At 43.1% G+C, this 144,179-nt stretch overlaps 2 protein-coding genes and 1 pseudogene across 3 annotated transcripts; 1 reads left to right on the plus strand and 2 right to left on the minus strand.

Annotated features, from left to right (window-relative positions):
- Positions 1–36,407: 36,407 nt before the first annotated feature.
- On the minus strand, positions 36,408–82,493 carry LOC121536101 (annotated as a pseudogene).
- Positions 82,494–98,507: 16,014 nt separating this feature from the next.
- On the plus strand, positions 98,508–102,732 carry LOC121536226 (ORM1-like protein 1). Of its 2 annotated transcripts, none has more exons than XM_041843492.1 (4): positions 98,508–98,633; positions 99,799–99,979; positions 101,195–101,346; positions 101,652–102,732. In XM_041843492.1, the coding sequence occupies exons 2-4, from the start codon at positions 99,806–99,808 to the stop codon at positions 101,785–101,787; spliced, it is 462 nt and encodes a 153-aa protein (XP_041699426.1). In that variant the 5' UTR covers positions 98,508–98,633; positions 99,799–99,805; the 3' UTR covers positions 101,788–102,732. The 2 variants fall into 2 exon arrangements, with proteins under 2 accessions (XP_041699426.1, XP_041699427.1); XM_041843493.1 differs by having other exon boundaries at positions 98,508–98,625.
- Positions 102,733–106,592: 3,860 nt separating this feature from the next.
- LOC121536661 (probable inactive tRNA-specific adenosine deaminase-like protein 3) lies at positions 106,593–108,540 on the minus strand. The gene is made up of 2 exons (XM_041844074.2): positions 108,082–108,540; positions 106,593–107,907 (listed from the first exon to the last, which is right to left on the minus strand). The coding sequence occupies exon 2, from the start codon at positions 107,893–107,895 to the stop codon at positions 106,801–106,803; it is 1,095 nt and encodes a 364-aa protein (XP_041700008.1). The 5' UTR covers positions 107,896–107,907; positions 108,082–108,540; the 3' UTR covers positions 106,593–106,800.
- Between the last annotated feature and the right edge of the window lie 35,639 nt (positions 108,541–144,179).

A 144,179-nucleotide genomic window follows, 5' to 3' on the forward strand; every position in this document is an offset into this window, starting at 1 on the left:
AAACTACACTAATCATGTAGTAACCAAAAAAGTGTTAAACAAATCAAAATATATTTTCTTCAAATTCTTCAAATAGCCACCCTTTGCCTTGATGACAGATCTTGGCATTTTCTCAACCAGCTTCACCTGGTGACAGCTTTTCCAACAGTCTTGAAGGAGTTCCCACATATGCTGAGCGCTTGTTGGCGGCTTTTCCTTCACTCTGCCATCCGACTGAGATCGGGGGATTGTGAAGGCCAGGTCATCTGATGCAGCACTCCATCACTCTCCTTCTTGGTAAAATAGCCCTTACACAGCCTGGAGGTGTCGCGAGAATGGTCTGGTCGGTGAGGTTGTGTCTTCTCTAGCGGGAGACGCAAACTGGCTGAATCGATTCAGTGGCTAGCTTTGCACTTAACTGGCTAACAGTAGCTACTAAGGGTAAGTTATAACCTACATTTATTTTTGTTTTGTTTTTACATACTGGTAACAAGAGTCGTTCAAGGAAATTCGGAACATGGGTGACTAGTTAACGTTAGCTTGGCTCTCTCTGTGTGTTTCGTGCCGTCGGAGGAGGGGTGGTTCGTTGGCAGAGTGCAATGGCTAGCTAGTATGCTAACTATTCTAGCTAACTAACTGGCTGAATAAGTTGACGACGTACTCACTCAAACTGTCAAAACTAACCCAAAACTTTACACAATGTTAGACACAGACACAAATGATCTGTTTGGCGTGTTAACACACTGGTTTGTGGTAACCGAGTATTGGTGCTAAACCGTGTTATTGGAGGCTGGCATGCTAGTTGGCTATGGCGTCATAGGATTCGGTGCCCTGGACGGTTTTCACGGAAGAATACTGTACCAAGTTAGCTAGCTGAATAAACTAAGTTAGATTCCTAGAAAATTCCGATCTCCTTTGCATTATTGTAGCCTTTTTCTGTAGCCTGTCAACTATGTGTCTGTCTATCCCTGTTCTCTCCTCTCTGCACAGGCCATACAAACGCTTCACACCGCGTGGCTGCTGTCACTCTAATCTGGTGGTCCCTGCGCGCACGACCCACGTGGAGCTCAAGGTCTCCGGCAGCCTCTGGAACTGCCGTTCTGCGGCCAACAAGGCAGAGTTTATCTCAGCCTATGCTACCCTCCAGTCCCTCGACTTCTTGGCGGTGACGGAAACATGGATTACCACTGAAAACACTGCTACTCCTACTGCTATTTCCTCGTCTGACCATGTGTTCTCGCATACCCCGAGAGCATCTGGTCAGTGTGGCGGTGGCACAGGAATCCTCATCTCTCCCAAGTGGACATTCTCTCTTTTTCCCCTGACCCATCTGTCTATCTCCTCATTTGAATTCCATGCTGTCACTAGCCCATTCAAGCTTAACATCCTTGTCATTTATCGCCCTCCAGGTTCCCTTGGAGAGTTCATCAATGAGCTTGACGCCTTGATAAGTTCCTTTCCTGAGGATGGCTCACCCCTCACAGTTCTGGGTGACTTTAACCTCCCTACGTCTGCCTTTGACTCATTTCTCTCTGCCTCCTTTCCCCTCCTTTCCTCTTTTGACCTCACCCTCTCACCGTCCCCCCCTACTCACAAGGCAGGCAATACGCTTGACCTCATCTTTACTAGATGCTGTTCCTCTACTAATCTCACTGCAACTCCCCTCCAAGTCTCCGACCACTACTTTGTATCCTTTTCTCTCTCGCTCTACTCTGATGGTAATGTTCCGTCGCAACCTTCGCTCTCTCTCTCCCGCTACTCTCTCCTCTTCCATCATATCATCTCTTCCCTATGCTAAATCCTTCTCCCTCCGATCTCCTGATTCTGCCTCCTCAACCCTCCTCTCCTCCCTTTCTGCATCTTTTGACTCTCTATGTCCCCTATCCTCCCGGCCGGCTCGGTCCTCCCCTCCTGCTCCGTGGCTTGACGACTCATTGCGAGCTCACAGAAGAGGGCTCCGGGCAGCCGAGCGGAAATGGAGGAAAACTAGACTCCCTGCGGACACTTGGCTCTGTCATATCCTCACATGGAGTGCAAAGAACCTTGGCGTGACCCTGGACAATACCCTGTCGTTCTCCGCTAACATCAAAGCGGTGACCCGATCCTGCAGGTTCATGCTCTACAACATTCGCAGAGTACGACCCTACCTTACACAGAAAGCGGCACAGGTCCTAATCCAGGCACTTGTCATCTCCCGTCTGGATTACTGCAACTCGCTGTTGGCTGGGCTCCCTGCCTGTGCCATTAAACCCCTTCAACTTATCCAGAACACTGCAGCCCGTCTGGTGTTCAACCTTCCCAAGTTCTCTCATGTCACCCCGCTCCTCCGCACACTCCACTGGCTTCCAGTTGAGGCTTGCATCTACTACAAGACCATGGTGCTTGCCTACAGAGCTGTGAGGGGAACGGCACCTCCTTACCTTCAGGCTCTGATCAGACCCTACACCCAAACGAGGGCACTACGTTCATCCACCTCTGGCCTGCTAGCTCCCCTACCTCTATGTCCCCTATCCTCCCGGCCGGCTCGGTCCTCCCCTCCTGCTCCGTGGCTTGACGACTCACTGTAAACTCACAGAAGAGGGCTCCGGGCAGCCAAGCGGAAATGGAGGAAAACTAGACTCCCTGCGGACCTGTCATCTTTTCACTCCCTCCTCTCTACATTCTCTTCCTCTGTTTCCGCTGCTAAAGCCACTTTCTACCACTCTAAATGTCAAGCCTCTGCCTCTAACCCTAGGAAGCTCTTTGCCACCTTCTCCTCCGTGCTGAATCCCCCTCCTCCTCCCCCTCCCTCATCCCTCTCTGTGGATGACTTCGTCAACCATTTTGAAAAGAAGGTTGACAACATCCGATCCTCATTTATTAAGTCAAATGACACCGCTGGTCCTGCTCACACTGCCCTACCCTATGCTTTGACTTCTTTCTCCCCTCTCTCTCCAGATGAAATCTTGCGACTTGTGACGGCCGGCCGCCCAACAACCTGCCCGCTTAACCCTATCCCCTCCTCTCTTCTCCAGACCATTTCCATAGACCTTCTCCCTTACCTCACCTCGCTCATCAACTCATTCTTAACCGCTGGCCATGGCCCTTCCGTCTTCAAGAGAGCGAGAGTTGCACCCATCCTCAAAAAACCTACACTCGATCCCTCCGATGTCAACAACTACAGACCAGTATCCCTTCTTTCTTTTCTCTCCAAAACTCTTGAGCGTGCCGTCTCTAGCCAACTCTCCTGCTATCTCTCTCAGAATGACCTTCTTGATCCAAACCAGTCAGGTTTCAAGACTGGTCATTCAACTGAGACTGCTCTTCTCTGTGTCACGGAGGCTCTCCGCACTGCTAAAGCTAACTCTCTCTCCTCTGCTCTTATCCTTCTAGACCTATCCGCTGCCTTTGATACTGTGAACCATCAGATCCTCCTCTCCACCCTCTCTGAGTTGGGCATCTCCGGCACTGCTCACTCTTGGATTGCGTCCTACCTGACAGGTCGCTCCTACCAGGTGGCGTGGCGAGAATCTGTCTCCGCACCACGTGCTCTCACCACTGGTGTCCCCCAGGGCTCAGTTCTAGGCCCTCTGCTATTCTCTCTATACACCAAGTCACTTGGCTCTGTCATATCCTCACATGGTCTCTCCTATCACTGCTACGCAGACGACACACAATTCATTTTCTCCTTTCCCCCTTCTGATAACCAGGTGGCGAATCGCATCTCTGCATGTCTGGCAGACATAACAGTGTGGATGTCGGATCACCACCTCAAGCTGAACCTCGGCAAGACGGAGCTGCTCTTCCTCCCGGGGAAGGACTGCCCGTTCCATGATCTCGCCATCACGGTTGACAACTCCATTGTGTCCTCCTCCCAGAGTGCAAAGAACCTTGGCGTGACCCTGGACAATACCCTGTCATTCTCCGCTAACATCAAAGCGGTGACCCGATCCTGCAGGTTCATGCTCTACAAGATTCACAGAGTACGACCCTACCTTACACAGAAAGCGGCACAGGTCCTAATCCAGGCACTTGTCATCTCCCGTCTGGATTACTGCAACTAGCTGTTGGCTGGGCTCCCTGTCTGTGCCATTAAACCCCTTCAACTTATCCAGAACGCTGCAGCCCGTCTGGTGTTCAACCTTCCCAAGTTCGCTCATGTCACCCCGCTCCTCCGCACACTCCACTGGCTTCCAGTTGAGTCTCGCATCTACTACAAGACCATGGTGCTTTCCTACAGAGCTGTGAGGGGAACGGCACCTCCTTACCTTCAGGCTCTGATCAGACCCTACACCCAAACGAGGGCACTACGTTCATCCACTTCTGGCCTGCTAGCTCCCCTACCTCTATAGAAGCACAGTTCCCGCTCAGCCCAGTCAAAGCTATTCGCTGCTCTGGCACCCCAATGGTGGAACAAGCTCCCCCACGACGCCAGGACAGCGGAGTCACTGACCACCTTCCAGAGACACTTGAAACCCTACCTCTTTAAGGAATACCTGGAATAGTATAAAGTAATCCTTCTTCCCCCACCCCCCATAAAAAAAGGTGGTTGTCCCACTGGCTATCATAAGTTGAATGCACCAATTTGTAAGTCGCTCTGGATAAGAGCGTCTGGTAAATGATGTAAATGTAAATGAGGTGCGTTGGGTCATTGTCCTGTTGAAAAACAAATGATAGTCCCACTAAGCCCAAACCAGATGGGATGGTGCATCCCTGCAGAATGCTGTGGTAGCCATGCTGGTTAAATGTGCCTTGAATTCTAAATAAATCACAGACAGTGTCACCAGCAAATCACCCCCACACCATAACACCTCCTCCTCCATGCTTTACGGTGGGAACTACACATGCGTAGATCATCCGTTCACCCACACCGCGTCTCACAAAGACACGGCGGTTGGAACCAGAAATCTCCAATTTGGACTCCAGACCAAATTATACATTTCCACCGGTCTAATATCCATTGCTCGTGTTTCTTGGCCCAAGCAGGTCTCTCCTTCTTATTGGTGTCCTTTATTAGTGCTTTCTTTGCAGCAATTCGACCATGAAGGCCTGATTCACACAGTCTCCTCTGAACAGTTGATGTTGAGATGTGTCTGTGACTTGAACTCTGTGAAGCATTTATTTGGGCTGCAATCTGAGGCTGGTAACTCTAATGAACTTATTCTCTGCAGCAGAGGTAACTCTGGGTCTTCCATTCCTGTGGCGGTCCTCATGAGAGCCAGTTTCATCATAGCGCGGTTTTTGCGACTGCACTTGAAGAAACTTTCAAAGTTCTTGAATTTTCCATATTGACTGACCTTCATGTCTTAAAGTAATGATGGACTGTCATTTCTCTTTGCTTATTTGAGCTGTTCTTGCCATAATATGGACTTGGTCTTTTACCAAATAGGGCTATCTTCTGTATACCCCCCCGACCTTGTCACAACACAACTGATTGTCTCAAACGCATTAAGAAGGAAAGACTTTTCACAAATTAACTTTTAAGAAGGCATGCCTGTTAATTGGAAATGTATTCCAGGTGACTACCTCATGAAGCTGGTTGAGAGAATGCCAAGAGTGTGCAAAGCTGTCATGAAGGCAAAGGGTGGCTATTTGAAGAATCTCAAATATAAAATATATTTGTTTAACACTTCTTTGCTTACTACATGATTCCATATCTGTTATTTCATAGTTTTGATGTCTTCACTATTATTATACAATGTAAAAAATAGTAAAAATAAAGAAAAACCCTTGAATGAGTAGGTGTGTCCAAACTTTTGACTGGTAGTGTATATATATATATATTTCCTGAGCTTTCTTATATATCCTAGACACTTCAAAACCTTATTCCTTATGATAACATTTTTACTGTCTTTCTTGCCATTTATGAATGTGTTATTCAATGCGTTTCTTTTGGCTATAGTATTAAAGGCAAAACAATTGTTATATCTAAAGGGGTCCTAAAATTGTAAATCAAAAAGATAAAGAATCCATGGTATGACCATCTTAAAACAATTCCATATGTTAGCTTACATATGTTGTGAATTGGACAATGTTTCTATCCTGCTAAGCATTCGAAATGTAACATACTTTCGGGTTTCAGGAAAAATATATGGAGTAAAAAGTACATTATTTTCTTTAGGAATGTAGGGAAGTAAAACTATAAGTCAAAAATATAAATAGTAAAGTAAAGTACAGATACCCCAAGAAATGACTTAAGTAGTACTTTAAAGTAATTTTACTTAAGTACATTACACCACTGCTCTGTCATGGTAGCAATAATACTGCACGTGTTGGATTGTTTTCCTGGTCTGCTGCTTAATCAGGTGTGTCAAACTCATTTTGCCCTGGGGGCTGCATTCGCTCTTCAACGAGGTCCAGAGGGCCGTACTGATTATCATATATATTTTTTGGTGTCAGAATGTTTTTATATATTTTTTCTCCATCTTTTTGGGACTTTTTTATGCTCCCTGATTGTCTAGCTTTTATTTTGGTGATTATTAGCGGCCCCCGTGGGCTGTGTGTTTGAACAGCAGCCGTGAAAAGCTTTGACTGATCATTCCTACATCTGTCACTGCTAGTTTTTCCAGAGAAGTGATGCTGTCAACAACATTCCGTGCTTGACAGGTGAGGAAGTGACAGTGAGAAAAGTGGAAGGAGGGGAGGAGGGGGGAACCCCAGAGGTGGCTAGGGAGACAGTTCTGGTTGATAGGCTCAGGATTCCCCTTCGTCTGGTCCACCTCCTCCCAGTCCCAGATGGGGCAGAGGGCCACGAACAATCCAACATCTGGAGCCCTCGGCAGACGTGCAAGACATACGGAATATGCTAAAATAAACATCTGGGGAACACTCTGGCAGGTCCCTCTGTGAAACGGAAGGACTTCCTTGTTAGGTACATGGGTTGATAGGGAGGATGAAGCTGTCGCACTTGACGAAAACCCTTCTGTGCTGCGAGTCTTCGCATGTGTTCTCTAACTGATTGGGGGAATGTCTAATGGCTGAGCTGTCATCAATGGCTAATCACTACTATTTCAGGTGTGAAGGAGACTTTTGGGCAGCCATACTAGAGGAGGGACAAGCATTTTGTTTTGGCTCTTTGGTAACTGGTATGGACTTGATCCTCTGTGTGCTCCTGCCCTTTCTATTTACCTAGTGACTATGTATGGGAAATCTTGACTTCCCATTGTCTAATTCCTAAGTGGCACATGAGATGGTCTAAAACAGGGGTGACGCTCCAGTTCTCAGCGGCCAAAGTGTCAACTTTGCACTTCATTGATCAGACACTGATTCAAAGGATTAAAATCAACAGATCTGTGGCCCTCCAGGAGCTAAGACCTGTGCTAATGTGACTCGGGGAGCTAATGCAAGTCCTCAGGTCTCAGGAAGGTTACTCATCACACAAGTGAACCACCGAACCACCTACACTTCATTTCTTGCAGAGACCCATCCAGGTCACAGCAGCAATGTGACAGAGTGGGGTTTGAACCCGGGTCTCCTGCAAACCAGCAAGTATTCAGGTCTCAAGAAGGTTACTTATTACACAAGTGTGAGTAATGAACTTAATCAACGTAGATAGGTTAGACATTGGCATAACATTGCAGCAAGAGATGGGCCAATCAATCACAGAGAAGCCTGGGAAAGCTTCTCAATCCTGGAAAGCCTCTCAATCCTCACACTGCTAGGAATCCAGATACCTGCAGATACATAGTAATCACAAAAATAACCAGGAGAGGACGAGAATCAGGGGCCAGCTGAAAGGTTGTCTGTTAAAGTCTCTCTTGGGTCCAAAGAAAGCAATGAAATGCAATAAAAGGAGCCAGTCTGGAACAAGGGGAGCCAGATGTGAAGCTGCTGGAGGCTACCTGTCATCAGGCCGCAATGATTTATCCTTCCCGTCCATACTGCTGCTTGCTTTTTCACTTAGCGGAGGAATCAGTGCTCCCATACCAAAACATACTGACCTCTGTGAAACCATGACATGATTAATGGCATTGTAAAGCTACTGGAAGTTGGCAGATTGTATATTTTTGGTAACCATTCAAGATAAATTAAAATGGCTAATTTTTTGTCATTTGTCTGATATCATAGTTGAAGTTCCATCCTCTGCGACAATCGTGTTTACGAAACGTCTAAATATCTATCTTGGTTTACAAGGAGGACAGTGACTGACATAAATGCAGCTTAAAGACAGCCAAAGTCCAAGGCAATTAAGCATGTGTTCTCAGGGGGCCGTGGACTGACAAGGATGAAGGATAGATGTTCCTCTAAGGAGACAAGGAAAAGTCTCCCACAGTCATTCCTATGCAGTTCAGACAGCCGGATGAAGAGGAATATCACCTACAGTGCCTTCAGAAAGTATTCACACCCCTTGACCTTTTCAACATTTTGTTTTACAGCTTGAATTTAAAATGGATTAAATTGAGATTTTGTGTCATTGGCCTACACACAGTACCTCATAATTACATTTACATTTTAGTCATTTAGCAGACGCACTTATCCAGAGCGACTTACAGTTAGTGAGTGCATACATATATATTTGTTTATTTTTCATACTGGCCCCCTGTGGGAATCAAACCCACAACCCTGGCGTTGCAAACGCCATGCTCTACCAACTGAGCTACATCCCTGCCGGCCATTCCCTCTGGACGACGCTGGGCCAATTGTGGAGTTATGTTTTTCGAAATGTTACTAATTAATTAAAAATAAAAATGTCTTGAGTCAATAAGTATTCAACCCCTTTGTTATGGCAAGCCTATATAAGTTCAGGAGTAAAAATGTACTTAACAAGTTCCATAATAACTTGCATGGACTCACTCTGTGTGCAATATTAGTGAGTAACAGGATTTTTTAATGACTACCTCATCTCTGTACGACACACATACAATTATCTGTAAGGTCCTTCAGTCGTGCAGTGAATTTCAAACACAGATTCAATCACAAAGACCAGGGAGGTTTTCCAATGCCTCGCAAATAAGTGCACCCACTGGTAGATGGGTAAAAATACAAATAAAACAGACATTGAATATACCTTTGAGCATGGTGAAGTTATTAATTACACTTTGGATGTTGTATCGATACACCCAGTCACTACAAAGATATAGACATCCTTCTTAACTCAGTTGCCGGAGAGGAAGGAAACTGCTCAGGGATTTCACCATGAGGCCAATGGTGACTTTAAAACAGTTGGCTGTGATAGGAGAAAACGGAGGATTGATCAACAACATTGTAGTTACTCCACAATACTAACCTAATTGACAGAGTGAAAAGAAATAAGCATGTACATAATACAAATATTCCAAAACATGCATCCTGTTTGCAACAAGGCACTAAAGTAATACTGCAAAAAATGTGTTTTTTTGTCTTGCTGGAAGATCCACTGCCGGCCAAGTTTGAGCCTCCTGGCAGAGGCAACCAGGATTTTGGCTGAGTAAAGTTCATAATGCCGTTGACCTTAACAAACGCTGACGTTCTGTACATTACCTTGGAAATAATGGACGATGGAGCGGGACAAGGCGAAGACGATAAGAAACTAGTATTCAACAATGCTGTGGCATAAAGTGTAAATCATAGTCCACAGATGCTGAGACGTGACACTCTGGCATCCCTTTGTGACTTTTTTTTTTTTTTTTGGGGGGCAGGGTTACAGGTACAATATACAAATTAATATAATTTAATAATCAGTTCATATCATATTTACCTGTGGGCTGCCACTCAATGTATTCTTTTAAGTACAAAGTATTGATCATCATGATCATATTACAGAGTTTTAAAAAGTAATAACTAATGTAGTATGTACTCCCCCAACCCCACATATCCAACATATGTCCGTCCATCCAACCTTTTCTCTCCAGAGATCGGGTTAAAGTCTGGGCTCTGGCTGGGCCACTCAAGGACATTCAGAGACTTGTCCCAAAGCCACTCCTGCGTTGTCTTGGCTGTGTGCTTAGGTTCGTAGTCCTGTTGGAAGGTGAACCTTCGCCCTAGTCTGAGGTCCTAAGAGCTCTGGAGCAGGTTTTCATCATGGATCTCTCTGTACTTTGCTCCGTTCATCTTTCCCTCAATCCTGACTAGTCTCCCTGGCCCTGCCGCTGAAAAACAGCCCCACACCATGATGCCACCACCATGCTTCACCGTTGGGATGGTGCCAGGTTTCCTCCAGGCCAAAGAGTTCAATCTTGGTTTCATCAGACCAGAGAATCTTGTTTCTCATGGTCTGAGAGTCCTTTACATGCTTTTTGGCAAACTTTGGCTGTCGTGCCTTTTAGTGAGGAGTGGCTTCCGTCTGGCAACTCTACCATAAAGGCCTGATTGGTGGAATGCTGCACAGATGGTTGTCCTTCTGGAAGGTTCTCCCATCTCCACAAAGGAACTCTGGAGCTCTGTCAGAGTGACCATTGGGTTCTTGGTCACCTCCCTGAACAAGGCCCTTCTCCCCCGATTGTTCAGTTTGGCCGGGCAGCCAGCTCTAGGAAGAGTCTTGGTGGTTCCAAACTTCTTCCATTTAAGAATGATGGAGGCCACTGTGTTCTTGGGGACCTTCAATGCTGCATACATTTATTGGTACCATTCCCCAGATTTGTGCCTTGACACAATCCTGTCTCGGAGCTCTACGGACAATTCCTTCGACCTCATGGCTTGGTTTTTGCTCTGACATGCACTGTCAACTGTGGGACCTTATATAGACAGGTGTGTGCCTTTCCAAATCACATCCAGGCTCTGCTGTAGCCGGCCGCAACCGGGAGACCAATGGGGCGGCGCACAATTGGCCCAGCGTCGTCCAGGGTAGGGGAGGGAATGGCCGGCAGGGAGGTAGCTCAGTTGGTAGAGCATGGTGTTTGCAACGCCAGGGTTGTGGGTTCGATTCCCACGGGGGCCAGTATGAAAATAAAAAAAAGAATAATGTATGCACTAACTGTAAGTCGCTCTGGATAAGAGCGTCTGCTAAATGAAGTAAAATGTAAATGTCCAATCAATTGAATTTACTTCAGGTGAACTCCAATCAAGTTGTAGAAACATCTCAAGTATGATCAATGGAAACAGGATGCACCTGAGCTCAAGTTCAAGTCCCAAAGCAAAGGGTCTGAATACTTATGTAAATAAGGTATATGTTTTTATATTTTAATAATTTTGCAAAAATATCTAAAAACCTGTTTTTGCTTTGTCATTGTGGGGTATTGTGTGTAGATTGATGAGGAAAATATTTTATTTAATCAATTTTAGAATAAGGCTGTAACGTAACAAAATGTGGAAAAAGTCAAGGGGTCTGAATACTTTCCAAATACACTGTATATGTGTACTGTGTAATATTTATTGTGATGTTAATATATTGTATTCAATTGACTGGATGTATTCAATTGACCGGATGTACATGCCTCGAGAGGTTATTTAAGTAGGTGTGTTTCACAGTGGTATGACCTGACGAAGATCCAACTCGGATCTAAACATTGCGTCTGATTAAATCACCATGGGAGCATACCAGAGTTGTGGACATTCCTTTTTTCTTAGAAGGAACTTCATAGCCATTGAATTACACTGAGTGTACAAAACATTATGAACTTGTTAAATTCAATCATGTAGATGAAAGGGAGGAGACAAGTTAAATAAGGATTTTTAAGCTTTGAGACATGGATTGTGTATGTGTGCCATGCAGAGGGTGAATAGGCAAAACAAAACATTTAAGTGCCTTTGAACGGGGTATGGTAGTAGGTGCCAGGCGCACCGGTTTGTGTCAAGAACTGCAATGCTGCTGGGTTTTTCACACTCAAAAGTTTCCCGTGTGTATCAAGAATGGTCCACCACCCAAAGGACATCCAGCTAACTTGACACAACTGTGGAACGCTTTCGACACCTTGTAGAGTCCATGCCCTGACGAATTGAGGCTGTTCTGAGGGCAAAAGCGGAGTTTGCAACTCAATATTAGGAAGGTGTTCTCTTAATGTTTTGTACACTCAGTGTACACCGTGCATTATAGGGAAATAATGCACACTCTAGAATGCCCTTCAAGTCAATCAGAAACAAGTATTCAACAACACCATGGTATAGAGAGGTGAGGAGGAGGAGTCTACCGTGTCCGGAAGTGACTTCACCATTCATTTTCTGGATTCAGGTTCACTCAAACATCGTTTTAAGGTTTGTTTTACTATTGACAGTTACAGCTGATTTCGGGATTGTATATCGATTCGCTCTCCTTAAATACTGGTCATCTAATGTATTTGTTTCAGTCTCTGAATTGTTTAATCAAACTTTTCACTGCCAACTCCTGATATCGGCACAAAAACTACAATCTGTGTCCTGAATTAGCCTAGTGCGCATACGCGCTGGTATATCCTGTCCTGAATTTGTTTTCCTTGGCTAAACTAGCTGGACAGCTGAACTATGCTAGTTTTCTTCCTCAATGCCAAACTTCATACAGTGAGGGAAAAAAGTATTCGATCCCCTGCAGATTTTGTACGTTTGCCCACTGACAAAGAAATGATCAGTCTATCATTTTAATGGTAGGTTTATTTGAACAGTGAGAGACAGAATAACAACATATAAATCCAGAAAAATGCATGTCAAAAATGTTATAAATCGATTTGCATTTTAATGAGGGAAATAAGTATTTGACCCCTCTGCAAAACATGACTTAGTACTTGGTGGCAAAACCCTTGTTGGCAATCACAGAGGTCAGACGTTTCTTGTAGTTGGCCACCAGGTTTGCACACATCTCAGGAGGGATTTTGTCCCACTCCTCTTTGCAGATCTTCTCCAAGTCATTAAGGTTTCGAGGCTGACGTTTGGCAACTCGAACCTTCAGCTCCCTCCACAGATTTTCTATGGGATTAAGGTCTGGAGACTGGCTAGGCCACTCCAGGACCTTAATGTGCTTCTTATTGAGCCACTCCTTTGTTGCCTTGGTCGTGTGTTTTGGGTCATTGTCATGCTGGAATACCCATCCACGACCCATTTTCAATGCCCTGGCTGAGGGAAGGAGGTTCTCACCCAAGATTTGACGGTACATGGCCCCGTCCATCGTCCCTTTGATGCGGTGAAGTTGTCCTGTCCCCTTAGCAGAAAAACACCCCCAAAGCATAATGTTTCCACCTCCATGTTTGACGGTGGGGATGGTGTTCTTGGGGTCATAGGCAGCATTCCTCCTCCTCCAAACACGGCGAGTTGAGTTGATGCCAAAGAGCTCAATTTTGGTCTCATCTGACCACAACACTTTCACCCAGTTCTCCTCTGAATCATTCAGATGTTCATTGGAAAACTTCAGACGGGCATGTATATGTGCTTTCTTGAGCAGGGGGACCTTGCGGGAGCTGCAGGATTTCAGTCCTTCACGGCGTAGTGTATTACCAATTGTTTTCTTGGTGACTATGGTCCCAGCTGCCTTGAGATCATTGACAAGATCCTCCCGTGTAGTTCTGGGCTGATTCCTCACCGTTCTCATGATCATTGCAACTCCTCGAGGTGAGATCTTGCATGGAGCCCCAGGCCGAGGGAGATTGACAGTTATTTTGTGTTTCTTCCATTTGCGAATAATCGCACCAACTGTTGTCACCTTCTCACCAAGCTGCTTGGCGATGGTCTTGTAGCCCATTCCAGCCTTGTGTAGGTCTACAATCTTGTCCCTGACATCCTTGGAGAGCTCTTTGGTCTTGGCCATGGCTTGGAATCTGATTGATTGATTGCTTCTGTGGACAGGTGTCTTTTATACAGGTAACAAACAGATTAGGAGCACTCCCTTTAAGAGTGTGCTCCTAATCTCAGCTTGTTACCTTTATAAAAGACACCTGGGAGCCAGAAATCTTTCTGATTGAGAGGGTTTTTTTTTGTTGTTATTCTGTCTCTCACTGTTCAAATAAACCTACCATTAAAATTATAGACTGATCATTTCTTTGACAGTGGGCAAACGTACAAAATCAGCAGGGGATCAAATAGTTTTTTCCCTCACTGTAAATACTGCAGCCTCAACTTCAAAATGCCTTTGCCAGTTATACAATCATGTAATTAAGAAATTTGCTGGAAAAATAATTTATTGTTTTGTTGAATAGTCATGACTGGTTCGAGCTATCTGTCGTGTCGTAAAACGAAGCTGGCGAAGGATATCATTGCTATTTAACACAGAGCCAAGTTCAGTTTTGAGATCCACCGGCGTCATTGACGTTTCTGACTGGTCTTAGAACCGTTTGGCTCGAAGGGATATGTAGTGACAGCCAGATATGTACACAGTCTTGTACCCTTAATCTTTTATAACCTGACTATCGTATTTTTTCATTAAATCTGACTATTAGTATAATGAGTAATCCAGGAATGTCAGAAGTTAATTGACACGAGAAAATAGTAACTACCGAGCGCCAATGGCTACAATGAATGGCTAAATTACTTCCGGACACAAAGGGTCCACGGAGCTCCTCCTCACCAATCTATAAGTTAGTGAAAATGCCAGAGAAGACGATGTTTGGAGGATATTGGCACGGGTGTTCTTAGGCATTTACATTTTTATTTATTTTATTTAACCTTTATTTAACTAGGCAAGTCAGTAAAGAACAAATTCTTATTTACAATGACGGCCTACCAAAGGGCCTCCTGTGGGGACGGTGGCTGGGATTTAAAAATATATATATAGGACAAAACACACATCACCACAACCACAACACTACATAAAGAGAGACATAACACAACAACAGAGCATGGTAGCAACACCACATGACAACAACATGGTAGCAACACAACATGGCAGAAACACAACATGGTAGCGGCACAAAACATGGTACAAACATTATCGGGCACAGACATACAGCACAAAGGCAAGAAGGTAGAGACAACAATACATCACGTGAAGCAGCCACAACTGTCAGTAAGAGTGTTCATGATTGAGTCTTTGAATGAAGAGATGGAGATAAAACTGTCCAGTTTGAGTGTTTTTTGCAGCTTGTTCCAGTCGCTAGCTGCAGTGAACTGAAAAGAGGAGCGACCCAGGGATGTGTGTGCATTGGGGACCTTTAACAGAATGTGACTGGCAGAACGGGTGTTGTATGTGGAGGATGAGGGCTGCAGTAGGTATCTCAGATAGGGGGGAGTGAGGCATAAGAGGGTTTTATAAATAAGCATCAACCAGTGGGTCTTGCGACGGGTATACAGAGATGACCAGTTTACAGAAGAGTATAGAGTGCAGTGACGTGTCCTATAAGGAGCATTGGTGGCAAATCTGATGGCCGAATGGTAAAGAACATCTAGCCGCTCGAGAGCACCCTTACCTGCCGATCTATAAATTACGTCTCCGTAATCTAGCATGGGTAGGATGGTCATCTGAATCAGGGTTAGTTTGGCAGCTGGGGTGAAAGAGGAACGATTACGATAGTGTAAACCAAGTTTAGATTTAACCTTAGCCTGCAGCTTTGATATGTGCTGAGAGAAGGAAAGTGTACCGTCTAGCCATACTCCCAAGTATGAGGTGACTACCTCAAGCTCTCAACCCTCAGAGGTAGTAATCACACCGGTGGAGAAAGGGGCATTCTTCTTACCAAACCACATGACCTTTGTTTTGGAGGTGTTCAGAACAAGGTTAAGGGCAGAGAAAGCTTGTTGGACACTAAGAAAGCTTTGTTGTAGAGCGTTTAACACAAAATCCGGGGAGGGGCAGCTGAGTATAAGACTGTATCATCTGCATTTAAATGGATGAGAGAGCTTCCTACTGCCTGAGCTATGTTGTTGATGTAAATTGAGAAGAGAGTGGGGACTAGGATTGAGCCTTGGGGTACTCCCTTGGTGACAGGCAGTGGCTGAGACAGCAGATGTTCTGACTTTATACACTGCACTCTTTGAGAGAGGTAGTTAGCAAACCAGGCCAAAGACCCCTCAGTGACACCAATACTCCTTAGCCGGCCTCACAAGAATGGAATGGTCTACCGTATCAAAAGCTTTGGCCAAGTCAATAAAAATAGCAGCACAATATATCCTCCAAATACCGCTTTGAGGGCATTATCACTATTATACAATGGATTACCAACATATTCAAATAACCATTGACATATTTTAATTAAAAATGTTATTTTGCTGAATTTATTTATACTATTTGATCCTTCCACGAGATTTAGTCCAGACACAAATCTAAGGTTGCTACCCAAATCGGCTGGTCGTTCATTCTATCGGTTAGGTTGCCAGAAACGCGACCCAGCAGTGAAGGCTTTTTGTTCTATATATATACACAGTACCAGTCACAAGTTTGGACACACATTTACATTGACATTTTAGTCATTTAGCAGACGCTCTTATCCAGAGCGACTTACAGTTAGTGCATACATAACTATTTTTTTTGTTCTTTTTTTTTGTATTTTGTATTTTATTTTTTCATTTTTTTATTTTATACCCCCCGTGGGAAACGAACCCACAACCCTGGCGTTGCAAACGCCATGCTCTACGAACTGAGCTACATCCCCTGCCGGCCATTCCCTCCCCTACCCTAGACGACGCTGGGCCAATTGTGCGCCGCCCCATGGGTCTCCCGGTCGCGGCCGGCTGCGACAGAGCCTGGATTCGAACCAGGATCTCTAGTGGCACAGCTAGCACTGCGATGCACCTACTCATTCCAGGGTTTTTCTTTATTTGTACTATTTTATACATTGTAGAATAATAGTGAAGACATCAAAACTATGAAATAACAGATATGGAATCATGTAGTAACCAAAAAGTTAAACAAATCAAAATACATTTTATATTTGAGATTCTTCAAAGTAGCCACCCTTTGCCTTGATGACAGCTTTGCACACTCTTGGCATTCTCTCAACCAGCTTCATGAGGTAGTCACCTGGAATGCATTTCAATTAACAGGTGTGCCTTGTTAAAAGTTAATTTGTGGAATTTCTTTCCTTCTTAATGCGCTTGAGCCAATCAGTTGTGTTGTGACAAGGTAGGGGGTATACAGAAGATAGCCTTATTTAGTAAAAGACCAAGTCCATATTATGGCAAGAACAGCTCAAATAAGCAAAGAGAAACGACAGTCCATCATTACTTCAAGACATGAAGGTCAGTCAATCCGGAACATTTCAAGAACTTTGAAAGTTTCTTCAAGTGCAGTCGCAAAAACCATCAAGCGCTATGATGAAACTGGCTCTCATGAGGACCGCCACAGGAAAGGAAGACCCAGAGCCCAAATAAATGCTTCACAGAGTTCAAGTAACAGACACATCTCAACATCAACTGTTCAGAGGAGACTGCGTGAATAAGGCCTTCATGGGCGAATTTCTGCAAAGAAGCCACTACTAAAGGACACCAATAATAAGAAGAGACTTGCTTGGCCCAAGGAAAATGAGCAATGGACATTAGACCGGTGGAAATCTGTCCTTTGGTTTGATGAGTCCAAATTTGAGATTTTTGGTTCCAACCGCCGTGACTTGTGAGACACGGAGTAGGTGAACGGATGATCTCCGCATGTGTGGTTACCACCGTGAAGCATGCAGGAGGTGTGATGGTGAGGGGGTGCTTTGCTGGTGACACTGTCAGTGATTTATTTAGAATTCAAGGCACACTTAACCAGCATGGCTACTACAGCATTCTGCAGCGATACGCCATCCCATCTGGTTTGGGCTTAGTAGGACTATCATTTGTTTTTCAACAGCACAATGACCCAACACACCTCCAGGCTGTGTAAGGGCTATTTGACCAAGAAGGAGAGTGATGGAGTGCTGCATCAGATGACCTGGCCTTCACAATCATCCAACCTCAACCCAATTGAGATGGTTTGGGATGAGTTGGACCGCAGAGTGAAGGAAAAGCAGCCAACAAGTGCTCAGCATATGTGGGAACTCCTTCAAGACTGTTGGAAAAGCATTCCAAGTGAAGCTGGTTGAGAGAATGCCAAGAGTGTGCAAAGCTGTCATCAAGGCAAAGGGTGGCTACTTTGAAGAATCTCAAATATAAAATATATTTTGATTTGTTTAACACTTTTTGGGCTACTATATGATTCCATATGTGTTATTTCATAGTTTTGATGTCTTCACTATTATTCTACAATGTAGAAAATAGTAAAAATAAAGAAAAACCCATGAACGAGTAGGTGTGTCCAAACTTTTGACTGGTACTGTATATATAACATTTATTTAGGATTAAAGTGAAGCAGTTTTCTACCTCAGATGTATAAATGATGTACACACAATTGATATCTGCAATGCAGAAGTCAGGGCCATAAGACTGACAGACTCCTTCTTACAGGGAGACCATCACATTACATGGAAAAGGTTTGCTCCTTCCCTCCGGTGGCCAAGAGGCTGTTTGAATTGAACCTCTCTACAGCTGAGCAGTCAGGTTTTGCAGTATTTACATTCAATATTATCTCATTTATTGTGCTTGGGAAAAGATGACCTTTGTCCGAACACATACATTTTATGCTAATGAAGTGAATGAAGAAAATGTGAGGGCCAAAGTAAATGTTTATGTAGGGGAAGCTGCCAAGTTCCACAGGCCCCACATACGGGTGAGGTAAAATTCAGCGGGTTGGATAAAAGTAAGAGTTGCTGAGGAGTGCATATGGAGGAGTTAACTTTGGCTCAGTCTCCACTTTATTACATCTGCCGGGGGGCACTGCTGACCCTACTTTCTAGGAGGATACAAACCCCTCTGATTGTACTTGGAACAACGGAGTGCTTTCCACAAAATCTATGTTAAATGAATGAGGCCCTGATAAGTCAGCTTTGTTCAGTAATGCATACAACCTCTTCATTTATTTGCCTGTATTGTATCCCCATTGCGGCCCATTGGAGAACATTTGGACAAGCTAAAGGGTTTAGTCTGAGCCAATCGATCTCCTTTGGGGAGATTTGCCTTGCATCTTATCATACTAGCAAGCATTAGATGAATAACAACGCAGGGCATTGCATAAATGTACAGATAGACAAGGCAGTAACATAGAGCGGGTGCCTACATGGTAATCTGCTCCAGTTGTTTAATACTGGTGGAGACAAATAACCTCTGGGTTGTGGTGGCTCTGAATCTATCTGGGCCTGGAAATTGTACACTATTTCCAAGTTGTCATTTTTTTAACAAGCAAAAGCAAAATGTATCCCATAGCCAAACTAAATCCATCAAATATGGGCCCTTTTTCCACAGGTGGTCTCTGTTATTGTCAATGTATTTCTTACAATGTGATCTTTTTTTAGTTTTTAGTTTTGTTTAGGGGGTAGATCAGCTTTAATATTTCAGATAGATTGTAACTTCCATCAATGTAATTGTCTGCATCACATCCAATCCCCCATATGTTTTTTTTTCTCGCAAATATATATATACATACATACATACATACATACACACACATATATATACATACATACATATAAACATACATCCATACACACAAACATATCTTTTTAAAAATTATATTTCCCTTCATTACTTTCCAACCCCACCACCCCTTCCCCAGTTGGAGTAAACTAGTGAACAACAACACTTAGGCCTCTACTTCCACCCCATACATACTATATACATTTTATGGACACAGTCAAATTCTACAATAATTATATTTTGTTTGTTTTTACTCCTGAACTTCCTCCGATCATTTTCATGATGTCCATCTGGTTTGCTTCTATATGCCATATGTTTCTAACTGTGCACTTTCACAAAAGCTCTCAACCTATAACCTATATACTTATTATGGACACAGTATGCTTTACATTAGTTATCTTGTTGTTATTAGTTGTTGTTATTAGTCCCATCCTTCAGCTCCATTCAACACCTCCCATCTATCTCTTAACACCATCCATATTGGATTTCTATTTGCCATATATTTTTCAACTGTCCTGTGATGTTTTACAAAAGTTCTGAACCTTTCTATTCTCATTGTTTCTACAGACGTAAATTGAATATAAACATATTTGCTAAAAGTATTATTATATTATTGATCGATTGACTATGACTTTTCAGATCACCCAGTAGTGCTATCTGCAGGGTTAGCTCCAGGTAAATATTGCAATCCTTTAGCCATTCCTGGACCTGTGTCCAAAAACAAGCTACAAATGGACAGTACCAAAACAAATGATCTAATAATTCTGTCTCTTCGCAGCAAAATCTGCAGAGCTGGGAAGATTGTATCCCCCATATAAATAACATTCTATTGGTAGCAATAATTTTATATAATAATTTAAATCATTTTGCATATCAATTCATAAACACTATGCCATGGAATCGGTACGTCAAAAATCTCTTCCCAACTATTTTGCAATCTATATGGGACGGCTGTCAATCCTTTGGTCCTTAAATGAAACTGGTATACTTTCTTATTTATCACAATTTTCTTTAACCAATTATATTCTTTAATGCAAAGCCGACAGACAAGTTCCTTACTTTTTCCCCCTTCCACTTACAGTGGGGAAAAAAAGTATTTAGTCAGCCACCAATTGTGCAAGTTCTCCCACTTAAAAAGATGAGAGAGGCCTGTAATTTTCATCATAGGTACACGTCAACTATGACAGACAAATTAAGAAAAAAAATCCAGAAAATCACATTGTAGGATTTTTAATGAATTTATTTGCAAATAATGGTGGAAAATAAGTATTTGGTCACCTACAAATAAGCAAGATTTCTGGCTCTCACAGACCTGTAACTTCTTCTTTAAGAGGCTCCTCTGTCCTCCACTCGTTACCTGTATTAATGGCACCTGTTTGAACTTGTTATCAGTATAAAAGATACCTGTCCACAACCTCAAACAGTCACACTCCAAACTCCACTATGGCCAAGACCAAAGAGCTGTCAAAGGACACCAGAAACAAAATTGTAGACCTGCACCAGGCTGGGAAGACTGAATCTGCAATAGGTAAGCAGCTTGGTTTGAAGAAATCAACTGTGGGAGCAATTATTAGGAAATGGAAGACATATAAGACCACTGATAATCTCCCTCGATCTGGGGCTCCACGCAAGATCTCACCCTGTGGGGTCAAAATGATCACAAGAACGGTGAGCAAAAATCCCAGAACCACACGGGGGGACCTAGTGAATGACCTGCAGAGAGCTGGGACCAAAGTAACAAAGCCTACCATCAGTAACACACTACGCCGCCAGGGACTCAAATCCTGCAGTGCCAGACGTGTCCCCCTGCTTAAGCCAGTACATGTCCAGGCCCGTCTGAAGTTTGCTAGAGTGCATTTGGATGATCCAGAAGAGGATTGGGAGAATGTCATATGGTCAGATGAAACCAAAATAGAACTTTTTGGTAAAAACTCAACTCGTTGTGTTTGGAGGACAAAGAATGCTGAGTTGCATCCAAAGAACACCATACCTACTGAGAAGCATGGGGGGTGGAAACATCATGCTTTGGGGCTGTTTTTCTGCAAAGGGACCAGGACGACTGATCCGTGTAAAGGAAAGAATGAATGGGGCCATGTATCGTGAGATTTTGAGTGAAAACCTCCTTCCATCAGCAAGGTGAAACGTGGCTGGGTCTTTCAGCATGACAATGATCCCAAACACACCGCCCGGGCAACGAAGAAGTGGCTTCGTAAGAAGCATTTCAAGGTCCTGGAGTGGCCTAGCCAGTCTCCAGATCTCAACCCCATAGAAAATCTTTGGAGGGGAGTTGAAAGTCCGTGTTGCCCAGCGACAGCCCCAAAACATCACTGCTCTAGAGGAGATCTGCATGGAGGAATGGGCCAAAATAACAGCAACAGTGTGTGAAAACCTTGTGAAGACTTACAGAAAACGTTTGACCTGTGTCATTGCCAACAAAGGGTATATAACAAAGTATTGAGAAACTTTTGTTATTGACCAAATACTTATTTTCCACCATAATTTGCAAATAAATTCATTAAAATCCTACAATGTGATTTTCAGGATTTTTTTTCTCATTTTGTCTGTCATAGTTGACGTGTACCTATGATGAAAATTACAGGCCTCTCTCATCTTTTTAAGTGGGAGAACTTGCACAATTGGTGGCTGACTAAATAGTTTTTTCCCCCACTGTAACTTTTCCATTTTTGCGGTAATGCTGCAATTATTTGGTTGTAATTTTGGGTAGAGCAGACATTTCCATATGTTTTTGTTAGCTGCATGTGCGACATAACTCCACCAGTCCTACCGATAATATCATTTACGAAAATTATACCTTTTTTATCAATTAGTATATTTGAGTTTAACCACAATATTTGTTGCATTATTTGTTCTGTCGTTTCTGGAGGATTAAATTGAAATTGCAACCAACTTTCTATGGCTTGTTTTAGAAATAGTGATATTTGGGAGATTATTTCCTTTTCAAATAACTGAAAGTGAGTGGTTGTAATCTGAATAAAGGGAAAAAGGCCATTCTTGAACATTGGGTGAGAAAATCTTATTAATTTGCTAGAGAACCAGTTCGGATTTAAGTACAACTTCTGTATGACTGAAGCTTTTAGTGATAGGTCTAATGCTTTAATATTTCATCATTTCTGTCCTCCGAATTCATATTCATTATATAAATAGGCCCGTTTAATTTTGTCTGGCTTGCCTTTCCAAATAAAATTGAATATTTTTTTCTCATATAATTTTAAAAACTGTTCGCTAGGCATGGGCAAGACCATAAGCAAATAGGTAAACTGGGTTAATACTAAAGAGTTAATCAGGGTGATTTTTCCACAATGTGATCTTTAACAATCACTGTGCCTACCTACATTAAATGTAAGGAAGTCATTTCAGTCCAATGAACATAATTGGATTCTTCCACCAATGCTGCTCTTTGAAATACTCTTGGGTCTCTGAGTAGCAGAGAGCAACATCTGACACACAGTCTGACTCTTGACACGTCCAAACAGCTCCAGAAGCCTGCCACCCCTGAGCCTCATTGTGGCACTGTTGGAATGAGTCTTATTTGGCAAGCTTCTCCCCTCGGACGTGCAGTGGCCCACTGGGTGCCAGCTGCTCCCACAATCCCCTTCCCTCAATTAGTGACAGCTGCTGGGGTCTTTATTAATGACAGATAGTTGTGTATAGTCCCTGGATGCACAAGATGGCTCAGAGATTTGCACACTGTGATTGTGACCGCAAAGTTAAGTTTAGCCCTGACACTTCTGGCGTTGCTACCTGTTGTGGACACAGAATAGCTAAGCACTTTACCATTACAATTCAACATATAGTTCAAATTAGTTAAAGTTGTAACTAGGCTATTTATATTAACAGTATGACCTGCTTGTCAAATAGATTTTATAAGAAAGAACCAACACAAATTAGCACTGGCTAAAATGACAGTACAGTATTAACGCCTTTTGCATCCAGAAACTACGCACAACTAGAGGTAACTGCCAAAAGAAAAATTAGGAATACAAAGTATATTGAAAGCAAGTGCTACCACACAGGTGTAGTTCCTGAGTTCATTAAGCAATTAACATTCTATTATGCTTAGGGTCATGTATAAAAATGCCCAGTTGCTCATTATTTTGGCTACCATGGCTAGAAGAAGAGATCTCAGTGACTTTGAAAGAGGGGTTTCAAAGGAGCATAGGGGGTTTAAAGGGTGAGTTTGTGTGTATGTGTGTGTGTGTGTGTGTGTGTGTGTGTGTGTGTGTGTGTCTCAGTCACCAGATCTCAACCCAATTGAACACTTATGGGAGATTCTGGAGCGGTGGCTGAGACAGCGTTTTCCACCACCATCAACAAAACACCAAATGATGGAATTTATTTTGGAAGAATGGTGTCGCATCCCTCCAATAGAGTTCCACACCATTGTATAATCTATGCCAAGGCGTGTTGAAGCTGTTCTGGCGGCTCGTGGTGGCCCAACACCCTATTAAGACACTTTATGTTGGTCTTTCCTTTATTTTGCAGATACCCATCTGTCATTGATCGGGGGGGGGGGGAGACCCCCCATTCATATCTATTTATTTTTCATATTTTATTTTTAGGGAAGGGAAGGCTCGTAAGCAAGCATTTCACGGTAAAGTCTACACCTGTTGCATTTGGCGCATGTGATGAATAAAATTTGATTTTGATTTGATGCTCAATACAAACACGTGGGGAGTGCCACCCAATAGCTCATCCTATGATAATATTATTGTTGCCACAGGGAAAGGTCAAACCGCAGCACACGTGTTAGTTTTCATGGCCTCCGCTGTGACTCCACAGATGGCTTCAGCATTGCTGCAGGGCAAAGATACTCTTAAGAGCCTATGGGGTGCAGGAGGAGGGCTGGCAGCCTTCCCAAGGTGCCATCATCTTGGCACTGGACCCTGCCTTACCCTTGTTTGAAACTTCGATTAGAGCCGTGGGTATGTGTTTTCCTGAGGCGCTCGTGTCCAGAACTGCCGCAGCAGCAGAATCTGCCCCATATGTGCTGCCTTTGGCACATGGGGGGCATATCAGGCTGATTAGTGGGGATTAACTGATGATCATCTTTTGAACATGTGACCAGTCAGTTAAAAAGGTCAGTCCTGATTTATTTTACCAGCTGTCATTCAAACCACCTGACATGTTGCGTGTTGTTTTCCTAAGCCTATAGTTTCTTACTAATAGTCACAGACAGCCAATAACGTATTATACTGAACAAAAATATAAACGCAACATGCAACAATTTCAAAGATTGAAATAAATAAATTGGGCCTAAACGTATGGATTTCACATGATTGGGAATACAGATATGCATCTGTTGGTCACAGATACCTTTAAAAAAAGTGGGCGTGGATCAGAAAATCTGTCAGTATCTGGTGTGACCACCATTTGCCTCATGCAGCGTGACACATCTCCTTTGCATAGAGTTGATCAGGCTGTTGATTGTGGCCTGTGGAATGTTGTCCCACAAAACCTGAGACATCTCTGGTATTGTGTTGTGTGACAACACTGCACATTTTAGAGTGGCCTTTTATTGTCCCCAGCACAAGGTGCACCTGTGTAATGATCATGCTGTTTAATCAGCTTCTTGATGTGCCACACCTGTCAAGTGGATGGATTATCTTGGCAAAGGAGAAATGCTCACTAACAGGGATGTAAACAAATTTGAGAAATAAGCTTTTTGTGCATATGGAACATTTTGGGGATCTTTGATTTCAGCTCATGAAACATGGGACCAACACTTTACATGTTGCGTTTATATTTTTGTTCAGTGTACATACAGCATTCTAGCTCCTCATTATACTCAGTGGACTGTCCAGATGGAACATTATCACAAGTTATATAATCTCACATCACTGTGCCAATGTGCGAGGCCTCAACTTCTCAGGTTGTATTCGGAAACTGGGGCAACTGTACACCTATTTTGCAGCACGGTAACCTAACTCCTTTAACAAAGTCATCCAATCCAAAATAAATGATGTGCTATATTTACCCACCTTCCCACTCTATGTTTGGATCGGCATTGAGAAATCCATACATAGCAGCACAGAAAGAGGTTAGAGGCACCATCTGTTTCTGTTTAGGAATAGGAAACTGGATGTAGGGAATGAGAAGGAGTTTTGATTTCCAAGTAGAAATGTATAAAGTGCACTTTTGGCACTGATAAGTTTCAAGTTTTAACGTCACGTGCACAAATACAGTGAAATGCCTTTCTTGCAACTTCCAAACCCAACAATGCAGTAATCAATATCAATGTAGCACTAAAAATAATAAAATAGGTAGAACAAAAACACACGAGAAATAGAAATAAGAACACGAGAAAGTAAGAAGCTATACACAGGGTCAGTTCCAATACCATATTTACATTGTGCAGGGATACTGGAGTGGTAAAGGTAGATATGTATAGGGGTAAGGTGACTAGGCATCAGGATATATGATAAACAGAGTAGCAGCAGCATAAATTATGATAGTATGTGAGTGTGCGTGTTTGTGTAGTCAGCATACTGTAAATGTGTGTGCACGTTATGTGTGTTGGTGTGTCAGTGTTTATGAGTGTGTAGAGTCCTGCGAGTGTGCATAGAGACAATGCAAAAATAAAAATAAAATATAAGGGTCAACTCAGATAGTCCGTGTAGCCATTCTGTTAGCTATTTAGCAATGTTATGGCTTGGGGATAGAAGCTATTCAGGAGCCTGTTGGTGACACACTTGATGCACTGATACCGCTTGCCATGCGGAACAGAGAGAACAATCTATGGCTTGGGTGGCTGGAGTTTTCACACCGCCTGATATAGAGGTCCTGGATGGCAGGGAGCTCGGCCTCAGTGATGTACTGGGCTGTCCGCACCATCTGTAGCGCCACGCGATCGAGGGCAGTGCTGTTGCCATACCAAGCAGTGATGCAGCCAGTCAAGATGCTCAATGGTGCCAAACCTTTTCAACTTCCTGAGGGGGAAGAGGCGCTGTCGCGCCTTCTTCACAACTGTGCGCGTGTGAGTGCACCATTGAAAGTCCTTAGTGATTTGGACACCGATGAACTTGAAGCTCTCGACCTGTTCCACTGCAGCCCTGTCGATGTGGATGGGGCGTGCTCGTCCCCCCGTTTCCTGTAGTCCACGATCAGCTCCTTGGACTTACTGACGTTGAGGGAGAGGTTGTTGTCCCAGCACCACACTGCCAGGTCATTGACCTCATTCCTGTAGGTGGTCTCATCGTCACCGGTGATCAGGCCTACCACCGTTTTGTCGTCAGCAAACTTCATGATGGTGTTGGAGTTGTGCGTGGCCACACCGTCGTGGGTGAACAGGTAGTACAGGAGGGGACTAAGCACACACCCCTTTGGGGCCCCGGTGTTGAGGGTCAATGTGGCGGAGGTGATGATGTTGCCTACCCTCACCACCTGGGGTCGGAGCGTCAGGAAGTCCAGGATCCAGTTGCAGAGGGAGGTGTTCAGTCCCAGGGTCCTAAGCTTGGTGACGAATTTGGAGGGGACAATGGTGTTGAACACTGAGCTGTAATCAATGAACTACGGAGTCTCAGAACATATTCCAATCAGCGCTAGCCAAGCAGTCCTGTAGCATAATCTCTGATTCTGATTACCATTTCTCAACGGAGGGAGTCACAGGTACCTCCTGTAAACGTGAAGCAGGAGTACAGAGTCATGATCTGATTTTGGTGAATGGCGGACGAGGGAGGGCCTTGTATGCTTGTGGGAAGATTAACAGTGGTCTAGGACTTTATCGTCCCTAGTGGCGAAGGAGATGTGTTGTTGGAAGTTGGGCATCATGTGTTTTAATGACGCAGAATTAAAATCACCAGCGACAAGAAAGGCAGCCTCCGGATGTAAGTTTTCCTGCTTGTTTATAGCCTTGTACAGTTCGCTACGTGCCAGCTTGTTATATTTCTTCTCCTGAAGTGGAATGTAGTTATGAACAGTTACGATAACAGCTGAAAACTGCCTTGGGAGGTAGAAGGGTCCGGCATTTGACCATCAAGTATTGCAAGACGGTTGAACAATGGGTCGAGACTACCACTGCGCTCGAGTCAGCACACCATTTGTTGTTGATGAATAGGCAAAGCTCTCCCCCTCTCGAATTCCCTGACTCTACTGTCCTGTTCGCTCGGTCAATGGAGAATCCATCGAGTTGGATAGCCATGTGGGGGTACCTTGTCCAAAGCCATGTTTCAGAAAAGTAGAGAATATTGCAGTTACGAAATACCCGTTTGTAGCAAATCCGTGATCGGAAGTCATCTTATTATCAAGTGATTGATTACCAATAGAATGGAGGGAAGAGGTGGCCGGTTTTGCCCTCACCTTTATTTCGGCAGGACTCCCCCTCTCCTGCCTCTGTAACGCTGGCGTTTCCTCTTGCATCCCCCGAAAATTAGGTTGGAATTACAGAAAGAGCACAGGGGAGATGAGTCGAAGATGAAGTTGAAGCCGGAATTGGGGTAAGTAACTGCCGATCTGATGTTCAAAAGTTATTGTCGGTTATAAGAAATGATAGCGTATACAAAATAAAGTAAATATAAATGCCAAAAGGATCACAAAATGGAGCTCGTAAAATGACAGCCATCCAGTACGGCGCCATCTCACTAAGTATTATTTACATTAGAGAGAACACTTGGCTAATGTCAAAAGATCAAATATAGTCCTTAAAATAATAGGGCAATTCGTGCAAGCGGTTGTACTTATATTCATAAGGTTAAGTTAAGACATGCTAGCGAGTGGTTAAGGATAGTGTAAGGTTAAGTTTAAGCATGCTAGCGAGTGGTTAACATTAGGGTAAGATTAAGCATGCAAGTGGTTAGGGTAAGGTTACGTTTAGGCATGCAAGCTAGTGAGGGTTAGGGTTATAGGGTTAGAAAACTCAAACATGCCAGCCTGCTAGATAATTTCTGTTACGACTTTCTGTTATGGTTGTAATTATTTACTTATGGCTGCATTTCATATATACAAACCCTACGTTTGCATAGCGGTTCCACAATGATTCTTCTAACAATTGAATATGGATCAGTGGTGTTGGATAAATAAACAAAATGACATAATGACTTGAATCCGATCGAACATCTCTGGAGAGACCTGTAAATAGCTGTGCAGCGACGCTCCCCATCCAACCTGACAGAGCTTGAGAGGATCTGCAGAGAAGAATGGGAGAAACTCCCCAAATACAGGTGTGCCAAGCTTGTAGCGTCATACCCAAGAAGACTCGAGGCTGTAATTGCTGCCAGTTACTTCAACAAAGTACTGAGTAAAGGGTCTGAATATTAGTATTGTATGTAGATTCTATATTTATATACCCAACTACGACACTACTCAAAATCTCAGTATTGTTCCTTAGCATCTGTTTCATTTGAGAGGACTGATGCTATTACACTGAACAAAAATATAAACGCAACATGCAACAATTTCAAAGATTCTACTGAGTTACAGTTCATATAAGGAAATCAGTCAATTGAAATACATTCATTAATCTTAATCTATGTATTTCACATGACTGGGAATACAGATATGCATCTGTTGGTCACAGATACCTTAAAAAAAGTGGGTGTGGATCAGAAAATCTGTCAGTATCTGGTGTGACCACCATTTGCCTCATGCAGCGCGACACATCTTCTTAGCATAGAGTTGATCAGGCTATTGATTGTGGCCTGTGGAATGTTGTCCCATTCCTCTTCAATGGCTGTGCGAAGTTGCTGGATATTGATGGGAACTGGAACACGCTGTCGTACACGTCAATCCAGAGCATCCCAAACATGCTCAATGGGTGACATGTCTGGTGAGTATGCAGGCCATGGAAGAACTGGGACATTTCAGCTTCCAGGAATTGTGTACAGATCCTTTCAACATTGGGCCGTGCATTATCATGCTGAAACATAAGGTGATGGCAGCGGTTGAATGGCACGACAATGGGCCTCAGGATCTCATCACGGTATCGCTGTGCATTCAAATTGCCATCGATAAAATGTAATTGTGTTCGTTGTCCGTACCTTATGCCTGCCTATACTTTAACCCCAACAAAACTACACATTTTAGAGTGGCCTTTTATTGTCCCCAGCACAAGGTGCACCTGTGTAATGATCATGCTGTTTAATCAGCTTCTTGATGTGCCACACCTGTCAGGTGGATGGATTATCTTGGCAAAGGATAAATGCTCACTAACAGGGATGTAAACAAATTTGAGAAATAAGCTTTTTGTGCATATGGAACATTTCGGGGATCTTTGATTTCAGCTCATGAAACACAAGATCAACACTTTACATGTTGCATTTATATTTTTGTTCAGTATAGTTGAAAATGCTCTTAAATGCTCATGAGACAACTGCCAAGTACTTTGTCAACCATGTTTTCACACCAATGACAATAAACACAGAGCACAGGTCTTTGAGGCATCAAAGTGTAGTGGTGAGGATCCATTAGGATTTAGTCTGCTTGGAAACATTGCATTAGAGGGCTAAATCTAATCCACTGTGGATCTGTCAGTTACTTCTTGCTCCACTTCTCTCATAAACTCACCACTTGGGGTCATGACTGATGGGTAACAGGGCTAAATAATAGTATCCCCAAGAAAATAATGTCCCATCTATAGAAAAGTACTACAGGAATAAAGATATAAAGCATTGCTGCACATAAGAAAGAGGTGTGTAAATTGTTGTAAATGGAAACAGTTACACAATGTTCTATATTAAGTAAGTGTGGAGAGATAACCCTAAGGTTTCCGGTGCCAAACCCCATGATAACCACCACCACCTTGCTCATGTGGAGTTGATCAAAACATTTTAAAGCCACAAACCATATGTCCACAGGGCACCTACTGTTAAATTCTTATTGCAACTGAGCTTTATTTTCAGCAAGGTAATTGGAGGTGTCTCGCTGTGACTGCACATTTTATGAGCATCAAGCGCACACTGTGATGGGCGTTAAAGGCACTGGTTTGTAGGAGTGGGAGAATTTTTACAGCCACACCACATTCAATTTCATGGGTCAATGGCATCTTCTGTGGGGTCATTGATTCTTCTGTTTTTGATTTCTAAATTATATGTCAACGAGGCCCATAGTAAAAAGTGTCCAACTCAGTGATTATCTCTGAATAGTGAGCATCTCACTAATAGTAAGCTCTTTTTCAGCCCATTGTTTAATGAGTTCAAAATTACCATCACAACTAAAATACTGGATGATCACATCCCACGTTTACCAGTAATTGTCACTAACTGTAAGAAACAAATGCAGAAATACAATACAAAATAACATAAATATGCTGAGGTCCCATTTTGGAATAAGGTAATTTTCAGCACAATAAATTAAGTGTTTTCTACAGAGCTATATGACTAATATGTTCCTGAGTATTGTCGCGAACATAGTACACCTAGTGATCTCTTCAAGAGGTTTGGACTAGGGATGCACAATTAATTGGTGACCATATCGGTATCGGCAGATAATAACTTTAAAATATTATATCGGCATCAGTCCGACGTGGAGACAAAAGCTGATGTTGGGAGCTGAAATACATCTGCTATTAGCAGCAGAGACAAACTGAGTGTTCTGTAGTCAACTGAATGTGCTGCTTAGTTCATAGAACCGTAGTTACATGAGTAACCTTTGATATCTGCAATTAGCAGTTGGGACAAACAGAGCGGTTTCTGTTTTCTTCCTACGGTTTTGGCTCAAGCTAAATATCCCCATTCCTGGAAGCTAAGACTCTCAGGAACATGTATGTGTCTTCTGTTTCCCTTCAAGACGCACAAGCCGTGCATGACATGTCAGAAGGGACTGTGCCAAAACTACAGTTGAAAGCACACAATTATTGCCTGATGATCTTCCCTTATGTTTTCCTGAACTTTCCAATACCTTTCTGATGCATTTCAGCCACTTTTTGTGATGCAAATAAAAACTTTCCCATTGAAACTTGGTTGCAGTTTGCATCTGTGCTAGAATGTTTAAAAAGGTCATATACAGTGCATTCACTTTTTCTAAATGTATTATTCTAAAATGGAGTAACTAAAAAAATGTCTTCATCAATCTACACACAATACCCCATAATGACAAAGTGAAAACAGGGTTTTAGATTTTTCGTATTTATTTATTTACATAAGTATTCCCATGGGGGGCCAGTATGAAAAAGAAAAAAATATATAAAAAATAATGTATGCACTCACTAACTGTAAGTCGCTCTGGATAAGAGCGTCTGCTAAATGACTAAAATGTAAATGTATTCAGACCCTTTGCTATGAGACTCGAAATTCAGCTCAGATGCATCCTGTTTCCATTGATCATCCTTGAGATGTTTCTACAACTTGATTGGAGTCCACGTGTGGTAAATTCAATTGATTAGACATGATCTTGAAAGGCACACACCTGTTTATATAAGGTCCCACAGTTGACAGTGCATGTCAGAGCAAAAACCAAGCCATGAGGTCGAAGGAAATGTCCGTAGAGCTCCGAGACAGGATTGTGTCGAGGCACAGATCTGGGGAAGGGTAAAAAATGTTTTGCAACATTGAAGGTCCCCAAGAACACAGTGGCCTCCATCATTCTTAAATGGAAGAAGTTTGGAACCACCAAGACTCTTCCTAGAGCTGGCCGCCCGGCCAAACTGAGCAATCGTGGGAGAAGGGCCTTGGTCAGGGAGGAGACCAAGAACCCGATGATCACTCTGACAGAGGTCTAGAGTTCCTCTGTGGAAATTGGAGAACCTTCCAGAAGGACAACCATCTCTGCAGCACTCCACCAATCAGGCCTTTATGGTAGAGTGGCCAGATGGAAGACACATGACAGCCCGCTTGGAGTTGACAGCCCGCTTGGAGCCAAAAGGCACCTAAAGACTCTCAGACTATGAGAAACAAGATTCTCTGGTCTGATGAAACCAAGATTGAACTCTTTGGGGGAAACCTGGCACCATCCCTACGGTGTGCTTAGGGTCGCACAACGACCCTAAGCACACAGCCAAGACAACGCAGGAGTGGCTTCGGGACAAGTCTCTGAATGTCCTTGAGTGGCCCAGCCAGAGCATGGACTTGAACCCGATCGAATATCTCTGGAGAGACCTGAAAATAGCTGTGCAGCAACACTCCCCATCCAACCTGACAGAGCTTGAGAGGATCTGCAGAGAGGAATGGGAGAAACTCCTCAAATACAGGTGTGCCAAGCTTGTAGCGTCATACCCAAGAAGACCCGAGGCTGTAATCGCTGCTAAAAGCGCTTCAACAAAGTACCTGAGTTAAAGGTCTATATAACATTTTATTTTAAATGTTTTGTTCAGTGTAGTTTCAGGTTTCATGTTTTATTAGTCGCATGTACAGGATACATACACACCCTTTAAACCCCCTATGCTCCTTTGAGACCCCTCTTTCAAAGATGGTGAGAACTCTTAATGGGTAGCCAAAATAATGGGCAACTGGGTATTTTAATACATGACCCTAAATATGTTGGGATGTTTTAATTGCTTAATGAACTCAGGAACCACACCTGTGTGGAAGCACCTGCTTTCAATATACTTTGTATCCCTCATTTACTCAAGTGTTTCCTTTATTTTGGCGGTTACCTGTATAGTGAAAATAAAATATTGGATATCGGTATCGGCCCAGAATTTCCTAATCAGTGCATCCTTATAGTTCTGACCTCTTGGCTGTTTAAGGTGATGGACTGATAATAGCAGATTCCCGGTCAGGCTACCTTCCAAATTCCGAACTGGGATGGTACTAACTATAACAAAAAACTGGTCTGTCACAACCAGGTAACAGACCAGGTAAAGACATACATTTTCTGGTTGCTAAAATGACGTTAAGAGAAGTAACTACAACCAGTGTACAACCTGACAATGAATTCATTGTAACCAGTTTTGCCCATTGGGTACTAGTCAAGCTAGGCCATTATATTGTTCTTCTTCTAGGAAACTGTGTTCTTTCCTTATTTAAAATGTGTTCCCTTTTTAAAAGAACATTGCTTTTTGATGGCCTGCACTTCTTTGCCCTAGAAAAAAGCCCTTTCTTTTCATGCTCCATGAACTTCCACATGTTCTGGATTAGGGATGGGCTAGCAATCCACCTGTGGAAGGTCATAAAGTCAGCTGTACGTGCCTGGCATACAATCTGATTCTGTATTCACTAAATTTCATTTAAAGAAATAGTCACATACAGTACCAGTCAAAAGTTTTAGAACACCTACTCATTCAAGGGTTTTTCTTTACTGTTACTATTTTCTACATTGTAGAATAATAGTGAAGACATCAAAACTATGAAATAACACGTGGAATCATGTAGTAGCCCAAAAAGTATTAAACAAATCAAAATATATTTTTGATTTTAGATTCTTCAAAGTATCCACCCTTTGCCTTGATGACAGCTTTGCACACTCTTGGCATTCTCTCAACTAGCTTCACCTGAAATGCTTTTCCAACAGTCTTGAAGGAGTTCCCACATATGCTGAGCACTTGTTGGCTGCTTTTCCTTCACTCTGCGGTCTGACTCATCCCAAACCATCTCAATTGGGTTGAGGTCGGGTGATTTTGGAGGCCAGGTCATCTGATGCAGCACTCCATCACTCTCCTTCTTGGTCAAATAGCCCTTACACAGCCTGGAGGTGTGTTGGGTCATTGTCTTGGATTGAAAAACAAATTATAGTCCCACTAAGCACAAACCAGATGGGATGGCGTATCGCTGCAGAATGCTGTGGTAGCCATGCTGGTTAAGTGTGCCTTGAATTCTAAATAAATCACAGACAGTGTCAACAGCAAAGCACCCCCACACCATCACACCTCCTCCTCCATGCTTCATGGTGGGAACCACACATGCGGAGGTCATCCGTTCACCTACTCTGCGTCTCAGAAAGACACAGCGGTTGGAACCAAAAATCTCAAATTTGGACTCCAGACCAAAGGACAGATTTCCACTGGTCTAATGTTGATTGCTCGTGTTTCTTGGCCCAAGCAAGTCTCTTCTTCTTATTGGTGTCCTTTAGTAGTGGTTTCTTTGCAGCAATTCGACCATGAAGGCCTGATTCACGCAGTCTCCTCTGAACAGTTGATGTTGAGATGTGTCTGTTACTTGAACTCTGTGAAGCATTTATTTGGGCTGCAATTTCTGAGGCTGGTAACTCTAATGAACTTATCCTCTGCAGCAGAGGTAACTCTGGGTCTTCCATTCCTGTGGCAGTCCTCATGAGAGCCAGTTTCATCATAGCGCTTGATGGTTTTTGCGACTGCACTTGAAGAAACTTTCAAAGTTCTTGAAATGTTCCGTATTGACTGACCTTTATGTCTTAAAGTAATGATGGACTGTTGTTTCTCTTTGCTTATTTGAGCTGTTCTTGCCATAATACGGACTTGGTCTTTTACCAAATAGGGCTATCTTCTGTATACCACCCCTTCCTTGTCACAACACAACTGATTGGCTCAAACGCATTAAGAAGGAAAGCAATTCCACAAATTAACTTTTAACAAGGCACACCTGTTAATTTAAATGCATTCCAGGTGACTACCTCATGAAGCTGGTTGAGAGAATGCCAAGAGTGTGCAAAGCTGTCATTAAGGCAAAGGGTGGCTACTTTGAAGAATCTCAAATACAAAATATATTATTTTGTTTAACACTTTTTTGGTTACGACATGATTCCATGTGTGTTATTTCATAGTTTTGATGTCTTCACTATTATTCTACCACGTAGAAAATAGTAAAAATAAAGAAAAACCCTTGAATGAGTAGGTGTGTCCAAACTTTTGACTGGTACTGTAGGTGCCTACATGTAACACAGGACAAGGCTGTGCGTTTCTTGCTCATGAAGGAATTGTTTCACACTCAAACACAACAAACCCAGCACAGGGCCAAGTAAGGCGCATTCCATGGAGAAGATGTAGGTATAGTTGGCTCCCAATCAAGTAATCACAGCTATCAGCAGGAGTATGATCATGCTGGATGGTTACAGCCCAGCGATTCAGGCTGACCCACGTTTCTTAGAAGTACTTTAGGCTAGCACACAGTACAAGACTGCGAGTTCCTGTTGGGTAGAGTTTGGGTACGTGTAATGGATATTGTTCTCTACATTGAGGCCAACATAATAAAATTCCTAAGGGTGTTTGTTGTCTCCAAAAATAATTCTGAACAGCTCTGCAGATAAGCAAAAGTACTAAACCCATGCTGACAGACATGTTATTCAACCCATGGCTTTCAACATTTGCCTTAGCTGCAGATATTATCAATGTAAAGTATCATATTTTACAACATTTACAGTATAATCTCATTACATTTACTGAAGCATTCAAATGGAAAGGAATGCATTTAATAATAATAATAATAATATGCCATTTAGCAGACGCTTTTATCCAAAGCGACTTACAGTCATGCGTGCATACATTTTTTGTGTATGGGTGGTCCCGGGGATCGAACCCACTACCTTGGCGTTACAAGCGCCGTGCTCTACCAGCTGAGCTACAGAGGACCACATTTGCAATCCAGCAGTCTTTCCCAGCAAACATTCTATAAATTAACAAATCAAATTTATTCAGCATATTTTTTGATACTTTGAAACATTTATATGAAGTGTCTAAAATAAAAAAATAATGAATTTATTATGTTAAGATAGTCGTTAAGCTTAAGATATACATTTCTCATAACCTTATTTGAAGACCTGCTTATAAACTGCTTATAAACCATTATTAAATAGTTTAACTATTAGTGAAATATTTGTAAAATATAATATAATTTATTACAATATATTTATTAACTTTTATTAACTTTAGTAAATACATAAACCATTTATTATGAAGCTAATGCCTAGGAATGCTAGTCTCTGATGTTGCATTTCACGTTCAGCCAATCAGGTTGCAGCAGTCTGTTGTTTACCCCTGGCTGAACAGGGCGCAACATCAGGAAGTAGCATTAGCCACTATAGCATGGTGGTGGAAAATGGTGTTTCATAAAGAAAGTATGCATATTTTCCCAGTGTTATTCCACCTTCTTGCCATTAAATCTATTTAAGGAGGAAATAGACTCCTATGCAGCCTGAATGGAGAATGTTTTAGGTACGATGGTCCATGGTGGAGACGAGCGTTTTGCCGGCTGCATACAATGCGTTTGGACGGTAAGATGAAACCATCAAACCCAGATCAATATAGCCATCTGCCGGCCTTTGGGCTAAATTATCAGCAGATCTTCAAATAAAGTATATCCAGGGTTTGTTTTAACTAGCTCTATACTTCCATTGAAAAGGTAACAACACTACAAAACATTGGACATGATCTTTAGCGCCTCTTGTTCTGTGTCAGGAACGTCAGAAAGGTGGGGGGAAAAGGCTTGTCCATGGATGCAGGCTTGGCTGGTCTCCTCCAGCTGCTGTTGCATCTGCGAAAGTGTGTCCTCCACATCCTCTTTGGCAAGGGTCACAGGCAGCTGACGGGCCAGTCGAGCAGCTTCTCCCTTTACGTGGGACACACCGTCATGCATTATAGCCAACATAATCACTATACTTGGCTTTCACCCAGAGATGGAGTCTTGATCTAGTGGTCTTGATCTCGACACTAGGTCTTGGTCAGTGGAGAACGACTGCCCCCTCTCATTGAAGCCACCGAAGTTCAAGGCCGACCGCAGCACTGCAGGCATTGTTAGCAGAAAACAGGATCCCCCATTATAGTGAATGGAAAAACAGCAATCTTAGTGGCCAATCGTCGTGTACATAAAAAAGGTTTAGAAGACAATCATGGTACCAATAATTGCTTTTAATACACCAGATGTATGTCCTTGAACCGATTATTTTATAATCGCACACAGAAGAAGTTAAGGATAATTTAGTTGATAATGGCAGCCTGCAGTACCCCGGTCGGCCTTCAACTTGAGTTACTCAATGAGAGGGGGCTGCACTGAGCTAGCCGGCAACGTCACTTCCTGGAGTAGCTCAAACTGAGCATGTTATGTCTCCATGTGACGCCATTTTAACTGACTTAATTTGGCTTCAATGCGCTATTGAGTCTTCACATAGGAATGAATGGTGTCACGTGATCGATGGCTTTGTCCATTCATATATACAGTCATTGGTCCTGATCTCGACTCATGGTATCGGAAAGGACCATCGTTTTTGTAGTCTCTAAACTCATGTGGTTGAAATACACCACTGAGTATCGTGACAGGGCACCTTGCTTTCTGGCCAACTCAGTGGCCTTGTGGTTAGTGTCTGCCCTGAGAATGGAAGGTTGGGGGTTCGACCCCAGGTCGAGTCATTAAGGAGATGGATTGGGGGTAAGGCCCTGCGATAGACTAGCATCCTGTCCAGGGTGTGTGTACTTATACATCAAGCTGCCTCATGATACATAAACAGGGGATAGGCTCCTGCCATTCTGGCTTGGACATGGCTACTCTTACTTGCTTTTTAAACATAGAATCTGGGTGGCTAATGTTTAGAGATATAATTAATTACTTCTCAGACTCTCTGGGTCTTATTTTATCACAATTAATTGGTCAATGTCTCATCATGGCATCAATACACAGGATCTTGGTCTGGGTCTCAAGGGGTTTGGGTCTGGAGAGTTCCGGTCTTGACTATCTCTACTTTCATCACATGATAACAAAGGGCTTTCAAGCCCTTCACATAAATTGAACCGGCATACATTTACCCACAGGAAAGTACAGTACAGTGCCTTCGGAAAGTATTCAGACCCCTTGACTTTTTCCAAAATAATTTACATTACAGCCTTATTCTAAAATGAATTCAATATTTTATTGTTCTCAGCAATCTACACACAATATCCCATAATGAAAAAGTGAAAACAGGTTTTTAGAAATGTTTGCATATTTATTAAATATACAAAACAGAAATACCTTATTTACATAGGTATTCAGACCCTTTGCTATGAAACTTGAAATTGAGCTCAGGTGCATCCTGTTTCCATTGATCATCCTTGAGATGTTTTTACAACTTGATTGGAGTCCACCTGTAGTAAATTAAATTGATTGGACATGATTTGGAAAGGCACACACCTGTCTATATAAGGTCCCACAGATGACAGTGCATGTCAGAGCAAAAACCAAGCCATGAGGTCGAAGGAATTGTCCGTAGAGCTCCGAGACAGGATTGTGTCGAGGCACAGATCTGGGGAAGGTTGCCAAGATATTTCTGCAGCATTGAAGGTCCCCAAGAACACAGTGGCCTCCATCATTCTTAAATGGAAGAAGTTTGGAACCACCAAGACTCTTCCTAGAGCTGGCCGCCCGTCCAAACTCAGTAATCAGGGGAAAAGGGCCTTGGTCAGGGAGGTGACCAAGAACCCAATGGTCACTCTGACAGAGCTCTAGAGTTCCTCTATGGAGATGGGAGAACCTTCCAGAAGGACAACCATCTCTCCAGCACTCCACCAATCAGGCCTTTATGGTAGAGTGGCCAGGCGGAAGCCACTCCTCAGTAAAAGGCACATGACAGCCCGCTTGGAGTTTGCCAAAAGGCACCTAAAGACTCTCAGACCATGAGAAATAAGATTCTCTGGTCTGATGAAACCAAGATTGAACTCTTTTGCTTGAATACCAAGCGTCACGTCTGGAGGAAACCTGGCACCATCCCTACGGTGAAGCATGGTGGTGGCAGCGTCATGCTGTGAGGATGTTATTCAGCGGCAGGGACTGGGAGACTAGTCAGGATCAAGGCAAAGATGAACGGAGCAAAGTACAGAGAGATCCTTGATGAAAACCTCAGCGCTCAGGACCTCAGACTGGGTCGAAGGTCCACCGTCCAACAGGACAACGACCCTAAGCACACAGCCAAGACAACGCATGAGTGGCTTCGGGACATGTCTCTGAATGTCCTTGAGTGGCCCAGCCAGAGTCCGGACTTGAACCTGATCGGTCATCTCTGGAGAGACCTGAAAATAGCTGTGCAGCAACGCTCCCCATCCAACCTGACAGAGCTTGAGAGGATCTGCAGAGAAGAATGGGAGAAACTCACCAAATGGGTGTGCCAAGCTTGTAGCGTCATACCCAAGAAGACTCAAGGATGTATTCGCTACTAAAGGTGCTTCAACAAAGTACTGAGTAAAGGGTCTGAATACTTATGTAAATGTGATATCAGGTTGTTTTTTTATACACGTGCAAAAAATTATAAAAACCTGCTTTTGCTTTGTTATTAAGGGGTATTTTTTGTAGATTGATGAGAAGAAGAAAAAACGATTTAATCAATTTTAGAATAAGGCTGTATCGTAAACAAAATGTGGAAAAAGTGAAGGGGTCTGAATACTTCTAGAATGCACTGTAACATCAAAGATCCACCACCATATTTTACAGTATGAGGTTATTGTCTACTTATGCATCTCATTTAGACAAAAACACCACTGGTGTGTGTGGTCAAAGAGCTCTATTTTCATACCATCTGACCATAGCACCGGTTCCAATCCAACTGCCAATGCTGTTTAGCGAACTCCAGGCTACATTTGTTGGATGACATGAAAGTAGAGTTCTTTGGCCCTTTTTTCATTTTGTGCACCTGTCCCCTGAAAGGTCTGTGCACTGCATGATTTTAAGTGTTAATCACTCAACAATGAGGAAAAACATGGCCAAAGGAAAGCAAATGTAATAGGGGTCGCACTGGCAAGAGATCAAATTTGGGTCAACAAGCAACAACCCACCACTCAGCAATTTTGTAAGATGGAACATAGAACTTGTGCTTAGAGACCTGTGAGACCACATCCACTATGGTCATTATAAAACCAGTATTCATATTTTCATATGGCCAAACATGCAAGCAATATTACATTACTGTTTCCAGAATATATCTATCTGATATAGCTACCGTTGGCACTTTACACCCTGGCTACCTCAACTAACATTCACACCCACCTGCTGTGATTGGCAGAAATTCTTCCCTCTCTAAAGGGCAGCCATTCTGTTCACCTGCACACTGTGGTACAAACCCACTGTGAGGGCACAGTGCCTGGCAAAATGCCAACATCAACTGAGGTGACCCATACAACACAAGCAGGATTTGGATTTGGAGATTTTTCAATCGCAAGGAGAAATAAGGTCACACCAACTGAGGACAAGGGGAGGGGAGTAGTTTGAGCTTTCGCAGCCATTCATGGTATTTGAGACTATTCTATACTGACACAAAACACCATTTTACAAATATACACATTATAGTGCAGATAAAATGTGCAGACGTCATATGAAAAACACTAAAACCAGTGCTTTATTTGAGTCGGAATCTGCCGGAACCAGATCTGGCACCTCTCAGATTTGACCTCTCGCGGCATGATTTACACTGAACAAAAATATAAAGGCAACATGTAAAGTGTTGGTGCCATGTTTCATAAGCTGAAATAAAAGATCCCAGAAATTTTCCATACGCACAAAAAGCATATTTATCTCAAATTTTGTGAACAAATTTGTTTACATCCCTGTTAGTGAGCATTTCTCCTTTGCCAAGATAATCCATCCACCTAACAGGTGTAGCATATCAAGACGCTGACTAAAGCCCTAGTGAAGAGGTCCCTAGGTAATCACGTCACGTAGCCTCGGCTAGCTAGCCGTTGCCCTTGTCTACTGTTAATTCTGAATTTGAAAGGTGGGATAGCCTCCTTTAAAAAAATGAATATGAAAATGCAATCTAGTTTGATGACCTTTTTCAAATCCAAAAATCCACAGAAAGATGATGAAACATCTAACCTGAAACAAGCCAGAGAACTGCCAGATCCAGAGGAGAGGAGCGAGAGTGAAACTGCTCCTGATGGAGATGCCTTAGCTAACAGCGCTTCTAATGCTGCCAGTTCAGCATCACCACGGCATCTCCACTTGCTATTAGGCCTGCTAGCAAGTCAGACTCGGTAGGCCTACTAGCGAGTCAGACTCGGTAGGCCTACTAGCGAGTCAGACTTGGCGGGAGCGGGGAGGAGGACAGTGCATCCACCAACGAAGTCCCCGGACCCGGTGCAATTTGGACAGAGGCTCAGTTCAAGAACAAGCAAAACTATAACCCCTGGCTTGTCATGCAAAATTCGAGGCTGGGCTGTACAACATGCAAAAAGGTAGGGAGCTTGGGTCAGGAAAAGACTAGAGGGATGAAACTTTTGTAATGTCGGAATGTATAGTAACCTCCGACATTACAAAAAAACAAAGAGCCCTCAGAAAGAAAGTTGAACATGCCCAAACTAAGGCCCATTTAGCGGTAGCAAGCATTGTACAAGGCTAAAGAGGACACTTTAAAGGGCAATCCCCCTTCTTTTCAACCTCATATACATTAACTCCAGCACCATAGCAGGGTCTACATATGTGAAAACGGCGCGTTTCAATGATTTGTGGTTAAAAAGGTCCTAAAAAAATGCTTCTCTGTGACATCACAGGGTAGGTTTAAAAGTAAAACTGTGATTTTCAAAACCTGCATTGAGTTTCTAGCCAGAGGGAGGGTATTGTCTTGCTCCCCACGTCACTGAGAATCTCATAGTCTTTGAAAATCACTGTTTTTAAAATGTTTAAACTTTTGATGATATCGTCAGGTATAACTTTTTAACTTAATATTTTTTCTACAAAACGTAGAAATCCGCCACTTTTCACATGTGTAGACACTGGCATTGAGCTGGAGATAATTAAAATGAGGTTGAAAAGTGGTTGAGTTGCCCTTTAACAGAAGTCATACTTAACACTCAAAATAAAACAAATCTCACTACAGCAAGAGTTTGATGAACAGCTTACAAAGGAGGCTAAAAGTCACAGTCACATGGCTTTAAGCAAGAAATCAACTGTCAGGAGTTAAATGGACTTGACGTGGGGAGAATTCTCCATTCCAATAATGCTTGCTCCAACATACAGCAACATACACTACTGGTCAAAAGTTATAGAACACCTACTCATTTAAGGGTTTTTCTTTATTTTTAATATTTTCTACATTGTAGAATAATAGTGAAGACATCAAAACTATGAAATAACACATATGGAATCATGTAGTAACCAAAAAAGTGTTAAACAAATCAAAATATATTTTATATTTGAGATTCTTCAAATAGCCATCCTTTGCCTTGATGACAGCTTTGCACACTCTTGGCATCCTCTCAACCAGCTTCATGAGGTAGTCACCTGGAATGCATTTCAATTAACAGGTGTGCCTTCTTAAAAGTTAATTTGTAGAATTTGTCCTTCTTAATGCGTTTGAGCCAATCAGTTGTGTTGTAACAAGGTAGGGGTGGTATACAGAAGATAGCCCTATTTGGTAAAAGACCAAGTCCATATTATGTCAAGAACAGCTCAAATAAGCAAAGAGAAACGACATTCCATCATTACTTTAAGACATGAAGGTCAGTCAATACGGAACATTTCAAGAACTTTGAACGTTTCTTCAAGTGCAGTCGCAAAAACCATCAAGCGCTATGATGAAACTGGCTCTCATGAGGACCACCACAGGAATGGAAGACCCAGAGTTACCTCTGCTGCAGAGGATAAGTTCATTAGAGTTACCAGCCTCAGAAATTGCAGTCCAAGTAAATGCTTCACAGAGTTCAAGTCACAGACACATCAACATCAACTGTTCAGAGGAGACTGTGTGAATCAGGCCTTCATGGTCGAATTGCTACAAAGAAACCACTAATAAAGGACACCAATAAGAAGGAGAGACCTGCTTGGGCCAAGAAACACGAGCAATGGACATTAGACCGGTGGAAATGTATCATTTGGTCTGGAGTCCAAATTGGAGATTTTTGGTTCCAACCGCCATGTCTTTGTGAGATGCGGTGTGGGTGAACGGATGATCTCTGCATGTGTAGTTCCCACCGTAAAGCATGGAGGAGGAGGTGTTATGGTGTGGGGGTCCTTTGCTGGTGACACTGTTTATGATTTATTTAGAATTCAAGGCACACTTAACCAGCATGGCTACCACAGCATTCTGCAGCGATACGCCATCCCATCTGGTTTGGGCTTAGTGGGACTATCATTTGTTTATCAACAGGACAATGACCCAACACAACTCTTGTGGTCCTCTGTAGCTCAGCTGGTAGAGCACGGCGCTTGTAACGCCAAGGTAGTGGGTTCGTTCCCCGGGACCACCCATACACAAAAATGTATGCACGCATGACTGTAAGTCGCTTTGGATAAAAGCGTCTGCTAAATGGCATATTATTATTATTATTATTATTATTATTAAGGGCTATTTGACCAAGAAGTTGAGTGATGGAGTGCTGCATCAGATGACCTGGCCTCCACAATCACCCGAACTCAACCAAATTGAGATGGTTTGGGATGAGTCGGACAGCAGAGTGAAGGAAAAGCAGTCAACAAGTGCTCACCATATGTGGGAACTCCTTCAAGACTGTTGGAAAAGCATTCCAGGTGAAGCTGGTTGAGAGATTGCAAAGTTGTCATCAAGGCAAAGGGTGGCTATTTGAAGAATCTTTTGACCGGTAGTGTATTTAATCCGAAATGAAGCGAAAACTATTTGCAAGAATAGTACAGTGCGTTCCCAAAATCAGCTTAATGCTGGATGAGGCTACTAGTTTGAATAAAAATAGTGCCTTGATTGTATATATTAGACTTCAACTGGCAGATATGGACATACCTGAAGAAAAAAAATGTTGATCTTGTGGAACTGGATGATTTATCTGCAGAGGGATTTGTCTGTAATCTGTTATCTGCATTAGAGGGTGTGAAGTTGACTGAGAACTTTCGATCCAAAACGCTCATTGGAATAATGTGTGATGGTGTGCCTGTCATGCTGGGACGCAAGAGCAGAGTAGCAACCAGGCTCCAGGCTCTCTTCCCTAATATGACTGTTTGACACTGCTCGGCACACAGGATTGAGCTTGCTGTAGGCAATGTGGTAAAAGAGATGGGAGCAATAAATCACTTTAAAATACTAATGGACAAACTATATGCACTTTATAGCGTATCTAACAAAAACCAAATGGAGCTTAGGGAGTGCACAGAGAGTTTAAACATTCAGCTGTGCAACTTGGCAGGATTTTGGACACTAGCAGCTGAGGATGCCTCCCGCGACAGTGTGACCTGTCAGAGCTATAGTGGCCTTGCTATGCGCATATCCTTGCATGTGTTTGTTAACAATCTAGGCCTTATGTGTAATGTACTTCAAGAACTGAGTTGTCACTCGAGCTGCAAAAGAGAGACTGCACAATTATAAATGCACACAGGGCTGTCTTCAGAGAAGCAAGGATGTTCAGTGCAATGGCACAGCAGCCAGGCTGACACACACAACTCAACCAGAGAGGGATTCAGGAGAACCCTTTCCAAGGCGTCAAACTGAACGGTGGAAAGACCCAGCAGAAGAGTCCTTGATCAGAGGGAGTTTTTTGAGAGCTTGGCGAGGAACTTGGATGCTAGAATATTCTCAGTGGATGACACAGGCCAGTTAATCGAGGAGCTGAAGGTACTTTGTACAGGGAAACAGAGATATAATCTCTCTGCCAACGGTTTGGCATTGACAGTCCAAGCACTGTCATGCGAGCCTACAGACAGTCCAGGGACACCAAAGGTAAAGGAGAAATCCAGATGGACTGAAAGAGCTGTTTGTGACAGTTAGCACCATCCCCATCTCCAGGGCAGAATGCGAGTGGGGATTTTTTCTAATTAACCTGATTTGCACCTCAACCCACGCCTCACTGCACACCACAATATCAGGACTACTTTTTCTGAACCTTGTTGGCCTACCACTGACCAAATTCAACCCAGTCCCCTATGTGAGGTCATGGATTGCTAATGACACAGATGTGGCACAGACACCAGGCGCAAAACACGAAATAGGGAGAACACACACGAGTGAATGGCTGTCTTGTGGAAGGTTTTGGAAAACTAAGGTAGGCACATATTTGTTGTTTTTGACAAACTTGTTCTGTACTGTGAAGTTCATTTGAATATGCGCTTCATATCATCACATAGGCAGGCGGCAGGCCTATATATTCTGATATGTGTATTCTGCTGTACTCTACATTGATGTATTTTATTAGAAATTATAAACTGGGTGGTTCGAACCCTGAATGCTAATTGGCTGACAGCCGCGGTATATCAGACCGTATACCACGGGCATGAAAAAACATTTATTTTTACTGCTCATTACGTTGGTAACTAGTTTTTAATAGCAATAAGGCACCTCAGGGGTTTGTGGTATATGGCCAATATACCACGGCTAAGGACTGTATCCAGGCACTCCGCGTTGCGTTGTGCTTAAGAACAGCCCTTAGCCGTGGTCTATTGGCCATATACCACACCCCCTAGGGCCTTATTGCTTAATTATATGAAGTTTGGGCATGTAAAGCCCAGAGCTGAGTATGTGGGCATATGCGTATGGCGAGGGTTCTGCAGTGACGTCTAACCTGCTTGGAATTAATCAGCACCTTGGAGAGCGCTGTCCATTTCAGCACCATTGTACTGAGTGTACAAATCATTACATTGACTGACCAGGTGAATCCAGGTAAAAGCTAGGATCCCTTATTGATGTAACTTGTTAAATCCACTTCAATCAGTGTAAATGAAGGGGAGACAGGTTAAAGAAGGATTTTTAAGTCTTCAGAAAATTGAGACATGGATTGTGTATGTGTGCCATTCAGAGGGTGAATGGGCAAGACAAAATATTTAAGTGCCTTCGAACGGGGTATGGTAGTAGGTGCAAGGCACACCGGTTTGTGTCAAGAACTGCAACGCTGCTGGGTTTTTCACACTTAACAGTTTCCCGTGTGTATCAAGAATGGTCCAACACCCAAAGGCCAATCAGCCAACTTGACACAACTGTGGAAAGCATTGGCGTCAACATGGGCCAGCATCCCTGTGGAATGCTTTCGACACCTTGTAGAGTCTATGCCCCGACGAATTGAGGCTGTTTTGAGGGCAAAAGTCGGGGGAAACTCAATATTAGGAAGGTGTCCTTAATGTTTTGTACACTCAGTGTGTAGTAGGCTACCTGGCTGTTTAATCTATCTGCTGCGCTGTGACGTTGTTTGGCACTTTCTTTCTCATATGTTCCGGTATTCTGTTGCTATATGATATTCGGCCCTGCAAGCCCCACAGCTGAGTATGGGCATACAGTGCTATGAAAAAGTATTTGCCCCCTTTCTAATTTTCGCTACTTTTGCATATTTGTGATACTGAATGTTATCAGATCTTCAACCTAATATTAGATAAAGGGAACATAAATGAACAAATAACACAACAATTACATATTTATTTCATAAACAATGATATGCAACACCCAATTCCCCTGTGTGAAAAAGTAATTGCCCCCTTACACTCAATAACTGGTTGTGCCACCTTTAGCTGCAATGACTCCGACCAAATGCTTCCTGTAGTTGTTGATCAGTCTCTCATGTCGCTGTGGAGGAATTTTGGCCCACTCTTCCAGGGGAATTGGGTGTTGCATAACTTTGTTTATGAAATAAATGAAATAAATATGTAATTGTTGTGTTATTTGTTCACTTATGTTCCCTTTATCTAATATTAGGTTTTGGTTGAAGATCTGATAACATTCAGTATCACAAATATGCAAAAGTAGAGAAAATTAGAAAGGGGGCAAATACTTTTTCATAGCACTGTATGTACAGTGGGGGAAAAAAGTATTTAGTCAGCCACCAATTGTGCAAGTTCTCCCACTTAAAAAGATGAGAGAGGCCTGTAATTTTCATCATAGGTACACGTCAACTATGACAGACAAATTGAGAGAAAAAAAATCCAGAAAATCACATTGTAGGATATTTAATGAATTTATTTGCAAATTATGGTGGAAAATAAGTATTTGGTCAATAACAAAAGTTTCTCAATACTTTGTTATATACCCTTTGTTGGCAATGACACAGGTCAAACGTTTTCTGTAAGTCTTCACAAGGTTTTCACACACTGTTGCTGGTATTTTGGCCCATTCCTCCATGCAGATCTCCTTTAGAGCAGTGATGTTTTGGGGCTGTCGCTGGGCAACACAGACTTTCAACTCCCTCCAAAGATTTTCTATGGGGTTGAGATCTGGAGACTGGCTAGGCCACTCCAGGACCTTGAAATGCTTCCTACGAAGCCACTCCTTCGTTGCCCGGGCGGTGTGTTTGGGATCATTGTCATGCTGAAAGACCCAGCCACGTTTCATCTTCAATGCCCTTGCTGATGGAAGGAGGTTTTCACTCAAAATCTCACGATACATGGCCCCATTCATTCTTTCCTTTACACGGATCAGTAGTCCTGGTCCCTTTGCAGAAAAACAGCCCCAAAGCATGATGTTTCCACCCCCATGCTTCACAGTAGGTATGGTGTTCTTTGGATGCAACTCAGCATTCTTTGTCCTCCAAACACGACGAGTTGAGTTTTTACCAAAAAGTTCTATTTTGGTTTCATCTGACCATATGACATTCTCCCAATCCTCTTCTGGATCATCCAAATGCACTCTAGCAAACTTCAGATGGGCCTGGACATGTACTGGCTTAAGCAGGGGGACACGTCAGGCACTGCAGGATTTGAGTCCCTGGTGGCGTAGTGTGTTACTGATGGTAGGCTTTGTTACTTTGGTCCCAGCTCTCTGCAGGTCATTCACTAGGTCCCCCTGTGTGGTTCTGGGATTTTTGCTCACCGTTCTTGTGATCATTTTGACCCCACGGGGTGAGATCTTGCGTGGAGCCCCAGATCGAAGGAGATTATCAGTGGTCTTGTATGTCTTCCATTTCCTAATAATTGCTCCCACAGTTGATTTCTTCAAACCAAGCTGCTTACCTATTGCAGATTCAGTCTTCCCAGCCTGGTGCAGGTCTACAATTTTGTTTCTGGTGTCCTTTGACAGCTCTTTGGTCTTGGCCATAGTGGAGTTTAGAGTGTGACTGTTTGAGGCTGTGGACAGGTGTATTTTATACTGATAACAAGTTCAAACAGGTGCCATTAATACAGGTAACGAGTGGAGGACAGAGGAGCCTCTTAAAGAAGAAGTTACAGGTCTGTGAGAGCCAGAAATCTTGCTTGTTTGTAGGTGACCAAATACTTATTTTCCACCATAATTAGCAAATAAATTCATTAAAAATCCTACAATGTGATTTTCTGGAGAGAAAAAATCTCAATTTGTCTGTCATAGTTGACGTGTACCTATGATGAAAATTACAGGCCTCTCTAATCTTTTTAAGTGGGAGAACTTGCACAATTGGTGGCTGACTAAATACTTTTTCCCCCCACTGTATATGGCAAGTTTCTGCAGTGACATCTACACTGAACAAAAATATAAACGCAAAACGCAACAATTTTAAAGATTTTCCTGAGTTACAGTTCATATAAGGAAATCAGTCAATTGAAATAAATTCATTAGGCCCTAATCTATGGATTTCACATGACTGGGAATAGATATATGCATCTGTTGATCACAGTTACCTTAAAAAAAAGTAGGGGCGTGGATCAGAAAATCAGTCAGTATCTGGTGTTGACCACCATTTGCCTCATGCAGCAGGACACATCTCCTTAGCATAGAGTTTATCAGGCTGTTTATTGTGGCCTGTGGAATGTTGTCCCATTCCTCTTCAAATGGCGAAGTTCGAAGTTGCTAGATATTGGTGGGAACTGGAACACGCTGTCGTACACGTCGATGCAGAGCATCCCAAACATGCTCAATGTGTGACATGTCTGGTGAGTGTGCAGGCCATGGAAGAACTGGGACATTTTCAGCTTCCAGGAATTGTTTACAGATCCTTGCGACATGGGGCTGTGCATTATCATGCTGAAACATGAGGTGATGGCCGCAGATGAAAGGCACGACAATGGGCCTCAGGATTTCGTCACTGTATCTCTGTGCATTCAAATTGCCATTGATAAAATGTTCGTTGTCCGTAGCTTATGCCTGCCGATACCATAATCCCACCACCACCATGGGGCACTCTGTTTACAACGTTGACATCAGCAAACATCTCGCCCACACAACGACATACATGCTGTCTGCCATTTGCCCGGTACAGTCGAAACTGGGATTCATCCATGAAGTGCACACTTCTCCAGTGTGCCAGTGGCCATCGAAGGTGAGCATTTGCCCACTGTAGTCGGTTACGACGCCAAACTGCAGTCAGGTCAAGACCCTGGTGAGGACAACGAGCACGCAGATGAGCTTCCCTGAGACGGTTTCTGGCATTTTGTACAGAAATTCTTCGGTTGTGCAAACCCACAGTTTCATCAGCTGTCCGGGTGGCTGGTCTCAGACGATTCCACGTCTGAAGAAGCCGGATGTGGAGGTGCTAGGTTGGCGTGGTTACACGTGGATTGCAGTTGTGAGGCCGATTGGACGTACTGCCAAATTCTCTAAAACGACGTTGGAGGCGGCTTATGTTAGAGAAATGAACATTCAATTCTCTGGCATCAGCTCTGGTAGACATTCCTGCAGTCAGCATGCCAATTGTACGCTCCCTCAAAACTTGAGACATCTGTGGCATTATGTTGTGTTACATTTTAGAGTGGCCTTTTATTGTCCCCAGCACAAGGTACACCTGTGTAATGTTTATTCTGTTTAATCAGCTTCTTGATATGCCACATCTGTCAGGTGGATAGATTATCTTGGCAAAGGACAAATGCTCACTAACAGGGATGTAAACAAATTTGTGCAAAACATTTGAGAGAAATAAGCTTTTTGTGCCTATGGAACATTTCTGGGCTCTTTTATTTCAGCTCATGAAACATGGGACCAACACTTTACATGTTGCGTTGAAATTTTTGTTCATTATAAAAGGCTTTGAATAAAAGGAGCCGCTGCATGGTCAATCCTACATCTGCATTGGCCGTGCAGCATTTACGGCGATACAGCCTCTGCAGAAGTCAGGGCATTCATACTTCATGCGCTTCGCGGAGCAGTTGTGAAGGAAGTTGTCAAGGAAGTGAGTTTGTGTTTACATAGGACCTCCTGCCCCCACCTATCGTCAATCAATCATGTCAATACGAAGCTATATGGAGCCCTCTGCATTGTTACACAATTTGGGAGGCGCACGGCGATGCAGTACAGATCTCAATTTGGAATCTGCATGCCTCTGGAGGCTCCGCAATTGCGTCACACCCTCCATACGGAGCCTCCGACCACAATAACGGATCAAGTATAAATTGGCTTTTAATCAGCACCGGAGAGCGCTGTCCATTTCAGCACCAATATATAGTAGGCTACCTGGCTGTTTGATCTATCTGCTGCTATATTGTGTTTGAAACCTCGCGATCAATTTTGTTCCGACACCTCCCGATTTACAAATAAAGCACTGATAAAAGCATACAGGTAAACACATATTGACCAAAAAGAGAAACATTGGAAAGCTATCAAAAAGCAAATACAAATAGTACATCTGTGGTCTTTGAACTTTAAATGGAATTTTCCCCCTCCATAATTGATGGCAAGGGATTACAACTACGACTCACAATAATGGGTTGGATTTATTTAACGCTTTCCACCAGGAGAATTTGGTCCCAAGTCAGCACCTAAACAAGATTCTTGTGAGAATACAGAAATCCCACTTCATACGAAGTCATGTGGAACCTTCATTAACTCTAACATGGTGGAAGCATTTTGGGGGGGGAAACTTTATATTTTCTGTCTCATCTACTGCTAATCCAATACTGACACAGCAACTCTGTCAGAAATAATTGACTATAATCTTGTTACTCCAGCTCTTATGTTTGACATTCCTAAATTATTTGTGAACTATGACATTAATGATCCAATGGGCCAACCTTTGTTAAATCGAATTGGACAATCCTTGAGACCTTTAAACAGCTTGAATCAAACAATAATAAAAGGCCTATTTTCTCTCAGAAGGAAAGGGTGGGCTGTAAACTGTAGCATCTTATTTACCAGCTAGTTGGATGAAAGTACTATACCAGGAGAATGAGCGAGAAAGGGAGCGAGAAACATTCTAGTGCTTAAATCCTTTTTAACAAGCCAATGAACTTTCACTGCATGTTCAACTGCAACACCAGGACCAGGGAAATGCTGACATTTTTCTTTCCTCTTAAGCAATTTATCCTCGCAATGATGTCATCATAAGTGTTAATAAGGGGCTCTGCTAAAAATGTCAGCTTGTGCAAAGAAAAGTCATGTTTCTTCAAGCTAATCATTTTATTGTCTGGAAACCCTGAAAGGTTCAGACTCAGTTTGTTTTGCAAAACGAATGATTTGCATCCGATCTAGTCTATCGCTTAAGCCAGGTAACATGGAGAGGGTCGATCTCCTCACCAAACAGCCAAGCAACAGGTGTCCCTCAGGGCTCAGTGCTGGGTCCGCTAATGTTGTGAAGGTTTTACATTTGTATTTTTCAACTCAAGATTAAATTTGTCAATTTACCTACCACAATGAAAAATCTATTAATTTAATATTCTACCCTACCTGGAGTGAGTCGGATTTGAAACCCATTGGCCAAAAGCCTGGGATCAGAGAAGGCGGCCACTCCACTCAGCTCAGGACTTCCCTTCTCCATGTTCCAGAGAGCCTGAGTATACTCAGCTAGGATACTAGAGAAATACAAGTACATATTAATCAAGGACACCAAATCTGTACCGGGTACCAAATGGGACATTGGGGTACTTGTTTCAATGAATCTCACAGGAATGATCACGAAATTATAAAATTACCATTCTACACAGTTGTATTTATAAGTACAGTGGGGGAAAAAAGTATTTAGTCAGCCACCAATTGTGCAAGTTCTCCCACTTAAAAAGATGAGAGAGGCCTGTAATTTTCATCATAGGTACATGCATACATTTTTCATACTGATTGACCAGATTATAGAATGCGCCATGAAATCGCTCTGAACTTATGAGCTGAGAACAAGATCGTGTCAATGTTCCCCTTTTTAAAGTTAGGTGAGAATTTGGAGTGATATGTTACCCATCTGTTAACTGTATAGGGTTTTGCAGGATCGCTGCGGGAAGTATATTATTCTGCAGAAGTCTACTAAACAGCAAGGCCTCCTCCACCCGAAACGGATTTAACAACATGAGCTTTCTACCAAATAAAACGACCCAGACACTTTGAGAGGCCAAGCCGTTTACAAGCCTGAGGCCCCGAGGTCTTGGACCACTCTGGGACGAGAGGCGATGAAGCCCCTGCCTGAGGGCAACCACACTGAACGGTAGGGGTTGTGAGGGCTTGGGCCCGGGGCTTCTCTTCTTCTGGAGTTGGGAGGAGAGGAGCTGGTCCAGGACCGGCTGGTTAGAAGGCAGGACCTTGTGTTTCTGGCCCTGGGGCCGACTCAGCGGGGATTCCAGACTGAGACCCCTCTCTGGCTCTCTCACACCTCAACCTGAGGCCAGCTTGGTCTCGAGGTCTTAGCGTTCCAGGTGTTTCTTTGCCTTATCTTCATACCTGCAAGGACCAGAAACCCTTTAGCCAATTAAGAAATTGTGTATTATCATCTCCTGAAAGAAAAGAAAAACAAGTACTCACTGAAATATTCTTTAAGTTTTAATGTCTTATTGTTTTGCAGCAGAGGTCAAAACAAATGTTTCCGAGGCAGCCTTCGTCAGCGTTTGGAGAACAATAGACATCCACCCATATTTATAGCTGACGTCACATTGTCGTACTGCTTCTTTTTCACAATCATTATTTACATACATTATTTACATACATTTTCTACTTCAAAATAAAAAAATAAACAAAGAAAAGCGCACATTGCTCACAGGAAGCAACCTAGCAGGAGTTCTTCATTAAGGCCTATAGGGCTCTCTGTTTTGTAAGACATGGATATAATATGCCTCTCTCTGTATTACCTCCTCTCTTCTGTGGCAGTACAACCTCTAAGCCCTGGAACCTCAGTTGGCACACGTCTGACCGCATTAAAGAGTCTGGCTACAGGGGACTCCTCATCACCAGTTCTGATGTTGCGCTTGTACTCTGTAATACGAACTTTCAATTCACTCTTAGACTTTCCAACATAATAATAGCCACATGGGCACTTCACAGTAAATGGACCACAAATGTTGTTTTCATTCCCATATGAGGGTGAAGAAAGAAATCACCCTTGATCATTGCATTACAGTTCACACAATTATGACATAGCAGTTCACAAAATTATGACATCGAAAATTGCCTGAGGGGAGGGAAGACAGAAAATGCTGAAGGGGTACATATTAATCTGCTCTTACCAGGCTGTCCTTTAGGTTTCCAGCATGTTTAAAAGCGAATCGAGGGATATTCTGAAAAGCCCGTCCCACAGAGGGGTCCGTAGACAGAACATGCCACTGCTTTTTAATGGAAGATTTAACGGCCAGAGACATAGGGGAATAAGTACTAGGGCTGTCCCCAACTAAAAAAAACATTGGTCGAGCGAAAGTTTGTTTATTCGACTAATCGATCGGTCGAAATGTTTAAACGTGTATTTTTCCATATATGTGTTTTAATAAAATCAACTATATATGCATTGAGCCTGTCTGATGCTTTAAGCTCACTGTTAGATGAATTAAGACACTAATTACTCAAGAGGGAGCCAGAGATCAAGATAAATGAGAATTTAAAAAAACTTAACCTGTCCCGAACATCCTCCTCCCACTCCTACTAGCTTTCACAGAATCTGCCGTTACTCTCCTGAAGTTGCCGGTAATAGGCTACACGAGGAGTCGGCAAACTTTCTCATGTGGAATGCCAATTTATCTTACAATTTATACCGATCTGGCGTGCCAGTTATGGTTTTCATATGGAACAGTTTCATTTCATTTATAATAACGTCTTTGTATCTCAAAATCATTGTCATGTGGTTAATCTAAATTCTATCCAAATCAAAATTCTATCCAAATCTAAAAAGTAACTTGTATTGCCATTGCCAACTACTGTATGTAAACATAGCCTATAAAGCCAACAAATAAAAACATTGCAACCTGCAGGCAGAAAATATCCTGATAAAAATAAATATTCTATAAATCACATTGTCTACTCATTGCCTGTCTGCAACGAACTTGAAAAATTGTATGAACTATTAACTTGGGTCCGGCCCGAAGCTCCTTGCAACATTGTATAAAATATTCTGGGTCCCATGTTTCCTGCACCAGTGAGCTCCGGACAGACAGAGCTGTAGGCTATTTGCGCAAGGGATATAAAAGTAACCAGGTAGGCCTATTTTATGACGTTTCCACTGGATCAGATCATGACATTTTTCCCTTTCACACTGAGTGGTTATCGAAAGGGAGAGCTGGAAATACTTTTCAAATACATTGAGGAATTATTGTCATTCTCAATGGATGTAAAAACAGACTTTGTTTGCTTGCTGTTTGAGGTGAAGAAAACATTACTTTGAGAAGCTCCACAGCTCATTAGTGGTGGTGCGTTAAGCCAATCAGAAATACTATCTGATACTCAAATGGGCACATTTATATGCCTACATTTGCCTGCAGGCCAGGTAACTGAAAGGCCTATTTCTATGAGTAATCAGGTGCACGTCCTTACTCAACATTGACAGGAGCGCTCCAAACAAAAGACAATTACTAAATTGACAAAACTAGTAAATGGAATGAAATAAACCACAACTGGTTTCTCACAAGTGTAGCATAGGTTGTGCGCGCTGCAAACAATGTGTCCACTCCGACAATAAGAACGGTAAAAGACTGGAATAATATTATATTGAATGCATTAATAAACATTACCGTAACCAGTGGCGGCTCCTGAAAAAATTCTCAGGAGGGGCAATTTTTCTGATGATTTAGGTGACCTACACACATTTAAAAAAAGATATGTCCAGCAACAACATGAAGACAGGGGCAGCATATAAGTCAATACCAGAAGCATTTATTGACTGATCTCAAAAGTGTTGGCTTACCAGGGTTGGTGGAGCCCTCAGTTTCATCTTTGCCTCGCAAAGCTAACTCAAACACTCCGCAAAACTTCACACACTGGATTAGCCGGCTGAGGATGTGGCGGTTCTTGCTAATGTCGTAGTAAATATATTTGTTATAGTGAATATGGAATATGATATGTTGAGTAAAATGTTGTGCTAAGATCTATTTAGGTCAGGAGCTGGTTATAAGTTCTGTTCCTATCCAATAACAATGGACAAAAGGGTCCTATCTTGTCAGCCTTGTCAGCAGGTGGCCAAGGACAACACCCACGCCATAGGCCTCTCAGTTCTTCCAACTCACGAGTTCTTGCTCTGAGGACACACACACACACAAACACACACACACACACATCATCACTGTTAAACACACACACACACACACACATCATCACTGTTAAACACACACACACACACACACACACACACACACAAAAATCCCCTCTCTTAGGCTGAACATTTGAAGACAGAGAACCCGACTCAGAGCCAATGCAACAGTGACAGTAGCCTGCAGGGGACCTCGCCCAACTCATCAGGACCAATCAGAAGATCAGAACTACTAGATTGAACCTACTTCATTTATTGCATAAAATGTCTGCACACAATGTTTCGGGGCTCTCTTCAGAATAATAATAATAATAATAATAATAATATGCCATTTAGCAGACGCTTTTATCCAAAGCGACTTACAGTCATGCGTGCATACATTTTTGTGTATGGGTGGTCCCGGGGATCGAACCCACTACCTTGGCGTTACAAGCACCATGCTCTACCAGCTGAGCTACAGAAAGTGGATACTCATGGATGCGCATTGCAATTGTAAAATGTCAACACAATTGGAGACACCACGTCATTTTTGGAGACATGTTATTGACAGTAAACTATTGTAGATGCGACTGCTAACTAAATAAAACATTTTAGCTGGCTAGCTAATCATCTTAGCTAAATGTGGGGCAAACAATTCAGTTATTTACCGTTAATTTGAGGGATTGGGGTGAAAGAAATCGAGTTACATAGTGATACTTTACGATATACTGTATTGACAATATCGCAATATTTTAGCGCTAGTTGGCTGTACCTGCACCAAAACACCATTATTGTTCCTTCATAGCTTGTTCTCAATCTTTTCACATTGGGAGCAAATTTGTTTTCAGCACTTTTATTTCCATGACTGATCAAAACTCGTTCTCATGGCTTTCTGATCCCTCTGCAACAGACATATGGTGCGCAATAAAATCACAGTATCGAATCGCAATACGTATAGAATCATGAGACTCGCAATGCTGATGCATATATCTTATCGTGAGGTTCCTGGCAATTCCCAGCCCAAGTTCATTTGCCACAACAAATCTCTTCGCTAGCAAACGCGATGTCTTCTCCAAAACGGCAATGTGTCTCCAGCAATGTTTACTTTTTTGACGTTCTATGGCATCTCCACTTTCCAAGCATATATGACCACATGTAATATTTTGGTAAGTGATGCAAATAGTGAACTATGTAGGGCCAGGATGTAAAATATATGTAGCTGCAGCAATTTCTCTTATCTGATATGGTAAGTAATGGGGCTTAATTTATAGCTCCCTAAGAGTTTGACGAACGGGTCCGTGAACGCGATTCCAGATATATTTACCTCTGAATAAACTGCCTTTATTACACCATATCCACATCCAGTAAACTTGTGATTATCAACACTAACCTCATCGTTGTGGCGGCGGACAGCTAGCCTGTATCCCTCGTCATCCAGTTGAGTGAGTGGCAATGTCTTTTTCGTTCGTACCAATTTTTGGAAAATCCTCGGGTGTAGGACTTTCCGCCTTTAGTAGAAACCTGTTGAATTATTAAATTTGGTCTGGGAGGTCCTAATTGTTTCGTTGCCAATTTATCTTCATTTGTTCGCGAATCGCCGACAAAAAGGAACTTCTTTCAAACAATCCACTCTTTTCTCAGTTACGTTCATGGTTACGTAACGATGATGAAGCGCGTAAGTGCAAGCCCACAGACACCCATTGAGATTGTATTGAAGGCTCTGAAATTTGAAAAAATAGATTTTACATGGGAGTCTATTACAGACTTCTGGGCGATTTTCAACCTGACTGAAATCGCCCCAAAAGAGGGGGAGCCATTTGAAGCACGACTTTAGCCTGATTCGACATTTAGTGGCAGTGTGGCACTGTGGCAGATCAGACGTATAGATTACAACACTGATAACTACTGTTGCCGTGATATAATTGATTAGAAAAAAAATCCCTTCCTTTTCCCGTTTGGCAGTGCGTCGCCCATATCGCCCTATTGAACAGGCCGCCCCTGACCGTAACCAAACAAACATTGTAGATTAGAAATTATAGGAATTAACAGTAAACGTCCTACTGGTGATATATGTAATGGGGAATTAATAGACACTAACAATCAAAACGCAAACAATTCACACAATGAAGTTATGAAACAATGAATGCACAAATTGGCGGGAGACCACGCATTTCTCCCATTCTTCTCTGCAGATCCTCTCAAGCGCTGTCAGGTTGGATGTGGAGCGTCACTGCACAGCTATTTTCAGGTCTCTCCAGAGATGTTCGATTGGGCTCTGGCTGGGCCACTCAAGGACATTCAGAGACTTCTCCCGAAGCCACTACTGCGTTGTCTTCGCTGTGCGCTTAGGGTCGTTGTCATGTTGGAAGGGGAGCCTTAGCCCCAGTCGGAGGTCCTGAGCACTCTAGAGCAGGTTTTCATCAAGGATCTCTCTGTACTTTGCTCAGTTCATCTTTCCCTCGGTAGACCGTCATTGTAATTAATAATTTGTTCTTAACTGACTTTCCTAGTTAAATCAAGGTTAAATAAATAAATAAAAATACTCTCCCAGTCCCTGCCGCTGAAAAACATCCCCACAGCATGATGCTGCCACCACAATGCTTCACCATAGGGATGGTGCCAGCTTTCCTCCAGACGTGACGCTTGGCATTCAGGCCAAAAAGTTCAATCTTGGTTTCATCAGACCAGAGAATCTTGTTTCTCATGGTCAGAGTCCTTTAGGTGCCTTTTGGCAAACTCCAAGCGGGCTCTCATGTGTGTTTTACTGAGGAGTGGCTTCCATCTGGCCACTCTACCATAAAGGCCTGATTGGTGGAGTGCTGCAGAGATGATTGTCCTTCTGGAAGGTTCTCCCATCTCCACAGAGGAACTCTGGAGCTCTGTCAGAGTGACCATCGGGTTCTTGGTCACCTCCCTGACCAAGGCCCTTCTCCCCCGATTGCTCAGTTTGGCCGGAAGGCCAGCTCTAGGAAGAGTCTTGGTGGTTCCAAACTTCTTCCATTTAAGAATGATGGAGGCCACTGTGTTATTGGGAACCTTCAATGCTGCAGATCTTTTTTGGTACCCTTCCCCAGATCTGTGCCTCGACACAATCCTGTCGTCTCGGAGCTCTACGGACAATTCCTTCGACCTCATGGCTTAGTTTTTTCTCTGACATGCACTGTCAACTGTGGGACCTTATATAGACAGGTGTGTGCCTTTCCAAAGTATGTCCAATCAATTGGATTTACCACAGGTGGACTCCAATCAAGTTGTAGAAACAGCTCAAGGATGATAAATGGGAACAGGATGCACCTGAGCTCAATTTTGAGTCTCATAGCAAAGGGTCTGAATAAAATGCAAATTAATTACTTTAAAATCATACAATGTGATTTTCTGGATTTTTGTTTTAGATTCCGTCTCTCACAGTTGAAGTGTACATATGATAAAAATTACAGACCTCTACATGCTTTGTAAGTAGGAAAACCTTCAAAATCGGCAGTGTATCAAATACTTGTTCTCCCCACTGTGTATATTTGTTCTCCCCACTGTGTATATATATATATACACAGTGGGGAGAACAAGTATTTGATACACTGCCGATATATATATATATATTTACTACTGTTTGAAAAAATATATATATTGGTCGACCAACAGCCTATCGACCAAACAATCGACCAGTCGAATAATTGGGGTCAGCCCTAATAAGTACACACACATACAGTTGGTTGATCATTAGGTGGGGCAGGTTTAGGGGTCAAAAAGCTTTCCCGTGTAACATTACGTACTTTGGAAACACAATTATCCAACAACTTCTTATCATAACCCTTGGAGGCAAACCAATCACATAAAGTGGTGGCTTGTTTTTCAAATTCATTGTATTATCATCTCCAACATGATCTCACAAAAGGTATTTCACTCAAGGTTTCCGTAAGAACTCATATTCAGGATTCCTTCTACGTTACTTCACTAGCATTCTCCGCGGAGTTGACATTAAGCGTATGTTTCTGGTTTTCAGGGATACAGTATTTTCAACGTAACTTCTGTTTCCCCTGAAAAACAAAGGTGGGGACTCAGGCATCTTTCTACGCCTGCTACGTTAGGCACTAGAAGCAGCATAAAGATGCACTGGGTTTTAAACCATCTTTATTTGTTAAAAGGAGTACTCCGCTCAAAAATGGATTATGGTCCTTGTAGTTAATTACCATGTTTTCTGCTAAACTATGTAGAATATTGGCCTGTTGGATACTACAACCCCCTACTACATCACACAGTTCGGGCTTGATCTGATTTATCGCTAAAAATTTCTCAACTCATAGGCTAATATTGAGAAAATTAAAGGGTTTTACATTTTATAGTCGGAGTATATGGCATGCTTTAGTTTTAAAAAACTAACCGTGGGAAGCGTGTCGTACAGTGTTTCTCCTGTATTAATTTAGCAGCGGCGCACACCAAAAATATGAAACAGGAAAAAATATAGCGTTGTAATGATAACCGTCTTCTGTTAGATGGAAAGGCTTTCTCAAAAACTTCCCAATTAAATGTTAACTAGCTACAAAGTAGCCTATGACTTACAGTGCCTTCAGACAGTATTCATACCCCTTGACTTATTCCACATTTTGTTGTGTAACAGCCTGAATTCAAAATGGATTCAATCTATTTTTTTCCTCAACCATCTACACACAATACCCCATAATTACAAAGTGAAAACTTGTTTGTACATTTATCTCATTTACATCAAGTATTCACAGCCCTGAGTCAATACTTTGTAGAAGCACCTTTGGCGGCGAATACTGCTTTGAGTTGTCTTGGGTATGTCTGTATCAGCTTTGCACATCTGGATTTTGGGATTTTCTCCCATTCTTTTCTCAAGCTCTGTTAAATTAAAATGGGGAGCGGCGAACAGCAATCTTCAAGTCTTTCCACAGATTTTCAATAAGATTCAAGTCTTGGCTTTGGCTGCGCCACTCAAGGACTTTCACATTATGTTCTGAAGCATTACAGCATTGCTTTGGCTGTATGCTTAGGGTCATTGTCCTGTTGGAATGTAAATGTTTGCCCCCAGTCTAAGGTCATTTGCACTTTGAAGCAGGTTTTCATCAAGAATTTGCCTGTATTAGGCTCCATTAATTGTTCCCTCTATCCTTACCAGTCTTTCTTAACAGAACCTTGTTTTTCTGTGTTCCTATCAACCTTATTTACTATTTTGGTTAATGGCCTTGGTGCCCTGGCCAATGGCCTTGGTGGTCGCTAATCTGTTGACCATTGAAACATGTTATTAATAGGATAATTCTAGTGGTTTAATCCACTAAAATAACAGTTTAGCTCCATAAACCCCATTCATTCACAAAACACACACATATTTTTCGGTATTCTCTATGGCATCTGTTTGGCACTTCCTTTCACAAGTTTTTAGTTAATGTATTGGCAAATAAAGAAACCCTTCCGGTTTTAGTGTCCATCTGCCCGAGTGATTTATGCCCTGAAAAGCACCCAGTTTAAATGTACTAATTGAAAGGAAAACAGTCACAATTGCAACAGGAAACATGGTCTAGTGCAGGGTGGCAAAATTTTAAAAGAAATTGGACCTAAGTCAGAATGTGCAAATCACTGTTGTCAGAGGGGCACAGCTCCCTTTCTGGGGAAAGTAAGTTTATATATTTTTTTTTATATACAAAAAGTTAACTATCCCTTTAAAGGTTGTAAACTAACTTAGGCTAATTTGCGAAGTTCTATCTTGTCTATTTATGACGTTAATGTACGCCAATTATGTACTTTCATCTACAAATACTCATACCTCCCAGACAGTTTCCCTAAACCCTTCAATGGACTATTCCAGGTTAATTCTGAAAACCATCTATATATTTATTTATTTATTTTATTTTTTAGCAGACGCTCTTATCCAGAGTGACTTACATGAGCAATTAGGGTTAAGTGCCTTGCTCAAGGGCACATCGACAGATTTTTCACCTAGTCGGCTCGGGGATTAGAACCAGCGACCTTTCGGTTACTGGCACAATGCTCTTAACCACTAAGCTACCTGCCGCCCTATAAACACAAGACACTGCAATAACCTTCACCCTCCCCACTGCCACACCTCACATAGTCAATTCTCTATCAGATACAGAGGTACCATACTCCGGAATTCTTATCTTCACATTGCCAAAACCTCATCATCCGTCAATAACTTCAAGCGAAGACTGGGGGTCAGCCTGATGAACCAAACTACCCAATATTCCCCTCCATGTAGCCTTACTCTCACACACACACACACACACACACACACACACACACACACACACACACACACACACACACACACACACACAATCAAACATTTTTTCTTGTATACTGAGTATATCATGTACAATTATAATTAATATGCTTTGTTTAACTGACTGAACAAATGTTTTTGTACATATATTTGTGGTGTGGTTTTCATAAGCCCTTTTGGGCTTCCAACCTCACCTGCACACCGTTATTACCAGTTTTTTTTATCTGTACCGTTTTGTCTTTCACTTACTTTCTTTAGTGCGAATAAATAAAACCTAAAAACCTAAAACCTATTTGTTTCCATACTCAATAAATGGTGAAACACTAAATGTGATGTTGTTCTTTGTTCGAATGTATATGCATGAAACGTACATTATGGAAAACATGCCTCACACTAAGTCATAGTTAGTAGTAGAATAATGTATTGGCAAGAATTTGGCACCGTCAACTTTAAGAAGGTTACTAAGAAAGTTCAGCCAGGTCTCCCATGATACAAGTCAGTACTCGACACCCATCCATGTCTAAGGACGTCGGGAGATGACGTGGAAACCGGACACTAGGGGCAACAGTGAGAGCTGTTACCTTCAAGAAGATTTCTGTTTTGCTAGGACGTTGTGGACAGGGATGGCGGATGGGTGTAAGCATCTGCCTCTGATTCCAAAGGTTGCAAGTTTGAATCCAGCAATATTTTTGTTTTAAGCCTATCCCAAACCTTAACCATTCGGAGTTGATGCCTAAATTTAACCTTAAACACTTTGAAATTTGACATTTGGAACAACTTTGAAATTTGACATTTGAGAAACATGGATGAACGTCTAATTCGGACATGAGACTGTGAGAGCTAGTTGGGAAAGTTAGCCTAATCATTTAAACCACCTAAATATATTCACATTCACTTAACATTTAGTATTTGAAAATCAAACATTCATTTCCCAACTGCTTTTTCTATAATCCTGCAGACTATCATTCTCCATACCTTATATTCCAATGCATCAAACATTATGCATGCCCACCATGGTATTGGGCAGCTTCTGACAATTGAGATCTGGTTTAGAAATCAAACTCTGGTCATATTTCAGAGCACAATGTATACATTTTGCCCAGCTGTTTTTAGAGAATATTGTATTGCAAGGTATATGTGTAGGATATGCCGTGTTGGCCAATATGCATATGCAGCTGTAATGTTCGTTTTTAAACCTCCATTCTAGCATTCATGACACACACACATCTTTCTATCTACATGCTTTTATTTGGGTTTCTATGCAAATTATATGACTGAATGTTTCTTTAAGCTAGTTACTTGAAATGAAATATAACCATGCCAACACATGATTCAAACATTTAATTCACCAACAGAGAGATAACTCATTAAACACTGGCTTCCTGAGCTGGCAAATTGACATTTACAGTAGCTGGCTAGGCTAGTCAAATTAACATTAGCTAGCTTTCAATAAATTGGCTAAGTGGTCAACGGAGTTAACCCTTCATATGGTCAAGACAATTCTAATTGCAAGCTGTATTTTTCAAGTGCACTCTAAAACAGATATTTATCTTATTTCAGTCATAACAGACAGCAGCTTGAGTTCTCACGTGAGGCTGTGTTTCAATGACTGTATATCTGTGTTTACATCTTAGATAGAAGCAGGCCATTGGCTGCCTTCATCACGAGGGGTAAGTATGGGAGTTCTGATTGGTTCCAAGTTTATCCGTTTGGCAAATTTGCCTGTGCAGACAGTGTTGAAATATACTTTTTATGAAAATGTGCAAGACTTGAAGGTGCAATTTTTTAAATAGTCATTATAACAATGTTTCACTGTGATGTACAAACAAATCTGCTCCCTAGAAGGAGATCAATCAACTTCACGTTTTTCGGCTTTTGGCCCACCACATAGAAAGTTGAGGCATTCCATAATGGATGCCTCAGAAGAATCTGCGGAATTTTTTGGCAAAATACAAATCACCAACGACAAACTCTACAGGAAGACCAAAAGCCAGCATCACATACCAAATCAAGATAAGAAGAATGCGGTAGCTTGTCCATGTTTTCCGGATGGAGCAGGATAGCATCCCAAAAATTGCCCTAAGGTGGACCACCAGGGAAAAGAAAACCTGGGAGACCTAAAACTACCTGGCGCAGAACTGTGACGGACGAGCTGGCCAAGATGAACCTCTCGTGGGGTGAGGCGCAACACGTGGCCAAGGACAGAGAGTGGTGGAAGGAACTCATTGTAGCCCTATGTCCCATAGGGGATGAAGAGGAGTAAGTAGGTATAATGTAGATTGTCAATCGATTAAACCCAAAAGGTTGTAACACTACAATAACAACGTAATATTGCTGCTAATACCTCTGGACCTTTCATCAGAGGGCAATGCGATAAAATCCCAGGTGTGCCACTGCTGCTATATCCTAGAGGTAAGGATAACTACATTACACTTGTAAAAAGCCTGTATTGGGGTAAGGGGGTAAGGCAATTTATCTGTTAACTTGCACTCCCATTCGCTTCCATGTAAATAATTATTTTGGCTTATGGCACTGCATCCACACATGCAACTGACCTGTGTTACTAGAGTTCACGTGTGAGCGATAACGTTTCCTAGAAGTGGCGTGCCACTTAACAGTGGCGTCGAAAGGAGCCAAATATTTGCCTCGTCTTATTTCATGTTTAAGACAGCAGTAACACAAGGCGGGATTCTAAACAGATGTCTTTTTCCATACACTCGTCCATACCTTACATAAGTTCCACACGTAGGCTAATGCTGATACACATTTTCCGTCCTTTCAATTACTTTAAATTGGTATGCAGTAATCTACGATAATTGGGTGGAGTGCTTTCAGTAGAGGGTAATGATGTTATTCCATGATGCTGGTTGAGTTGTTCAGTCTCAGTGGATGGAGATCAGAAGATAATGCCATTTATGATTTGTTTTACTGGCATGTGAACGTGCATCTGGATGTTGTTAGAAAATAAAGAAAAAGGAAAGGGGGATACCTAGTCAGTTGTACAACTGAATGCATTCAACTGAAACGTGTCTTCCGCATTTAATCCAACCCCTCTGAATCAGAGAGGTGCGGGGGGCTGCCTTAATCGACATCCATGTCTTCGGCGCCCGGGGAACAGTGGGTTAACTGCCTTGCTCAGGGGCAGAACGACAGATTTGTACCTTGTCAGCTCGGGGATTCGATTTTTTCGAAAGTCCCTAATGGCAGTACGACGTGCATTGCTTATCTTAGATTTTTTTCAGATTAAAACAATTCTACACTATTAGGAAAGCACAAAGGTGAATGACCTCTCTCTGAATCATGAGTCACGCAGACCCTATTACAGTGTACTGTGCTATACAGATACCACCGAAAATCATGTCCTCTCAACCGTGGAAAGGCAATTAAAGCAGGGTCACAAAATGTAAGATTTGTGTAACTTTTCTTATAAGATGTTCTATTGCATTTTCTGAATTGTATTCATATATCTGTTTCGTTCTCCTACATCTTATTTATTCTTAGTCGAAACCACAACAAAACGACATACTAGAACATGTTAATAATTTATATACTGAACAAAAATATAAATGCAACATGTAAAGTGTTGGTCCCATGTTTCCTGAGCTGAAATAAAAGATACCATACGCACAAAAAGCTTATTTCTCTCATATTTTGTGCACACATTTGTTTACATCCCTGTTAGTAAGCATTTCTCCTTTGCCAAGATAATCCATCCACCTGACAGGTGTGGCATATCAAGAAGCTGATTAAACAGCATGATCATTACACAGGTGCACCTTGTGCTGGGGGCAATAAAAGGAGACTCTAAAATGTGCAGTTTGGTCAAACAACACAATGCCACAGATGTCTCAAGTTTTGAGGGGGGTGCAATTGGCAAGCTGACTGCAGGAATGTCCACAAGAGCTGTTGCCAGAGAATGTATAGTTAATTTCTCTACCATAAGCCGCTTCCAACATCGTTTTAGAGAATTTGCCAGTACGTCCAACCTCACAAACGCAGACCACGTGTAACCACGCCAGCCCTCCACATCCAGCTTCTTCACCTGCGGGATCGTCTGAGACCAACCACCCGGACAGCTGATGACACTGAGTATTTCTGTCATGTGAAATCCATAGACTTGGGCCTAATGAATTTATTTCAATTGACTGATTTCCTTATATGAACTGTAACTCAGTAAAATCGTTGAAATTGTTGCATGTTGCGTTTATATTTTTGTTCCGTATAATTCAAGAAATGTTTGATACATCTGAAATGTGGCCCATCTTATGCACTTGCTGCTTAAGATTTTCCTGACATCTTGATTACGAACAAGCCGCACCAGACGGGCGAGACAGAGGACAGGGTTAGTGTGTGTCCACATACAGCATATTAAGTTCAATGTATTAACCGTCTGACAAGCAAAAAACCTTTGAGTGCTCAAGATGCATGGCATACTTTGGAAAAAGGGGAGATATTTCATGCAGAATACCTGTTTTACAGTGGAAAATATTGACCATGTAACCTAGTAATCAGATGCAGTCTGGAAAATATAAACATAGCTCATATTAACAATTCTCTGTCTGGGTAGCAACATGAATAAGCCAAGCAAAATTTCCAGGGCCATAATTTACACATGCAAGTGACAGGTCAATCATTCTTTTTTTTGCCTTGCTAATAATAACAAATGGAAACTGCTTCGAAGGTAAAGTCTGGAAACTCACTTCTTTCGGTCCTCCTCCCCCAGGTTTTTCCATCTCTCCTGCACGGCAGTGGTGATGTCCTGGAGGCTTGCTGCGGGCTTCTCCTGGAGAACCTCTGCCCGGGTCTCCCTCTCAAACAGGGCGGCAGGGGACAGGGGGGTCCTCACGGCACGGCTACTGATCAGGTTGTAGGCCATCAGTGCCACACGTTTCTCTGTTATAGTGTTGAACACCTTTTTGCAAGGGCTGCTCTGACCCTTGAACTCGACCAGGCCCAGGTCACTGCTGCATCAGGTGGGCAGGTGGACCTTGACCCCTGTGGAGGGGTCTGTCAGAGCCGTGCCTCGGCTTCAACTCACTGCTGATAACTGCTCAACGTCTTTGCCTTTGTTAGAATCTTGGTCATGGTTGTTGAGCCTCTCCAGGCCTTTGGCCGGTCCTGGATTTGTTATCTCGGTGCAGGTCAAAGCAATGTCATCTTCCAATAGAGGAAAAGTCCGGTCATTTGGTTGACTATCCAGTCTTCAGAGGAAGAGGAGGAGCTGCCTCCATCATCTTCTCCAGTGACTGGTGGAGCCTCAGCAGGAGACCCAGACCCAGGGCCATACAAGGAAACCAAGAGCGTCTCCACTGCAGCCAGAACAGCCTCCTGACAGTCACAGTCTCAGTGAGAAATAACAACACACTAATGCCCATGCTGTTCACTTTCCCTTTCTTTTTTACAGGCAGTGGCTGTGCAACCAGGTAACTGTTCATTTAGTTTATGCAGTTAATTACAGCACTGGTCAGCTCCTCCTATTTCAAATGGTGTTGCTAAGGAACTGATTGGCAACTTACTGTTTACTGTCAGCACTTTCTATTTTTATCAAATAAAATCAATGAAGTTGTTTTGAGGACATAAATTAGATAGTTGACCAGATGGACAAAGGGACTAGCCAAAGCAAGTAAATTGATTCCTTGCTGTACAGTAGAGGCTACATGTAGGGATATCATGAATTTGCTAAATGGATCTTGCATCGCATATTTGCAGTTGAAACGGTGAGAAAGCTGAAAGGGCTAAATTGACTGGTAACTGGTTCTGCAGCTCCTGCCCGTTTTTGTACATCTTTTGAACAACATCCCCCAATCATACTTTGTTTCCCCTTAGTTCTGTATTCTTTCAACCAAACCGGTTTCAAATACGGAACCTTGTTTTGGAGTAGAATCTGGGTCTTGTCGGGGGTCAGGTTGACGTCTACAGTGGATGTGGGAACAGTGATGTTGAGCATCATAGTGGGATAATGGCTGCGGGCAGAGTCTGCCGGGTACTGAGCCAAGTAGTGTTGCCGGACCACCTGATGGTCAAACAGAGAGAACGTATCAGAACTGCAGTGATACTATGAGCAATGCTTCACAGTGACAGTGTTGTAGCATTTACATAACAAAGTGACTTTATCAATGACAGAGAGAGCTACATTTGGGATAACAGACAGGCCTATGTGATGACAAAGTGATACTTGAGAGGACCACAATGGAAATAAGCTTTCAGGTTTTATTGTGTATGCATTGCTGTCTTCAGCTGGAGTGGCTTTACATATGTATTTTTAATCTTCGGCTAAATAAAATAAAATACTACTGGGTGTGCTTCTAAAAACATTTCAAATTATGAATGTGGTCTATGACTTCCTTGGATGACTTCTGTGAATGTAGGGTAAATGAAGAGTGAATGTAACATGTGAATACTCACTGCACAACTAAAGGAAGAGAACAAATATTTTTGACTGAAGTGTGAGATCCACATCTAAAATACTTTGTGTCCAAGCAATTTGAGAAGCTATTGTTTATAGAACAACTCTATCACATCGGCTTCAGATTTTCTTTACCCAAACCACAACAAACATCTGAAACACATGTACAGGTCGATCATTCACAAAGATAAATGTTTTGCTGGGGTTACTGGAGCTTGCTAAAGAGCAATTCATACCAGGTTTGGGGAAGAATCCATCTATCACAATCTGTTAAAAGAAATAAAACCAACATAATAACTGAGGAACAATTTCAGTGCAAAACAAAATTATATTTTCTATATTTGTATTTTGGTCCCACTTCATACCAAGTGGCTCTGCCTATTAACATGCATATTACACAGGAAGGCAGAATGTCATCTACACCTTTTTACATAGCTACTGTAGTTGCAAACATGCTTTTTGCATAATTTGTAACAATATGTTAAGCAGTAGTAAGAAAAGCAGTAGTCCGACTCAGAAACAGGAAAAATATTGACATCAAACTAATTTAAATTCGTATGTACATGGAAGGTAAAAAATGTTTAATACAAAGATACAGAAAGAACAAACTCTCAGCTTTAGGCACATACGGCAGATTTAAACAGGGTGTCAGCAACGTATCTGTCATTTAAATACCATGTAAAAAATACAGACGTGCCAAAGGGATAGTTCACCCAAATGTCTAAATGACTTATTTGTTCCCTTCTATGGCCAAGGAGAGACAGTTCTCTGTGCTTTCGCTGTTTACCTAGGCATGGCACTGTCACCAACCGCTAACTTCAACCTTTTCTTACCAGAAACCAGACACCCAATATTAACATGTTTAAAATGTCATGCCCAAATCATGCTAAAATAACTTCAAACCAAGTCGTTGAGCAATATAATCTCATGGACTTTGAGATTTTAAAAAGTACACTATGAAATCGATTCATGTCGGATCCTCAAGGGTTTTAAATCTTAAAGTATTCACTATTTTTTTTTTTTACAGAAACAAATCACACGCTGTTGACACTTGGAAAATGTTTGAACAACCAATGACGTCTAACTGCTGTTGCCTTATAAATTCTAAGAAAACAGTTTGTTGGCGGCATGCGATAGACAGAAGTGTAGACAGAAGTGTTGGCGAAAAGAGAAACAGCCCCAAATTACTCAATTAGCCACCATGTACTGCATGACTCGGGAAAACAATTCCAAATGAACAAGCTTTGCAGTTAACGAGCATCAACTGGAGTTTTAACAAACTCTCTAATTACTGGCATTGAGACCTTGACAATAGCTGTGTACATGACATATACTTTGCCATTACAACATTTGTCAATTACTGTGATACAGTTGATCCTGCCTGCTGACTGCCTGGCCATGAATGAGCCCTATTATTCCAGGCTGAGTCGTGTAGAGGCATCTGGGCCTCATTGGCAGCAGTGTTCACTGCCACAGGACCCTGCTCTGGTAATTAGAAAAGCAGAACAGCAAAAGTGACCCTTTGACACATTTAAAGCTAAGCCTCTTGAAAACTCTCGATTTGTCCACTCAATCAAGGAGTATGGACTTCTTTATAAAAAACGATTTTGTATACAAAATTTGTTAAACAATTTTGTCTTGCCTAAAGTGATGAAATACTTGAGAAAGATAATAGGCACCAGAGATCAAGGAAAATAACAAAACAAACCAAGTGAGAACTCTCTCTGAGGTTTGTGAAATCTGCAAGAAGACCTAGATAAATCTGCAAAACAGAGGTCCTAGGATTGACACAATGTCCTAGGATTGATGCAAACCTTTCTCAGTTGACATGAGCAATAGGCCTGGGCTGTGTTCCCAAGTCTGTCTGCACACATCTTCACGTGTCACACCCATGAGCCCGGAACTGGAACACATCTTGGCTTGGTGTCCTACCTGATGAGTGATCATCTTTTCCTGGCTAATAACTGATTATTCAAGCAGATCTCTCACCGCACAAATTAACAGGGTGGGACATTCTAAGAATTGTTGAGAGAAAAATACAATAAACTGGTACACAAAAACATTTCCTTATCTGGCAAATGATGTTCATGAGCCAGACCTATGGCTAATATTATATAAAAGGCAATAGAGGAACCAACTGCGAAGAAGTAGTTCCAGGGACACATTGTTTTGTTTTAGATTGGCACACTGCTCATTTTAATGAGCAATACAAAACTTCTCATAACTTCTAAACACATAGTAAATGAAAAGCCATTTCATTGATGCAACACTGTTTGAGGTTTTGTGGGTACATGTGGTTTCCTCTCGTTGAGCTCATTATCTACTCATTATGTCAGGTTATGAGAGCACCAATGGCACCTTTGCCCAAAAGGGCATGGTTGTGTGTTGTCACGTTGCCAAAATAAGTGTAACATTTTGTTCCACAAGGGGCATGGCTCCTACATCAACTTGCCAGAGTTGTGTGTGGAATCTTTGAACTGGATTCCGTGATCGCTAAGCTTCGGCCAGAGAAGGGGGAGGCAATAAGTGTTCTTTCATTGCTACAGGGAGTAGAGGACAAAGGTCAAAGGTCCTTGTCATAAATGGGCTCCAGAGTCCTGCTGCAAAATAACAACAAAGGAAATGGGGGAAAAGGGACTTGTGCTCCATATCTGTCAGGCCACATTAGCCGGGAGATGCACGGCAGGTAGCAGCCACACAACGCCTACCGTGACCAAGCAGAAACTTAACGCTCCACAGCCAACTCAATTACCAGCAGCAAAGCAAATCTCTCTCACACAGAAGGAGAAAAGGGCATGGACATAGCTGCCCAACAGCCAGCCAACATCATACACTGGCTTGAAATCAAGAGTTCTTGATGCAGCCATTTTACAAGCCTGCGGTCTAGTATTTCTCTTGGGTTTTTCACTTGCAGTCAGTCACACAGACAGTGGTGGACCCGTTGGTTCTGCAGCTCAACCACCACCATCCAGAGAAAGGTTCATACAGACTGTGGAACACACCCAGGGTATGGGGAGAAGGTCTCTGGGACCCCTGGTGTTGGCCAAGACTGGAGGGCAGTGGGAGGACGAGTGGCTGGGTGCCAGTGCAGCCGTGCTGTCTCTCTATGACGCTGGGCCATCCACATGCACCACGGGCCACACATTAGACACGCCCTATCTTTAATGGTGCCCAGTTTTGCATCACTAATTGTACTCTTGGTTAGGGGAAATTGCCAATCTCAGGCCACTTATTGTAAAACAAAACAATATGACTGTGATATGTACTTTTGGGAGAATTGAATCAATAAAATAGTAATTGGTGTCATTGAGCACTGCAGGAGAGGACAGTACTGCAAGACCAGCAATATTTAAGTCAAGCTTTGTGTGGACACCTTCAAGAACAGCTGCCATCAATGTAATTGTCTGCATCATTTCCAATCCCCATATATATTTTTGGTAAATATACACACTACCAGTCAAAAGTTTGGACACACCTACTCATTCAAGGGTTTTTCTTAATTTTTACTATTTTTTACATTGTAGAATAATAGTGAAGACATCAAAACTATGAAATAACACATATGGAATCATGTAGTAACCAAATAAGTGTCAAATAGCCACCCTTTGCCTTGATGACAGCTTTGCCAGGGCCATGACTGAGTGATGCTGGTGTTTGACTGACCTCTGGTTGTTCTTTTTGATGGTGGACGGAAAGCAGGTGGTCCCCAGCGTTGGTCCCCAGCGTTGGTCCCCAGCGTAGCCATGAGAGCCATCCTGTGATCGGACACCTTGGCCTTCTGCCACACCACCACATGCAAGAAAATGCAGCAGCTTATTTTCAGTCCGCCTAAAAAAAGACCACCTGCCGGACCTCGTAATCAAAACAGCAGACACTGACCACCAATCAAAACCTCTCCTCTAGCACTTCCCTTACCTGTGTGGAGGCATGAGAGTCGCTCGGAGAGAGGTTCACTATAGCCCTATTCGCAATGGACTTGCATTACTATAGAACGTAGGTTATGTAATTATTACCCCAGCATGTCTGTTTTTCCAGAGGATGATTCGGACAGGATTAGTTTTACCAAATTGCTCCCTGTAATTCATTTTTCCCGTTATGACTGAAGCCTGGAGGCTGTACTAGGCGTGAAGATATTTCAACTTGTCTAGGGATAGCCTAATATTGGCTTTCAATTGGGAGAATGTCAAAATAATATCAATAAGAACCATGAACTGTATGCAGACATTTAATTAACTGACGTATTTGGCAATTTATCAATTAATTGGTACAATAACATCCGCTTAATCTTTAAAAGAGTAAAAAGCTGATATATGACAAAACAGATCATTCATCTGTAGGCTACGTGCATAGCATTTTGTTTTAAGCATCAATTTGTTCCCATGTTCTAATCCAAACTGCAAGCAGCACCTGTTAAACACAGTAATACCCCTAAGTATTATCAGAGGACCTTGGCGACTGCATGGCAAAAAACAGTAGGTTATTCTGGCTGGAATTATTACTCTCCAGTCATGTGAAAATTATTGACATGGCATATTCGCACGGATGTGGTGTTTTGTGCTGTGCACTTAATTACATTACCTGACCTCCCCCAGTAAAACTAATCCCGCCCGAATAGGGCTTACAGTGGGGAAAAAAAGTATTTAGTCAGCCACCAATTGTGCAAGTTCTCCCACTTAAAAAGATGAGAGAGGCCTGTAATTTTCATCGTAGGTACACGTCAACTATGACAGACAAAATTAGAATTTTTTTTCCAGAAAATCACATTGTAGGATTTTTAATTAATTAATTTGCAAATTATGGTGGAAAATAAGTATTTGGTCAATAACAAAAGTTTCTCAATACTTTGTTATATACCCTTTGTTGGCAATGACACAGGTCAAACGTTTTCTGTAAGTCTTCACAAGGTTTTCACACACTGTTGCTGGTATTTTGGCCCATTCCTCCATGCAGATCTCCTCTAGAGCAGTGATGTTTTGGGGCTGTCGCTGGGCAACACAGACTTTCAACTCCCTCCAAAGATTTTCTATGGGGTTGAGATCTGGAGACTGGCTAGGCCACTCCAGGACCTTGAAATGCATCTTACGAAGCCACTCCTTCGTTGCCCGGGCGGTGTGTTTGGGATCATTGTCATGCTGAAAGACCCAGCCACGTTTCATCTTCAATGCCCTTGCTGATGGAAGGAGGTTTTCACTCAAAATCTCACGATACATGGCCCCATTCATTCTTTCCTTTACACGGATCAGTCGTCCTGGTCCCTTTGCAGAAAAACAGCCCCAAAGCATGATGTTTCCACCCCCATGCTTCACAGTAGGTATGGTGTTCTTTGGATGCAACTCAGCATTCTTTGTCCTCCAAACACGACGAGTTGAGTTTTTACCAAAAAGTTCTATTTTGGTTTCATCTGACCATATGACATTCTCCCAATCCTCTTCTGGATCCTCCAAATGCACTCTAGCAAACTTCAGACGGGCCTGGACATGTACTGGCTTAAGCAGGGGGACACGTCTGGCACTGCAGGATTTGAGTCCCTGGCGGCGTAGTGTGTTACTGATGGTAGGCTTTGTTACTTTGGTCCCAGCTCTCTGCAGGTCATTCACTAGGTCCACCCGTGTGGTTCTGGGATTTATGCTCACCGTTCTTGTGATCATTTTGACCCCACGGGGTGAGATCTTGCGTGGAGCCCCAGATCGAGGGAGATTATCAGTGGTCTTGTATGTCTTCCATTTCCTAATAATTGCTCCCACAGTTGATTTCTTCAAACCAAGCTGCTTACCTATTGCAGATTCAGTCTTCCCAGCCTGGTGCAGGTCTACAATTTTGTTTCTGGTGTCCTTTGACAGCTCTTTGGTCTTTGCCATAGTGGAGTTTGGAGTGTGACTGTTTGAGGTTGTGGACAGGTGTCTTTTATCCTGATAACAAGTTCAAACAGGTGCCATTAATACAGGTAACGAGTGGAGGACAGAGGAGCCTCTTAAAGAAGAAGTTACAGGTCTGTGAGAGCCAGAAATCTTGCTTGTTTGTAGGTGACCAAATACTTATTTTCCACCATAATTTGCAAATAAATTCATAAAAAATCCTACAATGTGATTTTCTGGGGAAAAAATTCTCAATTTGTCTGTCATAGTTGACGTGTACCTATGATGAAAATTACAGCCCTCTCTCATCTTTTTAAGTGGGAGAACTTGCACAATTGGTGGCTGACTAAATACTTTTTCCCCCCACTGTATGTGTCATCTGTTCTAAAAAGGCCTAAACCAGACCAGAGGAGTTTGGGGAGAGCCAGAGAACAAGCTAGTGGGCACTGATGCGTATGTCAGGTCACAAACTGTGAGAGCAGTTCTACTGAATAAAGGGACACTACTTCACACCATTCCCAAATCAACATGTTGTCTGAGCATATTATCAATGTACACTACATAATGAAAGCAGATAACCAGTGACCACAAGGTTACACAATCTTCCTCATCTCTGTGCAACCTCCACCGAGGCTTGGATTGCTCTGCTTCATGTCAGATGTACAGTGCATTCGGAAAGTATTCAGACCGCTTGAGTTTATCCACATTTTGTTACGTTACAGCCTTATTCTAAAATAGATTCAGTAAAACATTTTCCTATTCAATCTACACCCAATACCCCATAATGACAAAGCGAAAACTGGTTTAAAAAATAACAACTGAAATACCTTATTTACATACAGTACCAGTCAAAAGCTTGGACACACCTACTCATTCAACATTTTTTCTTTATTTTTACATTGTAGAATAATAGTGAAGACATCAAAACTATGAAATAACACATGGAATCATGTACAGTGAGGGAAAAAAGCATTTAATCCCCTGCTGATTTTGTACGTTTGCCGACTGACAAATAAATGATCAGTCTATAATTTTAATGGTAGGTTTATTTGAACAGTGAGAGACAGAATAACAACAACAAATTCCAGAAAAACGCATGTCAAAAATGTTATAAATTGATTTGCATTTTAATGAGGGAAAGAGGTATTTGACCCATCTGCAAAACATGACTTAGTACTTGGTGGCAAAACCCTTGTTGGCAATCACAGAGGTCAGTCGTTTCCTGTAGGTGGCCACCAGGTTTGCACACATCTCAGGAGGGATTTTGTCCCACTCCTCTTTGCCGTCATTAAGGTTTCGAGCCTGATGTTTGGCAACTCGAACCTTCAGCTCCCTCCACAGATTTTCTATGGGATTAAGGTCTGGAGACTGGCTAGGCCACTCCAGGACCTTAATGTGCTTCTTCTTGAGCCACTCCTTTGTTGCCTTGGCCGTGTGTTTTGGGTCATTGTCATGTTGGAATACCCATCCACGACCCATTTTCAATGCCCTGGCTGAGGGAAATGTGATGGTACATGGCGGAGGGAGATTGACAGGCGGAGGGAGATTGACAGGCCGAGGGAGATTGACAGGTCTTTTGTGTTTCTTCCATTTGCGAATAATCGCACCAACTGTTGTCACCTTCTCACCAAGCTGCTTGGCGATGGTCTTGTAGCCCATTCCAGCCTTGTGTAGGTCTACAATCTTGTCCCTGACATCCTTGGAGAGCTCTTTGGTCTTGGCCATGGTGGAGAGTTTGGAATCTGATTGATTGATTGCTTCTGTGGACAGGTGTCTTTTATACAGGTAACAAACTGAGATTAGGAGCACTCCCTTTAAGAGTGTGCTCCTAATCTCAGCTCATTACCTGTATAAAAGACACCTGGGAGCCAGAAATCTTTCTGATTGAGAGGGGGTCAAATACTTATTTCCCTCATTAAAATGCAAATCAATTTATAACATTTTTGACATGCGTTTTTCTGGATGTTTTTGTTGTTATTCGGTCTCTCACTGTTCAAATAAACCTACCATTAAAATTATAGACTGATCATTTCTTTGTCAGTGGGCAAATGTACAAAATCAGCAGGGGATCAAATACTTTTTTCCCTCACTGTAGTAACCAAAAAAAGTGTTAAACAAATCAAAATATATTTTATATTTGAGATTCTTCAAATAGCCACCCTTTGCCTTGATGACAGCTTTGCACACTCTTGGCATTCTCTCAACCAGCTTCACCTGGAATGCTTTTACAACAGTCTTGAAGGAGTTCCCACATATGCTGAGCACTTGTTGGCTACTTTTCCTTCACTCTGCCGTCCGACTCATCCCAAACCATCTCAACTGGGTTGAGGTCAGAGGATTGTGGAGGCCAGGTCATCTGATGCAGCACTACAAATGCCGACCGTATTATCTCCCAAGATAATTTCCTTCAGTTATAGTCACGGCCGTGTATATCCCCCCTCAAGCCAATACCACGACGGCACTCAAAGAACTTCACTGGACTTTATGCAAACTGGAAACCACATATCCTGAGGCTGCATTTATTGTAGCTGGGGATTTTAACAAAGCACATTTTAGGACTAGGCTGCCGCAGTTCTATCAACATATCGACTGTTGTACTCGGGCTGCTAAAATTCTCGACCATTGCTATTCGAACTTCCGGGATGGTTATAAGGCCCTCCCCCGCCCTCCTTTCGGCAAATCTGACCATGACTCCCTTTTGCTCCTTCCTTCCTACAGGTAGAAACTCAAACAGGAAGTACCCGTGCTAAGGACTATTCAACGCTGGTCTGACCAATCGGAATTCACGCTTCAAGATTGTTTTGATCACGCGGACTGGGATATGTTCCGGGTAGCTTGCGAAAATAATTTAGACGAATACACTGAAACAGTGACTGAGTTTATCAGGAAGTGTATAGGAGATGTTGTGCCCACTGTGACTATTAAAACCTACCCTAACCAGAAACTGTGGATAGATGGCAGCATTCTCGCAAAACTGAAAGCGCGAACCACCGCATTTAACCATGGCAAGGTGACTGGGAATATGGCAGAAAACAAACAGTGTAGCTACGCATTCCGCAAGGCAATTAAACAGGCAAAACATCAGTATAGAGACAAAGTGGAGTCGCAATTCAACGGCTCAGACACGAGACGTATGTGGCTGGGTCTACAGACAATCACGGACTACTAAAGGAAAACCAGCCACGTCGCCGACACTGACGTCTTGCTTCTGGACAAGCTAAACACCTTCTTCGCCCGCTTTGAGGATAATACACCGCCACCGACACGGCCCACTACCAAGGACTGTGGGCTCTCCTTCTCCGTGGCCGATGTGAATAAGATATTTAAGCATGTTAACCCCCGCAAGGCTGCCGGCCCAGACGGCATCCCTAGCCGCGTCCTCAGAGCATGAGCAGACCAGCTGGCTGGTGTGTTTACGGACATATTCAATCTCTCCCTATCCCAGTCTGCTGTCCCCACATGCTTCAAGATGGCCACCATTGTTCCTGTCCCCAAGAAAGCAAAGGTAACTGAACTAAATGACTATCGCCCCGTAGCACTCACCTCTGTCATCATGAAGTGCTTTGAGAGACTAGTCAAGGATCATATCACCTCCACCTTACCTGTCACCCTAGACCCACTTAAATTTGCTTACCGCCCCAGTAGATCCACAGACGATGCAATCGCCATCACACTGCACACTGCCCTATCCCATCTGGACAAGAGGAATACCTATGTAAGAATGCTGTTCATTGACTATAGCTCAGCATTCAACACCATAGTACCCTCCAAGCTCATCATTAAGCTCGAGGCCCTGGGTCTGAACCCCGCCCTGTGCAACTGGGTCCTGGACTTCCTGATGGGCCGCCCCCAGGTGGTGAAGGTAGGAAACAACACCTCCACTTCGCTGATTCTCAACACTGGGGCCACACAAGGGAGCGTGCTCAGCCCCCTCCTGTACTCCCTGTTCACCCATGACTGCGTGGCCAAGCACGCCTCCAACTCTTTCATCAAGTTTGCAGATGGCACAACAGTAGTAGTCTTGATTACCAACAATGACGAGACAGTCTACAGGGAGGAGGTGAGGGCTTTGGGAGTGTGGTGCCAGGAAAATAACCTCTCACTCAATGTCAACAAAACAAAGGGAGGTGAGGTGACCAAGAACCCGATGGTCACTCTGACAGAGCTCCAGAGTTCCTCTGTGGAGATGGTAGAACCTTCCAGAAGGACAACCATCTCTGCAGCACTCCACCAATCAGGCCTTTATGGTAGAGTGGCCAGGTGGAAGCCATTCCTCAGTAAAAGGCACATGACAGCCCGCTTGGAGTTTGCCAAAAGGCACCTAAAGGACTCTCAGACCATGAGAAACAAGATTCTCTGGTCTAATGAAACCAAGATTGAACTCTTTGGCCTGAATGCCAAGCGTCACTTCTGGAGGAAACCTAGCACCATCCCTACGGTGAAGCATGGTGGTGGTGGCATCATGCTGTGGTGACTGGGAGTCTAGTCAGGATCGAGAGAAAGAAGAACAGAGCAAAGTACAGAGGGATCCTTGATGAAAACCTGCTCCAGAGCACTCAGGACCTCAGATTGGGGCGAAGGTTCACCTTACAACAGGACAACGACCCTAAGCACACAGCCAAGACAATTCAGGAGTGGCTTCGAGACAAGTCTCTGAATGTCCTTGAGTGGCCCAGCCAGAGCCCGGACTTGAACCCGATCGAACATCTCTGGAGAGACCTGAAAATAGCTATGCAGTGACGCTCCCCATCCAACCTGACAGAGCTTCAGAGGATCTGCAGAGAAGAATATGAGAAACTCCCCAAATACAGGTTAGCCAAGCTTGTAGCGTCATACCCAAGTAGACTCGAGGCTGTAATTGCTGCCAAAGGAGCTTCAACAAAATACTTATGTAAATGTGATATTTCAGTTTCATATTTTTTATAAACATTTATAAAAACATGTTTTTGCTTTGTCATTATGGGGTATTGTGTGTACATTGATGTGGGGGATTTAATCAATTTTAGAATAAGGCTGTAACGTAACAAAATTTGGAAAAAGTCAAGGGGTCTGAATAGTTTCCGAAGGAAATTAGTCCCAGAGAAAAAGAGAACACATATATTCACACCCACGGGGTGGGCTTGTTGTTGATGTGTCCACCAGCGAGTATATCTCCAGGGTGTTGATTTCTGAAAGTATGGTGTCCGCAGCAGCACACGTCTCTGCTATATGAAATATGCAATTTGGTGACTGTAAACGGATCACTCCCGTAAACAGCACTTGGAGAAGCCATGAAACCCAACACAGGCCGAAGTGCAAAGTTTGGGATACAGATATGGCTCCCAAGTGCTGATGCCATGAAATGGGGGTACGCTCCTCCCTTGATGATGTCAGAGTGATTTCAATGAAAAGTATACAGTGGTGTTATTCCTCTGACACCCCTCCCCTAATGTTTTATTCCAAGTGGCCACTGACTGAAACTGAATCTGGGGTTAAGTCTGCAGCCCAGTGTTCTACAGCTTTCTCGGTTTGTCTTCTTTTCTTCCATAATTCAGCTCCAAAGGCATCCACAGTTCACTAAATATGACTACGGGAGGGAGTGGGTTCAGGTCATGGGAAATTGCGCATCTTTTCACTGGCACCACAAAATAATCTCTGTAGTCTGGACAGCGTGCCCAGCAAGAACTGAATGGATTCCTGCACAGCATAAACATGTCAAATTCCCACACAAATTTGATATACTAATTGGTGCGCTGTTAAGTGAGAACCTGCGTAAAAAGAACTTGAATTCTCAAGACACTGCAGTGACAGCATAAGCACTATGTTACTCGTTTTTTTTTAATGATAATTCCATATTTCTCTGCACTACTTTAATGTCTCTCATCTAATCTCCTGGAAAGTTGTGATAAATGGTGGAAAAACTCCTTCTTTACATAGATGTCATATCTAATAAGACTTTACTTTGACAAGCAGAATCTTAGGCTAAATCACGCATTTTCCACAAACTCATAATCTCATTCACAAAATAAACCCACCTGTGCTCAATATATAAACATTTTTGGTGAAATGAAGAAAAATGTCCATTACATTTTGGAGGAAGGCTTTTTGACATGGATATGACGTGTGTTGTGTGGTATGTTAAATACACTGGAACTACTACAGTGCCAGTAACCTTTGAAAGACATGGGCCATTGATGAAGCTCTAACTAATAGCTGAGAGCAGAGAATGAGATAGAGACGTATGGACAAAGAAAAAGGTTCTCTCTTCACGTCAACACTAACGTATCAAATCATTGATGGCATTAATGACGCTTAAGCAGTGATTAATGGAGTTGGTATGCAGGGATGGTTTCACCCATGGAAATGCAGACAGATGAGGACACCTTGTGGTAAGACGTATTAGTGTGTGCAAAAAGATGAATAAACATTGAGAATGAAGTTGTACCTTATTGTGAGTAAGGGTGAGTCTCAGCTCTGGTTTTACAATGGCGTACGCCATGAGAAGGTCCTGCGCCTTCTTCAGCTCCTCCTTGCACTTTCTCGTGTTGACGTAGTACTGCCTCCTCACTGGGATTCTTAAAAAGCTTCAGTGCACAGACTGTGGTACCTGAAAAGACATCAAAGCTCATGTCTACCCATACCATTTTTCTCTGTGATGTATACATAATAAATACTGTTGGAAACTGACTCCTTCATTTCAGTAAAAAGGGCTATGTTAAAACTTGCCCTAGGAGAGAGGGCGTCTGGGAAACGACCCTGCCCGTGAGGTCAAGCGTGTACTGGGTGCCGACGTCATTCTCTGCAGTCTTTGTCGTGACAGCTACCTGGTGGGAGACCACAGGGCAAATCTATCACTGCTGCTTATTACCACTTTGGACTTTTTGAGCAGAATTGAGTGTAAAAGAGAGCTGCTTCTGACCTCTGCCACGGCGCATATGGAGCCCAGGGCCTCTCCTCTGAAGCCATATGTCTCCAGGCGCTCCAGGTCATCGTGGCTGCAGATTTTAGAGGTGTAGTGTTTCACAGCCATCACAGCAGTATCAGCAGCTTTGATACCTGAGCCATTGTCTATGCTTTCTATTCGATCCAGATCCTAATTCTCCTTTTACACATGAAATACATAAAATAGAGAATGTTCAGTATTGTCCCTTCAAAGAGTCTTGAAAGCAGATTTTAGTTTTTTGTGTCATATTAACACTTATGTGTTCTAAGTTCTTCAAGCATATTTTGTGGGTTGATCTGATTATTATATACACGGAGTGTACAAAACATTAAGAACACCTGCTCTTTCCATGACAGACTGACCAGGTGAAAGCTATGATCCCTTATTGATGTGACTTGTTAAATCCACTTCAGTGTAGATGAGGGGGAGGAGACAGGTTAAAGAAGGATTTTTATGCCTTGAGACAATTGAGGCATGGATTGAGTATGTGGGGGGGGTTTAGGAAGGTGTTCCTAATGTTTGGTATCTCAGTGTATGTTACAGCCTCCCTAACTGTTCTTTTATTTTACTTCTGCTCTTTTTTTCTCAACACTTTTTTGTTGTTGTTTTATTTTACTTTTTTATAAAAAATAAATGCACTGTTGGTTAAGGGCTGTAAGTAAGCATTTCACTGTAATGTCTGCACCTGTTGTATTCGGTGCATGTGGCCAATAAAATTTGATTTGATTTGATACGGTGTCCACTCCAGCTCAGTTTCCAATTCAATGAGGGGTAAGTACAAGAAATGAATAAATTGTGCTTCCTTCCATACAGGCAATTTTATGTGCTAGATACTTGGAGGTCATTTGATATTGATCATGTGGTGTTCAGTTCCGGAAAAATGTTTTCCTCTTGATAAGTGGATTTGCTTTCCTCTTGGCAATATAGGAGAAGAGTTGGAAATATTAGTCCAATAAAAAAGCTTCACTATGTCCTCAGAGGCTGGCTGTGCTGCCTGAAAGGATTACCGCTGACAGCTCATTAAGAAATGGCTCTGAAGTGGGCAAAGAGTGCACTCATGAGAGAGAACTCAAGTATTCCCCCATGCCAAGAAAAACAAATTCACACAGAGAGCAGGTGAGCCGAGCCCACTCAAAATGGGAAAATATCTGAGGAATTCAGATGATATGACCATATGAGTACACTATAACCATTTCTGACAGTATTGGGAGTTGGAGACCGTGTGTGTAGTTACATTCATGTTATCAGGACAGGTTTAACAGGATACCTTTAAGTAGGCCTAATTCTTGCCAGGGAAAACAAGTAAAATAGCTATGTGCTTTACAATGTGACAATTTCAACACACCATGAGTGATTTGCATGTGCTTCACTGGCCACACTAAAGGGTGAAATACATATTTTTTTTTACCCGTTTAATGTGGATGCTCAAGGCACCAGCATCCAAGGAATTCTCCAGCAGTTCCTTCACAACGTTTACCACAGAGGTGATGACCTGACAGCTGGACAGAATGTGCACCGTGTCTGCAGGCAGCTGTTTTATGATTAGCTAATGTTTATGGACACCTGCAATATGGAGAAAAAAAACATTTATGTGACATTGTTGTGCAATGAGCTGTCATTCACAACTGGAGGCTCTAGTCTAGAGTGCCCAGTTAAATTGTGTTTGAGGGCATTTTTTAACTCTCTAAATGGTTAAATGAGGGACAAATAGATGTCATTGTTGCAATAGTTTGTGAGTGGGCAACATATAGTATCATCTTAAATTGACATGTTGAATTATTTTGCCATATTAAATTATTGGCTAATTTCTCTAATGTGGACAGTTTGTGTTACGACCTTACACAAGCTTGCATCTTCACCCATAACATTGAGTGGAATTACACATCCTTTTTATCTCAGATTGGTGATTTTAACATAAAAGTTTAGTCATTATGATGACATAAGATTGACTGCTTAAAACAGTTCAACATCTTTGGTTTTGTACTGTTGATTTTGTCACGCGCTTTGATGTCTGTCTGTTCCCTTTTCCGTGATGGCAGGCTCCCGAAATCAACATCCGACATTCCAAAATCCGGCCACTCCAGGACCTTAATGTGCTTCTTCTTGAGCCACTCCTTTGTTGCCTTGGCCGTGTGTTTTGGGTCATTGTCACGCTGGAATACCCATCCACGACCCATTTTCAATGCCCTGGCTGAGGGAAGGAGGTTCTCACCCAAGATTTAATGGTACATGGCCCCGTCCATCGTCCCTTTGATGTGGTGAAGTTGTCCTGTCCCCTTAGCAGAACCCCCCCCCCCCCCAAATCTATAGGTTCTTCCTACCATGTATAGGTTATTTATTTAACGAACCATGTATTGGTTATTCCAAGTTTCCATGTGGCCTTTGAATAGTGTTAGTTTAAATAGCGCTACACCCCAAACGTTTTGCCCTCTATTCTATTGATTTCAGCGTGATATCCTTGGAAGTTATTAACAAAAAAGTGTTGCGTTTACACTTCGGCGTTGGCGACCCACTTGAATCAAAATGTAGCTAGCGGTCTTCTACAAATTGTCCTCTAACCAGTGATGTGAAATCAAATTGTATTTGTCACTTGCGCCGATTACATGTGTAGACTTTAACGTGAAATGCTTACTTACGAGCCCTTTCCCAACAATGCAGTTAAAAAGTACGAACATTAACAAATAGATAAAAAATAAAATAGTAACACAATAAAATAACGATATACAGGCTATATACAAGGAGTACCGGTACCGAGTCAGTGTACTGGGGTACGAGGTAGTTGGGGTTATTGATTGAGGTAATGTACACATTATTCCCAGATGTGGTTTTTGAGCTGTGTTAGTTAACAAGACGTGCAACCTCACCCCCCCTCTCTCGCAATTGATTTCAACGTGATATCGATATGAGTGATTGACAAATACAGCGAGGGAAAAAAGTATTTGGTCCCCTGCTGATTTTGTACGTTTGCCCACTGACAAAGACATGATCAGTCTATAATTTTAATGGTAGGTTTATTTTAACAGTGAGAGACAGAATAACAAACAAAAAAATTCCAGAAAAACGCATGTCAAAAATGTTATGAATTGATTTTCATTTTAATGAGGGAGATAAGTATTTGACCCCTCTGCAAAACATGACTTAGTACTTGGTGGCAAAACCCTTGTTGGCAATCACAGAGGTCAGACGTTTCTTGTAGTTGGCCACCAGGTTTGCACACATCTCAGAAGGGATTTTGTCCCACTCCTCTTTGCAGATCTTCTCCAAGTCATTAAGCTCCCTCAAGAGATTTTCTATGGGATTAAGGTCTGGAGACTGGCTAGGCCACTCCAGGACCTTAATGTGCTTCTTCTTGAGCCACTCCTTTGTTGCCTTGGCCGTGTGTTTTGGGTCATTGTCATGCTGGAATACCCATCCACGACCCATTTTCAATGCCCTGGCTGAGGGAAGGGGGTTCTCACCCAAGATTTAATGGTACATGGCCCCGTCCATCGTCCCTTTGATGCGGTGAAGTTGTCCTGTCCCCTTAGCAGAAACCCACCCCCCCAAAGCATAATGTTTCCACCTCCATGTTTGAAGGTGGGGATGGTGTTCTTGGGGTCATAGGCAGCATTCCTCCTCCTCCAAACACGGCGAGTTGAGTTGAGGCCAAAGAGCTCCATTTTGGTCTCATCTGACCACAACACTTTCACCCAGTTCTCCTCTGAATCATTCAGATGTTCAACGGCAAACTTCAGACGGGCATGTACAGTGGGGAGAACAAGTATTTGATACACTGCCGATTTTGCAGGTTTTCCTACTTACAAAGCATGTAGAGGTCTGTAATTTTTATCATAGGTACACTTCAACTGTGAGAGACGGAATCTAAAACAAAAATCCAGAAAATCACATTGTATGATTTTTAAGTAATTAATTTGCATTTTATTGCATGACATAAGTATTTGATCACCTACCAACCAGTAAGAATTCCGGCTCTCACAGACCTGTTAGTTTTTCTTTAAGAAGCCCTCCTGTTCTCCACTCATTACATGTATTAACTGCACCTGTTTGAACTCGTTACCTGTATAAAAGACACCTGTCCACACACTCAATCAAACAGACTCCAACCTCTCCACAATGGCCAAGACCAGAGAGCTGTGTAAGGACATCAGGGATAAAATTGTAGACCTGCAAAAGGCTGGGATGGGCTACAGGACAATAGGCAAGCAGCTTGGTGAGAAGGCAACAACTGTTGGTCAATCACCCTCGGTCTGGGGCATCAATGATCATGAGGAAGGTGAGGGATCAGCCCAGAACTACATGGCAGGACCTGGTCAATGACCTGAAGAGAGCTGGGACCACAGTCTCAAAGAAAACCATTAGTAACACACTACACCGTCATGGATTAAAATCCTGCAGCACACGCAAGGTGTCCGATTCTTAGGTCTAGGGGTAAATTCAGTACAGGTGCTTATGGTAAATCGAGGCCTGCAGCGTTAGCAGCGCCTGTTCCACATCAGTTCACTCCTGACGCATTGTCTCATGCCCAGAGCCAGGTGAAGGGCTACATTGATCCCGACTATTTACCTTTCGTTACGGAAGGTTTTGTGTCTATGGTAGGAAGTAAGAACCTAGTGCCAGTAAAGATCCTAAGAGACACAGGCGCCTCTGAATCATTTGTGTTGGAATCGGTGTTACCCTTCTCTGCGGAGACTGATTCGGGGAATAGTGTTCTAATTAGGGGAATAGGTTTGAACACTCTGTCAGTTCCATTGCATAAACTGATGTTGGATTGTGGACTGGTGAAAGGTGAGGTTGTTGTGGGGGTGCGTCCTTCATTGCCTATTGAGGGTATTGACGTGATCCTTGGAAATAACTTGGCTGGGGAGCGTGTGTGGCCTATCACGTTTCCATCTTTAGTGGTTTCCACTAAGCCGTCAATTGTAGGGATTCCTGATGAGAGTGCGCAGAATTTCCCAGAGGTGTTTTCTGCGTGTGCAGTGACGCGTTCTATGATCCATGACGACCTGGTCACGGAACTGGCTAACGAGAATACCACAAAGAAGTCGGTTACTGTTTTCCCTGTTATCCCGTTATCTATATCCCGCTCCGATTTAATCGAGGCGCAACGGACTGACCCTACATTAGAAGAGTTGCGGGACCAAATTGTGCCTGTGGAACAGTTGGGAGATGTCCCACAGGGCTATTTTCTCCAAGAGGAGGTCCTGATGAGAAAGTGGATGTCTCATGGTAGTTGTTTTCTGGGGGAGGCGATTAGTCAGGTGGTGGTACCAGTTAAGCTTCGTGAGTTGGTGCTAACAACTTCTCACAATGACGTTGCTGGGCATATGGGTGTGAGAAAAACCTACAATCGTATATTACGACATTTCTTTTGGCCAAGATTAAAGAGGGATGTTTCTGATTTCATCAAAACTTGTCACACCTGTCAATTAACTGGTAAACCTAATCAAGCCGGTACCACTGTTCCCTATTCCTGTACTCAGTAAACCTTTTGAGTATTTGATTATTGACTGTGTTGGTCCTCTGCCTCGTTCTAGAAAGGGTAGTAATTATTTGTTGACTGTGATGTGTCAGACCACTAGGTTTCCTGCTGCCTATCCTCTCCGGTCTATCACGACTAAGGCTGTGTTAAAAGCTTTGTCTCAGTTTCTCTCACTGTTTGGAATCCCTAAGGTCATTCAAAGTGATCAAGGATCTAATTTCACCTCTAATCTCTTTGGTCAGGTTCTCCAACAACTCCATATTAAACACAACTTGTCTAGCGCCTATCATGCCCAAAGTCAAGGAGCACTGGAACGTTTCCATCAAACACTTAAGTCGTTGTTGAGAGCTTATTGTACTGAGATGGAAAAGGATTGGGAGGAGGGGTTGCCTTGGTTATTGTTAGCAGCTAGGGAGGTTTCACAGGAGAGCACGGGTTTTAGCCCAAATGACCTAGTGTTTGGACATCGGGTGCGTGGGCTTTTATCTGTTCTCCAGGATGACTGGAAGTCTCCCGAGCCTCCTCAGTCCCTGTTATCATATGTGGGTGATTTTCGGCGACGCTTGTATGCCGCTGGTGAAATGGCTAAAGAGAAGCTATCATCTTCACAGGACAGGATGAAGAGCATATATGATCGCCGAGCTGAGCCTCGTCACTTTAGTCCAGGTGATCAGGTTCTGGCTCTGCTGCCAATTGTTGGTTCTCCTTTTCAAGCCAAGTTTCAAGGTCCATATACAGTGGTGCGCCAGTACACTGAGCAAAATTATCTAGTTGCCACTCCAGAACGGAGGAAAGCAAACCAACTGTGCCATGTAAATTTGTTAAAACCCTATTATGCACGTTCCTCTGAGACTGAACAGGGGGAGTCTACAGAGGACGGTAAGGCTGTTCTTTTGGCTGATACTGTTTATTCCCTGAGTTCTGGTCATGCTAGGTCTGTGCAGGAGCAGGAAGATGTTTCTGGTCCTGACGATTGCATACTGCAGGGTAGATTGAAAAATTCAGAGACACTGGAGATTTTAGATAGCCTTCTTACTCATCTACCTGTTGATGAGCGGAAAGAGATGGTTGGTTTGATTCGGAGATTTCCAGGGTTGTTTTCTGATACACCTACACGTACAAACTTAATAGAACATGATATTGACATTGGAGATGCTGACCCCATTCGTCAACGGTTCTATAGAGTTTCTTCAGAGAAACTGCGTTGTCTGGATGCTGAGGTCAGGTACATGCTGGAGAGTAAAATAGCAGAGCCTTCTTTCTCCAGTTGGGCTTCTCCCTGTATCTTGGTCAGTAAATCGGATGGAACAAATAGATTTTGTACGGACTACCGTACGGTAAACGATGTCACTAAGCCGGATTCATTTCCTCTTCCTCGGATGGAGGACTGCGTTGATCAAGTCGGGCGCAGCTAAGTTTGTGAGCAAATTTGACCTGTTAAAGGGGTATTGGCAGGTGCCACTGACGAGTAGGGCACGTGAAATCTCTGCCTTTATTACACCTTTTGGTCTGTACTCGTATTCGGTTATGAGTTTCGGACTGCGTAATGCGCCTGCCACTTTTCAGCGACTTATGAACAGGGTTGTCTCTGGTCTGGCCGGGTGCGCTGTTTATCTGGACGATGTAGTGATATATGCAGATACTTGGGAGGAACATCTGTCCCATATTCAAGCCTTGTTCGGACGTCTGGCTGCGGGGTCGCCTCACGATAAATTTGGCTAAATGTGAGTTTGCTCAGGCGACTGTTACATACCTTGGAAAGGTGGTTGGGCAGGGTGAAGTGCGTCCTGTTCGGGCTAAAGTGGTAGCTATTGATGCTTTTCCACTACCAACTACTAAAAAGGAACTGATGCATTTCTTGGGAATGATTGGGTATTATCGTGTTTTTTGTAGGAACTTCTCTACTGTGGTTGCTCCCTTGACAGATTTGCTGAAAGCTAAGGCTGTGTACGTATGGTCTTCTCATTGTCAACAGGCTTTCGAAGATGCAAAGAGGTTGCTTACTTCAACTCCGGTACTGGCTGCTCCTCGTGTGGATTTGTCATTTACCTTGCAGGTGGATGCTAGTCAGGTGGGGGCGGGTGCAGTTTTGCTGCAAGCAGATGTGGCTGGGGTTGAGAGGCCTGTTAGTTTCTTTTCCAAAAAGTTTAACCATTATCAGTTGAACTATTCGGTCATTGAAAAAGAAGCATTAGCACTTATATGGGCGCTACAACACTTTGAAGTGTATGTTGGGTCGGGTGTAGTACCTATTGTGGTCTACACCGACCATAACCCTCTCACCTTTTTGAGGTCCATGAGGTGTCCAAATCAGAGGATAATGAGATGGTGTTTATTTTTACAATCCTTCCATCTAGATATGTGGCACATCCGGGGGACTGATAACGTGATTGCTGATGCGCTCTCTCGTGCGCCCTGTTCATGAATATTGATGTGACCGACCATTGTTTGATTTTGTCATGTTCTATCTTTCCTGTTTGTCCCCTCCTAGTCTTGGGTTCTTCTTTCCTCTTAAAGGTTGCTTCCTGTGTAAAGGTTGCTGAGGTCTGGAGAGGAGGATGATGGGTGGGGCAAGTGGAGGTGTGAACATGTACAATTTGTCGGTTTGGGACGCAGGGGCTGGTATGTTGGTCCGGGGTCCTTGTTGGTCCCCGGTCTTATGGGGGGGGGGGGGGGTGACGACCCTCCCACTCTGTCTGCCGTATTCTCTCTTTGCTCTTGTTTCCTTATTAGGATGCCGGTGGGCGGAGTTGGGAGGGTCGTCAGCTACATGGGAAACACCTGGGCCGGGTGTGTCCCAGCATAAATGGACCTCTTCCACATTCATTGAGGAGATTCTCTCCAGGCAGATACTTTGACTTTGGTTGTGGTATTTTTGTGGCCTTTTTGGTTGTTTGCTTTGGCACCTCTCAACACTTTTCCATATTACATTTATGCATGCAAACACTCACTTACACTACTGATTACACACACCATTGTTATTTGATTTAGTTTACTTTAGTTAATAAATATATACTTTGAGTATTCCTTGTCTCCACGTGTCTCCCTTTTGTTACGAACTTGAGCCGGTTCGTGACAATGACAACGACCCGAAACACACAGCCAGGGCAACTAAGGAGTGGCTCCGTAAGAAGCATCTCAAGGTCCTGAAGTGGCCTAGTCAGTCTCCAGACCTGAACCCAATAGAAAGTCTTTGGAGGGAGCTGAAAGTCCGTATTGCCCAGCGACAGCCCCGAAACCTGAAGGATCTGGAGAAGGTCTGTATGGAGGAGTGGGCCAAAATCCCTGCTGCAGTGTGTGCAAACCTGGTCAAGACCTACAGGAAACGTATGATCTCTGTAATTGCAAACAAAGGTTTCTGTACCAAATATTAAGTTCTGCTTTTCTGATGTATCAAATACTTATGTCATGCAATAAAATGCAAATTAATTACTTAAAAATCATACAATGTGATTTTCCGTCTCTCACAGTTGAAGTGTACCTATGATCAAAATTACAGACCTCTACATGCTTTGTAAGTAGGAAAACCTGCAAAATCGGCAGTGTATCAAATCCTTGTTCTCCCCACTGTATATGTGCTTTCTTGAGCTGGGGGACCTTGCGGGCGCTGCAGGATTTCAGTCCTTCACGGCGTAGTGTGTTACCAATTGTTTTCTTGGTGACTATGGTCCCAGTTGCCTTGAGATCATTGACAAGATCCTCCCGTGTAGTTCTGGGCTGATTCCTCACCGTTCTCATGATCATTGCAACTCCACGAGGTGAGATCTTGCATGGAGCCCCAGGCCGAGGGAGATTGACAGTTATTTTGCGTTTCTTCCATTTGCGAATAATCGCACCAACTGTTGTCACCTTCTCACCAAGCTGCTTGGCGATGGTCTTGTAGCCCATTCCAGCCTTGTGTAGGTCTACAATCTTGTCCCTGACATCCTTGGAGAGCTCTTTTGTCTTGGCCATGGTGGAGAGTTTGGAATCTGATTGATTGCTTCTGTGGACAGGTGTCTTTCATACAGGTAACAAGATGAGATTAGGAGCACTCCCTTTAAGAGTGTGCTCCTAATCTCAGCTCGTTACCTGTATAAAAGACACCTGGGAGCCAGAAATCTTTCTGATTGAGAGGGGGTCAAATACTTATTTCCCTCATTAAAATGCTAATCAATTTATAACACTTTTGACATGCGTTTTTCTGGATTTTTTTGTGTGTTATTCTGTCTCTCACTGTTCAAATAAACCTACCATTAAAATTATAGACTGATCATTTCTTTGTCAGTGGGCAAACGTACAAAATCAGCAGGGGATCAAATACTTTTTTCCCCTCACTAAGTGTTGCGTTTCTTTTTCCGTTTTGGCGACCCCCAAATCAAAATACATCTAACTCACTGTCTGCAGGTTCTGTACCCCATTCATAGACACAAACTGATTTTGCGCCTATTGACGATAGTATCTTCTGACCGAGGAGCCCTGATACTTGCTCTAAACATTAACACGCATCGCTTGCGGTAGGTTACGTTTTTGTTTCTTTCATATCAGCGAGAAATCATTTTCAAAAAACAAAATGGTAAAACTACTACAGACCTTTTATTGGGTTAGTGTTCCCACACGTCCATGTTACATCGCTTGTTTACGGAAGACATAGGCGGCCACCTGTGCTAACTAGCTATCTTGTGAGCTCCAAACATCTGTGTAAGCGTAACTAGGGAGGATGTGAGGTTTGTCAACTGGAGGCACACACAGCTTGTGGATCTGTGCAAAACTGCGACAGTAACTTCTTTTCGTTAAAGATTCCTCGCTGATACGAAAGATAAAGGGGCATATCAGCATACTTCGAAAAGCGGTTTGAAAGTGATTGTTTACTTTTCTAAACGTTAAAACACACGGCGTCGGAATTGCAGTTCACATGGAGCCAAATGTGGGCGAATGTAACCACTGAAAACCCTACATACAGAGAAGGGTTTTGGAGAGGTAGTTGTTCTCTAACCAGCATTGATGTAAAAAATATCTCCAGTTTCCATTTTTTTTGTTGTTGTGTTAGTTTCAACAGCGCATACGATTTCCCCCCCTAATCGATATCAGTGATATATTGCCACTTGTCAAAACAGGGTATTTGGTTCTCGTTTAAAATATGATTACTATTGTTGCACATGTGTAGATGGATAGCAAATTGTATGTTTATGTTTTCAATATATCAGGAACTGTTTCTGCATATTGGTTATTGATTTTTGACATTGGGCTATTTATCAAAATGTATTGTCAACAGGATGCAGCGACGACAGCATCATTTAACTTACGTTTCAGGAATATAAATGTAACTTTCAACATTAATTTCCAATGGTATTTAATCAGGTAAAAACGTCTGAGTGAGTCCAAAAACGTGCTGCGATTAATTTGTTTGTATGATATACCAGAAATCTCAAACGGGTTGGCCCTGCCCATAGTTAGTGTTACCTGCTAGCGTTGAATTAACTGCCACAATAGTGACTCACTGGTGGACTGTGTAGTTATTAAACGATATTTCTATGAATTGACAAGGTTATTGCATTTTGTATGATAGCTGTCTCCTCGTGCACTTCTTCTTCCTCGGTGGAGTTTAACTTCTTCTTCTTCAGTGGGGTTTATCGGCGGTTGGCATCCAACGTTATAGTGCATTACCGCCACCTACTGTACTGGAGTGTGGGCCAGAGAGAGGGAGAAACTAAATCCTACCTGTCAGCCCCGTTGCTCTTAAAAACGATAACAAAATATTTTACACTATTTCTAATGACGTTCTACTCAATATACTCTTTAAACTAATTTCCTGTATCCCCTTCTCCCTCATACTAGATCTCATCCTCTCTCTTTCCCTCTGATGTATGAGAGAAAAAACAAGAAAAAATATGTATGCACTCACTAACTGTAAGTCGCTCTGGATAAGAGCGTCTGCTAAATGACTAAAATGTACATGTAAATGATACTGCCCACACTGTAGCAATACATGCTCTACGGTCTCTGTTTCCTGACAATAATCACACTTTCCTGTTGGATGCTTTCCTATCACATTTCATGTCTTATTCAACTGACTGTCACACCCTTAATCTTGTAAAAATAGCCTCCTCTCTCCTGTCCTTTCCTGCCCTCCTCATCTCCCCGACTTTCCTCTGTACTTGAAATAAATGCCTTTCCTTATTATCGCTATTCCACTGCTCCTGCCATCTCTGCACCATCACTGTATATATCAGTCTTTTTGCCTCTGCCTTGCTCATTGAATCTTCAACATCAATATCCCCACTACTAAGTGCTTGTTTAGCCTGTTCATCTACTGCCATCGTTCCCCTCCACCCACACATGGGCTGGGACCCAAGTAAATCTTATCTGAATACCCATCTGTTTAATCCTGCCATGGGTTTGTAGCACCTCATAAAGCAAGTCTTGTCTGCTACGTGAGCTAAAGGACTGGAGACTCATTAACAGCAAATAACTACTCTATCTTGTTTGACTTCCTCCACCCACTGCAAGGCCAACATTATGGCCATCAGCTCCGCCGTACCTGTATATACAGCCAGATTATTTGTAATACAATTTGTAAATCAATTTATAACAGTTTTGACATGTGTTTTTCTGGATTTTTGTTGTTGTTATTCTGTCTCTCACTGTTCAAATAAACCTACCATTAAAATTAGACTGATCATGTCTTTGTCAGTGGGCAAACTTACAAAATCAGCAGGGGATCAAATACTTTTTTCCCTCAATGTATAACACCGCAGTGTATTCGGCACAAAAGCTCTAACAGCATGACTCATATATCTTTACATTAACATATTATTAAAAATATATATATATATTGTTTACTTGTGTGTGATACTGTGTGTGATACTGATATATATATATATATATATATATATATATATCAGTATCAGTCTTTTTGCTTCTGCCTTGCTCATTGAATCTTAAACATCAACATCCCCACTACTAAGTGCTTGTTGTATTCGGCGCATGTGGCAAATAACATTGGATTTGATTACTTTGTCAGGTAAAGACTGAATCAAAGATCAAAAGAACAGACTGTGTCACCTCTGTTTCACCACGCTCCCCACCGGATCTGTGTCGCACCAAACAGCGGGCGTAACAAACACCAGGAATCTTCAACTTAAATTGCTCCACCTCCACACTACCCCAGAAATCACTCCCTTCAATGGTGCCCTGTACAGTGCCTTGCAAAAGTATTCATCCCCCTTGGCATTCTTCCTATTTTGTTGCATTACAACCTGTAATTTAAATTGATTTTTATTTGGATTTCAGGTAATGGACTTACACAAAATAGTCAAAATTGGTGAAGTAAAATTCAAAAAAATAAAATAACGGAAAAATGGTGCATGCATATGTATTCACCCCCTTTGCTATGAAGCCCCTAAATAAGATCTGGTGCAACCAATTACCTTCAGAGGTCACATAATTAGTCACAGTGGGGAAAAAAAGTATTTAGTCAGCCACCAATTGTGCAAGTTCTCCCACTTAAAAAGATGAGAGAGGCCTGTAATTTTCATCATAGGTACACGTCAACTACTTTATAGGTGACCAAATACTTACTTTCCACCATAATTTGCAAATAAATTTGTCTGTCATAGTTGACGTGTACCTATGATGAAAATTACAGGCCTCTCTCATCTTTTTAAGTGGGAGAACATGCACAATTGGTGGCTGACTAAATACTTTTTTTCCCCACTGTAACTATTATCCAAGCATGTGCGTTATTCCAGTGGACGATTCACACAGGATTAGTTTCTCCAAACTGCCCCCTGATTTCTTTATTTTTTCTAATTTAATTGAGTCATGATGAAAGCCTGGAGGTTTTTATTCTAGGCGAAGATATTTCAACTTCATATCTAGATGATAATGGGCTACACTGATAACTCGTGCATGGCTGCCAAATGTATAGATGTCCCCAGGGGCAGCACTTTGGTTTTAGAAGTGGGGTGGACATAACCTGGCGGGGGATCTAGGGGTCGTCCCCCAGAATGTTTTTGGGCATCTAAAGCTCATATCCTGCATTTTTACACAATCCAATATGCCATCTCTATTTAGAACAAAAAGTAAGCAAAAATGCCCGCAGTCATCAAGCTAGGTAAGAGATTATTAAATATGTTTAAGTGATTAATAAGACGGAACTAGATCAAAGGTAATTTTATAATAAATATTGTGTTGCACCTTTAACCGACAGCCTAACAAATGAACTCTTGAAAGAATACAGACTTTTGATTGTCTTTATTAAGACATCCTCTGTATCAAATTTCAGCCAGACCAGCCCGAGCCGCCTGCACACCCGACCCCCACCAGTCTAGTCAATAACTCAACTCTCTCCCAACATAATTTCCAACCCAGTTCCCACCTTCACTTTGTTTTTATTCCCAAGGGAAAAAACACATACACTTCAAATATACATTAACACACAGAAACAGCAAATCCTCCATATAATTAATCTCATAGGCCTAATAGTACTGTACACCTCATTTTACTTGCACACAATATAACTGGGTCGCCCCATCCTGTCCCTAGGGGTCCACCACCCTGCAGCGCCCCAACCCAACACACACCACTCCGCTTTAGGAGCTTAGTGAAAAATTAATTTATTGGTTTTGAGTGTGTTAGGCCAAGGCCAGAGTGACAACCCACAGAAAGGCAGACCCCCAGGGCCAAGACTGAGCAGCCCAGCAGCTAGGGATTGTCTAAATAGGTACAGTGCATTCGGAAAGTATTCAGACCCCTTGACTAAAATGTTAAATGTTCCTCATCAATCTACACACAATACCCCATAATGATAAAGTGAAAACAGGTTGTAAATTTGTTTTGCAAATGTATTAAAAATAAAAAACAGAAATACCTTATTGACATAAGTATTCAGACCCTTTCCTATGAGACTTGAAATTGAGCTCAGTTGCATCCTGTTTCCATTCATCATCGTAGAGATGTTTCTACAACTTGATTGGAGTCCACCTGTGATTGGAGTCCACCTAGAGCTGGCCTCTTGGCCAAACTGCGCAATCGAGGGAGAAGGGCTTTGGTCAGGGAGGTGACCAAGAACCCGATGGTCACTCTGACAGAGCTCCAGAGTTCCTCTGTGGAGATGGGAGAACCTTCCAGAAGGACAACCATCTCTGCAGCACTCCACCAATCAGGCCTTTATGGTAGAGTGGGCAGACGGAAGCCACTCCTCAGTAAAAGGCACATGACAGCCCGCTTGGTGTTTGCCAAAAGGCACCTAAAGGACTCTCAGACCATGAGGTACAAGATTCTCTGGTCTGATGAAACCAAGATTGAACTCTTTGGCCTGAATGCCAAGCGTCACATCTGGAGGAAACCTGGCACCATCCTACGGTGAAGCATGGTGCTGGCAGCGTCATGCTGTGGAGATGTTTTTCAGCGGCAGGGACTGGGAGACTAGGCAGGATCAAGGCAAAGATGAACGGAGCAAAGTACAGAGAGATCCTTGAATAAAACCTGTTCAGAGCGCTCAGGAACCTCAGACTGGGGCGAAGGTTCACCTTCCAACAGGACAATGACCCTAAGCACACAGCCAAGACAACGCAGGAGTGGCTTCAGGAAAAGTCTCTGAATGTCCTTGAGTGGCCCAGCCAGAGCCCGGACTTGAACCCGATCGAACATCTCTGGAGAGACCTGAAAATAGCTGTGCAGCGATGCTCCCCATCCAACCTGACAGAGCTTGAGAGGATCTGCAGAGAAGAATGGGAGAACCTCTCCAAATACAGGTGTGCCAAGCTTGTAGCGTCATACCCAAGAAGACTCGAGGCTGTAATCACTGCCAAAGGTGCTTCAACAAAGTACTGAGTAAAGGGTCTGAATACTTATGTAAATGTGATATTTCTGTATTTATTTATTTTTTTTTTTCCCCAAAAGTTTCTAAAAACCTGTTTTTGCTTTGTCATTATGGGGTATTGGGTGTAGATTGACTCAGGGGAAAAAACAATGTAATCAATTTTAGAATAAGGCTGTAATGTAACAACGTGGAAAAAGTCAAGGGGGTTGAATACTTTCCGAATGCATTGTATCTACTTCAATTACCTAGTATCCCTGCACATCGACTTGGCTATATACACGGGGTACCAGTACCAAGTTCTTATTACTCATTGTGCATTTGTTCCTCATCTTATTCTTTTTTATATTTTATATTTTTCTCACTGCATTGTTGGGAAGGGCCCGTATGTAAGCATTTCACTGTTAGTTTACACCTGTTGTTTACGAAGCATGTGACAAATACATTTTTATTTTATTGATTTAGATTTATAATTAAGCAATAAGCCCAGAGCGTGTGTGGTATATGTTCAATATACCACGGCTAAGAGCTTTTCTTATGCACAAAGCAATGCCTGGATACAGCCCTTAGCCATGGTATATTGGCCATATACCACAAACCACTGAGGTGTCTTATTGCTATTATAAACTGGTTACCAACGTAATTAGAACAGTAAAAATTAATTTTTTGTCATACCCGTGGTATACGGCCTGATATGCCACAGCTTTCAGCATTCAGGGCTCGAACCACCCGATTTATAATTATAAATACACTTTTTATACGGGTTTTAAACAAATGTTCTGTATAAATAGCCTCTAAAATATGTAAACAGACCATAAATGTCTCATTTTTTGTTTTCTTGGGATGCTCTGAGTGCTATTATGTATGAAAAATGTATGCACTCACTAAATGTAAGTCGATCTGGATAAGAGCGTCTGCTAAATGACTAAAATGTAAAATGTATTATATGATACAATATAAGTACTTGTTGCATTTACAACTTGTCTAAGTCCTATCATCAACTGATTTCAGCATGGATTGACTACATTGTTGAATGGAATGTTGACATCTACAACTGGAATGGAATGTTGTCCTCTACAACTGGCTGATTAGCTAGCTAACAAACATACAGTGCAGATACATTCTTCAAAGTCCCTATTTTACACTATCTTATCACAGCACTGGCAAACCATGGTTGACCAACTCGCTGATCAAAATGGCTGACCTTTATCCCATCCTAAGAAGGTTCATGGCCATTCTAGTATTCTAATTCTATGGCATCATGCACCTCTAATGTATGTTTGCGGACTGCCATAATACCATAGAAGAAGAAACTCAGGCATACTAAGAAGCAGGGAGTAAACACAAGGCAATGCTGGTGGGAGACCGTTAGGTCGAGTGGGAAGATGGTTGAAACTGATGTTTTGTTTGAAACTGCTGGCGAGTTGGGTGAAGATGAGCGCACAGAGAGTGAGAATGAGTTGGTTACAGTGGTGAAAAAGAAAGGAAATGAGAAGTAAAGTTGTGGTGGAAACTAGGAAACCCCTAGACTCGTTTTTTAGTCAGAATGAGGGTTTTGAACCTGGGAGATCCGTTTGAAGTGTCGATTAATGGGTGAAGTGGCATCAGTGAGAGTCATAAGAAGTGGACTTATTTTTATTTTTTGTGTGTCCGAGGAGCAGAAGAGGCGTGCGTTGTGCCTCAAGAAGATATATGAATGGAACGTTTCATGTATGGATCTTCAAAGCAGAGTGCCTATCAAGGGGGTTATCTCTGGGGTGGCGCATAAAGTGCGTGCAGATGTAATACCTGAGGAAGTAGATGGAGTGGTTGGTGCACGTCGTTGACTGACCCTCATGGTAGATGGAGTGAAGAAATTAACTTCATCCATACTTGTTTTCTTTGATGAAGAGTCTCTCCCTTCTCATGTCGGGCTATGTGAGATACCCTGTAAGAGCCTTTGTGCACAAACCCCTTCAGTGCCATAAATGCAAAATATTTGGTATTGTGTCAAGCATACGCAGATGGGAAGAGTATTGAATTGTGGTGGCGAACATGAACCCGAATTTCCGAATTGCCCTGTTGGGTGAAGGAGACAGAGGTGGCAAGAATAAGGGCTGTCCAGCGTGTCTCCTATCTGGAGGCTGTGAGAAGAGTTGAAGGAGCGAGTGGCGTTGAAGATGCAATGGTAATTGAGCCTGCACCAGTGAATGTTTCTCTGTAATCAAGGGATCCTGATATATTACATGTGAAAAAGGTGGACTTTGTAGCATTTATTGCAATGGTCATAAACTGCATAGCACAAACAAATAAATCAGGAAAAAATTAGAATCATTGTGTGCGCAGCAGAACGCTTTTTGGGACTCAGTGAGTTTACAACCGAAGCATTGCAAGAAATCCTGTCAAAGGATGATCCGCCCTCACAGGCCCCTGAGCCTTTGTAGGGATGTGACTTGAATTGAAATGTGACTGAGGGAGTGGGATGTTGTTGTTGTTGTTTGTACAATATATGTTTTCCTATAGTTTACCATCCATACAGTAGGTGGCGACATGCACCTTTAACAAATTTTGGCGGACCACCATAATACCATAGAAGAAGAACTTCGCTGAAGTTCGCAAGATAGCTCACTAGTTGCTAGCGAAAAGGGTCAGTCAACAACAGCACGTTTGAGTAGAGGAGACTGGCCTTCTGTACTGCAACGTTTAAAAACAGATTCATAACAAGGTACTCCAGTAAGTATATGGCCATATCGATGTGTTGACTGTTAAATTATTTCATAACACTAGCTATTGATATGCAAATGTTGTGACCTAGCTATGTACTGTAACTATATATTCCTAGCTTGTCACCAAAATAGCTAGCTAGCAAGTTAGCAATTCAACTGGTGTTTCAAGCATACTTGACTTATTAAAATTAGCTGGAGTTTGGCTGAATCATTAGTAGCTGGGCCTTATAAAAATTTGAACATAATGCAAAGTGGCTAAGTTAGCTACGATAAGCTAACTAGCTACCTAGAAATATGATACAATATCAATGAATTACAAGCCATCTCACTTAGCATAGGTAACTAGCAAGCCCAATTTAAGTGCAGGGTTAATGTTGAATTTAACTTTTTAAGAATCACACTTATCTAGGTAAAATAGGGAAAGTTGTAGCTAACTTCTGATCACATGCTTGGTTCGGAAAGTTGTTCAATGTTGACGCTGCTGTCTGCTACCTAACGTTAGTGAATTGCTTTTCGCTCGTTGAAATGTTCTGTCTCAAACAAAGTTCATAAGTGTTGCCCATAGCATTGTTGCTGCACTTTTCAAATATAAAGCCTCAGTGCAGCTGCTTATGAATCCATTCCCTTTTAAGACAGTTGCACGTGAATAGTTTGGTTTCCCCTTTGAGGCTCGAAAACTAAAATGCTACACGCTTTCACGAAACGGCAGAGATACTAGCTAACCAGTAAAGTAGTTATATAAACAAGTATAACGTACTTGCCCACAGGCATCTTTTTAGCATTATCAAGAACTTGAGAAATCTTAGAATGTATGACGCAACCTCGAATTTTCAATCATCAGACAGGTGAAGTGGTAATAGATTACACATGTCATGTTGTGGAAAGCTTTATTTGATTTGCCTGAAAACAACAGCAGGAGGTATTGTTGTGCAAGAAAGGTGAAAGTGTACTACATAAGCAGATCATGTTAATTTTATTTGTGTAATAATTGATCTTGTACCTCCAGGCTATGACCTTTGTGTATTGCAATGCAGCAGTAATTATTTTATAGTCCTGGAGCATGTGGCTCCTTGTTGGGGTTAATTTCTGAATTACTCATTTTGGTGTTAGGTTTTCAAAGGAATAATGCATATTCATCAGTAACACTATCCTCATAATCCACTTGTTCACAGAAACAAAATGAATGTTGGTGTAGCGCACAGTGAGGTGAATCCCAACACTCGGGTCATGAACAGTCGAGGGATCTGGCTGACCTATGCCCTCGGTGTTGGAATGCTTCATATTGTGCTCTTGAGCATACCCTTCTTCAGTGTACCTGTGGTGTGGACTCTCACTAATGTTATACACAATTTTGTAAGTCATTTTTCTTCTCATGAATTCTTTTGTTGACCCCATTTTGAGTGTTTTTATGACCTATTATTACTTGGGCCGGGACGATACCAGTATCGCGATTAAAACACGAAACAGACCAAACTTTTGGTCCTTTAAAAACCTGCTGTATGTAAAATATTGTGTGCTATATCTTGGGAAATAAATAAATGTGACTCTGGATGACAACATAATGATGTTTGTTTCCAACATTAGGGCTGTTTTCCTAAAGAAGTTAAATCTGCTTTGTTTTGTTTCCTGCCACGATACTAACGAGTGTCGCGGTATCGTCCCGGCCCTAATTATTACCAGTTTGTCCTTCTTACTTACAGCCATATCATGGCAAAAAAAAAAAAAAAAAATTGGTGCCTAGACAATTGCTGCTTCCTCAATGCACTGGTGCCTCATTGTTCTTAGTGGAATCCCTTTAAAGGAACAAGGTCACTGGCATGTCATCACTCACTAAGTTTAGCTGTTGTCCCCATATTGTATGTGAAGTCTTCTGCATCACAGTGATCAGGAAGGCCATTAAAAGGGGACCACAATATGCTGCGATTTTAGTTAAGCAGCTTATTGTTTCCTGTATCTTTTGTTGCTTGCCAGCAAGTACTAGTTCAGCTGGTAAATCAAGAACATTTTCAGAGACATTGTTATTAGAATGTAGCATTCTCATTCAAATGACCTCGTGTCCTCAGTGCCAGGTGTTGTAAAGAAACTAAGGAAGCGAATACCCAGAACGTACTAACTCCCATGTCCCACTTATGACCTAGTAGTTAATAAAGTATCAGTCCTGTGTTGTGGTAATTATGAGGCTTTGGTCAGCAGTTTTCACACGCACTCAGCTTCTTACCATAAATACAGTTCAGGTTCTATCACAGCTCTGTCCATTACATTTGTACATTTTAGTCATTTAGCAGACTTTTTTTTCTCTTCTCCGTACTGGTCCCCCATGGGAATCGAACCCACAACCCTGGCGTTGCAAGCGCTACACTCTACCAACTGAGCCACACGGGACCATGGAAAGATAAAGATGAATTCCCTTTTATCAAAAGAAAAAGACGCATAGCTGTGCTACCACATCTACCCTCAGTCCCTGGCAGCATTTGCTACTTTAAGATTTGTTTGTCTTGTCTTAGTGGACTGTCTCTCACCATCGAGACTTGGACTCATTCCCTGTATGTATGTATGTCTGTCTTCCAGGGGATGTATGTCTTCATGCATGCAGTGAAAGGCACTCCTTTTGAGACCCCAGACCAAGGCAAAGCCCGGCTCCTGACACATTGGGAACAGTTGGACTACGGCGTGCAGTTCACATCATCCAGAAAATTCTTCACCATCTCCCCTATCATTTTGTACGTCGCCTTCTGTCATTTAGAACAAGAGGTTACATTTTTTGTCTATTGGCTTTAGATACCCATTTAGCATCCAGTGCAGAAGTAATTGTAAACTGTATGAGGTGGTTTTCTGGACACAGATTAAGCCTAGTCTTGGACTAAAAAGCACTTAAATGGAGATCCTCCATTGAGAATGCGTTTTAGTCCAGGACTGGGCTTAATCTGTGTCTGGGAAAACGGCCCTATAAATGCTAATTGTTGACCATGCTGCATATATTTTTCAATTGACACATTTGCTAACTTTTTTTTTTTTATCCCCCTAGATATTTTCTTGCAAGCTTCTACACAAAGTACGACACAACACACTTTGTCATAAACACTGCCTCCCTTTTGAGCGTGCTGATCCCCAAATTGCCACAACTACACGGAGTCCGAATCTTTGGTATCAACAAGTATTAATCCGAGTGTTAAGAGGGTCAGTGGTGTGTGACCAACTCTCAAAGGAGCTATTGCCTCATAGCAAGATGAATAGTTAACCCTATGTATTCTGTACCACTGGAGTGTGTACTAAGCAGTTTTGTACAGTTTGTGCAATTGTCACTCATTGTTTAGATATGTCAGGTTAAACTGTAGTGGGAGAATGAGAGAAGAGAATGCCATGTGCATTACTAACTTAAGTAAATATTTAATGTTGTATTTTTTTGACCTGCATAGACCTGGGCTGGCCCAGGTTTCAAAGATGGGGCCTTTTTTTGTTCTGTTCCGTTTATTGTTGTTTGCCCTCACTTCACACAGCGTTCCTTGTCACAATGTATTTTTCTGTTCTTAACCGGAAGCCTTGAAAATACCAGATGTATTTTTAAAGATAATTTCTTCATAATAGTAAGGGCCTATGGTTCATTGTTCATTGACACACTCTTAATTTTTCGATGGGTGTCAATGTTCGCATTACTGAAAAAAAATGGGGCCTTAGAACCGTTGCGTAAAATTTACACTAAATATCTGCGTGCGCCATTTCTGAAGACTGTACACGCACAAAAATATTGAGATTTATAAACTTGGCACATGCCAATCATACGCATGTTTCCCCTTATAAATCAGACCTGTCGTAAAACTGTGCGCATGAACAAGCATTATAACTCCACCTGAAACGCCTATCATTCACCTTTTATGGTGACAATGACGCCCTTATTTACTTTGGAAGTATTGGAATTACGCAAAGACCATATCTAGAAATGGTGAACTTTATCAAATGTTTTTGGAGGTGTTGGCAGAATGTTTTATTTTGCAGTTACAGTTGCTATAGGCTATCTGACCATTGCTAATTGTCGTGGACCTGTAAACAGATTTCTCTAGTAGATATTTCATTTACAGTGCATTCGGAAAGTACTCAGACCCCTTGACTTTTTCCACATTTTGTTACGTTACAGCCTTATTCTAAAATAGAGTAAATCGTTTTTTCAGTCTACACACACTACCCCATAATGACAAAGAAAAAACTGGTTTTTAGAAATGTTTGCAAATGAATAAAAAAATAAACTGAAACATCACATTTACACAGTACCTGTCAAAAGTTGACACACCTACTCATTCAAGGGTTTTTATTTGTTTTTACCATTTTCTACTTTGTAGAATAATAGTGAAGCCATCAAAACTATGAAATAGCACATATGATATCATGTAGTAACCAAAGAAAGTGTTAAACAAATTAAAAAATGTTTTATATTTGAGATTCTTCAAAGTAGCCACCCTTTGCCTTGATGACAACTTTGCACACTCTTGGCATTCTCTCAACCAGCTTCACCTGGAATGCTTTTACAACAGTCTTGAAGGAGTTCCCACATATGCTGAGCACTTGTTGGCTGCTTTTCCTTAACTCTGCGGTCCGACTCATCCCAAACCATCTCAATTGGGTTGAGGTCGGGGGATTGTGGAGGCCATGTCATCTGATGCAGCACCATCACCCTCCTCCTTAGTAAAATAGCCCTTTCACAGCCTGGACAAAATTCCACCGGTCTAATGTCCATTGCTCGTGTTTCTTGGCCCAAGCAAGTCTCTTCTTCTTATTGGTGTCCTTTAGTAGTGGTTTCTTTGCAGCAATTCGACCATGAAGGCCTGATTTACACAGTCCCCTCTGAACAGCTGATGTTGAGACGTGTCTGTGACTTGAACTCTGAAGCATTTATTTGGGCTGCAATTTCTGAGGCTGGTAACTCTAATGAACTTATCCTCTGCAGCAGAGGTAACTGTAACGTAACAAAATGTGGAAAAAGTCAAGGGGTCTGAATACTTTCCAAATGCACTGTAAATTAAATATCTACTTGAGAAATTTGACATTACAGTATTCAGACGTAGCCTACAAACGTCAATGGAAAAAGGTGAACCCTCTGATTTTCCGTTAAACTGCACTTCAGAACGAATCACAGAGCAAAATACTTAAAATAGCTTATCTATTTACTAATGTGAAGTGGGTCCAATTAAATGAGAGATGGGATGAATGGTAGCCTATCCCAACTTGTAGGCCTAAAGGCTATTTCGCGAGTATGAAACCATCAGTCAGAAAAGGTGAGGAATTTTATTCTGCAATGATCATGGAATTGAAATAAATAATAGAAAATAGAAATCTATTTCTATAATTATTTTAAAATTCAAAGATCAAAAATTGATTTTCGCTCTTTTCACTAATGGCAAATGATTTCATCTTAATATATTTAGCTAGGCCTACCTGCACAAGGCCACTACTAGTCTACTTTTGCCTTCTTACGATGCAATACTTCAACCACTAGAAACTGTGCATACGCCTGGTCTAAAGCAGGGGTGCCGAACTAATGTTATTTCCTTGCCATCAAAATTTGCAAAAAAATAGTCCTATATTCATCATTTTGGGATTTTTCAATGCTCCCTAACTGTCTTGTGATTTACTAGCGAGCTGGACAGTCAAGAAACTGTATGACTGTAGGTCCATTGACTGCACAGTGATTAGTGAGCTGGACAGTCAAACTGTATAATAGTGTGGTCCTCTGCAGCTCAATTGGTAGAGCATGGCGCTTGTAACACCAGGGTAGTGGGTTCGATCCCCGGGACCCCCCCATACGTAAAAATGTATGCACACATGACTAAGTCGCTTTGGATAAAAGCGTCTGCTAAATGGTTTATTATTATAAATATAGGTCCATTATAATTTATACGGTTTAGATTTGGTTTGTCATTTTAAAGTATGAGTGTTTTTTGTTTTTGTTTTTTACTCAAACCAGCTCCGTGGGTTATATGTTTGACACCCCTGGTCTAAAGTTTGTGGGAGGATAAGCACATTCTCACGTCAAGTTCAGTTTTTATTAATGGCAACTTTAGTGTGAATACTGGCGCACGCATGTTTGGGGCATATTTTGTGCGTATGCAACACTTATGAGGCCTCTGAAGAATATGAAATACTAATTTTGCATGATTTCCTTTGTATATGAATCATTTCTCATTGTTACTCAATCATATAGGGCAGGCATTTTTGCAGTGTAAATAGTTTTTCTGTACAGGTTCACGTCTTGATTCTTATGTGAAGATCAGATGATTTGTCATAAGATGTTAAGTGTTTTCAGATAATTGTTTACTGAGACAGGTCTATGGTATGCCTATGTTCCTACACAACTGCCAAAATAAAGGAAACACTTGAGTAAATGAGGGATACAAAGTATATTGAAAGCAGGTGCTTCTGCACAGGTGAGGTTCCTGAGTTAATTAAGCAATTAACATCTCATCATGCTTAAGGTCATATAAAATGCCCAGTTGCCCATTATTTCAGCTACCATGGCTAGAAGAGATCAGCGACTTTGAAAGAGGGGTCTCAAAGGAGCATAGGTGGTTTAAAGTATGTGTGTCTCACCAGCGCTCAACTCAATTGAACACTTATGGGAGAGTCTGGAGTGGCGCCTGAGACAGCATTTTCCACCACCAAAACACCAAATTATGGAATTTCTCGGGAAGAATGGCGTCACATCCCTCTAATAAAGTTCCAGACACCGGAAGTGGCTTCTCAATCCTCGTTACCTGTGGTGATATTAAATATTAGCGATATTACTGTGCAATGTAGATGTTATATTTACACCTGAGATTGCATAACAATTCGTATGTTGATGTAGTGTCCATCGGTTATGAATGTTTCAAACTGTTGAAGTTGTGCTTTTATGTCAGTTCCTGGTTTCAAAGGGCATCAAAAATAACCATGAGCCTTTGCGTTTCTGCCGCCACAGAAACAGACCCTGGGTCTGTTCTAACGCGACAAATGTCGGTTAATCCAGAGGTAAAACCTCACGTAGTTTGGACAACTGCGTGATCTGCCCACGGGAGAGTATAATGCGACAAACAAATTACGTTCCTGTTATTATGCTATCGAGTGCCATGTGTTTGCTAACAGATCTCATGGTTTATTTTAGTGCTGTGTATGGCAACTCAGTTAACAGAAATTGAAACGCAACACCTCGCCCAACAGGCATTTTTTCTCTCCAAATTTCCAGGGGTCATGTGAATTTTATCTGCTCCGATTAGACGATACAGACCGCAATGCTGTATGGGATGAGTAGTTTGTTAGCCCCCTAACTCTGGTATGTACACAGTCTTGTACCCTTGACTTTTCATATCACTTTTTTTTTAAAGCGTTTTCTAATCTTTTGAACTAATTGTCCACCCCGGAGATTTTTTGAACCTATTCCACTTGACCAGCACTTTTTGAAATTAGCATGCTAAAAATAAATTGCTGTGTCAGTTCCGGAACCATAACAATTTACACTTACATTTTAGTCATTTAGCAGACGCTCTTATCCAGAGCGACTTAGTGAGTGCATACATTTTGTATTTTTTCCATACTGGGCCCCCGTGGGAATCGAACCCACAACCCTGGCGTTGCAAGCGCCATGCTCTACCAACTGAGCTACACAGGGCTGTGGAAAGAGCCCTATTGAAGCTGTTCCTGCTGCTCATGATGTCCCAACGACCTTTTAAGAGGCACCCTGTGTTTCCTTTATTTTGGCAGTTACCGGTATATTCATGTGGCTGTACTTGTTTAGGATATGAATATCTCCTGGAGGCTACTACCAAGGCAGCTAGTCCTGTTTTTCCACGGTATTCTCTGAGCTTTGTCAGCCCTTGTACCTAACATCATTAAAACATTTATGCCCTTAAAGCAGCATGTATGTCTTAACTGGCTGAAATGGATGGGAACCATATTGACATGCACTGAGGATGAGCATAAAACAAGCTGTGAATGCTTGATGTCACAGTGGCAAAAACTTTATTGCATTTAATTTGACACAGTAACAAAGTAAAACAATGTTTATGTAATCCAAAATCTTCCAGAAGTAAAATTATGTAATTGTCACACCTTGATCTAGTCTCGTTCATCAACCGCTTGTACCTAGTAGTCTGACACGAGACTAATCCAATTATAAAGGTCTAGCATTCCTGTAACAATTATGTGAACCTTTAAGAATTCATTTTGATATAGGGTACTGGCCTGTTAAGGTCTTCACACTGTTGGCCCAAGACTCCTTTGAAAACTTCAAAGCGGTGATTCAGATCTTTTTGAGCATGGATTTTATATTTAGTCCCAAATGCCCCATCGGTAGAGGCTGTTCCATAGAAGACTCTGCCTATCCTAGAATGGACTAGCGCCATGGCACACATAACACAAGGCTCTCGAGTAACGTACAGGTCGTACCCGGTGCAGATGTATGGCTGACCGCTCTCCTCTGCACTATCCCCGTCCTGCACGACCCCACAGGTTGTCATGGTGCTGGCACCCTGTTTTTGAGAGGGTGAGGAATAGGGCAAAACAGACTGGCATGCAGGGTACTTATCATATGTGTAGGCCCCACCACCCTGCCCACGTGCCACAAGGTCAATGCAGACCATGATGGCGTGATGAAGTGGGTGACCGCCTTTCCGGCAGTCATGTCCCACAGCGAGGATCCTCTCTGCCTCTGGGTCAACGACTGCAGCCCCCACAGCCTCCATGCCACTCTGCTGCCCCGCTCTGGCTGCAGCCACAGCAGCCATCATGTACTCCTGCATCTTCGCTTTCTGAGAGGAGGTGAACAGCTGGCCCTTCAGGGCCACAGTCACCTGTTTGTCCTCGTGAAAGGAGGTGGGCCAGTGTTTGCTGGCCTGCTCAAACTGAGGTCTGGTCAAAGGAGGGCATGCTGGTATCTTGACCAGGAAAGGGTCCCCTAGACCTTCACAGTTTAATCTACCTGAGGACGACAGATCAGATATGTGCATGTCCTTACTGTGGTCAATGACTGGTGCATCACTGGCTAGGCATACAATGACCTCCAGAGGGTGAGGGCTGCCCTTATCCTTGCATGACCGTACTCTCTTGATGTGCAGAAGTCCAGGTAATGGGTATACTTTGGCCAACTCCTTTATCAAACGAGAGGTTTCTTTCTTGTTGATGATGGGAGCTGCAAAGGCCTCGATTAGCTCAGTGTCTTGTGACTGCTCGTTGGACAGCACAGGGTAAGCAACCCAGGAGTCGAAGTCACACTCAGATTCTTTCCTGCGTTTGGGCTGTGGCTCCATTTCAAAGTACCTCTGTTAAAAATCAGGACGAAACACAACTCGGATCCAGACAAAATGTTTACAACAAGAAGATAAACATTGGATGCGGTGGCGCAGATATGTGAGGTTGTTTCAGAGCATGCGGGAAAAAAATACTGTCAGTGTATACTTAACATTACCGCATAATGATCGATGAATTCAATTTACCTTGTTGACCAGCTTTGATTAGAAGTGTAAGAAGTGACCGATTTCATTCAGATACGTGGAGCTAGCTCTCCCTTTCCATCCATGCTTGTTGATGTCCGACTGCATCTAATATCCCCCTGAAACAAAGGCTATCACTCTTCATAGCCACCCACGGTTTTGTTTCCTAGATAAATAAAATGTACTGATTTAAATTAAAACAATCCTTTGATATCGACAAAACCTTTTCAATTTTCTTAATATTTCTCAAATCGGAAAAATGAAACTGCACCTACATTAGAATGTTATTTGAGGTTTCATGGAGGAATTGTTTATGTGACAAGGCTTCTCACAAATACAATAAGTACACGGTCGTAGCAGGTTAAGATTAGGAAAAAGGGTTAGGGATGGCTTACATGCAACAGCAAAAAATTGTCTATTTTTTACATTAATTTGACAAAAGCTGGATCCCGTCATGACCGAAGTACACGCGACGTCACTAGCTTCTATGAAGGGGCCAGAGTTCCGGTCTAAGAGCACGGTTTCAACTGCTCCTACAGTCTTGCTTTGGTACTACAGTTTAACTGGAGCCCTGCACAGAGAGACCATTTCCATACACAGCCACATAGCGAAGTCAGATTTGAAAAATCCTAATAAGACACTTTAGTCATCACCTTTTGTGCACAAAACATCCATTGAATTATTCAAATAACTGTTGCTGAGGCCAATTTTTTACATTAATTTTTTCATCACTCACAGCTGAAGATAATGGCTGTGTTCAAGAGCATCAAAACGACTGCGACTGCAGACTGATCTACAAATCACCTTGCATCATAAATAACTACTCATTATTATTTGTAGATCAGTCAGTCACAATTTACCCATGATACATTGTGGTTTTGATCCTCTCGAACACGCCCATTAACATTTTATATTCATCCAATGTCTGACGTTTTTGGATGACATGATGATGTTGTTGCTTCCTGTGCGCACTGAATGCTAGTGCGCATGTGATGTTGGTCCGTATAAACCGGATGCAACCCGATATAGAAGGTCCATGAATTGACCTATGCAAACATGAGTAGATTACCTTGAAAACAATACGCGGACATCTTGGAAGAAGTCTCCAGTTCTTATTATACCTCAGTGGCTTCTATAGCCACAAAGTCATAAACCCCGCCCATTTCTGCTATTTATCTTCTTAAAATTGTATTATAACCTTAACCACACTACTAAACGTATGCCTAACCCTAACCTTAAATTAAGAAAATAATTTGTAGCTATGTGGCTATAGAAGCTGGTGGAATCTAGTACAAGCGTCAGAGACGGAAGAGGAAGCGAGACATACCACACCCTCTTTTTTTCTGTTTCAATGGAAGTCTATGGGAGATTCTCGTTTGGGCAAAAGACCATACTCCGTCCTCTCCTCCGTGACCCGGAAACCAGTAAGTGGTCAAGGAGTGTGTCATTTCATTAGTAGGCAAACGGAAGAGTGTCCTTCCCTCCTCCATAGCCACGTTTCATCGAGGATATTTATGTGTATCATACCGCGGAAGAGGTTTTAAATCTGCCACACTCACTTTGAATCAGCTTTTGTTTTGTCAGAGGAGAAAAACATGCACACGTTTAAAAACAATATGCTACTTATTGTTTTATCTATAAAATGTCTTGCACAACTAACTTAATTTGTTTTGATCACTTTACACATTTATTTTGGAATCCACCCCTGTAAATGTAATTTGCCTAATGATGCGTGAGTGGAGTAGGACCATCTCATTTCAAACAAGCGCATTTCCTTCCACGTTCATTCTCCTCGATTACCTTTGACTTTTTTCAAAAGGGGGAGAGAGAGGAATAGAGAAATCTAATTGATAAAAGGCCAATGGCCAAAGTCCGTCCTCCGCGACCCAGAAACCTGTAAGTGGTCGAGTGGTCCAGGAGTGTCAATTCGTTAGCAGGCAAACGGAAGACACTCATCCCCTCCTTTTGGCGAGGAAGCACAAGTGTATCCTACCTGAGTCATTCGTGGAAGAGATTTGAAATCTATCACTATTGTTTTCTCGAAGAAGAAAAAAAGCAGGCAAACATTTAAAACCATATCCTTTTATCTATAAAATGTCTTGCACAACTAGCTATATTTGTTTTTATAAATGTATACATTTATTTTGTGATTCCACCCTGTAAACGTCATTTACCTGATGATGCACGGTTGGAGGAGTCATTTCATTCAAGTGCATTTTTGTCCACTTTCCCTCTCCTCGATTACCTTTGACCTATTTCAAAAGGAGGCCAGAGAGGATGTAGTTCAGCAAATACAATTGAGAAAAGGCAAATTAACTAAGGATGCGTTTAGACAGGCAGCACAATTTCTTTTTTTCCACTAATTGGTCTTTTGACCCATCACATCCGATCTTTTCACATATCTTTTTCAGAGCTGATCTGATAGGAATACCTTTGTAAGAATGCTGTTCATTGACTATAGCTCAGCATTCAACACCATAGTACCCTCTAAGCTCATCATTAAGTTCGAGGCCCTGGGTCTGAACCCCGCCCTGTGCAACTGGGTCCTGGACATCCCGACGGGCCGCCCCCAGGTGATGAAGGTAAGAAACAACACCTCCACTTCGCTGATCCTCAAAACTGGGGCCCCACAAGGATGCGTGCTCAGCCCACTCCTGTACTCCCTGTTCACCCATGAAGTTCCTTGGCGTACACATCACTGACAAACTGAAATGGACCACCCACACAGACAGTGTGGTGAAGAAGGCACAACAGAGCCTCTTCAACCTCAGGAGGCTAAATAAATTTGGCTTGGCACATAAAACCATCACAAACTTTTACAGATGCACAATTGAGAGCATCCTGTCGGGCTGTATCATCGCCTGGTATGGCAACTGCACCGCCCGCAACCGCAAGGCTCTCCAAAGGGTGTTGCGGTCTGCCCAACGCATTACCGGGGGCAAACTACCCACCCTCCAGGACACCTACAGCACCGATGTCACAGGAAGGCCAAAAAGATCATCAACCACCCGAGCCACTCTCTGTTCACCCCGCTATCATCCAGAAGCCGAGGTCAGTACAGGTGCATCAAAGCTGGTACCGAGAGACTGAAAAACAGCTTCTATCTCAAGGCCATCAGACTGTTAAACAGCCATCACTAGCACATTAGAGGCTGCTGCCTATAGACAGACTAGAAATCACTGGCCACTTTAAGAAATGGAACACTAGTCACTTTAATAATGTTTACATATCTTGCATTACTCATCTCATATGTATATACTGTATTCTATACTATTCTACTGTATCTTAGTCCATGCCGCTCTGACATCGCTCCTCCATAGATGAACAGTACCAGTCAAAAGTTTGGACACACCTACTCATTCCAGTGTTTTTCTTTATTTTTACTATTTTCTACATTGTAGAATAATGGTGAAGACATCAAAACTATGAAATAATACATATGGAATCCTGTAGTAACCAAAAAAGTGTTAAACCAATCAGAATATATTTTATATTTGAGATTCTTCAAATAGCCACCCTTTGCCTTGATGACAGCTTTGCACACTCTTGGCATTCTCTCAACCAGTCACCTGGAATGAATTTCAATTAACAGGTGTGCCTTGATAAAAGTTAATTTGTGGAATTTCTTTCCTTCTTAATGCGTTTGAGCCAAATCAGTTGTGCTGTGACAAGGTAGGGGGGGTATACAGAAGATAGCCCTATTTGGTAAAAGACCAAGTCCATATTATGGCATGAAAGTTTCATCAAGTGCAGTCGCAAAAACCATCAAGCGCTATGATGAAACTGGCTCTCATGAGGACCGCCACAGGAATGGAAGACCCAAAGTTACCTCTGCTGCAGAGGATAAGTTCATTAGAGTTACAGTGCCTTGCAAAGTATTCATCCCCCTTGCCGTTTTTCCTATTTTGTTGCATTACAACCTGTAATTTAAATTGATTTTTATTTGGATTTCATGTAATGGACATACACAAAAATCCAAAATGGTGAAGTGAAATAAAAAAAAGTGGTGTGTGCATATGTATTCACCCCCTTTGCTGTGAAGCCCCTAAATAAGATCTGGTGCAACCAATTACCTTCAAAAGTCCACCTGTGTGCAATCTAAGTGCCATATGATCTCAGTATATATACACCTGTTCTGAAAGGCCCCAGAGTCTGCAACACCACTAAGGAAGGGGCACCACCAAGCAAGCGGCACCATGAAGACCAAGGAGCTCTCCAAACAGGTCAGGGACAAAGTTGTGGAGATGTACAGATCAGGATTGGGTTATACAAAAATATCAGAAACTTTGAACATCCCACAGAGCACCATTAAATCCATTATAAAAAAATTGAATTAATATGGCACTACAACAAACCTGCCAAGAGAGGGCCGCCCACAAAAACTCACGGACCAGGCAAGGAGGGCATTAATCAGAGAGGCAACAAAGACACCAAAGATAACCCTGAAGGAGCTGCAAAGCTCCACAGCGGAGATGGGAGTATCTGTCCATAGGACTACTTTAAGCTGTACACTCCACAGAGCTGGGTTTTACGGAAGAGTGGCCAGAAAAAAGCCATTGCTTAAAGAAAAAAATAAGCAAACACGTTTGGTGTTCGCCAAAAGGCATGTGGGAGACTCCCCAAACATATGGCCATCAAGGAAAACGCTATGTCTGGCGCAAACCCAACATCTCTCATCACCCCGAGAACACCATCCCCACAGTGAAGCATGATGGTGGCAGCATCATGCTGTGGGGATGTTTTTCATCAGCAGGGACTGAATTGAAGGAATGATGGATGGCGCTAAATACAGTGGGGAAAAAAAGTATTTAGTCAGCCACCAATTGTGCAAGTTCTCCCACTTAAAAAGATGAGAGAGGCCTGTAATTTTCATCATAGGTACACGTCAACTATGACAGACAAAATGAGAAAAAAAATGTAATGAATTTATTTCCAAATTATGGTGGAAAATAAGTATTTGGTCAATAACAAAAGTTTCTCAATACTTTGTTATATACCCTTTGTTGGCAATGACACAGGTCAAACGTTTTCTGTAAGTCTTCACAAGGTTTTCACACACTGTTGCTGGTATTTTGGCCCATTCCTCCATGCAGATCTCCTCTAGAGCAGTGATGTTTTGGGGCTGTCGCTGGGCAACACAGACTTTCAACTCCCTCCAAAGATGTTCTATGGGGTTGAGATCTGGAGACTGGCTAGGCCACTCCAGGACCTTGAAATGCTTCTTACGAAGCCACTCCTTCGTTGCCGGGCGGTGTGTTTGGGATCATTGTCATGCTGAAAGACCCAGCCACGTTTCATCTTCAATGTCCTTGCTGATGGAAGGAGGTTTTCACTCAAAATCTCACGATACATGGCCCCATTCATTCTTTCCTTTACACGGATCAGTCGTCCTGGTCCCTTTGCAGAAAAACAGCCCCAAAGCATGATGTTTCCACCCCCATGCTTCACAGTAGGTATGGTGTTCTTTGGATGCAACTCAGCATTCTTTGTCCTCCAAACACGACGAGTTGAGTTTTTACCAAAAAGTTCTATTTTGGTTTCATCTGACCATATGACATTCTCCCAATCCTCTTCTGGATCATCCAAATGCACTCTAGCAAACTTCAGATGGGCCTGGACATGTACTGGCTTAAGCAGGGGGACACGTCTGGCACTGCAGGATTTGAGTCCCTGGCGGCGTAGTGTGTTACTGATGGTAGGCTTTGTTACTTTGGTCCCAGCACTCTGCAGGTCATTCACAAGGTCCCCCTGTGTGGTTCTGGGATCTTTGCTCACCGTTCTTGTGATCATTTTGACCCCACGGGGTGAGATCTTGCGTGGAGCCCTAGATCGAGGGAGATTATCAGTGGTCTTGTATGTCTTCCATTTCCTAATAATTGCTCCCACAGTTGATTTCTTCAAACCAAGCTGCTTACCTATTGCAGATTCAGTCTTCCCAGCCTGGTGCAGGTCTACAATTTTGTTTCTGGTGTCCTTTGACAGCTCTTTGGTCTTGGCCATAGTGGAGTTTGGAGTGTGACTGTTTGAGGTTGTGGACAGGTGTCTTTTATACTGATAACAAGTTCAAACAGGTGCCATTAATACAGGTAACGAGTGGAGGACAGAGGAGCCTCTTAAAGAAGAAGTTACAGGTCTGTGAGAGCCAGAAATCTTGCTTGTTTGTAGGTGACCAAATACTTATTTTCCACTATAATTTGCAAATAAATTCATAAAAAATCCTACAATGTGATTTTCTGGATTTTTTCTCTCTCAATATGTCTGTCATAGTTGACGTGTACCTATGATGAAAATTACAGGCATCTCTCATCTTTTTAAGTGGGAGAACTTGCACAATTGGTGGCTGACTAAATACTTTTTTCCCCCACTGTACATTAGTGTCTAGTTTGAGAAACAGACACCTCACAGGTCCTCAACTGGCAGCTTCATTAAATAGTACCTGCAAAACACCAGTCTCAACGTCAACAGTGAAGAGGAGACTCCGGGATGCTGACCTTCTAGGCAGAGTTGCAAAGAAAAAGCCTAATCTCAGACTGGCCAATAAAAAGAAAAGATTAAGATGAGCAAAAGAACACAGACACTGGACAGAGGAAGATTGGAAAAAAGTGTTATGGACAGACAAATCGAAGTTTGAGGTGTTCGGATCACAAAGAAGAACATTTGTGAGACGCAGACCAAATGAAAAGATGCTGTAGGAGTGCTTGATGCCATCTGTCAAGCATGGTGGAGGCAATGTGATGGTCTGGGGGTGCTTTGGTGGTGGTATAGTGGGATATTTGTACAGGGTAAAAGGGATCTTGAAGAAGGAAGGCTATCACTCCATTTTGCAACGCCATGCCATACCCTGTGGACGGCGGTTGATTGGAGCCAATTTCCTCCTACAACAGGACAATGACCCAAAGCACAGCTCCAAACTATGCAATAACTATTTAGGGAAGAAGCAGTCAGCTGGTATTCTGTCTATAATGGAGTGGCCAGCATAGTCACTGGATCTCAACCCTATTGAGCTGTTGTGGGAGCAGCTTGACCGTATAGTACGTAAGAAGTGCCCATCAAGCCAATCCAACTTGTGGGAGGTGCTTCAGGAAGCATGGGGTGAAATCTCTTTAGATTACCTCAACAAATTGACAACTAGAATGCCAAAGGTCTGCAAGGCTGTAATTGCTGCAAATGGAGGACTGATGGTAGTGCTCACCTTGTCTTCTCCGGACAAGGTGTTTTCCGGAAGCCCCAAACAATCGGAAAGGGGATTCATCAGAGAAAAGGTCTTTACCCCAGTTTGACGAAAGCAAAGTTTGAAGGACACAATTATTATTTCTATTAGAAATAATTATTTCTAACCTTTTCAATGACTATATTTCCTATGCATTTTGCTATATTTCCTGTTCAAATTCATTTCATGTATGTTTTCATGGAAAACAAGGACATTTCTAAGTGACCCCAAACTTTTGAACGGTAGTGTATACAAACATCTAAGGGTTAGGGCCAAGGGAAAGAGTTAGGGAGTGAACTGGGAATGGCTGATTCACTATGGGTAAAGCCTAAATCACACAGGGAGCCTTTTCTATACATGCGTGAACAAGCATGCTTACGCTGGAAATAGAACGCATGGGAGTCAATGAGAGAAAACAGACAGGCTATGAGCTTGAACGGCATCATAAGTATACAGTGGGGAAAAAAGTATTTAGTCAGCCACCAATTGTGCAAGTTCTCCCACTTAAAAAGATGAGAGAGGCCTGTCATTTTCATCATAGGTACACGTCAACTATGACAGACAAATTGAGAAATTTTTTTCCAGAAAATCACATTGTAGGATTTTTTATGAATTTATTTGCAAATTATGGTGGAAAATAAGTATTTGGTCACCTACAAACAAGCAAGATTTCTGGCTCTCACAGACCTGTAACTTCTTCTTTAAGAGGCTCCTCTGTCCTCCACTCGTTACCTGTATTAATGGCACCTGTTTGAACTTGTTATCAGTATAAAAGACACCTGTCCACAACCTCAAACCGTCACACTCCAAACTCCACTATGGTCAAGACCAAAGAGCTGTCAAGGGACACCAGAAACAAAATTGTAGACCTGCACCAGGCTGGGAAGACTGAATCTGCAATAGGTAAGCAGCTTGGTTTGAAGAAATCAACTGTGGGAGCAATTATTAGGAAATGGAAGACATACAAGACCACTGATAATCTCCCTCGATCTGGGGCTCCACGCAAGATCTCACCCCGTGGGGTCAAAATGATCACAAGAACGGTGAGCAAAAATCCCAGAACCACACGGGGGGACCTAGTGAATGACCTGCAGAGAGCTGGGACCAAAGTAACAAAGCCTACCATCAGTAACACACTACGCCGCCAGGGACTCAAATCCTGCATTGCCAGACGTGTCCCCCTGCTTAAGCCAGTACATGTCCAGGCCCGTCTGAAATTTGCTAGAGTGCATTTGGATGATCCAGAAGAGGATTGGGAGAATGTCATATGGTCAGATGAAACCAAAATAGAACTTTTTGGTAAAAACTCAACTCATCGTGTTTGGAGGACAAAAAATGCTGAGTTGCATCCAAAGAACACCATACCTACTGTGAAGCATGGGGGTGGAAACTTCATGCTTTGGGGCTGTTTTTCTGCAAAGGGACCAGGACAACTGATCAGTGTAAAGGAAAGAATGAATGGGGCCATGTATCGTGAGATTTTGAGTGAAAACCTCCTTCCATCAGCAAGGGCATTGAAGATGAAACGTGGCTGGGTCTTTCAGCATAACAATGATCCCAAACACACCGCCCGGGCAACGAAGGAGTGGCTTCGTAAGAAGCATTTCAAGGTCCTGGAGTAGCCTAGCCAGTCTCCAGATCTCAACCCCATAGAAAATCTTTGGAGGGAGTTGAAAGTCCGTGTTACCCAGCGACAGCCCCAAAACATCACTGCTCTAGAGGAGATCTGCATGGAGGAATGGGCCAAAATACCAGCAACAGTGTGTGAAAACCTTGTGAAGACTTACAGAAAACGTTTGACCTGTGTCATTGCCAACAAAGGGTATATAACAAAGTATTGAGAAACTTTTGTTATTGACCAAATACTTATTTTCCACCATAATTTGCAAATAAATTCATAAAAAATCCTACAATGTGATTTTCTGGAGAAAAAAATTCTCATTTTGTCTGTCATAGTTGACGTGTACCTATGATGAAAATTACAGGCCTCTCTCATCTTTTTAAGTGGGAGAACTTGCACAATTGGTGGCTGACTAAATACTTTTTTTCCCCACTGTATAGAAAGCCCAAAGTAGAAAGCTATTTTTCTCGCGCCGCAATGCTGGTAAAATGAGCTGATAAATTCTCAGAAAATAGACTGTTTGTGCATTGTTACCGAGTCTGGAGTTGTGAAGTGCAGGTTATCATTTTTCATAAATCTTGTTCTGGAGGCATCTCTGCAGAATGGTCACTAGCTGGCACAGCCACAAAGTCATAAAATCAGATTTTAAACCTAACCACACTGCTAACCCTAAATTAAGACCAAAAAGCTAATTGTTGTTGTCATGAATTTTTACAATATAGCCAGCTGGCCTATCTAAGGGGAAATCGCTCAGTTCTGCCTCCAGGACATGACTGATGACAATAAATGTCAACATGCTTGTGAAATTAATTTAAAAAGTGTAAATACGTTTAATTGCAAGCCAACATTATGTATAGACTAGTGCTTATGAAGCAATGTATGAATGCAACGTTATTCTACATTTACAAACTTGATTGTGTTTCGGAATGATATCACGTCATCAGTGTCATTTTCTTGACCTTATCACTGTTGTTGCTTACAGCTGATTTGATTGTACAGTTCAAACGAAGTGGTCCAAATTAATCAAATCTGGTCTAGAGATTGAGTGGGTTGTTTGTAGAAAGAGTTCAAATAATTGTTATGATCTTCCCTACTCTGCTAAGTAATGTTATATGGTTTAAAAATATATTTTGAGCTGTAGCCTGTGGTTTATCTGACAAATAGGCTGGATACCTATTTGAAATAAAATGCACCAGCTACTCCTGTTTATTTCAATCATGGGCATGTAGCCTAGGATACATCTGGAAAACTAGCGGAATGAGGTAACTTCGATTTCAAAAGGGAATACAATTCTGTATAATGGCTTTTCCTGACAATTATGCTGGCATACAATACACTGTCTATGTGAATTAACGCTTACTGCTGTCGCACGTGGTTGACGGAGTCCCCAGTGTTATTTCTGCTTAAGATTCAGCTTTCTCGCTCAGCTGCCCTGGTTGGGATCAGTTCCCTCCGCCATGGTGACCACGGTCACCTGCTCTGCATCCCCGTCACCACGGGCCCCCGCTCAACGGCCTCCTCCATGGAGACCAAGATCACCTGCTCCGCCATCACCACGGGCCCTTCCTCAGCTGCCTCCTCTATGGTTGGCTGGCTCACAAGCCGATACTAAAAACCATGCACACTATAAAGTAATACTTTTGTGGTGGAAACAAATGTCATATTTCATTACCATACAATTACACATTTTCAAAATTACAAATGACATATACAACAGTATTTGCAATGTTTCAAATAATTTGATTGCAAATGTGACTGGGGCCTTGTAGAAACGTGTTAGGCTACTAACTTTCAATAACCACGTATGACCACAAAAGCCTGTGTACAGTACGATCAGGTACAGTAAAATAATGTGGTTGAAATGCGACTGGCTATATGCCTACATCATAGAAAATCTACATACATCATAGGAATTTGAATTACTAGTGATGCCACTGTGGGATTCTGGGAAAAATAAAAAGGCTAAAATGACAAACACAGGTCCATAACTGTAGACAGAGATTCTGGCACTCTCCTGGTGCTTATGGTATTACAACAAAGATGTCATTTGAGAATCGATTGTTCATTCATTTGAATGGAAATGTAACAAATTTAAGGGTGGTTCACACAAAGAAATAGATACAACTTCAGCCAATATTTGCTCACTATAGATTTTATATATTTTAAGTGTGTCACAAGCTGGGCTAGAACTCCGGTCTCAGATGTGGAGAGCTGGGGGGTTCTACCCCTTAGCCACAGAGGAGGTATAGTTGGACCCAAATGAAACACCCAAGGCAATACTCCAGGCAAGTAGATTTAATGTAAAAACAAAGGTTCTTCGCACTTCAAAAATAGTCCAACAAAAGTTCTTCTCCGAAGGAGGTATATTAACAGAGGTAGAGTAACAAAACAGGAGGCAAAACAAAATAACTCCACGAGGGGAGAAAAACAAACTAAAGATAACTTAGAAAAGCTTACTTGGAAAGACACGGTGGGACAAAGCAGGAGACACATAGCCAGGACTCAAAAAACCAAGTGAGAAACAAGGGGAAAACACACAGCTAAAATACTCAAGGGGAAACAAGGCACAGGTGACCTGGATCAAGCTAATAAGGACACACGAGGAAGAACTAAGGCAGAGGGGAACACCGATGACCTCTAGAGGCCCGGAGACAAACAGGAGGCAGGAAGCTGACAGTACCCCCTCCTCTAGGAACGACTCCTGACGTTCCTTCCAGAACACCCTGGCCTCAGGGTGCGAAAATCTCGGATCAAACCTGGGTCCAGGATGTCCCTGGCTGGAACCCAGGAGCGCTCCTCTGGCCCGTAGCCCTCCCAGTCCACCAGATACTGCAGAGAGTTCTGGACCCTCCGGGAGTCCAGTATCCGGCGGACTGTGTAGGCTGGCTGGCCGTCAATGATCCTGGGAGGTGGCGGGGGTCTGCGTGGGGGGGCAAAGGGAGAAGACAAGACAGGTTTAAGTAGTGAAACATGGAAAGTGGGGTTAATTCTAAGGGAGCGAGGGAGAACCAAACGATAAGAAACAGGGTTAACTTTTTCTAGCTATGCGGAAAGGGCCGATGTATCTCTGGGAAAGCTTCTTGGATTCGACCCGGAGGGGCAGGTTCTTAGTGGCCAACCAAACTCTCTGACCAGCTCGGAAACTAGGAGCCGTCCGGCGGTGGCGATTAGCCTGACTTTGGTATCTCTGGGAGGTCCGAAGGAGGGTACGCCTGGCCTTCTTCCAGGTCCGCCTACAGCGTTGGACAAAGCGCTGGGCCGAGGGAACACCAACTTGCGCCTCTTCCTCTGGAAATAATGGAGGGTTGTAACCGAACTGGCATTCGAAGGGGGACAATCCGGTGGCTGAGGACTGGAGGGTGTTGTGGGCATATTCAGCCCAAATGATATAGGTGGCCCAAGACGTGGGATTACTGGCCGCCATACACCGCAGGGTGGTCTCCAGATCCTGATTAATCCGTTCCGTTTGGCCATTAGACTCTGGATGGAACCCCGACGATAGGCTGGCTGTGGCCCCAATAAGCCTGCAGAAGGCCCCCCAAAACCGGGACGAGAATTGGGGACCTCGGTCGGAGACCACGTCCAGGGGAATACCAAATATCCGGAAGACATGGTTCATGAGGAGCTCGGCAGTCTCCTTAGCCGAGGGCAGCTTGGGCAGGGGAATAAACCGAGCAGCCTTAGAGAACCGGTCTACCACCACTAGGATGACGGTGTTGCCCTGGGATGGAGGAAGTCCCGTAACAAAGTCCAGAGAAAGGTGTGACCATGGCCTTCGAGGAATAGGTAAGGGCTGGAGCAGTCCCTGGGGTCGCTGGCGTGTCGACTTTCCCTGGTTGCACACAGGGCAGGCCTCAACATAGACCTGCACGTCCTTCTTGATGGACGGCCACCAAAACCGCCGTCGGAGGAATTCCAGTGTGCGAGCACTGCCTGGATGGCATGTCAAGGGCGACTCATGACCCCACTGCAAGACGCGGGCCCGAACAGAGAGAGGAACGTACAGGCGACCGGCAGGACCACCGCCTGGATCGGGCTCATGGACAAGGGCTTCTCGTACCCCTCTTTCTAGTTCCCACTGAAGAGGTGCGACGATCCTAGACCTCGGAATAATCGATGCCAAGGGCTTCTCTTGTACCTCGGGAGAATAGGCTCGAGACAGGGCATCCGGCTTGACGTTCTTGGTGCCAGGTCGGTAAGACAGGAGGAACTGGAATCGATTAAAGAAAAGGGACCATCGTGCTTGCCGAGGGTTCATCCGCTTAGCCTGTTGGAGATATTCCAGGTTCTTGTGGTCTGTGAGAACCTGGAAAGGGTGCTGAGCCCCCTCAAGCCAATGGCGCCACTCTTCCAAGGCCAGTTTTACCGCAAGCAACTCTCGATCCCCCACGTGGTAGTTGCGCTCGGCCTCAGACAGGCGGCGAGACATGAAGGCACAAGGGTGTAATCTCCCATCCTCACCCCTCTGTGACAGGACGGCTCCCACCCCCACCTCTGAGGCGTCCACCTCCACCACGAAAGGTCTTTCTGGGTCAGGGATCACCAGAATCGGAGCAGAAGTGAAGCGGCGCTTGAGATCCTCAAGGCCCCTGCTGCTTCCGGACCCCAGTGAATCTTGGTCCCTCCTCCCTTGGTAAGCGTCGTCAAGGGGGCTACCACCGAGCTGAAATTCTTGATGAACTTCCGATAGAAGTTAGAAAAGCCAATGAACCGTTGAACCTCCTTGACCGTGGCAGGTGTGGGCCAGCAGTGGACCGCTTTGACCTTCTTGGGATCCATCTCTAGGTGCCCGGGAGTGACAATAAACCCGAGAAACTGAGTCTGAGAAACATGAAATTCACACTTCTCAGGTTTAACGTAGAGGTGATTGTCAAGGAGCCTCTGGAGAACCCCTGCTAACATGCCCCTCATGCTCCTTCAGAGACCTCGAGAAGATGAGGATATCGTCCAGGTACACGAAGACGAACAGATTAAGCATATCCCGGAGAACATCATTAATCAGGGCTTGGAATACTGCGGGAGCATTGGTGAGCCCGAACGGCATCACCCGATATTCATAGTGCCCCGTGGGCGTGTTGAACGCCGTCTTCCATTCGTCTCCTTGCCGGATCCGCACGAGATGGTAAGCATTGCGGAGATCCAGTTTAGTAAAAATGGAAGCCCCTTGAAGCAGCTCAAAAGCAGTGGCCATGAGAGGAAGGGGGGTATCGATTCGAACCGTGATCTTGTTGAGTCCCCGGTAATCAATACAAGGCCTAAGACCCCCGTCTTTCTTTTCAACAAAAAAAAGCCCGCCCCAGCCGGGGAAGTAGAGGCATAGATGAGGCCGGCTGCCAAGGACTCCTTAATGTAGGTGTCCATAGCTGCGTGCTCGGGGAGGACAAGGAAAAGATCCGACCTCTAGGAGGGCAGCACCCAGGGAGTAGCTCAATGGCACAGTCATACGTGCGATAGAGGCGGTAAGGAAGTAGCCCGGGCCTTGCTGAACACTGCCTTGAACCGATGGTAAACACTGGGGACTCGGGAGACGTCAACAGACTCTTGAAACTGGGTACTAGGGGCTGAGGGACTCTGAAGCATGCAGGTGAGTTGGCAAGTGGGACCCCAGCTTAGAATGGTGCCCGTAGGCCAGTCGATCTGGGGATTATGTCTGCATAGCCAAGGGTGACCCAGGATAATAGGATACTCGGGAGAGTCAATGAGATAGAAGGTCTCCTCCTGCTGGTGTTGAGAGATGGTAAGTCGCAGGGACTGAGTCGCCTCTGTAACCTTTCCTGGTTCCAGAGGTCTGCCATCTAAGGCTGTAACTGCCTGGGGTTGAGGAAGTAGTTGGGTAGGGATCTTAAGTTCCTTAGCCAAGGTTACATCCAGGAAATCACCTGCGGCACCGGAATCGATCATAGCCTGGACCCGATGCTGGTGGCCCTCCCAGGACAGAATGGCTGGAATAGCCAGGACAGCGTTAGTAGGAGGAGCTCTAATTCTCCCCATCACAGCCCTCCTGTAGCTGGGCGGGGACAGGCGTTTCCCGAAAGCTCGGGGCAAGTGGAGCGGAAGTGGCGAGCCGTTCTCCGCTCTCTTAGACGATTGTCCAGGCGGATGGCCAAGGCTATGAGGGACTCGAGATCTCCAGCTGGTTCTCGGGTGGCTAACTCATCTTGAAGGGGCTCAGATAACCCTCCCTGAAAACAGACCCTCAGCGCTTCATCATTCCATCCGCTCCTTGCTGCTATGGTCCGGAAATCAATGGCAAAATCTGCCGTGCTTCGGGAGCCCTGACGGAGAGACAGTAGGCGCTTGGAACGGTCTGTGGGAAAACTTGAGGGTTGGAGCTCGAAGGTGAGGGAGCATTGGGTGAGGAAACCCTGGCAAGAGCTGGGATCCCCAGCAAAGGGCTTGGGAGGTGGTAGTCGGGGCTCCGCCACTAGAGAAGGCCTGTCGTCACTGGGGGGTGACCTGGGGGAAGGGAGAGAACCAGGGAGGCGTTCAAAGAGCTGGCGGAGGGGACTCATCATTTCGGCCAGGAGTTGAGAATGACTAGCCATCAGCTCTTCTTGTCGGCTGAGAACGGCTTCATGGCGCTGGAAAGAAGCCTCATGTCGAGTGATCACCGCCAACAGGTCCTGGGAACTGAGTGTTTCTGGGTCCATGATTGACTTGGTTTTTCTGTCACAAGCTGGGCTAGAACTCCGGTCTCAGATGTGGAGAGCTGGGGGTTCTACCCCTTAGCCACAGAGGAGGTATAGTTGGACCCAAATGAAACACCCAAGGCAATACTCCAGGCAAGTAGATTTAATGTAAAAACAAAGGTTCTTCGCACTTCAAAAATAGTCCAACAAAAGTTCTTCTCCGAAGGAGGTATATTAACAGAGGTAGAGTAACAAAACAGGAGGCAAAACAAAATAACTCCACGAGGGGAGAAAAACAAACTAAAGATAACTTAGAAAAGCTTACTTGGAAAGACACGGTGGGACAAAGCAGGAGACACATAGCCAGGACTCAAAAACCAAGTGAGAAACAAGGGGAAAACACACAGCTAAAATACTCAAGGGGAAACAAGGCACAGGTGACCTGGATCAAGCTAATAAGGACACACGAGGAAGAACTAGGGCAGAGGGGAACACCGATGACCTCTAGAGGCCCGGAGACAAACAGGAGGCAGGAAGCTGACAAAGTGTCTTTGTTATAGGTGAGTACATGATCCACTCCAAAAACATGTGAGAATGCCAACCATCTGTTAATCAACTGTTGTTTACTATCATTCACACCATCAAGGATTAGAGTCTCATTTTCAGTTTTGAAATACCCAATTCTAACATTTAATCCAATCCAATTGCCGAAATCTGATTAGAAATGTTTTGAAAAACTTGGTCCTGTTGATTACTATCATTCACGCCTGTGTCTCACTTTAGATAACTCATGTCTGAAACCAGACATACGCTGAAGAAGGTGGACCCCGAAACGTTTCTTCCCTTGCATGCTGAAAAGCAAAAAAACGAAAGAGCTGTGCAAACCACCCTTCATTCGTTGTACAGTCGTGGTCAAACGTTTTGAGAATGACACATACTAATTTTCACAAAGTCTGCTGCCTCAGTTCTGCATATACTCCAGAATGTCATGAAGAGTGATCAGATGAATTGCAAAGTCCCTCTTTGCCATGAAAATGAACTTAATCCCAAAAAAACATTTCCACTGCATTTCAGCCCTGCCACAAAAGGACCAGCTGCCATCATGTCAGTGATTCTCTCATTAACACAGGTGAGAGTGTTGACGAGGACAAGGCTGGAGATCACTCTGTCATGCTGATTGAGTTAGAATAACAGACTGGAAGCTTTAGAAGGAGGGTGGTGCTTGAAATCATTGTTCTTCCTCTGTTAACCATGGTTACCTGCAAGGAAACACGTGCCGTCATCCTTGCTTTGCACAAAAAGGGATTCACAGGCAAGGATATTGCTGCTAGTAAGATTGCACCTAAATCAACCATTTATCGGATCATCAAGAACTTCAAGGAGAGAGGTTCAATTGTTGTGAAGAAGGCGTCAGGGCACCCAAGAAAGTCCAGCAAGCGCCAGGACCATCTCCTAAAGTTGATTCAGCTGCGGAATCGGGGCACCACCAGTGCAGAGCTTGCTCAGGAATGGTAGCAGGCAGGTGTGAGTGCATCTACACGAACAGTGAGGCAAATACTTTTGGAGGATGGCCTGGTGTCAAGAAGGGCAGCAAAGAAGCCACTTCTCTCCAGGAAAAACATCAGGGACAGACTGATATTCTGCAAAGGGTACAGGGATTGGACTGCTGAGGACTGGGTAAAAGTCATTTTCTCTGATGAATCCTCTTTCCGATTGTTTGGGGCATCCGGAAAACACCTTGTCCGGAGAAGACAAGGTGAGTGCTACCATCAGTCCTGTGTCATGCCAACAGTAAATCATCCTGAGACCATTCATGTGTGGGGTTGCTTCTCAGCCAAGGGAGTGGGCTCACTCACAATTTTGCCTAAGAACACAGCCATGAATAAAGAATGGTACCAACACATCCTCCGAGAGAAACTTCTCCCAACCATCCAAGAACAGTTTGGTGACGACCAATGTCTTTTCCAGCATGATGGAGCACCTTGCCATAAGGCAAAAGGGATAACTAAGTGGCTCGGGGAACAAAACATTGACATTTTGGGTCCATGGCCAGGAAACTCCCCAGACCTTAATCCCATTGAGAACTTGTGGTCGATCCTCAAGAGGCGGGTGGACAAACAAAAACCCACAAATTCGGACAAACTCCAAGCATTGATTATGCAAGAATGGGCTGCCATCAGTCAGGATGTGGCCCAGAAGTTAATTGACAGCATGCCAGGGCGGATTGCAGAGGTCTTGAAAAAGAAGGGTCAACACTCCAAATATTGACTCTTTGCATAAACTTTAATGTAATTGTCAATAAAACCCTTTGACACTTATGGAATACTTGTAATTATACTTCAGTATACCATAGTAACATCTGACAAAAATATCTCATAACACTGAAGCAGCGAACTTTGTGAAGACCAATACTTGTGTCATTCTCAAAACTTTTGACCACGACTGGTTTTGTTTTTGTTTTGAGCGCGATGGTTCTTAAAAACATCTTTATTTCATAAAAAGACTTCACTCATGCGCTGCTTATTCGGCTAGTGTAGCAGCATTGGTTATAAACTAAGTAAATCATATTTGTTAATCTGCATCCATCCCTTATGTCACTTTATTGGGGTATTCCCTTAAAGAGTCATATGATGTTGTTTGTAAAATGCTATGTTCTCATTGCAATATGACATTATGTTGCATGTACACTGAGTGTACAAAACATTAAGAACACCTTCCTAATACTGAGTTGCACTTGGGCCATGGACTGGTGTCGAAAGCGTTCCACAGGGATGCTGGCCCATATTGACTCCAATGCTTCCCACAGTTGTGTCAAGTTGGCTGGATGCCCTTTGGGTGGTCGACCATTCTTCATACACACGGGAAACTGTTAAGCGTGAAAAACCCAACAGCATTTCTTGACACACTCTAACCGGTGCGCCTGGCACCTTCTACCATACCCCGTTCAAAGGCACTTAAATATTTTGTCTTGCCCATTCACCCTCTGAATGGAACACATACACAATCCATGTCTCAATTGTCTCAAGGCATAAAAATCCTTCTTTAACCGGTCTCCTCCCCTTCATCTACACTGATTGAAGTGGATTTAACAAGTCACATCAATAAGGGATCATAGCTTTCACCTGGATTCACCTGGTCAGTCTGTCATGGAAAGAGCAGGTGTTCATAATGTTTTGTACACTCAGTGTATATCGGTCATGTATACTTACAGTAGAGTAACTTCTCAAACACAAATCTAAGGGCAGTGTGAGCCACCGTCTCCTCCTCTGACAGGTCCCTAGAGGTGGTGAGGACCTGGGCTTTTTGGGCTTTAAACTCCCCCGTCTTCTTCTTTTTCCCCAGAAGCAGTATGGGGACATACCCTGCTGCCTTTAGACAATGAAGCTGAAACCACAAAGTATGTTATTTCTGTACAATATCTGTATAGTACTTCCATTGACCCTTGGAGTACTTTTAACAACTGGCTTGTAATGCCAAAGTGCTCAATAGAAAGATTTAGGAGGTCCGTTTTATCTAATGCAATAGTTTTTTAATTGTATTTCTATGGCCGTACTTGAGGGGTAGCCTACTTAGACTGGGTTCCTCCATGATTGTAAAATGTTGTAGGCCTATATTTTATTATATAGTTGCTATATATTGACAGTAAGATATGATTATTAGGCTCCCACTTCTGCCCTACAAATGTCAAACGCAGGAACTACTCAATGTACTTTACTGGAAAATCTGACTTCAAATTATTTTTCTGGTAGTTACAGTCACCAACGCTCTGTATAACATGAAAACAGCCTAACCATCTCTGCTAGGGTGAGTAAAATGGTCAGAGTGAGGTGTTCTCTCATTTGTGTCTGGAAGTAGCTAGCAAGTTAGCCAGTTAGCTAGGGTGCTTGACTGCCGTTGTGAGGTCAGAACGCTCGGATCAACCCGACTCCTCGGCCAGTGTCCAGTGTGCGCTCTGAACGCTCTGAATTTACAAACTGACAATCTGACAACGCTCTGAATTTACGAACACCCAGAGCGCACTCTAGCACTCCAGATTGAATTTAAGAACACACCCGAAGTCATACAATTTCTAGCTAGTAATTTCTTACGCTAACAACCTAGCAAGAGGTTGCATAGCAACAGCATCAACTTCTGGTAGACAGGCGAGGCGCTAGTACACTCAACTGAAAGGATACAGTTCGTTTACAGTATACTAAAATTAACTAATAGTATGTAGTATATACTCATTAAGTATGTAGTACACAGTATGTTAGTAGGGTATTCGAACACAGCTTCGGATTCATTCCTTCAATTTGAAGAACAGAAGGAGAGAGGCTGGGATGGCGTGAGCCTGGAAGATGGCGGAAACTGAGGTTTTGTTCGAAAGTGCTAGTGAGTCGGGTGAAGCTAATAGTACAGAAAGTGAGAATGAGAGTGGGTTACAGTGGCGAAGAAAAATGGAAACGAGAGAAGTAAAGCTGTGGTGGAAAATAGGAAACAACAAGAAGTGGTCTTATTTAGATTTGTTGTGTGTCTGCGGAGCAGAAGAAGCGTGTTTTGAGACTCAAAAAGATATCGGAGTGGAATGTTTCCTATATGGATTTTCGTAGCAGGGCGCATTTCAAGGGGGTTATTTCTGGGGTGGCGCAAGAAATAAAGGCAGAGGATATTACTGAAGACATAGATGGAGTGGTTGGTGCACATCGACTAACCTGTATGGTGGATGGCGAAAATAAATTCACTTTATCCATGCTACTGTTCTTCGATGAAGAGTCTCTCCCTTCTCATATAAAGTTAGGATTCATTAGATACCCTGTAAGAACTTTTGTGCACAAGCCCCTTCAGTGTCATAAATGTAAAAGAGTTGGTCATGTGTCAAGTGTGTGCAGAAGGGAAGAGTATCATATGCCAGATGAAGTGGAATGCTGCAACTGTGGAGGTGAACATGCGCCTGAATTCCCTAGAGTGCCCTGTTAGGGTGAGGGAGAATGAGGTGGTAAGGAGTGTCTAGCGTGTCTCCTATCTGGAGGCAGTGAGAAGATTGGAAGGAATGAGTGGTGGGGAAGAAACAATGGTAGTAGAGCCACCACGACCAGTGAAGGTTTCTCATCACCCGAGGGATAGTGAAATGCTACATGTTAAAAAGGTGGACTTTGTATTATTTATTGCAATGGTCATAAACTGTACAGCACAAGTGAAGTCTAAGAAAATTGGAACCATTGTGAATGCTGCTGAATGTTTTTCGGGTCTTCGTGTTCCACCGTCACAGGCCCCTGAGCCTGTGTAGGGATGTATTTTTGGGTGGACTGTGATTGAAGAAGTGGGATGGGTTTTCTTAGTTGACGTGTTTAATCTTGTATTTTGTATGATGTCGTATTCCCCCTTTCCCACAATGTTTTTTAAAGTTTCTTATTCAATACCCCGTCCAGCTGGTGGCGGTAATGCACCATTAACATTGGATGCCAACTGCGGTTAAACCCCGTCGATGAAGAAGATTCCTTCAATTATTCCGCTCTTCACCTAAGTGTGAACCGGAACAATTCACACTACTAAAACAAACAACTGGAACATGAGACTGTCTTACATTGCGCCAACTAAACTGTCTCTTAGTGGTAGAGCGTGCTCACCCCCTGGACATTGTGCACTGAAGTTTGTATGGTTCTCATATGTTTCCTAATCACAAACAATGAGTTATTGCTCGAATTGCTTGGGCTGGTTAAAGCAATAAGTAAGATGGCTAACGCGACCGAAACGACGAACGCTAACAAGCCGGTCATGGTTAGAAGGGATACAGCTTTTGTCAAATTAATGTCAGATTTGACGTTTCGTAGCAGGTTAGGAGAATTTATGCAGCAGGTTAGATTAATTAACGTAGCAGGTTAGGAGAATTAGGTTAAGGTTAGGAAAAGGGTTAGGGTTAGCTAAAATGCAAAACATTTAAACTTTTTACATTATTTTGACAAAAAATGGAAGCACCAGTGACTCGGTTAATAAAAAAGTGGTCAGATGACGCAGATGCTAAGCTACAGGACTGTTTTGCTAACACAGACTGGAACATGTTCCGGGATTCTTCAGATAGCATTGAGGAGTACACCACATCAGTCACTGGCTTCATCAATAAGTGCATCGATGACATCGTCCCCACAGTGACCATACGTACATACCCCAACCAGAAGCCATGGATTACAGGCAACATCCGCACTGAGCTAAAGGGTAGAGCAGCCGCTTTCAAGGAGCGGGACTCTAATCCGGACGCTTATAAGAAATCCTGCTATGCCCTCCGACGAACCATCAAACAGGCAAAGAGTCAATACAGGACTAAGATTGAATCGTACTACACCGGCTCTGATGCTCGTCGGATGTGGCAGGGCTTGAAAACTATTACAGACTACAAAGGGAACCACAGCCGCGAGCTGCCCAGTGACACAAGCCTACCAGACGAGCTAAACCACTTCTATGCTCGCTTCAAGGTAAGCAACACTGAAGCATGCATGAGAGCACCAGCTGTTCCGGATGACTATGTGATCACGCTCTCCGTAGCCGATGTGAGTAAGACTTTTAAGCAGGTCAACATTCACAAGGCCGCAGGTCCAGACGGATTACCAGGACGTGTACTCCGAGCATGTGCTGACCAACTGGCAAGTGTCTTCACTGACATTTTCAACATGTCCCTGACTGAGTCTGTAATACCAACATGTTTCAAGCAGACCACCATAGTCCCCGTGCCCAAGGACACTAAGATAACCTGCCTAAATGACTACCGACCCATAGCACTGACGTCTGTAGCCATGAAGTGCTTTGAAAGGCTGGTCATGGCTCACATCAACACCATTATCCCAGAAACCGTAGACCCACTCCAATTTGCATACCGCCCCAACAGATCCACAGATGATGCAATCTCTATTGCACTCCACACTGCCCTTTCCCACCTGGACAAGAGGAACACCTACGTGAGAATGCTATTAATTCATTCATTCAGGATAACAACCTCTCCCTCAACGTGATCAAGACAAAGGAGATTATTGTGGACTACAGGGAAAAAAACGCCCCCATTCTCATCTACGGGGCTGTAGTGGAACAGGTTGAGAGCTTCAAGTTCCTTGGTGTCCACATCACCAACAAACTATCATGGTCCAAACACACCAAGACAGTCGTGAAGAGGGCACAACAAAGCCTATTCCCCTTAGGAGACTGAAAAGATTTGGCATGGGTCCTCAGATCCTCAAAAAGTTATACAGCTGCACCATCGAGAGCATCCTGACTGGTTGCATCACCGCCTGGTATGGCAACTGCTCGGCCTCCAACCACAAGGCACTACAGAGGGTAGTGCGTACGGCCCAGTACATCACTGGGGCCAAGCTTCCTGCCATCCAGGACCTCTATACCAGGCGGTGTCAGAGGAAGGCCCTCAAAATTGTCAAATACTCCAGCCACCCTAGTCATAGACTGTTCTCTCTGCTACCGCACGGCAAGCGGTACCGGAGCGCCAAGTCTACAGTGAGGGAAAAATGTATTTGATCCCCTGCTGATTTTGTACGTTTGCCCACTGACAAAGAAATGATCAGTCTATAATTTTAATGGTAGGTTTATTTGAACAGTGAGAGACAGAATAACAACAAAAAAATCCAGAAGAATGCATGTAAAAAATGTTAGAAATTGATTTGCATTTTAATGAGGGAAATAAGTATTTGATCAGAAAGATTTCTGGCTCCCAGGTGTCTTTTATATAGGTAACGAGCTGAGATTAGGAGCACACTCTTAAAGGGAGTGCTCCTAATCTCAGCTTGTTACCTGTATAAAAGACACCTGTCCACAGAAGCAATCAATCAATCAGATTCCAAATCTCCACCATGGCCAAGACCAAAGAGCTCTCCAAGGATGTCAGGGACAAGATTGTAGACCTACACAAGGCTGGAATGGGCTACAAGACCATCGCCAAGCAGCTTGGTGAGAAGGTGACAACAGTTGGTGCTATTATTCGCAAATGGAAGAAACACAAAAGAACAGTCAATCTCCCTCGGCCTGGGGCTCCATGCAAGATCTCACCTTGTGGAGTTGCAATGATCATGAGAACGGTGAGGAATCAGCCCAGAACTACACGGGAGGATCTTGTCAATGATCTCAAGGCAGCTGGGACCATAGTCACCAAGAAAACAATTGGTAACACACTACGCCGTGAAGGACTGAAATCTTGCAGCGCCCGCAAGGTCCCCCTGCTCAAGAAAGCACATATACAGGCCCGTCTGAAGTTTGCCAATGAACATCTGAATGATTCAGAGGAGAACTGGGTGGAAGTGTTGTGGTCAGATGAGACCAAAATCGAGCTCTTTGGCATCAACTCAACTTGCCGTGTTTGGAGGAGGAGGAATGCTGCCTATGACCCCAAGAACACCATCCCCACTGTCAAATATGGAAGTGGAAACATTATGCTTTGGGGGTGTTTTTCTGCTAAGGGGACAACTTCACTGCATCAAAGGGACGATGGACGGGGCCATGTACCTTCAAATCTTGGGTGAGAACCTCCTTCCCTCAGCCAGGGCATTGAAAATGGGTCGTGGATGGGTATTCCAGCATGACAATGACCCAAAACACACGGCCAATGCAACAAAGGAGAGGCTCAAGAAGAAGCATATTAAGGTCCTGGATTGGCCTAGCCAGTCTCCAGACCTTAATCTCATAGAACATCTGTGGAGGGAGCTGAATGTTCGAGTTGCCAAACGTCAGCCTCGAAACCTTAATGACTTGGAGAAGATCTGCAAAGAGGAGTGGGACAAAATCCTTCCTGAGATGTGTGCAAACCTGGTGGCCAACTACAAGAAACGTCTGACCTCTGTGATTGCCAACAAGGGTTTTGCCACCAAGTACTAAGTCATGTTTTGCAGAGGGGTCAAATACTTATTTCCCTCATTAAAATGCAAATCAATTTCTAACATTTTTGACATGCATTTTTCTGGATTTTTTTGTTGTTATTCTGTCTCTCACTGTTCAAATATACCTACCATTAAAATTATAGACTGATCATGTCTTTGTCAGTGAGCAAATGTACAAAATCAGCAGGGGATCAAATACTTGTTTCCCTCACTGTAGGTCCAAAAGGCTTCTCAACAGCTTCTACCCCCAAGCCATAAGACTCCTGAACAGCTAATCATGGCTACCCAGACTATTTGCACTGCCCCCCCCACCCCATATTTTTACGTTGCTGCTACTCTGTTCATTATTTATGCATAGTCAATTGAACTCTACCCACATGTACATACAGTCATGGCCAAAATTGTTGGCACCCCTGAAATTTTTCCAGAAAATGAAGTATTTCTCACAGAAAAGTATTGAAATTACACATGTTTTGCTATGCACATGTTTATTTCCTTTGTGTGTATTGGAATAACACAAAAAAAACAGGAAAAAAGCAAATTTGACATAATTTCACACAAAACTCAAAAAAATGGGCCGGACAAAATGATTGGCACCCTTAACTTAATATTTAGTTGCACACCCTTTGGAAAAAATAACTGAAATCAGTCGCTTCCTATAACCATCAATAAGCTTCTTACACCTCTCACCCGGAATTTTGGACCACTCTTCTTTTGCAAACTGCTCCAGGTCTCTCATATTGGATGGGTGCCTTTTCCCAACAGCAATTTTAAGATCTCTCCACAGGTGTTCAATGGGATTAAGATCTGGACTCATTGCTGGCCACTTCAGAACTCTCCAGCGCTTTGTTGCCATCCATTTCTGGGTGCTTTTTGAAGTATGTTTGGGGTCATTGTCCTGCTGGAAGACCCATGATCTCGGACGCAAACCCAGCTTTCTGACACTGGGCCCTACATTGCGACCCAAAATCCTTTGGTAATCCTCAGATTTCATGATGCCTTGCACACAGTCAAGGCACCCAGTGCCAGAGGCAGCAAAACAACCCCAAAACATCTTTGAACCTCCACCATATTTGACTGTAGGTACTGTGTTCTTTTCTTTGAAGGCTTCATTACATTTTCGGTAAACAGTAGAACGATGTGCTTTACCAAAAAGCTCTATCTTGGTCTCATCTGTCCATAAGACGTTCTCCCAGAAGGAATTTGGCTTACTCATGTACATTTTGGCAAACTGTAGTCTTGCTTTTTTATGTCTCTGTGTCAGCAGTGGGGTCCTCCTGGGTCTCCTGCCATAGCGTTTCATTTCATTCAAATTTCGACGTATAGTTCGCGCTGACACTGATGCACCCTGAGCCTGCAGGACAGCTTGAATTTCTTTGGAACTTGTTTGGGGCTGCTTATCCACCATCCGGACTATCCTGCGTTGCAACCTTTCATCAATTTTTCTCTTCCGTCCACGTCCAGGGAGATTAGCTACAGTGCCATGGGTTGCAAACTTCTTGATCATGTTGCGCACTGTGGACAAAGGAACATCTAGATCTCTGGAGATGGACTTGTAACCTTGAGATTGTTGATATTTTTCCACAATTTTGGTTCTCAAGTCCTCAGACAGTTCTCTTTTCCTCTTTCTGTTCTCCATGCTTAGTGTGGCACACACAGAAACACAATGCAAAGACTGAGTCAACTTCTCTCCTTTTTATCTGCTTTCAGGTGTGATTTTTAGATTGCCCACACCTGTTACTTGCCCCAGGTGAGTTTAAAGGAGCATCACATGCTTGGAACAAACTTATTTATCCACAATTTTGAAAGGGTGCCAATAACTTTGTCCGGCCCATTTTTTTAGTTTTGTGTGAAATTATGTCAAATTTGCTTTTTTCCTGTTTTTTTTTGTGTTATTCCAATACACACAAAGGAAATAAACATGTGCATAGCAAAACATGTGTAATTTCAATACTTTTCTGTGAGAAATACTTCATTTTCTGGAAAAATTTCAGGGGTGCCAACAATTTTGGCCATGACTGTATTACCTCAACTACCTCAACTAGCCGGTGCCCCCGTACATTAACTCTGCACCGGTACCCCCCTGTATATAGCCTCCCTACTGTTATTTTATTTGACTTCTGCTCTTTTTTTCTCAACACTTTTTTGTTTTTGTTGTTTTATTTTACTTTTGTATTAAAAAATAAATGCATTGTTGGTTAAGGGCTGTAAGTAAGCATTTCACGGTAATGTCTACACCTGTTGTATTCGGATTACTGCCTAAACCGAGTGAGGCTCATTGTGACAACAGTACCCCCAGTTGGCACTGCCAATCGGGATATGTCACTGATCGCCGGAGCCCTTGTACCCAGAGTGGGTCGGGCTTTAGGCAAACCTTGGCACATAAAAACAGCTCCACAGTGTTCACAGTTCGATGAAAAGTGTACCTTCTCCACGTTCAGACACACAATTGTCAAGAGTAGTGGAAATGGAAGAAGATCCAATCTCTCCCAGTCCACAAGGTTGCGTCCCGCCCCTTCGGATTGAACGTCACGGGAGGCTTGCCGTCTGCTCCGACCAATGGTGCGCATGCGCAGTGTCACCCTGGATCATGCGAACAGTGGCGTCAGGGTACAGGCTACAATTTGTTGTGCTTCCCCCACGCTTCGGCAGCGTCATCACGTTGACTGTTCCCGAGGCCTCAATGCCCGTTTTGAGGAAGGAAATATCCTCCCATCTTCATAAGCAGGCAATGCAAATGGTTCTTATGTCGAAGATCCCGGACCGCTGGTACAGCTGGTATTTCCTGGTTCTGAAAAGGGATGGGATTTTGCGTCCCATTCTACACCTATGTGCCCTCAGCAAGCACCTCAGAGTCTACAAACTCAGAATGATCACGAGCCGCTGGCTATTACAGCCGATTGGCTGGTGGCGGTCGAGTCGAGGGGCAAGCGGTGTTACACACATCCATGCTACTGTCCGGTATTCAGTCTCTAGGCTTCATAAGAAACCAGAAAAAGAGCTGTCTGACTCCATCTCAGTGCGTTCCGTTTTTGGGTCTTGAGCTAGGCTCACTTGCGTATCGTGCTTTTCCATCCCCACGAAGGGTGTCCGGGTTCCGGCTCTGCCTAGCCAGATTTTGGCTGAGTCCCACAGTGCATTTTCACCAGTGCCTACGCCTACTGGGGATGATGGCTTCTGTGATGGAAGTTGTTCCCGTGGGGCTATTGTTGTTGCAGCCCTTCCAGCGCTGAGTGTTAGCCACTCACTTGGAAGCATCTCGCAGCCTAAGCTGGTCGCTTCAGGTGTCCCTGTCAGACCTACAGGCCATTGCCCAGTGGTGGGACCCTCTGCTATTGTCAGGGGGCTCCCATGGGCTGAGTTGTATCCCGCATGGTGACCACGACAGACGCATCCCCCAAAGGGTGGGGTGCGCTGTACAAAGGCAACTCGATTTGGGGGGTATGGACACTGATGCAGAGCGCACTGCATATCAATTACCCAAGGCTCCTAACGTTGTATCTGGTGCTGAGGCGCTTCCCACTGCTTTTGTCGGTCCGGCATGCATCAACAGTAAGGGAGAGACTCTGTCTCTCTTCCCCTTAACCTTGGCTCACTCCCTATTGCTGGGGAGCAGTGTGTACATGCTCTCGCTTTGGGCGACGCATGACCCCGGTTGGCTACACCCCTTGGTGGTCTCCTAGGTATGGGACATTTTCAGCAGGGCCAACATAGATCTTTATGTATCGCAGCTACCCCCTAAAGGTAATAAATGTTTACAGTTTAGTGCGCGTGCACACAATACAGAGACCGCCCCACCCCCAACTCTGCCCATAAGTGTTCAATTGGGTTCAGACATGGACTGCATTCCAAACACTTAAAAGACACACCCTCTCCCCTCAGCCCTCAAATTAAGTGGACACTTCTGATGACGTATCATGACATCTTACGAGTTGACACTTGCAGGGCAAGGGGCGAGGGAAGAATGAATACATTTAAAATGGACCGCTGTTGCCTGGAAATGTGTCACTCGTTTGTCCCACGGTTGTGTTTTCAGTCAACATGGAACCACCGGTAGCTGTTGTGTGTGCATTATATGCGCCACAGTCAATTATGATTGCATTTCATAGCTTGGCTAGAAGACAACGCATCCACAGACATCGAATGTTAGCCATCTGACTATATCAGGTAAATCGAAAATTACAATGTATAAGTGTGATGTCAGGGAAAGTTGTATGCGCATTCTAACGTTTCCAAAAGCTAACCAAACAAAAACATCATTACTTTTATGATACGTTTTTGAGCTGTCATGTGCATTAGTAGCACAATTTCTAACTTATTTACATTTGTTTTTATTTACACTTGTATGTTGACTTCTCCATATTATATTGGCAGACTTTTCTTAGCGGATGTACAATTATCGCGAATTGAATTATGGGGCGTTTCAGGCCCCGGAGTGAACCAAATTGTACACTCGCAAACTCGATCAAAAACGAGGGCTGAGGGGCTTACGTTGCCAACTTCCCTTGCTTGGCTAAACATTTGGACCGACGACAAAGATGGCCGCAGGGATTCCCCCAAGGGCATAAGGCGAGGGTAAGTGGAGGAGGGTGTGTCTTTTATGTGTTTGAAATGCAGCCCTCGTGACTGAGACACACACAAACACTAGTGATGCACGGGTTGACTCATAACTCGCAGTCCCAGCAGCTATATCCGCAGGGTGGGTTTCGGGTCATGAAATATTGTGGTTGGGTGGTGGTCGGGTTGAATAATGAGAAAACAATACCTTAAAATCCATAAAAGTATAATTATTGTGCAATTTATACCTATAGGCTACATTTAGGTTTTTCTTTCATTATTTTTGGCTATCTGGCATTAGTACTTAAACCTAAACTTTAGGGCCTAACTGTATGTGCGCCAAATAGCCTACATGCCAATCGCCAAATGCTTAATCGAATGGGCAGAAAAAGTTCATGTGGATCCATGGAGGCAAAAAGTACAATGTCGGAGTTTAATACAATAAGAGAAAAGCTTTGAAATGGAGAGTTGAAAATAAAGGGAAGGGAGGATCAGAAAGTAATGTTTGGGAAAGATGGTAAAAGAGGATAATAGTGCCGGCTATGTTATGTGTGATGATTGTGAGGCGCTATACAAATTCGACAGTCACAAGACGGTGACTTCAAATAGGCCTATCAAGGCAAGTCAAGGGAACTGTAGCCTAGGCCTACTGTTCAGATGGGTTAAATGGAAACTGAAATCTGGACACTGACTGTAGGTCTATAACCTCTTTAATAATCCTGCCGAATTAAGCATTTCTTGCAGTAAAATGATACAACAAATGTATGCACAATATTTACTCGGGAACGAGTCGAGAAATATGATTTCTTTCTGTGATATATTTGGTGATATTAAATAAAAGAGAGCGAGACCGAAAGTAAGCTGGATGCTGCCATGCTGGTCAGTTTAATGTCAAGATCAATTCAGTGCACTACAAGGAATATCCGGTCACAAATGACACTACACAGTGGAACCACAAGGTGCTGTCAATTAACCATATAATATGCCAATCAACTATACTCCTTCCCATTAAAATAAAGACCCCTTATATAAACTCTTAAGTACTTCAAATAAGGACCCATCACAATGGTAATGGGTCCTAAACAAATCTTTTCACGTTTATATATATATACACACTACCATTCAAAAGTTTGGGGTCACTTAGACATTTCCTTGTTTTCCATGAAAACATACATGAAATGAGTTTGAATAGGAAATGTAGTCATTGACAAGGTTAGAAATAATGATTTTTAATATAAATAATAATTTTGGCCTTCAAACTTTGCTTTTGTCAAAGAATCCTCCATTTGCAGCAATTACAGCCTTGCAGACCTTTGGCATTATAGTTGTCAATTTGTTGAGGTAATCTGAAGAGATTTCACCCCATGCTTCCTGAAGCACCTCCCACAAGTTGGATTGGCTTGATGGGCACTTCTTACGTACTATACGGTCAAGCTGCTCCCACAACAGCTCAATAGGGTTGAGATCCGGTGACTGTGCTGGCCACTCCCTTATAGACAGAATACCAGCTGACTGCTTCTTCCCTAAATAGTTATTGCATAGTTTGGAGCTGTGCTTTGGGTCATTGTCCTGTTGTAGGAGAAAATTGGCTCCAATCAAGCGACGTCCACAGGGTATGGCATGGCGTTGCAAAATGGAGTGATAGCCTTCCTTCTTCAAGATCCCTTTTACCCTGTACAAATCTCCCACTTTACCACCACCAAAGCACCCACAGACCATCACATTGTCTCCACCATGCTTGACAGATGGCATCAAGCACTCCTCCAGCATCTTTTCATTTGGTCTGCATCTCACAAATGTTCTTCTTTATGATCCGAACACTTCAAACTTCGATTTGTCTGTCCATAACACTTTTTTCCATTCTTCCTCTGTCCAGTGTCTGTGTTCTTTTGCCGATCTTTTCTTTTTATTGGCCAGTCTGAGATATGGCGTTTTCTTTGCAACTCTGCCTAGAAGGTCAGCATCCCGGAGTCTCCTCTTCACTGTTGACGGTGAGACTGGTGTTTTGCGGGTACTATTTAATGAAGCTGCCAGTTGAGGACCTGTGAGGCATCTGTTTCTCAAACTAGACACTCCAATATATTTATCCTCTTGCTCAGTTGTGCACCGGGGCCTCCCACTCCTCTTTCTATTCTGGCTAGAGCCAGTTTGCGCTGTTCTGTGAAGGGAGTAGTACACAGCGTTGTACGAGATCTTCAGTTTGTTGGCAATTTCTCGCATGGAACAGCCTTCATTTCTCAGAATAGACTGACGAGTTTCAGAAGAAAGTTATTTGTTTCTGGCCATTTTGATCATGTAATCGAACCCACAATTGCTGATGCTCCAGATACTCAACTAGTCTCAAGAAGGCCAGTTTTATTGCTTCTTTAATCAGCACAACAGTTTTCAGCTGTGCTAACATAATTGCAAAAGGGTTTTCTAATGATCAATTCACCTTTTAAAATGATAAACTGTAAAGCATTTATTTGGGCTGCAATTTCTGAGGCTGGTAACTCTAATGAACTTATCCTCTGCAGCAGATGTAACTGGGTCTTCCATTCCTGTGGCGGTCCTCATGAGAGCCAGTTTCATCATAGCGCTTGATGGTTTTTGCGACTACACTGAAATAAACGTTCAAAGTTCTTGAATTTTTTTTATTTTTTTTATTTTTTTTATTTCACCTTTATTTAACCAGGTAAACCAGTTGAGAACAAGTTCTCATTTACAACTGCGACCTGGCCAAGATAAAGCAAAGCAGTGTGATAAAAACAACAACACAGAGTTACATATGGGGTAAAACAAAACAAAGTCAAAAATACAACAGAAATAAATATAATATACAGTGTGTGCAAATTTAGCAAGTTATGGAGGTAAGGCAATAAAATAGGCTATAGTGCAAAATAATTACAATTAGTATTAACACTGGAATGATAGATGTGCAAGAGATGATGTGCAAATAGAGATACTGGGGTACAAATGAGCAAAATAAATAACAATATAGGGATGAGGTAGTTGGGCGGGCTAATTTCAGATGGGCTGTGTACAGGTGCAGTGATCGGTAAGGTGCTCTGACAACTGATGCTTAAAGTTAGTGAGGGAGATAAGTGTCTCCAGCTTCAGAGATTTTTGCAATTTGTTCCAGTCATTGGCAGCAGAGAACTGGAAGGAATTGCGGCCAAAGGAGGTGTTGGCTTTGGGGATGACCAGTGAGATATACCCGCTGGAGCGCAGACTACGGGTGGGTGTTGCTATGGTGACCAATGAGCTAAGATAAGGCGGGGATTTGCCTAGCAGTGATTTATAGATGGCCTGGAGCCAGTGGGTTTGGCGACGAATATGTAGTGAGGACCAGCCAACAAGAGCGTACAGGTCACAGTGGTGGGTATTATATGGGGCTTTGGAGACAAAACGGATGGCACTGTGATAGACTACATCCAATTTGCTGAGTAGAGTGTTGGAGGCTATTTTGTAAATGACATCGCCGAAGTCAAGGATCGGTAGGATAGTCAGTTTTACGAGGGCATGTTTGGCAGCATGAGTGAAGGAGGCTTTGTTGCGAAATAGGAAACCGATTCTAGATTTAACTTTGGATTGGAGATTCTTAATGTGAGTCTGGAAGGAGAGTTTACAGTCTAACCAGACACCTAGATATTTGTAGTTGTCCACATACTCTAGGTCAGACCCGTCGAGAGTAGTGATTCTAGTCGGGTGGGCGGGTGCAAGCAGCGTTCGGTTGAAGAGCATGCATTTAGTTTTACTAGTGTTTAAGAGCAGTTGGAGGCTACTGAAGGAGTGTTGTATGGAATTGAAGCTCGTTTGGAGGTTTGTTAACACAGTGTCCAATGAAGGGCCAGATGTATACAAAATGGTGTCGTCTGCGTAGAGGTGGATCTGAGAGTCACCAGCAGCAAGAGCGACGTCATTGATATACACAGAGAAAAGAGTCGGCCCAAGAATTGAACCCTGTGGCACCCCCATAGAGACTGCCATAGGTCCAGACAACAGGCCCTCCGATTTGACACATTGAACTCTATCTGAGAAGTAGTTGGTGAACCAGGCGAGGCAGTCATTTGAGAAACCAAGGCTATTTAGTCTGCCAATAAGAATGCGGTGGTTGACAGAGTCGAAAGCCTTGGCCAGGTCAATGAAAACGGCTGCACAGTACTGTCTATTATCGATCGCGGTTATAATATCGTTTAGGACCTTGAGCGTGGCTGAAGTGCACCCATGACCAGCTCGGAAACCGGATTGCATAGCGGAGAAGGTACGGTGGGATTCGAAATGGTCGGTGATCTGTTTGTTGACTTGGCTTTCAAAAACTTTTGAAAGGCAGGGCAGGATGGATATGGGTCTGTAACAGTTTGGATCTAGAGTGTCACCCCCTTTGAAGAGGGGGATGACCGCGGCAGCTTTCCAATCTCTGGGGATCTCAGACATTACGAAAGAGAGGTTGAACAGGCTATTAATAGGGGTTGCGACAATTTCGGCGGCTAGTTTTAGAAAGAAAGGGTCCAGATTGTCTAGCCCAGATGATTTGTAGGGGTCCAGATTTTGCAGCTCTTTTAGAACATCAGCTGTCTAGATTTGTGTGAAGGAGAAGCGGGGGGGGCATGGGCAAGTTGCAGCGGAGGGTGCAGAGCTGGTGGCCGGGGTAGTGGTAGCCAGGTGGAAAGCATGGCCAGCCGTAGCAAAATGCTTGTTGAAATTCTCGATTATTGTAGATTTATCGGTGGTGATAGTGTTTCCTAGCCTCAGTGCAGTGGGCAGCTGGGAGGAAGTGCTCTTATTTTCCATGGACTTTACAGTGTCCCAAAACTTTTTGGAGTTAGTGCTACAGGATGCAAATTTCTGTTTGAAAAAGTTAGCCTTTGCTTTCCTAACTGCTTGTGTATATTGGTTCCTAACTTCCCTGAAAAGTTGCATATCGCGGGGGCTATTTGATGCTAATGCAGTACGCCACAGGATGTTTTTGTGCTGGTCAAGGGCAGTCAAGTCTGAGGAGAACCAGGGGCTATATCTGTTCTTAGTTCTATATTTTTTGAATGGGGCATGTCTATTTAAGATTGAGAGGAAATTACTTTTAAAGAACAACCAGGCATCCTCTACTGACGGAATGAGATCTATATCCATCCAGGATACCTGGGCCAGGTCGATTAGGAAGGCCTGCTCGCTGAAGTGTTTTTGGGAGCGTTTGACAGTGATGAGGGGTGGTCGTTTGACCGCGGACCCGTTACTTTATGCCTTCAGCATAAAGTGATCGCTGAGATCCTGGTTGAAGACAGCGGAGGTGTATTTAGAGGGTAAGTTAGTCAGGATGATATCTATGAGGGTACCCATGTTTACGGATTTAGGGTTGTACCTGGTAGGTTCGTTGATAATTTGTGTGAGATTGAGGGCATCTAGTTTAGATTGTAGGATGGCCGGGGTGTTAAGCATATCCCAATTTAGGTCACCAAGCAGTACGAACTCTGAGGATAGATGGGGGCAATCAATTCACATATGGTGTCCAGGGCACAGCTGGGGGGCTGAGGGGGGTCTGTAGCAAGCAGCAACAGTGAGAGACTTATTTCTGGAAAGGTGGATTTTTAGAAGTAGGAGCTCAAACTGTTTGGGCACAGACCTGGATAGTATGATAGAGCTCTGCAGGCTATCTCTACAGTAGATTGCAACTCCACCCCCTTTGGCAGTTCTATCTAGACGGAAAATGTTATAGTTGGGGATGGAAATTTCAGAATTTTTGGTGGCCTTCCTAAGCCAGGATTCAGACACTGCTAGAACATCAGGGTTGGCGGAGTGTGCTAACGCAGTGAATAACTCAAACTTAGGAAGGAGGCTTCTGATATTTATGTGCAGAAAACCAATACTTTTACGGTTACAGAAGTCAACAAATGATAGCTCCTGGGGAGTAGGAGTGATACTGGGGGCTGCAGGGCCTGGGTTAGCCTCTACATCACCAGAGGAACAGAGGAGGACTAGAATAAGGATACGACTAAAGGCTTTAAGAACTGGTCTTCTAGTGCGTTGGGTACATAGAATAAAGGGGGGCAGTTCTCCGGGCGTTGTAGAAAAGATTCAGGGCATTATGTACAGAAAAGGATATGGAAGGATATGAGTACAGTTCAGGTAACCCTAAGCGTTGGGTAACAATGAAAGAGATAGCGTCATTGGAGGCATCGATTGAGCCGGTCTTGGCGTGTATGGGGGTGGAACAAAGGAACTATATGAGGTAGTTTGAGAGGGACTAGGGGGTTCTACATTGAAATTGTATAATAAGAACTAACCCAAACAGCAATAGGCAAGGCATAATTGACATGGGAGAGAGGCATAAAGCAGTCACAGGTGTTATTTAGAGAGAGCTAAGACACAACTGGAAATAGCGATAACGTTTGGGCTAAGACTAAACAGAATAAACAGGACAGGGTACCGTGTAAAGGAGCAGTCCAGCAGGCATCAGCTGTGCAGCTGAGTGATCATAAGGTTGTTCCGTATTGACTGACCTTCATGTCTTAAAGTAATGATGGACTGTCATTTCTCTTTGCTTATTTGAGCTGTTCTTGTCATAATATGGACTTGGTATTTTACCAAATAGGGCTATCTTCTGTATACCCCCGCTGCCTTGTCACAACACAAATGATTGGCTCAAACGCATTAAGAAGGAAATAAATTCCACAAATTAACTTTTAAGAAAGCACATCTGTTAATTGAAATGCATTCCAGGTGACTACCTGATGAAGCTGGTTGAGAGAATGCCAAGAGTGTGCAAAGCTGTCATCAAGGCAAAGGGTGGCTACTTTGAAGAATTTGTTTAACACTTTTTTGGTTACTACATGATTCCATATGTGTTATTTCATAGTTTTGATGCCTTCACTATTATTCTACAATGTAGAAAATAGTAAAAATAAAGAAAAACCCTTGAATGAGTAGGTGTTCTAAAATTTTTGACCGGTAGTGTATACATACACAAATCTTTTTTTACAGGAACTTTGGTTCCAAGTATTTTCTGGTAAACAGTTATTGAACTAAACAAGGCAGAGGTAGACTGCTCTGGCCTTGCAACAACAATTCTAGGGGATAATTCTGCCCCTTGTCCTAAGACTTGTGTACTTAGCCAGTGTATCATCACAGGTTCAGCCTTTTTGGAGGAATGCGCACTTGCTCAGGGTATCTGCGTCTAAAGAGTTCCTGGCTGGACTGGAGATGCGGTGGCTCTTTCCACAGACATAGCAGGGTTGTCACTGGACCGGGTTGATGGTTGG

This window comes from Coregonus clupeaformis, chromosome 23 (assembly GCF_020615455.1).
Source record: "Coregonus clupeaformis isolate EN_2021a chromosome 23, ASM2061545v1, whole genome shotgun sequence".
Lineage (NCBI taxonomy): Eukaryota > Metazoa > Chordata > Actinopteri > Salmoniformes > Salmonidae > Coregonus > Coregonus clupeaformis.

What these genes read in the sequence shown, in the direction of transcription:
- LOC121536226 (XM_041843492.1), top strand. Translation starts at nt 99,806, where the DNA reads ATGAATGTTGGTGTAGCGCACAGTGAGGTGAATCCCAACACTCGGGTC. An exon ending in CTAATGTTATACACAATTTT is followed by an intron (nt 99,980 to 101,194) that starts GTAAGTCATTTT and finishes TCTGTCTTCCAG; the next exon opens with GGGATGTATGTCTTCATGCA. An exon ending in ACCATCTCCCCTATCATTTT is followed by an intron (nt 101,347 to 101,651) that starts GTACGTCGCCTT and finishes TTATCCCCCTAG; the next exon opens with ATATTTTCTTGCAAGCTTCT.
- LOC121536661 (XM_041844074.2), bottom strand. Translation starts at nt 107,895, where the DNA reads ATGGAGCCACAGCCCAAACGCAGGAAAGAATCTGAGTGTGACTTCGAC.